The 111813-nt window shown below is 40.0% G+C and overlaps 3 protein-coding genes across 3 annotated transcripts; 1 reads left to right on the top strand and 2 right to left on the bottom strand.

Annotated features, from left to right (window-relative positions):
• Positions 1–8623: 8623 nt before the first annotated feature.
• PSMD1 (proteasome 26S subunit, non-ATPase 1) lies at positions 8624–94727 on the bottom strand. Its single transcript, XM_081096217.1, has 25 exons — positions 94557–94727; positions 88723–88766; positions 87867–87940; positions 87513–87682; positions 83150–83355; positions 81427–81570; positions 77115–77341; positions 74554–74614; positions 72692–72820; positions 70710–70798; positions 69953–70031; positions 69283–69456; positions 67670–67781; positions 66675–66871; positions 65420–65515; positions 64301–64365; positions 32300–32414; positions 27318–27434; positions 20144–20246; positions 19326–19495; positions 16362–16454; positions 13825–13911; positions 13168–13314; positions 10298–10453; positions 8624–8838 (listed from the first exon to the last, which is right to left on the bottom strand). Exons 1-24 carry the CDS (start codon positions 94570–94572, stop codon positions 10307–10309), a joined length of 2862 nt encoding a protein of 953 aa, XP_080952343.1. The 5' UTR covers positions 94573–94727; the 3' UTR covers positions 8624–8838; positions 10298–10306.
• On the top strand, positions 41498–58000 carry HTR2B (5-hydroxytryptamine receptor 2B). Its single transcript, XM_081096218.1, has 3 exons — positions 41498–41986; positions 51596–51796; positions 55736–58000. The coding sequence occupies exons 1-3, from the start codon at positions 41542–41544 to the stop codon at positions 56623–56625; spliced, it is 1536 nt and encodes a 511-aa protein (XP_080952344.1). The 5' UTR covers positions 41498–41541; the 3' UTR covers positions 56626–58000.
• A 3344-nt stretch (positions 94728–98071) lies between the features above and the next one.
• Positions 98072–109588, bottom strand: LOC308522686 (uncharacterized protein C2orf72; the record flags this gene model as incomplete). Its single annotated transcript, XM_081096216.1, has 3 exons — positions 98072–102600; positions 105698–105814; positions 108982–109588. The coding sequence occupies 3 exons, from the start codon at positions 109586–109588 to the stop codon at positions 102461–102463; spliced, it is 864 nt and encodes a 287-aa protein (XP_080952342.1). The 3' UTR covers positions 98072–102460.
• Positions 109589–111813: the final 2225 nt, after the last annotated feature.

The following is a 111813-nucleotide window of genomic DNA, read 5'->3' as shown; positions in this document are numbered from 1 at the left end:
CACCCACGTTCATGCCTGACTGCATGGCATCCACTCACAGGCATTGTGTGTTCGGGTAATGTGATGGTATCAATCACCCTGAGCCACTGCAAGCCACAGTCTCAGGTTGGGGGCCAGAGTGGGGTACTTCTCAGAGTAAGTGTTGCATCCTGGCTGCCCCTGCATGCTCTTCAGTAGGCCTACCCCAGGGTTCTGGAAAAGAGAGCAAGAAGCAGCTCATAAAATAGGCTGCTGCCAGAGTTAGACAGCCCCCAGGTCCTTTAAAAAAGATTATTGGATAGAGTGTCGGCCTGTGGACTGAAGGGTCCCAGGTTTGATTCTGGTCAAGGGCACATGCGTGGGTTGTGGGCTCAATCCTCAGTAGGGGATGTGCAGGAGGCAGCCGATCAATGATTCTCTCTCATCATTGATGTTTCTATCTTTCTCTCTCGTCTCCCTTCCTCTCTGAAATTAATAAAAATATATTTTAAAAAATTATTTTTAGAGAGAGAAGGGAGAGGGAGAGAGAAACATCGATCAACTGCTTCCTGCACCTACCCCCACTGGGAATCTTACCTCAGTATGTGCCCTGAGTGGGAATCAAACCAGCGACCTTTCAGTGCATGGGACAACACTCACCTAACTGAACCACACCAGCCAGGGCCCCGAGTCCTTTTTGATGGTGAATTGCAATTGCCATGGGGAGTGCAGAAAAGCCCGAAGGTAGGAAAGCCAGGAGGCCTAGTGCCACTTATCACATGTACTACAGAGACCTGTCGTAGGGGTCACAGGACAGCAGTTCCACTTTCTGACATCCTTTTCATTCCTGGTGACCTCTCCTTGGAAATACATTCTGTCTCCAGGTATATTCAAACTCTATTGGTAGTGAGACAGCCTTCCTCTAAGGAGGGCTTTGCTGATGGCTATGCTTTGAGGGTTCTGGGGGCCCCTCTATCTCTGTATCCACACCCCATCTAAACAGCCAGGGGACTCGTCTTCTAGAGGCAGCTTTGCATAGGACAGTGTTTCTCAGTGTGGTCTCTGGACCATCTGTATCAGCATCGTCTGAATGCTGGCGAAACTTAATGGATTTCTGAGTTGGTCTCCAGATCTGCTGAATCACTTCCATAGTAGCTAAAATATAAACATAAGAAAAACCAAAAAGAAACAGATTTTGTAGTCAGCATGACCTGGGTAACTATGTGCACTGATCCTTCCTAAGCCCTTTCTGTAAAATGAAGATAATATTTACCTCGCAATAGAATTGTGAGGATTTAGAATGGCAGTGTGAATAAAGCGGTGAACAGAGTGCCTAGCACACAGGAGCTAAATGATTGTTTGCCACTATCCTCTGTCCATCCACCCATCTGTCCATCCTTCCATCATTCATCTAACACTTACTGAATGCCTACAATGAGCCAGGAACTGCTGCTCTAGGCACTAGGAATACAGCGGTCATTAAAAATAAACCCCTTGGCCCCATGTAGTTCACATGCTAATAGGGGGCAACAGACAATAAACAAACATATAAGTGCCATGGAGAAGAGTAAGTCAGGATCAAGGGCATCACCAGATCCCCAAGCTAAAGCAATTATTTAATTTGAAACCAGCAGGCGTTATCAAACATTCTGGCAGGCTCTTTGGGAGATGCTTTGGGGCTTGCTGTTGAGCTTATATTTATAGACTGGCTGAAAAAGGAAAATCCTACACACATAGCAAACCATTAGAAAACAACAAATTGCTGTGCCAATCATGTGTCATACGTGCTTGAGAGCTGCTCGGAGGAGACTGGGTGCTGGCAGTGAGGTGTCAGTGAATACCCCCACCGGGCTTTTTTTTTTTTTTTTTAAATATATATTTTATTGATTTTTCACAGAGCGGAAGGGAGAGGGATAGAGAGTTAGAAACATCGATGAGAGAGAAGCATCGACCAGCTGCCTCCTGCACAGCCCCTACTGGGGATGTGCCCGCAACCAAGGTACATGCCCTTGACCGGAATCGAACCTGGGACCCCTCAGTCCCCAGGCCGACGCTCTATCCAGTGAGCCAAACTGGCTAGGGCCTATCTATATCTATCTATATCTATGTCTATGTCTATATCTATGTCTATATCTATATCTATATCTATATCTACATCTACATCTATATATATATTTGTTGTTGTTGTTGATTTTGCAGAGAGGAAGGGAAAGTAATAGAGAGAAATATTAATGAGAGAGAAACATGAATCTGCTGCCTCCTGCATGTCCCCTAGGTACATGCCCTTGACCAGAATAGAACCTGGAACCTTTCAATCCGAAGGCCGGCATTCTATCCCCTGAGCCAAACTGGTCAGGGCCCCACCTGGTTTCTTATCCAGGAACAAAGGAAGGCACTTGCTTAGGGGCCCGTTGCCCACCCTTATTTTGGAGAGACTAGTTCATACCCAGCATATGCAGAAAGCCTTGGATGCCTGTAAACCTCTTACATCTTTCAAACATGAATCAGGGCTTCTGAGAGATCCTGGCACAAGTCAGAGGCTGCTCGCTCCAGGTCCTGGGAATACTACTCAATGGGAAATTCTTTATCTCTGTCCCACTCTTTGCCAAATCCCGGCTCTGTGTAATGCCCAAGATCTTGAAGGCAATTACCTCCCGGATGCGCTTTCATTACACATAAATAACTTTGATTTGGAAAACAGTGCACGCACCAAAGGAACTGCACAGATCCCAGCAAACAGATGGCAGATGCCATTAACAGCGGCTATTGTAGAGGCTGTGGGTGTTTGGAAATACTGCGTCTGTTGACAATCCCTCTCTGATATGGTTTAGGAGTATGGAGGAAGACACTAACTTAGAGCAGAGTGTGGGTATAGGATAGGCAAAGAAATGGCTATTTGCCATTTGTTTGTTGCCAATTTGGATCCAACAAGGCCGGAAAAGAGGCCAGAGACCAGCGTAATGCAAAGATGAACTGTAAACACAAATGTAAAAAATGGCCTTCAGTATTGAAGAGGTCACTCTTGAGTGTCCCCATGTGTGGAATGAGGGGTTAGGGCATACCATTCTGATTCAAATAAAATTTAGTGAATGCCTACCAAGTGTTAGGTTCTGAAACATAGATTATTTCAAACAATAGCACTCTCCTCTTAGGGTAGTTGTGAGGAATGAGGGCATCAACATGTGTGATTCCTAGCAGTGTCCAGCACATAGTAGGCAGGTAATAATTAGCTATTATCATTCGATCTCCGCAACAACTTTGAGGTGGACATCATTTCCTCTGTACAAATGAGGAAACCACTAAGGAACAAGTGAACCAAAGTTCACTATCTTTCCATTATGCAGCTTGGCTTAGAAGGGCCCTTAAGCTTTTAACTGTAAAAAATGAGAGGGTATAAAGGAACTTGAGCTCTAGGAACAATCAAGCTAAGCACCCTCTAAGACAGTGGTTCTCAACCTTCTGGCCCTTTAAATACAGTTCCTCATCTTGTGACCCAACCATAAAATTATTTTCGTTGCTACTTCATCACTGTAATGTTGCTACTGTTATGAATCATAATGTAAATATCTGATATGCAGGATGGTCTTAGGCGACCCCTGTGAAAGGGTCATTCAACCGCCAGAGGGGTCGCAACCCACAGGTTGAGAACCGCTGCTCTAAGGGATTTCCTGTAGAAAGTGGAAGTGTTGTCTCATTTATGAAGAAGATAAGGGGTTTGGGAGGGGGGGTCTGGGACAAAGCCATAAAATCTTCTTTGCCCAAGCTCATTTCTTCTCATCTTATGTCAGTTAGGTTTCAGAGACACGATCTTGCCCACACACACAAAGAAAAGCCAGGGTTTCCAAAGAGTAAAACCAATTGAAAAACAGTCCTCAGGAGAAGTGTTAGTCACTGCGGGAGAGGAATAGGAAGAGAAGAGCCATTTAGACCCCTGGGGAAGAAGTTTGAAGACAGATGAATGAATCACCTCTTACGCACTCATGGGCTGTTCCAATTATTCCTAGTGCTCACTTGTGGCTTTCACTGTTCTGGACAATACAGGTAGTCAATGAATATGTGATCATACATTTTGTGCTAGGCTTATAACGGTGAGCAAGGCTAATGTGGAGGAAGTTAGGCAAGTAAACTAGGCAAGAGATGATAATATGGTGACGGGAACAATCGGGAGTAATACTGGGTGCTGGGAAGGCAGAAAAACCTAGTCCAGCTCTGGTGGGGGAGTCTGGGAAGGATTTCTTGGAGAAAGTCTCTAAGTCTCTATAAATGGAGACCTAAGACCTAGAGCAGCGGTTCTCAACCTGTGGGTCGTGACCCCTTTGGCGGTCAAACGACCCTTTCACAGGGGTCGCCTAAGACCATCCTGCATATCAGATATTTACATTACGGTTCATAACAGTAGCAACATTACAGTTATGAAGTAGCAATGAAAATAATTTTATGGTTGGGTCACAAGATGAGGAACTGTATTTAAAGGGCCAGAAGGTTGAGAACCACTGACCTAGAGGGAGAGGTGGGAGTGAAGAGAGGAGGGTAGTTCAGGCAGAGGGGATGATATGTGCAAAGGCTAGGAGATGACAATGAATTTTTGGAGGAAGTGGAAGTGGTTCTGAGCAGGAGGTGGGAGGAGAGTGAAGAAATGGGAGGCTGGAGAGGTGAGCAACAACTAAAGCCTTGAATAACTTTGCACACACAGCAACATATGTGGGCATTATTCAACAAAGAACCACTGGGAGAGTTTAGGCAGGAGACTCATATGATTTGCATTTTAAAAAGCTCAGTTTTGGAGAATGGATTAAAGTGGGTCAAGTTAAAGGGAGATAATTAAGTGCTTGAACTAGGGGCACAAACAGTGGAGGAGGGTGGATGAACTGGGGATATTTGAAAGGAGTCAAGGGTAAATCCTGTTTCTCATGTGGACTACCAGATGGAGGGGTTGTCATTAGCCCCAAGGGGGAGAAATAGGCTGGATGTGCTTTGGATACACTGTTATAACTGCCCTAGAGGCAGCCCAAATAGGAATGCCCAGTGGTTGGATGTGCAGCCAGCTCAGATGAAGATATGGGAGGGATGTAGATTGGGAGTCATGAACATAAAGACAGTGAATAAATAATAATAATTAAAAAGACAGTGAACGAAGGTGTGGGACGGACAAAATTGCTTGGAGATTGGGCAGAATGAGAAAACCCAAGACCAAATTCTGAGAAGGCTAGAGTTAAAAAGCAGTCATAGGGAGTGGGACCTGCCAAAGAGCCCAAGAACCCCTGCACAAAGAAATCCTATATAATAAAAGGCTAATATGTAAATCTACCGAACGCCGGAACGACTGGTTGTTATGACACACATTGACCATCAGGGCGCAGATGCTCAATGCAGGAGCTGCCCCCTGGTGGTCAGTGCGCACCCACAGGGGGAGTGCCGCTCAGCCAGAAGCCGGGCTCACAACTGGCAAGCGCAGCGGTGGTGGCAGGAGCCTCTCCCACCTCCGAGGAAGTGCTAAGGACCCCTCAGGGGATGTCCTAAGCCGACAGGTGGACATCTCCTGAGGGGTCCTGGACTTTAAGAGGGCACAGGCCTGGCTGAGGGACACCCCCCCTTTTTACCCCCAGTGCATGAGTATTATGCACCAGGCCTCTAGTGCTCAAATAAAGCTAAATATTTACTCAATCTGTTAAACAAAGGGGGTCAGGGACAGAAGGAAAAAAATTGTCATGAATGCCAAGAAAGAATATTTAAAAGGCAGAGCCAGCAGTCATTTATTTACAGACAGGTAGTAGAAAGACGATTCCAGGATTAAGTCCAATCCAAGAAAGCAAACCATTTCCTTCCATCTGTGCATCCCACAAGGCTTCAATTCTGACAGTGTGCCACAATGACATCATTGGGAGTAATTGCAGCCATTCTCCTTTCTTGTTCTTCCTAATGCCGCGACCCTTTAATACAGTTCCTCATGTTGTGGTGACCCCCAAACATAAAATTATTTTCGTTGCTACTTCATAACTGTAATGTTGCTACTGTTATGAATCGTAATGTAAATATCTGTTATGCTATATGTGTTTTCCGATGGTTGTGACCCACAGGTTGAGAACCGCTGTTCTATAGAATGTGTCAATTCTAGCTCCAATCCTGTCTTCTGACATGACTTATTTCACTTTGGACTTCTTTACTTCTTGGTTAGCTCTCATTCAGTGCTATGCACTCCTAGGAAATCTAGGGGGAAAAAATCCCATGAGTCTCATCATAATCTGATCCAAGTAGCCATTTTTCTTTTTAGCTTGTTTTTTTTTTAAAATATATTTTATTTTTTTTTTACAGAGAGGAAGGGAAATTAATAGAAACATCGATGAGAGAGAAACACCGATCAGCTGCCTCCTGCACACCTCCCACTGGGGATGCGCCTGCAACCAAGGCACATGCCCTTGACCAGAACCGAACCTGGGACCCCTCAGTCCGCAGGCTGACGCTCTATCCACTGAGCCAAACCAGTTACGGCTTTAGCTTGTTTTTTTAAAGCTAGAGCCTCATGATTTTAGACCAAAATATAAATTCTAAATTGCACTGCATACTAGGAACTAGTGTTGCCTGGTCCTGAAGTTCAGTCTATTATTTTGGACTGAATTTAATAACTTTGGCCCGAGGCCAGTGAATGTACCACCTCTTCCAGACTACTCAATTTTGGACAATAACATCATTGAGATTTCTGTTTTTTAAACATTTCATATATTAAGGGAAATGTCAGAGATCACTCTGTCTGAAATGCTAGAAGCTTGAACAGGAAGGTTGAACAGGAAGGACATAACTAATTAAGTGTCTAGGAAATGAGATAATCTCTTTTATAGAATCATCTGATACTGAGGAAACAAGGACTTTACAAAGAAGGGGACACAATGAAATTAACCAATGAGTGAGCCATCCTTTGGGATCAGTAACCTTTAGACCTGGACCTAACGCAGCTGTAGTAGACGAATGTATTAGGGCTGATCAACCTACCCAAGAGTTTGTTTCCTCTAAAAAGTGAAAGGATCAAGGTTGGAGCAAAGAATGATTCATGTATAAATGTTAGAAAAACCCCACAACCAACCCCTGCTCCTCAAATCTAGCTCTAATTGCCATATCCCAGTAAATCAGAGATCCATTTCATATGCCAAGAAAATGAGTTGTCAGAATAATGACCATGCTTGCTTATTTCAAAAGTTCAGCATCCAAGAAAGGTCTGGTAATATAAAAATCAAACATGTACTTGTCAAAACTCATCAAATTGTATACACTTCAAATGTGTCCATTTTAATTACATTTAAATTATATCTCAATTAATAAAAACAAGAAATGGAGAAAGAAAAAAGGTACATTATCAGATTCTGTGGCTAAATGAAACGGAATAATTTATATCTGTTGTTCTTAACAAGGTCAATAGCAGGAAACAATTAAGCAATGATTATTTTTTAAAAAATGCATCTGAATTGCATAAACAAGACTACATTTCTCTTGGATCATTAAAGGGACTTCAATAAATGATGGCATCCACACCTTCAATACTTTAAAAAAGAAAAAGAAAAAAAGAAATCCTAACTGATTTGGCTTAGTGGATAGAGCATGGGTCCTTAGACTGAAGGAACCTTGGTGGCAGGCTCAATTCCTGGCCCTGGTTGGGGCATGTGCAGGAGGCAACCAAGTGATGTATCTCTTCACATTGGTGTTTCTCTCTCTGCCTTGCCCCTTCCCTTCCACTCTCTCTGAACCAGGGTTGATTTCCCCCCCACCCCTCTTATTTTTCAAATAATCTATGAAATAGTTTAACTGTCATAAATTTGAAAATCATGTGCCCTGGCTGGTATAGCTCGGTTGGGCATTGTCCCATGCACCAAAAGATTGCCGATTTGATTCCTGGTCAGGGCACATGCCCCGGCTCAATCTCCGGTGTGCTATAGGAGGCAGCTGACCGATGTTGTACCCTCACATCAATGTTTCACTTTCTCTGAAAACCAATAAAGTATTCTTTAAAAAAAATGTATCTATCTATATATATAACCCTAATATGCAAATGGACCAAACAGCATTAACAACCGGTCACTATTACGTGCGCCGATCACCAGGGGTTGTGCGTGGAACATGGCGGGCGTCAGCCACAGTGGGATGGTGGAGCAGGTGAGTGGGGGTGCCAGACCAAGGCGGGGCACTGGTCACTGTCATTGGGTTGAGCCTTTGGTGGTTACTGAAAATTCTTTGCTGCCATGCAACTGTGGTCCTGCCTGGCGTCGCACCCGCTGCTGGCACTAGCCCCAATTGCTCTGCACAGTCAGTGGGTGTGAGCGGGGCTGGCGCTGTCAGCATGTGGGAGTGGCGGCGGTGGGAGCAGGGCTGCCAGCAGACATGGGACCAGGGCCCGTGTCGGGAGGGGCTGGGCAGGGGCACAGAGGGTGGACCAAGACCTGCCCCTGTGCCCACTGCTGCCCACAGTTCCTTTCAAGGTGCACAAATTCGTGCACTGGGCCCCTAGTGTATATATATATATATATATAAAAGTTATACATATTCATCCTAGCAATCAAGGTTTTAACTCTTTCGGTTTAGGCATTTCATGAAGGTGGTAGTGGTGGTGATGAAAGGCATTAAGCCCATTTATTTAAAACCCAGGCTGAAAATCAAACAAACAGTCCTTGTCCATCTGGAGATTTTAATATATTTATTTGAAAACCAAGTTCTGTGAAAGCACATACTAAATAGTCATATATCTTCTCTTCAACCCAAGACTTGGAAATAAGGTTCTTCAGGTCAGCGCAGAGGCAATGATACATGCAGTGAATAGCAGGACTCAACATGAATTTCCTCATAGACATTTCCAATATGAACCTGGACAACCTTCTTCAGGTGAGCAATGAGATCCTGGGGGAGGGAAGAAGGGAAGCAAAGCTAGGGTCATTCTTTATTTCAAAAACGGTTTTGTTTTCTTTTAAACGACTTGCTGTTGAAGTCTAAAACTAGCCCCTAACCATGCCTATACAGTCCTCATATGCCAGTTTGTGCTACAATAGACTCTATTTTCACATTTCTATTGGATTATTTTATCCTTTTGAAAACTAATAAGAATTTAACTTCCAACTAAAAAATTTCTAAGCCATCTTGTACTAACTGCCTTGAATGACCTAATCGGGGGGTCTTCAGTGAGGTGCTGTGAAAGGAAGGGGGCGAACGTGAGTGGTTATTCGGAGACAGAGTGCTCACGGTAGTAATACTGTCATGTGCTGGCTGGGAAAGCTGAGGAAACATCAAGATTTCCTGAAAAGAGAAATTCTCGGAAAGAAAATTTTCAAGAGCAAGTCTAGATAGAAAGGACGTTAGTATAAATCACCTTCTCTCTAAGGTCCAAACTGTCTCTCAGAGGCTTGAGTATATTTTCCTACTAATGACGTCAATGCTCAACCTCTGAGCCATACTGGCCGGGCAATGATACTGTTCTTATTTTATTTAAAGAGGTGAATAAATTAATATCTGTCTGACAATGTATTTGAACTAGGGTGAAATTAAGGAAGCTTGATCATATATCTTCAAATATGTGATGACCATTCAAAAAAAAAGGGGAAATATGAATGACAATTTTGTGAAATTAGATTATTCCAAACTTTTGCCTCTAAACCCTCCCGTCCCCCAACATTGTTAGAATGCTGGCATAATAATAATCTTTTTCAACCGGACAAAGCTTTGTGTTACAGTCTAAAGGACAACAAAGTACCTATATGCACTGTGTTTTATACATAATAGATGTTCAATAATTTCACTATATAAATAAATGTTAAGGCTTTTAGTGCTGAAAGTATTGCCAAAGGAAAGGGAGAGAAGAATCAGTGAGAAGTCCAGGCCTGTGCTACTCAAAGTGTAATCTATGAACCATGGCTGGTTCACAAACTGTAACTGATCTACAATAAGAAGCTTACATCACAATGTAAATCAACTCCATCATTTAACAAACTGTTTGTTTAGCTGACTTCTTTTGGGTTGAGGGGGAAGCAAGGCTGTTTTGATAAAAGAAGCACTGAGCAGATTAACATCCTAAAGCAAGCTCTCTACCTCCTCACAGACCTATAAAAAGTTTGCAGACCAGCTACTTTGAACAGCATTGGTAGTACACTATAGGGTAGATTCAAAGAAGAAAGAAAAAGGAATTGGTGGTTATGATTGTAAGCAGAGATAAAAAACGGGAGGGGGCAATTATTTAATACTGTTTAGGTAAATAGGGATTAAGCACAAAAGAAAGGGAAAAAGTGAGACAATGTCCCCACATAAAAAACTTTTCTGAAGAACTGATAAAGAGATTTCTCTTAATATACAATTTTGTTCCACACACCTCTGGTTCTTAATCATCAATATACTCAAATGGTTCTGGGGGTTCTGGCTCTTGTTCCTCCTCCTCGATTTTCGGGCCATGGGCTGCCACTGGTTCCACCAGCTCTTCAATGTCTTCACTGGTATCCTTCAGAATGATGACACCTCCAATGGAGAGCTGTCAACACAAAGCAGGGAATAAAGAGGCACAAGCTCTACTCATAGTCCAGGTTGTTCCAGAATCTAGAGTGCATATTTGTTAAATGGTATTTTAAGATTGCCTGAATAATTTGGAAACAAGAACTGGGCTAGAACTACACTTTACTAGGTGAGTCAGGAAACCGGGCATTTGTGCCTGTGTTATGCTAATCTTCCTGACCTATTCTTTTGGGTTAGTGAGGCCTAATGAAGAAAGCAATGTCACTGCCCATTATAACGGATAAGGAGTATTTGCAAACTTAACCCAGTGGCTCTGGAAGGCAGAACAAGTGGTACTACTCTGTGTGGATAATGCACACCAATTTAAGAATAGTATTTACCAGCCCTAGCTGATTTGGATATATCGTCAGCCAGAGGACTGAAGTGTCCCCGGTTTGATTCCGGTCAAGGGCACATACCTCGGCTGCAGGCTCAATCCCCAGCCCTGGTCAGGGCAAGTGTGGGAGGCAAACCGATCGATGTCTCTCTCTCACATTGATGTTTCTCTCTCTGTCTTTCCCCTCCCTTCCACTCTCTCTAAAAATCAATGGAAAAAATATCCTCAGGTGAGGATTAACAACAACAACAACAAAGAATAGTATCTCACAGTACTAGCTTTAGCCTGACTGCAAGGAGAATGTTTACTATCCATATATGGTATTCTAATTCTATATTCTAGTACCATGCCTTTCTACTCAAATTGTGGTCCAGGACCAGTAGCATCCTTATCACCTGGGAGTTTGCTAGCAATGCATAAAACTTGTTCCTACCCAAATCTACAGAATCTGCATTTTAACATTCTATTAAGGCCTCTCCCAAACTTATTAGCAGAAGGTAAATTCAAACACCAAACTCTGATGTGCTAATCTTATTCTATTTGCTTGCCTGTGTGAAAGGAAATGGAAAGCTGCTCTCTGTAATTAAATCAGCGCACAGTGGTAGGGCACATCTGGAAAAAACATATTTTCTACCAAAGCACATTAATGGGAAGGAAAAGAAGCACAAGAACATTAGCTAAATGATTCACAAATGTATAAGCATCTCTGCAGTTCAACCTAATCTGATTTTTTATTCATCAGAACTCTGCCTGCCATGCTAGAGAACTGATGTGTCTTCATAAATTTCTAAACCATTTTCCTTCTCTTAACAACACATATCCATACACTTTAATCTAGATTTTTTGCTCTTAAAAAGTTTGCTTTTCTTAAGAGGAGCCATTTTATGAATAGACCCTACTTTTACTACCAATATTCACCCAAGAACAATCAGAGTACACGGTTTATGGCCTAAAAGTTTACTCAAATCTTCTAAAGCAGCGGTCACCAACCGGTGGTCCACAGACCAAGGTCTGAAAGGTTGGAGACCGCTGTTCTAAACAACCAAATACTAGAAATACATGTTTTACTAAAAGGAAGAAAATACCCATGTTCACAAAAGGACTTCCTACAGTTTGGAAACATTTGGCTTCAGGTTACAACTACTTATTTCATGCTTAGTGAAATGAAATAATCCAACTCAAATCTTGCAATATAATCAACATATGGAAAGAACTTTTTATAGATACAGGGTTTAGGCTTACTAATGTGTTATATGTTGGTAAGAAAGTTCAAATTTTCTAAACAGAAAATTAGATACACGACATTCTGTATTCTGAGAAGACTAGTGACAAATGAAGATACACACAATGGAACAGGTCCTGTTGTCAAGAGCTCCACACTCTCTTTAAGACATCTTTTTTAAAAAAAATATTTAAAAAATATTATTGATTTTCAGAGAGGAAGGGAGAGGGAGAGAGAGATAGAAACATCAATGATGAGAGAATCATCGATTGGCTGCCTCCTGCATGTCCCTGACCTGGGGGGCATCAAGCCCACAACCTGGCCACGTGCCCTGATCGAGAATTGAACTGTGACTTCCTCCTGGTTCATAGGTCAACACTCAACTACTGAGCCAGCTCGCCAGCCAGGCCATATCACATAGTCTTTATTACAAGTCCAAATAGAACTCAGTCCTATAATACTATTTTGTTCTCTGGCAGTATCTTTGAAATTGAGAAGTATAATTCTTCCAACTTTGTTCTTCTTACATTGTTTGGACTATTCTGGGTCCCCTGAATTTCCATATGAATTTGAGGATCAGCCTGCTAAGTTTTACAGTCAGTAGGGATTTTGATAAAGACTGTGTTGAATCTGTTATCAAATTGGGGAGTACTGTCATCTTAATAATACTAAATCTTCCAATCCATGAACACTGATTATTTTTAAAAAATAGGTTCTTATTGATTTTAGAGAAGGGAGATTTTAGAGAGAAGGGGAGAGAAATAGAAACATCAATGTTGACAGAGAGTCATCGATTAGCTGCTTCTTCCATGTTTTCTACTAGGGATTGAGCCTGCAACTGGGGCTTGTGCCTTGACCAGGAATCAAACTGTGACCTCCTGGTTCATGGGTCAATGCTCAACCACTGAGCCACACGGCCAGGCATGAACATTGATTACTTATGTAGTTTTCTTTTCTTGTGAGGTCTTTGTCTGGTTTTACTATCAGGGTAATACTGTTCTTTCTTTTGCTAAGAGATTTATTAGGCTAAGAGCTTTCCCCAGTGCTTTGGAGATTTACCCTTTTCTATAAATATTATATTGTCCTATGAGTTAATATCCCTTGGGTATATAGCTAAGGGCCATAAGTAACTTACTGGTTTGAAAGGCTGGTATCTACAAGTCTCTGGCATCGTCAGAACCTTCAGCTGAGCAGGCATAACTCGGGCTGGGTTATCCAGTAACTGGAAGTTTGGCTCAGGTTCTTTTTTCTTCTCTTTTTCTTCCTTTTTCTCTGCCTCATCCTAGAAAATATTAAAAAATAGCCCAATAAAGATTCACTTCTGTTCCATATCACTAAATAACGTTGGATAAGTTTACTGAGCAACTATTAGGTACAAAAGGTATTTAGGATTAGATATAATAGAGGTACAATTAAAGTAATATCAAACTCAGAGGAGGGAGAGGGTAACTCTGCTTGGGGGTAAGAATGGTACTGAACTTGTTTTAAAAGGATGAGGTTTTTCTACCAGCAGAGATCAGGAAAAAAGCTCTATATTATAAGTGGACCATTTCAAATGTCATTTCATCCAAGAATTCATTCCTGATTTGTACCATGAAAGATTCTATTCTTCCCATGAATAAATATACGTTCTAAGTCTCTTCCAATTAAAATTATACCAGTGTCTATACTTGGAATAGTACAATTATTTAAAGGCAGCCAAGGGTACGGTATAATAATATTCAACTAAGGAACAATCTAGATCATACAGAGTTGGATAAATCAACTCATGTGACCACCAAATTATACCTACCACTTCCATTTTTTCCTCCTCCTTTTTTTCTTTTTCTTTTTCTTTCTTTTTAGCCTTGGCAGTAATAGATAAAACAGCTGTGGAAACCTAGAGGAAATAAATAGGATATACCATTGTGACTCCTTATCTACATACAAATGTACAAGTCCAAAGAGAACTCAGTTCTATAATACTATTTTGTTCCCTGGCAATAACATAAAGAACAAAATAACCGAAGAATAAATGGAAAAAGCAAGCAGGACATTTATTCACATAATTACTACTATGTTCATCAAGTAAAGCTTTAGTTCTTGGAGGTTTGTGTCCAATGTAACTTTTTTTTTTTTTTTTTTTAAATATCTGCCACTTACCTTGGATATGGATTTGTTGTTTTTATTTGTTTACTTTTTGTTAATCATCACCCGAGGATATTTTTACATTAATTTTTTTTTAGAGAGAGTCACATTGATTGGTTGCCTGCCACATGTGCCCAACTGGGGCTGGGGATCGAGCCTGCAACTGAGGTATGTGCCCTTGACCTGAATCGAATCTGGGACCCTTCAGTCCTCAGGCCGATGCTCTACCCACTGAGCCAAACCGGTTAGGGAGGCTATGGATTCATTATCATATGCTTCTGAGATAGAGATTTGAGTGATGTACCCTTTATTACTTCACAGGGAAAGCACTGGAAAACACAGATTTTCTCCAAACTTGGTTGTAAACATACTCTCATTGGACTAGATGCCCTACACTGGTAATATACAGTGGGTGAGTGATTAGCTTGGAATTATTCTCCTTGATAGATCTCACTGAAATCAAAGGTGAAACCAAGACTGTGAAAGGCTGGCAATACTGATTTAAACTGACTTCAAATAATCAACTGACTAATATGAAACATTCTCTTGAGATAAAGAACCATTATTCTAAATATAAGGCATCATTAAAAGGTAATTTTACTGAGAAAACTTCTGGAGCAATTGCAGCTAATTCACCATAGTCTGATTTAACATGTGTCAACACATGTCCTCAAACACTGTTGGTAGGAGTACAAATTGGTTATATGCATTTTGAAAGGAAATTTGGTTAATACCTATAAAAATAAATAATGTGCATTATTTCTGATCAAGTAATTCCACATCTAAGGGCTTAACCTATAGATATATACTGTACATGTGCGCAAATATCTATAATAATAAAAACTTAAGCAACTATTGCAACCGAACAGACGACCGAATAGGCTGTGTAGGGCGACCAGGCTGGCAGGGGTGTTAGTGAGGGGCGACCAAACAACCGAACAGCAGGCTGCATGGGGCAACCAGGCCTGCAGGGCAGTTAGGGGCAACCAGGCAGGCAGAAGGAGGCAGTGAGGGGCGACCATGCTGGCGGCAGGGGGAGGGGAGGTTAGGGGCAATCAGGCAGGCAGGCAGGTGAGCAGTTAGGAGCCAGTGGTCCCAGATTGTGAGAGGGATGTCCTGGGGATCAGGACTAAACCAGTAGTCGGACATCCCCTGAGGGGTCCCATATTGGAGAGGGTGCAGGCTGGGCTGAGGGGACCCCCCCCCACCTTGTGCACGAATTTCGTGCACTGGGTCTCTAGTATACGTATAAAGACTCTTATTATAGTTTCATTTGTAACAGTGATAAATTAGATATAACCTTAAATGTCTACCAGATAAGGAACTGGTAAGACAAATAATAATATACACATAAAGGGACAGCTTGAAGTTTGAAAAATATAAAATTCAGACAGATTAAAAGTTTTAAAGATAAACTGTTCAAGTGAAAACAAGAAGCAGAACAGTATGTACAGAATAATTCTATTTTGTGGTATGAAAAGTAATGATATATACAGAGAAAACATTGGAAAAAATTCATAAATTGTGATTCTTGCAATATGGGACTTGAATAATCAGGAGAGAAAAAGGGCTTTTACTTTATAGTCCTGTATATTAGATTTTACCATAAGAAGTATTACTTTGCCGAAACCGGTTTGGCTCAGTGGATAGAGCGTCGGCCTGCGGACTGAAAGGTCCCAGGTTCGATTCCGGTCAAGGGCATGTACCTGGGTTGCGGACATATCCCCGATAGGAGATGTGCAGGAGGCAGCTAATCGATGTTTCTCTCTCATCGATGTTTCTAACTCTCTATCTCTCTCTCTTCCTCTCTGTAAAAAATCAATAAAATATATTTAAAAAAAAAAAAAAAAAAAAAAAAAAAAAGAAGTATTACTTTAAAAATATCTAATTTAATTTAGCCACGGCTGGTGTGGCTCAGTTGGTTGAGCGACATTCCATGCACCAAGAGGTCGTCCATTCGATCCGCTCGATTCCTGGTCAGGGTACATGCCTGGGTTTTTGGCCTCAATCCCCAATAGGGGGTTGTGCACGAGGCAGCTGACCGATATTTCTTGCTCTCTCTCTCTCTTTTTCCCTCCCCTTCCTCTGTCTCTCTAAAATAAATAAAAACATTAAAAAAATATTTAAAACAAACACAAGTAAAACACTAAGTAGCTCCTATATATTGAGTACAAATGCTGTTTGAAGTAACAAAGTACCTACCTTTTCCTTTTCTTTTTCTTTTGGTACTTCCAGTGGGGCAGGATATGCAAATGTGGATGGTTTACAGTTTGATTTATACTGAACTTTCGGCATCTGAAGAAATAAAATAATTTCCCTCCTCCATTAAAATAATCAAAATAAAGATTTAAGTATTATATGCTCTTAACAAGTATACAAATGTAAAGGGATGCCAGAAGTTTCAATCGAGGCATCCCTTTATCTCATCTTTACTGACCATAAGCCTGGCTTAGTGGGTTAAATCCCACTTATGGTGTGAGCATCAGATTGTTACCTCTTTTGTAAAGTGTTATCTGATTATCCAGCCTGCATACCTAACTTCTATATCCCTTCTGGTACCACATTAAAAACCTATATCAGTTTGTATACAATTTCTACACCACATAATTATACCTTATAAGAATCTAACATGAGCCTCATGGAAAAATCAGCTTCACAGCACTTACTGACCAGGTTTAAAGTTCTCTGGTCTTAATTTTTCTGTTTACCCAGTTTGCATTGATAAAGAATGATCATAAGGATCATAAATACTGGGACAAGAAATCTTGTCTTTCCATCTCACTTTCATTGTAAAGAATGGAAATAGATGCTCCAGCTGGTTTGGCTGAGTGGATAGAGTGTTGGCCTGGAGACTGAGGGTCCCAGGTTCAATTCCAGTAAAGAGCATATGCCCAGGTTGCAGGTTTGGTCCCCAGTAGGGGACATGTAGGAGGCAGCTGATCAATGATTCTCTCTCATCATTGATATTTCTGTCTCTCTCCCTCTTTCTTCTCTAAAATCAATTAGAGAAAAAAAAATATATACCTCTATATATATATAAAAGCCTAAGCGACTGTCCAACTGTCCAGTAGCTATGACACACACTGACCACCAGGGGACAGACACTCAATGCAGGAGCAGAAACCACAGGCATGGAAACATGGAACAGGACTGATGAATCTCAGAAGGAAGGGGAGAGGGGGGAGGGTGGGAAGAGATTAACCAAAGATCTTTCATGCATACTCCAGGCCAGGTGCATGAATCCATGTACCTGGCCTCTAGTGTGTGTGGATGTGTATATATATACACACACAGACACACACACTGAATGGCCAGATTATTATGACCACCCCATCAGTACTTCGTTGGGCCACCTTTTGCCATCAATACTGTGGCGATTCTTCCTGGCATTGACTCCATGAGATGTTGAAAGGTGATGTGAGGAATCTGACACCATGCCTGATGAATAGCACTGTCCAGTTCTGTGAGATTTGATGGTTGTGGAACCAGCTGCCTGATGGCTCTTTTAACTTCGTCCCACAAATGCTCAATTGGATTGAGATCTGGCGATTGTGGGGGCCACCTGAGCAAGGTAAAGTCTCCCTCATGTTCTTGAAACCACTCCTGCACAATATGAGCACCGTGGCATGGCGCATTGTCTTGTTGGAAGAAGTCATCTCCATTGGGATACGCCATCAACATGATAGGATGAATCTGATCAGCAATGATACTTAGGTATGTTGTGCTATTCAGACATTTATAATGATTTGGTCCTCTAGCAACTTCAGCGTGAAATTATAGCTAATTTGCCTACAAACGTCAGGTGGTCATAATAATCTGGCCACTCAGTGTATATATAGAATAGAAATAGAGATCATAAAATTGTGGGTCAGAGGAAGAAGTCCTTAAAGATTCTACAGTATATTTAACCACATGTTAAAGGTTAGGGACTGGGAAACCAAGATTCTTGTTTTGAGAAATAAAACTGCCCAATATTTACACATATGAGTAATTTAATACTGAAACACTTAAAGGGTAATTTTCTGAACAGCTATATGGAAAAAAAAATCAATTCAATGAAATAATCTCTATCAGCCATTTTTTTTTTCTTTTTGCCTAAAATTTTTCCACTCTAAAAAACTAATACAACATTTTAACAGTAATGACCAGATATAAAATTATTTAAGGGTCAAACAGGTCTCTGAGAGGATGGAAGAGTAAAAAGTATCGAAGAGCCATAGAACTGAGAAGACCTAAGCACAAGCCCCATTTAAAAAAAAAAAACCAGATGAGCCCAGCTAGTGTGGTTCAGTGGTTGAGCATCAACCCATGAACCAGGAGATCACAGTTTAATTCCCAGTCAGGGCATGTGCCTGAGTTGTGGGCTCAATCCCCAGTGGGGGGGTAGCGGGGAGGGGGCATGCAGAAGGCATATCAATGATTCTCTCCCATCATTATGTTTCTATCCTTCGCTCCCTTTCCCTTCCTCTCTCTGAAATAAATAAAAACATATTAACCTTCATTTCTTATTAAGGTTTAGTTTAGGTCCTTTTCTTCCTTGCCCAGATTATTATAACAAATTTCCATTGATACCAGAATGATGTTTCTACAATGCAAACCTCATCATATTTATTTATCTGCATGAAATCATCCAATAGCTCCCAGATTTTTAATAAGGTTCATCAGAGTAATCTATAAAGCCTTTTCATGTTTTTATATTTTGCCCTCTCCCACCATTCCCTCTCAATTAATTTACCTAAGGTTACAAAGTTAGTAAGAAGAATTGATTTTTAAAATTTCCACCAACACATTCTACTCAACAGGTGATGATTCAATTTAAGGGGGAAATATCTTATTTTAAAAAAAGTATTTTATTGATTTTTTACAGAGAGGAAGGGAAAGGGATAGAGTTAGAAACATTGATGAGAGAGAAACATCAATCAGCTGCCTCCTGCACATCCCCTACTGGGGATATGCCCGCAACCAAGGTATAAGCCCTTGACCAGAATCGAACCTGGGACCCTTCAGTCTGCAGGCCAATGCTCTATCCACTGAGCCAAACCAGTTAGGGCGAAATATGTACTGATGGGATACTAACTCATCTTTAAAATTTCATGAAAATATTTGTGAGTAGATAGTGAACAGAATGCGAAAATACACTATAAAACTGAGGTCTCACAAACATACCTTTAAGTCCTTGTTAAGGCCAATGACACAGGTAGGGGTATAAGCCAATGACAGGAAGTGTGAAAGAGGAAACCAGAACCAGAACTGGGTAAAGACAAGGACGCCAACCACAGAAGGCATATGGGTATGTCCAGTCCTAGACTGTAAGGAGATTGTGACATTATGACCACCTGTAGAAAGAGAAACCATTAACATGAATTTAGGAGGGCAATAATAAATATTTTTAAGTACTGTAATAGGGAAGCATTTGGTGATTATTTTAAGAGTACAGTTTATAAAATCTAATATGGAGTTGCTGGAATTAGCCAGTGAGCTATCTAGGGTCTCTAAGACTGAAAGGGCTATATTTTAACTGAACTTAGGGTAAAACTAGACTTTCTTTCTATAGAGATAGGCATTTTTGGTTGCTAGAATTTGTCTAAAACATAATTTTTCCTCCAAATTTTTTCAATTTCAACTTGTTTAAAACTAATATATACTAAGACAACTGAAAAAACAACAACAACCAACACTAATTGAACACTTCAGTAAGTGACAGGCTCTGTTCTAATTGCTTTATATGTATTTTTAATTCTCACATACTATGAGGTAGACTTTACAAGACAAGAAAAACAGACATAGAGAAAGAGAAATACCTTCTCAAGGTCATATGGCTAGTACTGTAAAGGCAATGGGATTCAAATCTTCATAGTATGCACTCTGCTAAATTATTTCTATGAATAATTTACCCCAGACTCAATTTCTACCACATCATACAGTTACTTTGTTAGACTTAATGTAAACCGATAAATATATCTGGAAGACTTAAAAACATTTACCTGCATCCAATATTCCCTGGGCCAGAATAGCACCAAACTTGGCCATGACATCATCATGTTTATCATTGATGACTTTGGAATACAGTTGTCTAAACTGACTCACCTGAAGGAACAAGAGAAAGAATTATAGACTAATTCTATTCATTTGTTGTGTCATTTTAGAGCAGGAAAAAACAGGTTGCTCAATTGGTAATGAAATTTGAGTCCTGAATTTCACAACATTCAAAGAGAGGAATATGGACCATATTTGAAGGCAACATAGTTCTATGGTTGAAATTATGGTGTTATGACTTTTCTGGTGTGGGAGCACCAGTTCTGTTTTCAGTCCTCATTCCACAGTCAATGACTCAGGCTCAAAGGAATGTTGAATCCAACAGTAAGGCTTTCATTGCACTGTGAATTACAGCTATTCTGCTTACCATCAACCTTACAGATTTCTTAACAGGCATGATCCTTCCGGTCTACCCTAAAGTAAACTACCCTTCAGTGAAGTTGTGTGAGGTATATTTTGGATTAAGTATATTCACACATACAGCAAAGGTTTATTATGCATAAACACTAATTTTTTGAGGACATGTCACAATAATTACTCTTATAAAAAGGAACACACTAAAATCAAACATGTGCTGACTCATTTAGGATGGGATTACTGGTAATTTTGTTTGCTTCTTTATTCTTTTCTGCGTTTTCTGAACTTAATATATGACTTTTATAATTAGAAAATAATACTCATAAAATTATGTTCTTAATGTATTTGTGATTCCTTTAAAACATTTTGGATAACAATAAGTGAACTATTTTAGACCTCTTCCACATCTTACAGTTCTCTGTTTCCTCACCAGTGCTTTTCAAATGATAGGTGCCCAGGAAGAATTCTGCTTGTTCAAGAACATGATGATGGAGCTCCCCAAATTTGCCCAAAGCAGAATATATTGAATTTGAGCTTCCTAATGTGATGACTTTATATGCATTAAACAGTCTTTCAGAATCTCTTCCCTTCTTCATTCATCTTGGTCTGGGAGGCCACATTGTGATAGTGCAGAGTAATATAGAATCAGACAATGCTGGCTTATAAATACCTCTGCTCTAATAAGCTGTTTGGTTAAGTACTTAGCTTTTCCGAGTCTGTTTTTCCTCATCGCTACAGAAATCACAGCATCTACCTTACATGGCTGTTATAGGATTATATGGGGGAAAAAAATGATGTATAAAAGGCATTTTATAGTTCAATAAGCATGGCTCTTACCATACAGAGGCAGAATCCTACCAGTCCTTCTATTATCTCTGTAACCTAAATACAGCTAAAAAATTATATTCCTTAAACATGGTTCTCATTATTCATAGGCAGCAACAGAATGTGATGGAAAAACAATGAACTAACTGCCACTACCAAGCACATAAACATTAGTAAGCTACTCCTTTCTCTGGGTTTTACTTTTTCTAACTATAAAACCCAGCATGATTAGATCATCACAAAAGTCCCTTCTAGTTTTAAAAAGTCTAAGTTTTGATGCTTCTATTCTGGTTCAGCAGGTCAAATTCCTTTGATTCTGAACTTCTTTCATTTTTTTTTCTTTCTTTTTGTTTCCTTTTCTGTGAACTTCTTTTAGATGAACACTTATGTTACCTTATATAGGATGGAAATTTTATGTTGTAAAGAATGTTATAAAATATTTTAAGAACTTATAAAAAGGAATACTCGTCAAAGCACAGTATATACATTATAAGGAAGAATTTAAATATAAAATTACACCTAAAACAATAGGAAAACATCTGGTGAACTGAAAGACGGATTAAAAAAAAATCAATGCAAATACATAATGGGCTATCTAATTAATATTAAGTATACTACTTTAAAAAACTAATATTTAATCACTTAAAATTTTTTCTTCACATTTTACTACTTATGTAGCAGTAATTTAATCTCATTATTATGATTCCTCATAAATTATTATTATTTTTGTAGGTTAGGATAGTATCTTAAATTTGGAAGTCAACTTCAAGATCATCTGGTGTACTCCCTCTATTTTACAAATGTGAAAGCTGAAGTAAAATAGGTGACATTACTGGCTTACTTGTGATCACAAACAACTAACTGCAATTAGGGCTAGGATCAGGATTTTCCAACTCAATTTCATTATTATGAATAGTATGCCTCCCATATAAGAAAGAGTTTGTAGGAAAAGAATCACATTAATTTCCCATCTTATCTATAATAATAAAAGCGTAATATGCTAGTTAGACTGGACATCCTTCTTGACGACCTTCCGGATGAAGCTGTGGTGGTGGGGGCTGAGGCAGCGGCAGCCACCAAGGTGGTGGGGGCTGAGCCCCTTGCATGAATTTCGTGCATCGGCCTCTAGTATTATAATCTCACAGAAAAGAGACAGTTAAATCTACCTTATTCAAATTAATGAATTTTTAATATTCACCCTGTTTTAAACTCTAAACCTTATACTACTGGAGGGAAAACACTCTTAGATGTCAGAAAAAATAAAGAATGGGAAGAAGGGAATGAAGTTTCTTGGGAGTCATTTTTGCTGGTACTCATCACCTGGCTATATCTCGTCTTTTCTACTTTTTTTCTATTTTCCTGAATATAGAACTGTAGCTGCCCGTGAGGGATCAGTTTGGGAGTTTTTTCCTTTATTTTCTTTTCTCTTTCTATTACATCTGCTGTTATGACTTAAACTACAGGTCTCTAATTCCTTCCAAGAAGTACTAGAGGCCAGATGAATTTTGGAATTCAGAATTTAGAAAGCTAACATGGTGCATGCACTATATATTATGCAATACTCAGAGTATAGTGTGGAGGCAATGTCCCATAATAAAACAAACTAATGTTTCTGAAGCAGCAAAATGCTTGAATATGAACACTAAACAGAATAAAGGTTACAAAAGAGTTCATATTGATTGGGTCAGGTTTTACAGCCAAATGAATCCTTAAAAACTAAAAGACCTCTTAGTTTTTAGAGCTTTTTGAATTGTAGATAAAGACCTATGCACTTTTAAAATTTCTCTGTGGCTAGTTTCCAAATCTCTTTCTTTAGTTCTGACTCTTTTGCTATGCTCTCATCTTAAGTCCAGCAGACTTACTATCATCTCAAACTCAACACACCTAAAATAAAAATTCTTTATTCTTCTTTTAAGATATTTCTGTCAGTGCTTTCATGATTTCCCCATTATCAATATCCCAAATAATAATTTCAGCTCCTCAATTTTATTATTAATATTTTTCTCATGGTAGTTGATTGTAGCCCTTTCTTTATATCACTACCTACACTGTTAGAGTTCAAGTCCCTATCTTAAGGCAACAGTATAATATAGATTACTATTTACAAATGTGTTATGCTGTAAAATATTACCATATAATATTAAAATTTCAAGATTATAATTTCATCATATAAAAAAGTTCACACATTTCTCTACAGAAATACTTCTAGGTTACCATGATAGCTCACAAAAGCCTAATCTACCCAAACTGGGATTTATTTTAGAACCTTAAGAGCTTATCAAGCTTGACCAAATATAATCCTACTTCAAAAAAGGGTATCTTCTCAGTGGTGGGTGAAGTTTCCTTATAGCAGACCAGAGGACAGATGATATTAGGCGAGGAGGAGCACGAGATCCATTCTTATACATTAGTATTTTTATCTGATTCTATATACACATTCAAATAACTGCTAAAGATAGATTCCATGTCACAAGAAAAAACAAAAGTCAGATCTGTCATAAAAAGCGGAGTTGGGTTCCTGGGAGAAAACAGCTCCAAGGACCTATTCCTGTTTATGTCCAAAGGACATTAATCTAGTTAAATGGTTCTGAGCCTCTGGTCAAAGGGCTTCCTAAATGAGTTTGTAATCACCCAGGATGTATGCATGTTGCTGGGTATATGTTTGTGAGACTGAGCAAGCAAAAAACTGGCAGAGAAAAAGCAAAGATGTCCTGGAGTTACTTCAACTAGACCTACAATGTAGAGCTAAGTGTTAAGATGGCATTCTGTAAAAGAATGTGACCTGTATCCTGATTACATAAAAATATTTCCTTTGGAAATGTCAATTATAAATCTCACAAAATATCTGAAATATGTTCCTTCTGAATTCTTTTGAGGAGGGGCTATAGTTTTGATGAAATTAACATTTAATTTTATATTTCAAGGTGTTTCCACTTTATTGCATGTACTGGTTTACAACCTTGGAACTAGGACTTTGTAGCCTTTACAACTTCTCTTCAAGCTTGTTAACAGCTTTTTCTTTTCAGCAAAATGTTACATACCACTCCAAATGAACTGTCAATGTTGTCTGATTAGCAATTATCAGATAGAAATGATAGAAACTATAGTCCACAAAGCTTTTTATCACATGTTAATAGCAGAAAACTATGGGAGAGAATTTTAATCTCTCCACTCCCCAGGATATTTTTTCATTGCTTTTCAGAGTGGAAGGGAGGGAGGCAGGGGAAGAGAGACAGAGGAGAAACATTGATGTAAGAGAGATAGACAGATTGGTTGCCTTCCACATGCACCCCCATGGGGCTAGGGATCGATCCTGCAATCCAGGAATGTGCCCTTGGACGGGGAATCAAATCTTTCAGTGCAAGGGCTAATGCTCTAACCACTGAGTCCCATTGGCCAGAGCAAAGAACATTTGATTTTTATACTGCATACACAGTTTTGTTTTTGTAGTCTGTGGGGGTACAAACTTGACTTTCCCCACTGAGTTTATATTAATGGCAAGGACAATTAGCTGTTACTGTATTTCAACATTCTTCTTTTTTTAAAAAAATATATTTTATTGATTTTTTTACAGAGAGGAAGGGAGAGAGATAGAGAGTTAGAAACATCGATCAGCTGCCTCCTGCACACCCCCAACTGGGGATGTGCCCGCAACCCAGGTACATGCCCTTGACCGGAATCGAACCTGGGACCTTTCAGTCTGCAGGCCGACGCTCTATCCACTGAGCCAAACCGGTTTCGGCTGTATTTCAACATTCTTAATCAATACCCAAGATTCTGATACAACCTGAAGATGGAAGTGTACCCCATGTATTTACATGCGCTAATAAGACTTGGCTCAACAATATTTTATAGAATCTGCCATTATTGATACAGAGCTTATGATTATGAAATCCTACAGCCCTGGCTGGTTTGGCTCAGTGCAGAGAGCTTTAGCCCTTGGATTGAAGGGTCCAGGGTTCAATTCCGGTCAAGGGCATGTACCTCAGGTTGCAGGCTCAATCCCTGGCCCTGATCATGCCACATGCCATAGGCAACCAATCAATGTGTTTCTTTCACATTGATCTTTCTCTCTCTCCCCCATCCCTTCTACTTTCTCTAAAAAAATAAATAAATAAATGGAAAAATATCCTTGGGTAAGGATTAACCAAAACAAACAAATAAACAAAAAACATCCTACAGTAGAAATGGGAAGATGGTAAACATCTTGTTCACAATACAAATCATGTGCAACTGACATGTGAGGTCAAAGTGAATAAATATCTGTATATTACCATTAGGGGAATATCTATCATTTCTATCTGATAATTGCTAATCAGACAACATTCCATGGCCTAAGCTTTCTTCTTCTAGTGCTATATTACTCAATTGGATAACCTCCAACTGATAAAGATCAGCAGAAGGTCAAAAGCAAAAATAAAAAATGCAAAAGCTATTCATAACTGCTATATTTAAAACAAAAACCAGAAAGAAATGTGGCCTGTGTGAAAAAATGTTTATGCTCTAGAAGACAATGATTAAAACAGATGAGAAGACTGATTCTATCTGCAATAATGTAATTTTTGGATGTCTTAAAATTTTGACTAAGAGAGAAGCACTGAAAAGGAAACAAAAATGATAGTAACTGCTCAGAAAGTGAAACCTATTAAATAAAGTTCCATAAAATAAGAATGAATAATCAATGAGTTCTGAAAATTTTTCTCTTTTATCCCCATCCCTCATATTAACCTATTTTGCTGAAAAGAATGATGCTGGTTTAGCGCAGTGGATAGAGCATCGGCCTGCAGACTGAAGGGTCCTGGGTTTGATTCTGGTCAAGAGCACATGCTGGGATTGCGGGCTCGATCCCCGGTAGGGGGCGTGCAGGAGGCAGCCAATCAATGTTTCTCTTTCATCAATGATGTTTCTATTTCTCCCTCGCCCTTCCTCTCTGAAATCAATAAAAATATATTTAAAAAAAAAGAAAAAAAGAATGATGCTGAACATCTGCTTGATAAGGCAAAAGACAATATACCAATGTTTGTTTTCTCTGTTGTCAATTTTTTGACTGCTTCTCCCATGAGAGCAGAATTAATATGAGGCTGTTAACTGCCTTAATTTTAAGTTAAGAATGAAAAGATCTGAAATTATTGCACTAGCTATCACATCTATTTAATATATATCAAACATGGTAATTTTTAGCACATGTAAATAAGACCTATGCATTTTCTATTTCTCAACAAAATGGGCTTCAAAGGGACCTCATGGAGAGCTTAATATGAACAGTAGTCACTGTGCACTGACATCTGGCACATAAAGTGAGAGGCATTAGCTATTGACTGAGGGACTAGACGGGGATGGTAGGGAAGAAGGAAGGTGGGAGGGAAATAGAGAGGGAAAGAGGAAGAGAGAGACAAAGGGAAGAGCAGGCAAAGCTGCACTGAAAGGCTATCATTATACTTCCACCTACATAGAAGAGCAACATATGCAGGGGTGTTTCTTTGGACAGATGTGGGTCAAGAGGGAAAAGATATCTGTCCTGAAGTCATCTGAAATCCTGTCCAAGAGATTAGACAAGAGGGCAATGTCATTTCTAAACTGAAATCGTATGTACTGCCTGAGTTTACATCCTGTATCAGAGGAACAAGTTATCTCACTGAATAGATTTTAAAAGGACAGGAAAGGAGACAAAAATTAAAGTTGACTTTTATGATTTCGTGAACCCATGAGTTCTATTTTTCAAGTATGGTTATACAGTTGAATTAACAAAGTGACCATAAATCTGTAAGAAATGCATTTAAAGAGTATTATATATTTAAAGTTTTCCCATTCTCCTATCTCTTGGCTTTCTATGAGTTAAGTGTTCACCACATTTGAGGTAAAAATGTCCTCAAAAGGAGGTAAGTTCCTAAAGGAAAGCTTGAACCAGCTGTATTCTAGAGTCTCGTTTTGTTTGCTCACCTTTGGACAAGTGATTTCAGTCTGCTGGATCATGATGAGAGCCGAAGCTATGAGAGCTCCTTGCCTCACATAGTTCACAGGGTCATTTGTCATTGGTTCTAGCAAATTAATTGCTTCCTGAAAGCATTAAAAAACAACAACCCTTAAATAAAGTTCATATAGCTGGGTCTACAAATTAGTTACCACCATTCCAAGTTAACTATCTTCATCTGACATAATAACAAGTTAGTTTAAGACAAACTGGATGCACAGTTCAGAACAGAGTATGCTTTAAGTTTCAATATAACTGATGGTATGTGAAAAGGAAGCTTGTAGAACAGGACTGCTCCTGTTTTGAGGAAAAAGAGGTCAAAAAGAAAGAGAAAATGATTAATGTTTAATAAAGCACCCATTATTTCCTAGGCACAGTGGTAGGTATTTATGGATGTTATCCTAGATAATCCTCTTAAACCTAAAAATAAAACAAAAACAAAATAACAATAGCAACACCAAATAATCTTTATAAACAAAGAAACTGAGAGTTAGAAATGTTAAGTAATTTGCCCAAAGTCACATAAGTAGCAAACTGAGGTCAGTCTGACTCCAAAACCTGTATTAAGTATCCAACTTCCTTCAAATACCAGGGTATGGCAATGTCTTAGATAATTTTACAAGATGGGGTGGGAACAGGTGGAGAAGGTTAATGGGGGGACATCTGTAATACTTGCAACAATAAAGATAAAGTAAAATACAATCAACTAAAAAAAACCCCACTAAATCAAAACAAAAAACAAAGATAAACTTCTAAAACAAAAAAGAGTTTACTTGCTAGTAGCATGGTAAAAAATTTAAAAATAGGACTAGAATTGATTTCATGGTTACACTTCACAAGACCACATATACTGAATGGAACTTTCCAAACTGTTTACCAGGATTTACTCAATATCATATCCTTCGGAATGTGATCAATACTATGAAAAAAGGATTTCTTGATTAAATACGTCTGGGAGTTCCTGCATACTATATATTACCTCCTGTTATAGATTCAAATGTATATATCATATCAAAGGTTCTAGGAATGTAGAAAAGCTCCAGGCACACAGTGATGTGGGATGTTAAAGAAACCACTGGAACTTTTGTTTTCCCCAGTATTTGTCCACAGTAATGTTACCGAGAACGCTTTTCCTCATACGGTAACTTCTATTAATGCCCTGCAGAGCATTAACACCCTTTGTTAAGTGCCATTTTTTAACATCCCTTATAAGGTTCTTAGGTATAAACCTGGAGGAAAAGAGAAAAGGGATTTACAAGATTATCAAACTTATTTCTTAATACGTATGCAATTTCTCAAATATTATTTCTTCTAAGGTCAAGGAAAGAAAGAATAAATTAAATTCTTTTTTTGGGAAAATGACTTTAGATTTCTTTAGATGTGGATTTAAAATCATATGCCACTTAATGTTGGGGATACATTCTGAGTAATGCGCAGTTAGGTGATTTCGTCATTGTGTGAACATCATAAAGAGCACTTACATTAAAGAGCAGATGGTGTAGCCTGCTACTCTAATTGTATGTGCTGTACTTTTATATGACTGGCAGTGCAGTAGATTTGTTTATACCAGTGTCACCACGAACACAAGAGTAATGTGTGGCACACTTACTGATGGCAGTTATGACATCACTAGGTGATAGGAATTTTTAGCTCCATTTTAATGTTAAGGACCCAAATATCAGTATATGATGCACGACTGTATTGATTTGTTTTTAAAAATGAGAGTTAGTGTCAACCCATGAGCCAGGAGGTCACAGTTTGATTCCCAGTCAGGTCACATGCTCCAGTTGTGGGTTTGATCTCCAACAAGGGGCGTGAGGGAGGAAGACCATCAATTATTCTCTCTTATCATTGATGTTTCTATCTCCCTCTCACTTCCACTCTCTGAAATCAATTAAAAAATATATACATTAAAAAAGGAGAGCTATTAACAATATTACACATACCAGATGTTTTCTTTCTCCCACTTCATTAAAAACTGTAATGACAGTGTGCAGTTTTTTTCAAACTCATATATTGTCAATATAGTTTATGAAGTAGTCATGATAAAAATATAACCAAATTTCCAACTTACAAGTTAAAAGACACTAACTTGGCTTTTGAGGTCTCCTATATAATAAAAGGCTGATATGCAAATCAACCAAACGGCAGAATGACTGATCGCTATGACATGCACTGATCACCAGGGGGCAGATGCTCAATGCAGGAGCTGCCCCCTGGTGGTCAGTGTGCTCCCACAGAGTGAGCGCCACTCAGCCAGAAGCTGGGCTCATGGCTGGCGAGCACAAAGGCGGTGGTGGGAGCCTCTCCCACCTCTGTGTCTGTGGCACCACTAAGGATGTCTGACCAACAGCTCCAGGACTGTGAGAGGGTGCAGGCCGGGCTGAGGGGACCCCCCCACCCCATGCATGGTTTTCATGCACCAGGCCTCTAGTGTGATATAACATCAAAGATATATTTTAGCATAAACAGATGTTTCAGGTTTTTAAGAAACAAAAATAACCAAAGCACCAAATTTCAGACATGTATTGATATGAAGATCATACAAACTAGAAGTAAAGCAGACTTGTATAAAATTTTTTAATTGAATTAACATATCAGATGCTGTGTCTCAAAGATGATTTGCTCCAAGATATTAAGTTTAAAATAATCTGGAAAGAAAACAAAAGTAATTTACATTTAACTTATGAGGCTTGACATAAATGTCTATTAAAGACCTGAGGGGGGAAATACTTAGTAAGACATTCAACTTATATTAAGGCCAATTTCTATAAACTGCACTTTATATAAACAATGACATTTCTAATAAAAGTGAAGATTCATCTATATATATCTATATATATATATAAAAGCCAAGCAACTGGAATGACAGAACAACTGGTCGCTATGATGCACACTGCAGCCGACCAACCTCCCAGGGCCCCTCCCCACAACCGGCTTCACCCCACCCATGCACGAATTCATGCACCAGGCCTCTAGTTCTCATATAAAAATTCCTCACCCAAAAGAAATGAAAACATTTAAAAAAAATTAAACTCTGTGAGGGCAGAGACCATGTCCAACTTGTTCACCATCAAATCCTTAAATGATCTTCCCTCTATCATTCATGTGACAAATATTTACTGAAAGTCTACTATGTGCCAGGTCTGACTTTAGATTCTAGCAGTGAACACACTGTTCCCAGGGACTTGACATTTAGTGGAGAGGAGTCAGACAATCAATAAAATAGGTGTAAAAATATGTTAGGTGGTGATAAGTGCTATGAAGAAAAATAAAGCAGGGTAAGGAGAGAGAATTGAGAATACTGGAAGGGGATGTCGCCATAAATTTTTACACAATTCCTACTACATGTAGTAAAAATGCCTATTTTAATCCCTAGCTTCAATTATGCTTTATATCATTAGAAGAAGTTATTAGTATCTAAAAATAATACCCTTCTTAGAGAAAAAGTAAAGCAAATTAAAATTTAATTACTGAAGTCAATCAATAAGCGAATAGCTATACTTTGTTTTATTTTAGTTTGAACAATAGATGGTAAAAAAGTGACTTCTTCCCTCTGATGTAAAGACTCTGGTAGTATAATCTCTCTCTCTCTCTCTCTCTCTCTCTCTCTCTCTCTCTCCCTCTCTCTGTCTCTCTCTCTCTCTCTCTCTCTCACACGCCGGGGTCCAACCCCAGCGGGTCCAGGGGTTCCCAAAGGCGTAGACGGAGTCGGCGAAGAAGGAATGACACGGAGACAGCATTCAGTTGATCAGCAGCCTAGCCAGGATCTCCAGCCAAGTTCTGGTCTCGGTCTCCAGAGAGGTTCTGCTGTTTATTGTTTTGTTACATCCGTATTTATCCCAGTTGATTTTAATCCTGTCAATTTCTATTACAAAGGTTAGGGCGTTTCTTATCTCCATTCCAGGGAGTAAAGATTATGTAGCTTAAGCATGATTGTTTGTAGTGATTAACTACCCGCCTGGCACTTAGTTAAGGAGTTTCATCCCCTCCCTGACTTCAGGGAAAAATTCCTACCTGGGGAAACAACCTTTCTAGGAGAGGCATCCCCTCCCTGACTTCAGGGAAAAATTCCTACCTGGGGAAACAACCTTTCTCGGAGAGGTGACCTTGGTTAAAACACACAGCGCTAAGGGGAGCAAACATATTAAGAACAGTATGCTATATACGCCAGGTCCCTTGAAACATATGCTGTGCAGATGTTTCTTTCCTGCAGCGACTGTGTCAAGTAGCAAGGATGGACCAGCTTCCGGCACTCACACACACACACACACACACACACACACACACACACACACCTGCCAACCCTATTAAAAGAAAAGTTCACTAAGCTATGGGCATGTGTGTTATAAAAGATAAAATTTCATATGTTATTGCTGTGAAAAAAAGAACAAAACACAACACTTGTTATTTAAGCAATGACAATGCATTTCTTTACGAATCTCATGAATTGTGTTTTCAAATCATCAACTTGCCTAACCTAACTCTGTCACTTTGGAGGGCTTAACAAATATCAGGTTAAGTTCATGAGGAGAAAATAGGCAAATAGCAATAAAATAATTAGTTTAAAACCAAATCAACCCCAATAAATTTAATAAAAATTAAAACAACAAGAACAAGAAAAAATCAAACCAAAGGAATAAAACTGAATTGGTGGCCTCATACGAGAACCTTGATTTCCACAATACTAATTCTGCAAATTAGACACGTAAAATAACCAAAGTCAACAGCATTTTTTTCCATTACAGCCACGTGTATAATGTGGTAGTTTGTTCTTAAATGGCTTTGAGCCATCCAGAACAGTAAAGTAATGAAGTTCTGGGAAGCCTTGTGAGGCAAGTCTTACAGATCACACCACTCTCATATTTTTACAGCTGTTACATAAACCTTTCTGTGAAGGAAAACAGTCTGGCGCCAGGAAAGAACTGATCCCATTGCTGTTGGGCTTTACCTTGTTTCCTGTACCAGCACAGCAGATGCCCAGGGCCATGGCAGCTCCATAACGCACGTGAGGATTATAACTCTCTGACAACAATGAAACAACGCTGGGGCACTGTTCAGGGGTCCTGATAAGAAACAGAGGAAGTGAAGACAGTGTTATACATAACACATTTTAAATCAAGATGGGAGAATTTTAACCTTTTTTTTTTTTTAATTTTTTTTAAATATATATTTTATTGATTTTTTACAGAGAGGAAGGGAGAGGGATAGAGTTAGAAACATCGATGAGAGAGAAACATCGATCAGCTGCCTCCTGCACATCCCCCACTGGGGATGTGCCTGCAACCGAGGTACATGCCCTTGACCGGAATCGAACCTGGGGCCCTTGAGTCCGCAGGCTGACGCTCTATCCACTGAGCCAAACCAGTCAGGGCTTAACCGGTTTTTTAAAGTTATGAGAAACAATAGCTATATTTAACACAGAAATTAAAAAATTAAAAATCTAAAAATTAGTATTGATATTAGAAATCTATCTTCAATATTCAGAGAATATGTGCAAAGAAAGAGGAATGTATCAGTGATTCCTCAACCACAATTCCGCCTCACAGAATCAGTCATTCCTGGTGCCTCCTCCATAACTGGGACTAACCATGGGGACCTGAGGGGCGCACACTTCTTGCTCTACACCCATATTCTTATATTTCCTGCTTACTCTCTGTGTCTTGTTTCAGAAGACGTCATTTATAAGGATTCTAGGATGTTTCCAAAGTTGCATGAAAGATTTAAATCCCCCAGCATTATCCTGGTTGAATATTAAACTAATAAATAAGCTTTGATAATGAGGAAATTCTGATTTTTCTGTCTTTTATGTTGATAAGAAGTAGTAGAGAAATTGTTCTTTTGTCATCTTCGTATGTTTGCAAAGAAGAAACAGGACAACCTTGACTAATGAAGTATCTGACCTCTAAAAGACTATCTTGTTATAGTGGTACCCCTGAAGGGTAGCAGGACAGGGGTAGGAACTAGAAGAAGAGAGTGTAAGGAGAGTTTATGGCAGGCTGGTAATGATCTTGAATTATGTACTAGTTATAAAGGTATATTCAGCTGTGAAAATTCATCAAGTTGTAGGGCAATGATTATGAACACGTTTTCAGAAGTATATCACACTTCAATAAAGTTTGTTAAAAAATACTATCCATATTTACATTTTAATAACATTTATTAATTATCAGTTATCACCTATAGACCAATTCAAATCTATAATTCAATGCTGGAATTGTTCTCTAGCCTCAAACTCCAGCTATTAGTAAATTCAAATTTCAAATGGAGCAGAGCCAAGGTTATGAAAACTGTCAATAAAAGTGGAATTTTGCTATAAGGGAAGGTTGGATTATTTCCCCCTATAATTGAGTCCATTAACCTTTCTTAAAAATGTTCTCAGTTTGACAAAGTTTCCTAGTATGAATAACTTGGAAATAATAATAACGGCAACAATATGGAATATACTAACAAGATCTGGGTTCTAGTCCTAGCTTTGTTAATTTTTTATAACCTGACATTAGGCAAGTTAATTACATTTTCCTTTCTGTAATTAGAGATAATTTTTTTCTCCTATTCTGCAGAAATAATATAAAAAACAAATGGGCAAATAACTAAAAATATGGTAATAGCATATGAACATTGAGATAAATAGTAAGTTATATAAGAGGAAGCCATAGAGTAAAAAACCCATTATTTAAGTTCCTGTTTTGTCTACAAATAGTTGGGATAATTTAGATAAGGTTCAATTAACCAAATACTTTGGGGTCCCTTTCCCCTGCAAAAAGGAATGGGACTAGAAGTTCCATAACGTCTGCTCCACTTAACAAAAATTCTATGGCTTCAATGAGAAATGTTCCTATGAAATAAAAATGAAATTTAAAGTGATATTACACCAAAAAGACTGTTGGACAGTTATTCTGCAATTGTAGTTAACAGCACCAGCATTCAGCTTTTATTTAACTCCTATTAGGCTAGGAACTTAAAGCTTTGTCCATGGTTTGATACCCAAATTCTCGGACAAACAAGATTGCACACATCTCAAGGGCCAAGAGCTAAGAGTGTCTTCTATATTTCCATAAATTATTAGCACAGTGCTAGGCACTAAAAATAAAATAATTTTAATTTTATTACTTAGTAAAAGACAAAGGGAGCCAAATTAAATTTATATTTAGAGACTTAACCAACAAGTATTTTCTACTAGCTTCAAAGCTTAATGGTTAACCACTGGGAAAAATAATCAAGCCCTTCAGTGTTCCTCTTCTCCCTTAATTTTATAATTCAGCTAGATAATAAAAGAAGGTAAAGTTAACAAGTCCCTGTCAGTGTTACTTGATAAGGGCTGAGTGTCTCTGAATTTTATGTGCTTTGAAGTTCCCAGTAGGGAGAGCAAATATAGGTCTAGGGAAGGCTGCTTTTAAAAAGTACAATACACACTGGAACAGGTAACTAAGTTCTGATTTATAATTTCAATAAAATTTCTTGGCTTGTAGCTAACAGTCATCTTGCCAATGTTACTATTTGTACAAACCTTCCACAGAGTAGGAATTGTGCAAGGGCATATGCACAAGTCATTGCCACATCATCCGACCATAAACTGCAAATACGAATTCCATTCTTTCAATATACTGGCTATTAACTACCATTTTTTAAAAAATATATTTTATTGATTTTTTACAGAGAGGAAGGGAGAGAGATAGAGAGTTAGAAACATCGATGAGAGAGAAACATCGATCAGCCGCCTCCTGCACATCTCCTACTGGGGATGTGCCCGCAACCCAGGTACATGCCCTTGACCGGAATCGAACCTGGGACCTTTCAGTCCGCAGGCTGACGCTCTATCCACTGAGCCATACCGGTTTTGGCAACTACCATTTTTTAATTGAATATTTTCTGCAACCTCAATGTTAAATCATATTAATAAATCAAGATGCTATCAAGAATATGGTGTCTTTGCTCAGCTGGTGTGGCTCAACAGTTGAGCATTGACCCAGGAACCAAGAGGTCACCGGTTTCATTCCCAGTCAGGACACTTGCACAGGTTGCGGGCTCGAGCCCCAGTAGGGGCTATGCAGGAAGCAGCTGATCGATGATGTTTCTCTCTCATAGATGTTTCTATCTCTTTACCCCTCTCCCTTCCTAACTCTTAAAAAAAAAATATGGTGCCTTTTTCTAATTTATCATCTCCAGAGGAGCAAAAAGTACAGAATCTTTCTAAGCAATGATCAGAATGCAAACATTTACTTGCATGTACTAGTATATATGAAACTTTAAAAAAGTAGTGGTTAATAAATGAATAGAAGATGAAATCATCTCATCATCATTTTGCAACTTGGAATGAATTAATGGATCTCAATTATCAATGACTACAAACTTCATAAAACAAGAAACAATTAGACCTTATTGTACATTGTTAGCCCTACCCCTCCAAAGAGAGAGGAGAGAGAAATTGAACCAACTATCAATTTAAAGAAAATACAGAAACCAACATACACATATTATACATAAGGTTGCAATCAGCAAAATCCATACTGTGGGAAATGACAGTAATGATGATGTGGTTTCTTCAACAAACTGCAAGGAGTGGGGAAAGGGAGGGGCAAGGAAAGGCAAGAGAAGGAAAGATACCTATAAAATAAAATAAAAAAATACACCAAGTCTTTAATTTCATTAGACGCTCTTTCAGCAATCCTAATAAAAGGGTAATATGCAAATTAACCATCACTCCATCATATAGATGGCAGTGCCCAGTCCTCTCAGCCCCGCTGGAATCCCCCAGTCCCAGGACAGGAGGGGGTGCGGGGCCAGCTGCTGAGAGCGGGCAGTGTGAGTGGCCTGGTAGAATGCTTGCTTCGTCGCCGTGGTGACGAGGCAAGTGTTCCACCCTGGCTGCAGAGGACCTCTGGGCCGTGGAGAGCTTCTGGGCAGTGGGCGAGGAGCAGCCAGGCCCTGCAGAGAGCTACTGGCACACAGCTTTGTGCGCAGGGCTAGTAGTTTTAAATAATTCTGACACTCCTTAAATCTTAGCTTTTCTATATAAACAGTTATCTCTTAGATAATATTATTATCAGTGGGAAACCCTCTGTGTCTCCACAGATTTCTAGTGGAAGTGGTCTTGTGGTGTCATGAGAAAAGGAATTTGCTGAGACTGACACAGGAGAATGAGTGGCATTTATTTGAGTGGAATTTAACCCCTGAGTTTCCAAGGGCTCCTCTCCCTCTGTCCCGCCATGGATGAAGTGTAGCTGTGTCTTTAGCAGAGCTAGGATTAATGCCGTTTGCTCAGTTTCTGTTCCGTTTTTGCACAGTCCAATCAACCATCAGGCTAGCTTCACTTGTGTTCCCAGCTGCAGTTCATCAGTCCATTGCATGTGGGGTCTACATGGCCATAGGCCATGCGACTTCTAGGAACACAGATGAATGCAAGGAAGCAGGAGGCCTTGTTGAAGTGAGCTAATCTTAGCTCTACCATGTCTGTATTATAATTATCAATATACTAGAGGTCTGGTGCATGAAATTCGTGCACTGGTGTGTGTGTGTGTGTGTGTGTGTGTGTGTGTGTGTGTGGGTGTGTGGGTGTGTGTGTGTGTGTGTTTCCTCAGCCCGGCCTGCACCCTTTAGCACTCCAGGATCCCTTGCTCCTTACTGCCCACCTGCTTGCTATTCCTTAGTGCTGCCATGGAGATGGGAGAGGCTCCTGCCACCGCTGCTGCACTCACCAGCCATGAGCCCGGCTTCTGGCTGAGAGGCACTCCCCCATGGGAGCGCACTGAGCAGCAGGGGGAAGCTCCTGCATTGAGTGTCTGCCCCCTGGTGGTCAGTGCACATCATAGCGACCGGTCGTTCTGGTTGTTCTGCCGTAATGGTTGCTTAGGCTTTTATTATATAGACTAGAGGCCCAATGCATGAAATTCGTGCAAGAGTAGGCCTTCCTTCTCCTGGCTGCCGGCACTGGCTTCCCTTTGGCACCCGGGACCCAGGCTTTCCTCTGGCAGCCGGCAGGCACCTGGGACCAGGGCTTCCCTCCGGCCGCTGGCAGGCACTCACAATCCCGGCTTCCCTCGCAGCCTTGGCTTCATCCAGAAGGTTGTCTGGTCTAATTAGCATATTATGCTTTTATTATTATAGATTTGTTTGTATCACCATAAGCTTATAAATTACATAAGTGTAGAAAATGTTTACCTTGTTCATCTCCACAAGCAAATAGAACTAAACGAATACTTCACAAATGAATGAATATGTAAGGGATAAAATGTGCACATTGTTAAAAATTCCTTGATGGTTGGTGCTTGGGAGGTAAAAAAATATCCTTGGCTCAGATTTCAGTTGTCCTCCTAGGCCTATAAAAGATAGTAGACTAACTTTTAAAGTCAAAGATAGAATTTGTTCAATAAATTAAAAAGGCATCAGAAAATTCAGTATTTTAGAAAAAAATGCACCAATTAAATTTTTTAGTTATTGTTAAATTAGAGTCTGAATCTCACCTTTAAGCTACTTTAATTAAAATTTATCTGGAGTTCTAGGTAAATGAGAAATTCCACACAAATGAAGTTTTCACATATTTGAAATGTTATTCGACCTTTAAGAATGATACTTTATATCATTTTGAAAGGAAATATTTTTTAAAATGCATGTTACAGCCCAGACTGTGTGCTCAGTGGTTGAGCACTGACCCATAAATCAGGAGGAGATCAGTTTGATTCCTGGTCAGAGAACATGCCTGGGTTTTGGGCTTGATCCCCAGTAGGGGGCATGCATGAGGCAGCCAAATCAATAATTCGCTCTTATCATTGATGTTTCTCTCTCTCCCTCTTCCTTCCTCTCTCTGAAACAAATAAAAATATATTAAAAATAAATAAAATGCATGTCACATATTCCTGCCATACAAAAAAGCTGAAGATGATTTAACCTTTCAAGTGTGGGAATCACGACTATGACATCAATTATTATATCACATATCGTTGTGGAAGGCTGAGTAATATGAGAGCTATAAGTCTCTATTCTGAGTAGACCTACACACCTATACTTTTTAATTCCTGTTTTTTTCAGTTGACTCTGTTTGCCATTATTTAAGTGCTTGTCCAATTTTTAATTTGTTATTCTCCTCTGGACTTGGCAGGGAAACGTGTATTAAAACTGTCTCAAGAGTGAATTTATCACTGAACATTCTTTTGTATTATTTAGATTTACCACCACGTGCAAATGTTATTTTCATTAAGGAGAGGAAGAGATAGTTTTTGTGTGTGCATACAGCAAAAAAGATCTGGAGTAGGGACTTACAAACTGCCTTCTATCTAATACGAATGAGGTTTTAGAGCATGATTTAGTTATTTGCCAACTGAGATATTTGTCTACCCTTTTATTTATCTCTTTATTATTCTGCTTTCTCTGATTCTCAACTATGCTTCTAATAATTCGGGGTTGCCAAATAAGTGGTTGTAATAATTAGTTATGCTCCTTAGTCATTAAACTAAAAAAATTAAGAATAATCTAAGTACTGCCCTAGCTGGTTTGGCTCAGTGGATAAAGCGCCGGCCTGCGGACTGAGGGGTTCTGGGTTCGATTCCGGTCGGGGGCACATGCCTGGGTTATGGGCTTGGTCCCTGGTGGGGGGCATGCAGGAAGCAGCCAATCAGTGATTCTCTCTCATCATTGATGTTTCTCTCTCTCTCTCTGCCTTCCTCTTGGAAATCAATTAAAAAAAAAAAAAAATATATATATATATATATATAAATAATCTAAGTACCAATTTTAAGTACTTTCCGTTAAGATTCCTTTAAAAAAGTGAGTGAATGTGTGTGGGAGGGGTTAGTATTGACAAAGTATAATAATAATTATTACTATTATAATGGTTAGTATTTTATAATATACAGAATATTTATAAAAATTTGATCTATAAACACAAATTAATGAAGGTTTACTTCATACAAGTCTTTTCACTGAATACACTGGTGCTGCTATTTCAATATGATGCCATTTGTTTTGCAAACCTCTATCTACCTGTGTAAACACAGAGGCCAAAATGTAATTTCATAATAAAACAGTATTTAAAAAATATTTCCATATTCCTAAAGACAAATTCTGGCACACTAAATCCATTTGATTGTTCTTGAGTATTATTTTATTTGTTTTTACCTCAAATTCTTAGCAAATATTTTTTCTAAAATATTGAATTTTGAGTTTTAAAAAAGCAGCAAATATTTAATAAAATCTGAAGTGCTCAGGAGAACTGAAATGAACCAAGTATTTTCCAGTAACTACCACCCAAACTAAGAAATATAATTTGAAACAGTAAAAGGGTATAAGTACTACTAGTAATCAAAGTAATTAAATAATTTTAAAATACAAGTGACCTATGATGATCTTTTAAAAAAAGGAAACTGGAAATGCTGAAGTTCTAGTATGAGAAACTTAGATAACATAGCTGCTAAGATTTTTAATATCCATTTTCTGCAATAAAGCAGAAATATATTTCCATTACATATCACATACTTTCCCCAACATACCTGTGGAAAAACAAAAACTGTCAATGAACCAACTCTCAAATTCAGAGGCCATTTGTTTAAAAATAAGCAATGAAAAAGTTTCTGCTAAAACTTACGTATACATGTAGAATCCAGACCTTCCTGTGCTTTTCTATATAAGGCTGCAACCAGAGCAAATTATGTTCCACAGCAAAGGCATAAAAAGCTGGGTAAGAATCTTGTTTCACAGCTACAAGTTAGAATTCTAGAAATTGCTATAAGGCTCACAGGGCAGACTCTTCTCTTCAAAGCTCTACAATCTCTAGATTGTGTCTTACTTTTTCTCAAATGGGAAAAACAGCCCAGGGTTAATACACAACAAATCTATCTTAAGCTAAAACAACAGAGTTTATTATAATTCCCCAAATATTAAAGAGAGTTCTTAAGAATATAACTTGAATAAGGGTCATGAACTAGTTCAACATATTTCACTGATGATTTTATTAATTATAATGAATGCTGCTACTCTCTAAAAACGAATATATCAAAGAGGAAATAACCTCCTTGGCATGCTTACAGCTATACAACACATTAGTTTCATTATTTTCAAGTGCTAGTGCTGGAGGCTCAGAATAAGTCAACGGGAGGAGGACTTCAGTCACAGCAGCAAGCAGGTCTACTGAGCAGATAACGGAAACAAGCAAATAAGAGGTAAGTGTTTAATAAATAATAAGAGTTAATATATTTTTTCTTCAAAAATTGTGCTTCTATAATCTTTCATTTCTATTTAGTTTAAAAACCAAAATGAAAAATTTACCAATGTTAAATGGAAAATTTTTAATATGGGATTTGTAGATTTTATGAATAAATGGTTTAATCTTCCTCTTAGCTTCCCCTCCTTTGCAAGGAAACTGAGAAAGTTAAGAAAAAAAAAATACTATTTAAAACAAACAAAAAACTGGTTCAAATCTGGCAAAAAGTGATACACTTGGAAAAAAATATCTGTTGCAGAAACATGCTTTCTTTACAAGATGAAATTACTAAAACAATTATTTGGAGCCTAGTAATACCTGTATTTTTTTTCCCTTCTCTCAAACTAAGAAGTCCTAAAAGGCTTTATGAAAACAGCATTTATATCAGTATTAAGATAAGCCTTGTCCGAAAAATAAAAATTTCTAGCTGGTAAAAAATTTACACTTTAGGTGGGCTGAGAGTGTTTCTAGGTGTGTGGCTGGCTAGTGTGTACCAAAAAGTTCCATTCAGAACTATTTAGTGCTTTGATGTTTATATTCTTCTGTACATATTCTAAGGTAAAGTTAACAACTCGCATTTTATTATAAATCACTAAATCACTGAAATATCAGGAACATGTTTATGGAAACTGGCTGCACTGTCACAAATGCACAAGAGACCTACTGTGAAGGGAAAGGCTACTAAGTTTAAGTGTTTGTCCTGTTTTTATAAAGTAAATAAAATAACACAATCCACATATTTTATACCTAGGGAAAACTCTCAGACATTCCAATTCTAACACAACTCTACCACTACAGAAGAAAAATAAAGAGAAACTAATAAAGTCTTTTTTTTTACAGCTATCGTTTTCTTTCACTAAGCCTTCTGAAATCGGAGCCTCAGAATACTAAACTTGGGCTTTACCTACAGACATGGACAGATGCACGTGCGCTCTCATTGTAGAGAACTTGAAATTATTCTGAAAGGAAGGAATCAACTTTGGCTTCAAGTATTTGGCATGGGTAAGAATGCCTTAAAAAAGCAGATGACCAGTTTATTTACTGACCATGCTGACCACTGTCTGAAATCGCATCAAATCACAGAAAAACAGCGAATGGCTTTCTCTTACAGGACATCTGAACAAAGCACAATTACTGAGCTCATTTTGCAGAGCTCATTTGATCACTTAATCTCTTCTAACTGGTCTGGATTACAGACAGAATCGATACCAGAGGAAATGAAACAGATTGGTGAGGAACAGGGAAACAAGCCACGCTGGGCAGCTCTTCTGATAATCATGTTGATCATACCTACAATTGGTGGAAACATCCTTGTTATTCTGGCTGTTTCACTGGAGAAAAAGCTGCAGTATGCTACCAATTATTTTCTAATGTCCCTGGCAGTGGCTGATTTGCTGGTTGGATTATTTGTGATGCCAATAGCCCTCTTGACAATAATGTTTGGTAAGTATTTTACTTTGTTCCTGCCATCAAATCAAAGAACTATGATATACTATACTACTAGAATGAATACTTATTTAATCTTTAAAGGTGGACCTTGACTATTAAAACACATAGTGAGTAAACAGTTTGCTTTTTAATAATTTTCTATGGTAGTTTTATTTATTCATTAAACCATTTTTTATTTTTCAATTATAGTTAACATATTATATTAGTTTCAGGTTTTCTACGGTAGTTTTAAAAAGCAAAAATAATTTCTTAGAAATAATTCTACTCCCTCCTTAGCCTAATAAAATAATTTGAAGTCATCTAGCAATATTCATTGATTCTGCATACATTACCAAAAAATTATAGTGAAGAACAGACATATACTTCAACTTTCCCATTATTAATGCTTTTTTACTTGACAAAGCCATAGCTAGGACACTTCTGTAACATTTATGTGCTGGGTTAATTATTAATGATAAGATCTTTGAACCACTAAATTTTAATTTAAATCACCATTTAAAATTAGAATTATTCTAAAATTTCTTGTTGTATCCTTTTATAGTTTGTGTAATTTAGACTCAAACACAATTCTTACAAATGTGTCATGTTTAAGAAAAAATTATGTTTAGATGCTGAAGGAAATGGTCCGGTTCAGAGTATCCCAATAGAGACCCATGTGTTTAATTTTTATGATTTCTGACCATTTATGTCCTTGATACATATGTAAGAGAAATCAGATCTCTAGGTTATTAAAGTGACCAGCACCTGAGTTCTTACAAAAGAACTTCAGTGTAGTCTGACACTGAAGTCTTAGTTTGTTATTATAAAAAGATAATATTAAAATGATATAAGTAGTTTCTGATTCAGGTATATCATCTTTAGCTATAGAATTTGAGTAAACACATCGCTTCTCGGCCTTTTGGCTAAGATCAAGTGTATAGAATTTGAGTAAACACAAATAATTCTGCTGATGAATTATGAGGACTCCTAAGAATCTATATTAAGAGTATATTTAAGTTATTCAATGTTTGGTGTAAACTGGTATTCCCTTCATTAAGTGCTTAAGAAAAATAATTATTTGTAAGGGAATAGGGCTTCCTGAAATTATGCTTATATGACAAAGAAAAAAATATTTCAGGTTATAGAAGTAAAATTTATTTAACTTCAATGCATATTAGGAGATGAAGAAAAACTGCCATTCAAAAATATTATATTCAGGTTGAAACATTACATTTTTATACTTATAGAAAAGATATCTAAAATTAAGCATTTGATCCCCCAAATATAACCAAATGGTGATGGGCTGAAACTTCCCATTTTAAGCCAATATTTACGCAGGCTTTAATTTCTGTGGCAGAGCAATCAGTGAATAAGTTCTGCTGCTTTAATAGGTTCTCTAATCATTCATACTGTCTACCTAGTTATCTTCCTCCCTTTTATAAATTCATAATCTTTTGAATAATCTAGTGCTACACATAACCGTGAAAAATAATTAAGAAATCTTATTCTAAAAGAGAACCTAAACAACTTTGATTCTCAATAAAATTTAAAGGAAATACAGTAAATTAGGATTATGTAGGAACATTTATGCATATTTAGTAAAGACTGTACAGGTACTGGATTCCAGTTCTTATCTCCATATACATAATAGTAGCCTAATATGTAAAATCATACTCCTTAAAGCTGTACTTTGCTAGGCATACAGAAAATGTCAAAATGTTCACCTCCTACTATCATAAAATTTAATTGATAAGTTAAATAAATGAGACCGAACAAGTTATGTAGAAGTAAATTTTAACTTTAATATCCCGAGTCCATAAATATAAAACATCTACTATATATAAAATACTGTGGTAGATATTTATAAATTATCAGCTAAATAGTTAAGGAATTTGAAAAGGCAAAACTCCATAGTATTAAAGTGAGGTGACAAACGAAACACAAAAATAGATGAGAGGTAATTCCATGTATTCCATGGGAAAAGAATAGGTATCCAGCAGCTGAAAACTAAGGTTATATTATTTAAAGTTTTGGGGCCCAAGATATTCTTAGCAAAAAAAAAGTTATCAGGAAATCCAACATATTTTAACATACGTAGAACATCTTTCTATTTATGTCCTAAATAATATATGTATTTTTAACTACATTACATTCTTTCAAGTATAGGGTATCCCCAAAAATGTATACACACATTTTGAATAATTATAAAGGCAGTGTTTATTAAAATACATTTCATTTTCAAAACTGAGTTATTAGCTGTTAAAGTGTATATACATTTTTGGGAGGACAACCTATATTAGTTAATTTTAAATTACAAAATAAAATCTTTCATAGCCCCAAACACTTTTACTATCAGTAATCAAGCTGTAGAGTAGGGCTAGATTTTTTTTTAATGAATTAACCCGAGCACTTAACCACTATTTAAAACATTGCATTAATTCATTACTGAAAACATTGCATTTCTATGTGAAAGTATATGAAGAAAATGCATGCTGTCCTCTTTAAAGCTTCAAAACAATGCATTCAAAAATTGGGAATTGCACATATTATAAGACTTCAAATATTAAGAAATTTTGACGGCCCTTTATATGCTAATAATTAGTAAGACTTCCTAAATTAATTAGTAAGAATTTCTAACTTTAAATGGAACAGATTTTGCATATTTTCTTTCATTACAGAGAGAATCCTCAGAACTTCCGCAAGTCTGTACAAACAAAAGTATCTCTAGTTCTATACACATAAAAAGTTAACTACCACTATGATGATGAGTGATTTTAGTTATTTCAGGAAAATTCAATTAAAGTAACAAAGAAACTTTATATTAGCTAATATATTAGCGGAAAATTTAAAAACCAAGGAAAATTTTTCGTAAGTATTAAATCACTTGAAACATTTTAAGCACTATTATATCAGACATCTAACCCCAGAATATTTCATATGCTCAAATGTAGTGGAAAACAACAAATACAAAAAACAGAAGCTTCATAATAAAAATTAAAGCACTTATCTATGTCTCCCTTTTCTGGAAAGTAAAGATGAAAACAAAAATTTCTGAGATTAAAAAAAATGTATACTTGAAAACTATGTCTTTTTTGGATTTGTCCTGCTCTAATCTGTTCATGAACTGTTTACCTTTGTGAACTCCACAGCACAGCCCTCTAGGGGAAAGGCTTTAAAAATAAATACATATGTGGTCTTTTAAATCCTCCAAAGGGAACTATCTTATGGTACAGACTTATAGATTACTGTGAATTATTTCCTAAACTGATGACATAACTCAGTTTTCCAAACTAAAAACTTACCCAAAGGGCAAGCAGGTTTCAGAAAAATGTGCGGACTGAAGGGTCCCAGGTTCCTTGGTTGTGGGCTCGATCGCCGGCCCTGGTCAGGGTGTGTGCAGGAAGCAACCAATTGATTTGTTTCTCTCACATCGATGTTTTTCTCTGTTTCTCTCCCCATCCTTTCCACTCTCTAAAAATCAATGAAAAAATATCCTCAGGTGAGGATTAACAAAAAAAAAGAAACACACACAAAAAACTATTGTTTTTTGCAAAAACAAACAAAAAAACAGGCATGGCAATGAATATAGGTTATTTGTGTGTCTTTGCCATTTATATATAAAATAAATTCAACTTTAATAAAAGGCACATTTTCATTACAAATGAAAAGTTAAACCGGTAAACATGTTCTCATATCCTTTTTTTGAAGTACAGTTTTAAGTTCAATTGGATGGAGGCAGGAGATAAACATACTGATTTTATACTGATGATAGATATGGGTTATTGTTTCTAAGTAGGAGTATTTTAATGTCTGGGCTAGTTGGCTAGTTTCTGTCAAACAATAGTAGTACATTTATTGAGTGTTTTCTCTATGCCAGACATTGTTTTAAACACTTTACATTTATTATTGCATTTAATCCTCAAAACAACCCTATACATATTATCATCATCATCCCTGCTTTATGAGAGGACATAAAAATAAATAAATAACAAAGACATGATTTGAACCCAGGAGAACTGACTAGAATTCACACTCTTAATATGCATTAAACTATTTCCTCAAATGAAATGAGAAATTATTTCAACCAAAAATGTCACATCCAACATATAGCCAACATTTATATTTTAAATCACTCTAACAAGAGGACTATAGAATTTTCTCTAGGGACAAAGGCAGGGCACACCCAGTGTTTTTTAAAAGTTATATTTCATATTAAATGATACAGAATAACTGGGTCTTAACCAACACGTGTATAAATTCTTAAATATTAGACCTATGCATATGATGTTGTTGAATCTTCTCTGGGAGACAAATAGAAATGTATGTAACTGAATGGCAATTCTATCACCCCTTTGGCATGGTTGTATCTAAAGCATACAAGTCCTCATTTTAGACAACAAAACACTTGTGCTACTAATATTTTTTGAATGTTTATGAACATTTATTTGAGCCAAAGAGAGGATACATCTGGAAGCAAGATCTCAAAAGACGGAGATAAATACTTCCTATGCTACGAATATTTTAAGGTAAATAATGAGCTGTCTATAACCTAAGACTCATCTAAGACTTGTTTTGCTTCTATAATTATCAATTTGTGATTATTTCAGGTACTCATAGAAATGCAATTATTCAAACCTTATGGAAATTAAATTCTCTTTGAGTTTAATTTGGAAATGGGTGGGGGAAAGAGGTACACAATGAGATATTTTTGAGAGAAAAGTTGTGTGCTTTCTTTTTGCAGGACAACAAATGCTATTAATTTAAATGTTTTCCACCTTCTGTTGTTTTTATGAAGTCAAATTTAGAGTCCCAGAGTAGCAGTAATTTTTTTATAATATGTTTTCATTGATTTTTAGAGGGGAAGGAAGGGAGAGAGAGAGAAACATCGATAAGATGAGAAACATCATCAATCAGCTACCCTCCACTTGCCTTCCTACTGGGGATCGAGCCTGCAACTCAGGCATGTGCCTGGACTGGCAAATACTTCCTGGCCCGACACTCAACCTCTGAGCCACACAGGCCAGGCAGGATAGCAGTAATTTAACTAAACTGTCTGATAATTTATTTCCCATAGATTGACTCTTAGATACACCTTTCTTTTTATGTTAATCTGTAACTGTTCCATTTTAAATAAGTTCTTATGGACATAAGCTGGACATATTACATTACAACAAATAAATGAAACTACAAATCGTTAAAACAAATTAAAACTCCTAATAAAAACAACATAAAGTTTTGGAATAGTTAACCTATCTTACCATACCAACTGAATATTTTATAGTTATTCTGAATAGTAAGAAACCTTTCTTACTTTGAGCCTATGAAATTAATACTAACTGAAAAGATAATTTTAGAATGAAAGCATATGGACTAGAAAAAAGTCCCTTTATAAACTGAGAATGTCTAGAATTGTTCTTAATTTGTATAAATTCTTAGATTACCTGAATCTATTTAGGCAATTAAATAAACCTTTTTTTCTTTTTGCTTTGTATGAAAGATTTCTATTAATATAGTCATCTATTTATTTTATGTTAGATTCATAAAATGTCTATTCACTAGTATTTCATAAAACTTGGAATCATAAAGCTTAATCCAAACGATCCATCTCTCTTAATCCTAAACCTCATAGCCTCTTTCTTTCTTTTCTTGTTTTGTTAATCCTCACTCGAGGATATTTTTTCCATTGATTTTTAGAGAGAGTAGAAGGGATGGGGAGAGACAGAGAGAGAAACATCAATGTAGAGATACAGCACGCATCCAGGACTGAAATCAAGCCTGCAACCAAGGTACGGCGCCCTTGACTGGAACTGAATTAGAACCCTTCAGTCCGCTGGCCAACGCTCTAACCAAAAAGCCAAACCGGCTAGGGCAGTCTCTTTTCTTTTCAGAGAAAATTGTCTTCCATGCCTCCATATTTCTACTATTTTCAATAAGAAAGCATTGAATCAACAAAATTATAGCGATCTGAACTGACTTTAATACCTATTTCCTGTTCCAAAACTGGAGTTATAAAATAAATTCATTGGAAAATGAGGCTAACGAGACTTCATAGGTTTAATTAAATTAGCACTAAAGAACTTTCCCTCTTAGCCCACAATTAGGAATATGTGGATCAGATAATATAATTCCAAAGACATGTTCTTTTTATATGAGAGTTCTTTGTGGCTTCCCATTCATGGCTACTAGATTTATGATTAAAATGTTCCAGATCTTTTTTTTAATACTTTTTTTTATTGATTTCAGAGAGGAAGGAAGGAGAGGGAGAGATAGAAACATCAATGATGAGAGAATCATTGATTGGCTGCCTCCTGCACACCCCACACTGGGGATCAAGCCTGCAACCCAGGCATGTGCCCTGACCAGGAATCGAACCGTGACCTCCTGGTTCATAGGTCGATGGTCAACCACCGAGCCATGCCGGCAGGGCTCCAGATCTTAATTTTAAAAAATATAACCCATAGTTAGAATAGCTAAATAGGCAAGTTTAAAAATTATTTGCAACCCATTAACAAGAACTTATATGCATATATGCATAACCCATGGATAGGCAATAGTGCAGGGAAGGTCTGGGAAGGGGGTGGGAGTGAGGTGGAGGAGGGTCAATGGGGAAAAAAAGAGCAAGCATATGTAGTACTTTCAACAACAAAGATAAAATTTAAAATAATAATAAATAAAAATAAAGCCTAAGATACGACATTAATTATCTGGCTTTTATAATCCTTAACTATGATCAGTATCTGTGGATGCAGCCCCAGAATTGAGCATTTTTCTATTTCCTATTCATCCTCAATCTAGAACTTCAGGACAGTTCAGAACACAGCTCACTGTAAGCAGTTTACACTGCAAAGCTCTTAATCACACGCAACTCTGTTCCCTCTACTAAGACCGCTGGTTTGCTTAAGCTCAGGGCAAACATTGCTACCTTGGACTGCATTGGTCTTTTCCCACTAATTAACAGAAATCTGAATAAGACAGCTAAAAGGGATAAAATTTAATTGATTCTTTCTACACACAAATTTTTCTGCCACTCTTTATTTTGAGGTTTCCCATAAGTTCCTTTCTGAAGCATTCTGAGTGCCCAGCCTACATTAGCTAATATCAAGCCAGACACAACCTTTCCCAGGAAGTCTTCGAACGGTGTTTCTTAAACATTAATTCATACATATCACCCTGGTATCTTGTTCAACTGCAGAGTCTGATTCAAGTGTCTGGGATGAGGCCTAAGAACTTGCAGTTCTAACAAGTTCCCAGGTTATGCTGATCCTTGCTGATCTGAAGAGCACACTTTGAGCAGCAAGGCTTGAAAGAATACTTTCAAATTTTGATAATTAAATGATCCCTCTCATATTCAGAGGCTTAACTGTACCTGAATTCACTCATCTGCAAAATCAGTGATATAATCTCTAAGGTCCCTTCCAGCTCAGTGACTCTATAATTTATTATCTTCATCCCTTATCCCCACCCCCAATTTAGTGAAGTAGGAATATAATAGTAATTTACTTAAGAATATGAATTACTCCTTCCACCTGATACTTTAATCCTTTTTCTAAAGAAGCTGCTGAACATGGAATCAAATACCACGCAATAATTTACCCTTTCTGAACAAAAATTCATACTGATTTTGTTATTACGTTCCTAAGAAGAAACATTTTATTTTATTTTATATTTTATTAAATATATATTTTGTTGATTTTTTACAGAGAGGAAGGGAGAGGGATAGCGAGTTAGAAACATCGATGAGAGAGAAACATCGATCAGCTATCGATCAGCTGCCTCCTGCACACCCCCTACTGGGCATTTTGGGCTCACTTCTAGCAATAACTAGCAACATGAACCTTGTATAGCAAACTCATTCGGTGAAATAATTAAGTGAAATTATTTGAGTTTTCTTTTTTACAGAAATAGCTCTTGTGCCTGCAACCAAGGTACATGCCCTTGACTGGAATTGAACCTGGGACCCTTCAGTCCGCAGGCTGACGCTGTATCTATCCACTGAGCCAAACCGGTTAGGACAGAAGAAACATTTTAATATGTTGACCTGGCTACCTTTCTGTGAAGTATCCAAATATTTTTTCACTGAAATCCTACTTGATTCTTGAAAAAAAAAAAAAAAGTAACTAAATTCAAGTCTATAAAACTTCTTTCTCTAAATTATGGTCCTTTTTTTTTTTTTTGGCCTAGGACGCTAATCTCTCTCTACCCCTAGGCTTCTTGAGTTTAAACAGTTTACAATAAAAGGGCCCATTGGTACTCTGAAATCCTGAGAAGTTATCTTTGTCCTCCTTCAATTATTTCAATCATCTTATGCCTGTCAAAGTTAGATACACTTGCAAAAACCAGGAAAAGTAGTTTATATTATGTCAGCGAACATAGGACAAGCTGTAAAAAGGATTTATTTAATCCTCACCTGAAGATATGTTTATTATTGATTTTAGAAAGAGAGGAAAGGGGCGGGAGGGAGAGAAGGGGAGATGCAGAGAGAGAGACAGCAATGTGAGAGCAGATCTGAGAGCAGAACATAGATGGGCTCCCTCATGCATGTCCCCTATCAGGGATTGAGTCCACAACCTGGGCATTTGCCCAGTCTAGGAATCGAACTGACAACCTTTTGGTGCACAGGATGACACCCAACCAACTGAGCCACACAGGCCAGCGTGGCTCATGAATACATTTTAGTTTGAAACTACAAATCTGTATGTGGTGGGTATATGCATAATACGTAATATAGCAAATCTCTTATGTATGGATACTTGTCTAAGTGAATTTATTGGAAAGCTATGTAGAATATTCAATACCATATCCAAAACCTTACATTTTAAAAAAATTTATATTTCTTAAATGCTTAAGACTGTATGAAGTATATGGGGTTTTTTAAAAATAAGAGTCTGTTAAATAAATTAAGTACTATGTCTAATCCTGAGATTTTCTGTTTAAACCAAAAGTTTGTATCACTTATTTCATCTCTGTAACTTGAAGTGAATGATGGGACTTGAAAGGATAATAATCCACTTTTCCTCAGTATAACCTGAAGCCATTTCTTTTACAAACTTTATTTAAGAGCTATTTCTGTCAAAAAGAAAACTCAAATAATTTCACTTAATTATTTCACCAAATGAGTTTGCTATACAAGGTTCATGTTGCTAGTTATTGCTAGAAGTGAGCCCAAATCCCAGGCATCACTGATAATTTCATTCTAATACTCTTTTTTTTTTTTTGGCCACATCACATTGGTAAAAGATTTTCTTCTTACATAACAGCAGCTTAAAAATAAAATTTTATTTGAATAGCAAAGTCAAGTTCCAGGTGCAACATCCTGTAAATTTTTTAAAATCACAAAAGGAATAGACAAAACAGCAAAGGTCACAATAATGCTACAAACTGATTTAGAAAAGGGTTTTAATTATAAGAACAAAAATATATTTAGAAGGTACCATCTGCAGAAATATATTTTTAATATTATTGATTCCATTATCTGAAGTTAAACATTATCTTGCAGTTTGTCATTAAATTTCAAAAAACAAAAAAAAAGGTTAAAAAATATGTAGCACTTTGAAGAAAAACTGCAGATTGAAGATTTGTCATTTTGCTGAAGAAATGTTTTTGTTTTGTTTTTCTTTCTTTCAGAGGCTATGTGGCCCCTCCCACTTGTTCTATGCCCTGCCTGGTTATTTCTTGATGTTCTTTTTTCTACTGCATCCATTATGCATCTCTGTGCCATTTCAGTGGATCGTTATATAGCCATCAAAAAGCCAATCCAGGCTAATCAATATAACTCACGAGCTACAGCATTCATCAAGATTACAGCGGTGTGGTTAATTTCAATAGGTATGTTGGAAATGGCAGGGTGTAGGGTGGTGTATATAGCCTTTGGTTCCATTTAGCTAGAATTCTAGGCCTGGTGGGTTATGAAACTCAGCACAAAAGTCAAGGCAGCTTACTGACACATCTACACAAGCTCCTATGCCATTACATTAATCATACAGCTTCTAAACTATACTACCAGCAAAAAGTATAAAAAAGCAGAAAAGTTCATGTCCTCAGAAAGATCCACTTTCATGTTTACTGATCTATCTTCCAGTTTTGATTTTGATATGCAGGAAGAGGAAGTCTAAAGAAACAGTTTTCATATTTATTAACAGATACAGAATCCCATAATATTAAAATAACAAGAACAACAAAAAAGCATCTTAAATCACATCTAAGAAGACACATAGAATAAAAAACACAACAGTCCAAGTATTTTGTATGCAGGTATCAAAGATCATAAATTCATCTTGGAAGCAAATATGTGTACATAGTAAAGGCAGTAAACTTCTAAGTGTTTTGAATATGTTTAATTAGAAGTTTTAAGAGAGATACAAATGATGTTCAGAAATGATTTATAGAAAGTAATCATATTTCTTCTGAACAGTTTTATGACTCTATGCCCATCTGCAATAGCTGCTATAATATAGTATCTTAGCATAAAGTACAGCATAAATAACTCAAACCTCTTATAAGTTAATATTAGAAAAACAAACAAATTCACAATTACTATGATCATTCAAGTCTTCATGGTATAAAATATTCAAAGAGGAAAGAAAAAAATCAAGAGATCTAACATGCTAAAAGGAAAGCAAGAAAAGATGTGACTTCTCTCTAATCAGAAAAGAACACTGGGGCAAAAAAGCAAGACACTGAAGTTAAACCTTTATATTCCTGAAATAATGACATCAGGGCCAAACCTCTTAAAAAGCCTGGAGGTAAAAGAAAGGAGTGGTACTCCTCTGGCTTAGGAAGAAAGTAGGGTCAAAGAAAAGTCTATTCAGAATGGAGAGATTTGCAAACAGTTTGGAGGGCAGAGCCTGATTGACAGCAGAAGAGGCTCCCCTAAAGGAAACTAGGGAAAAGGCATGGAAGATAATAGATGACAATTACCAATATTTAAAGTGGAGAGGAGGAAACCTAAAATAGTTCACTTCAAAAGACCAACATCTTTTGGGGTAGGGTGGGAAGAATAGGCAAAGGAAGGAAGAAAATAGGAAAAATGAATTCTTAAGAATTAAAACATTTGAAACTGTGAAATATGATCAAGCCAATATATAAACAGCTTGTTGGTAGATGTGGTGCCTCAATTAAGGCTGGATAACATGAATTTATAAATTGATCAAAATTGTATTGAGCATCTATGATGTGCTAGGTACTAAGACTACAAAGATGAATAAGAAAAAGAATCTTTGCCCGGCTGGTGTGACTCAGTGGTTTAGCGTTGACCCATGAACCAAGAGGTTACTGGTTTAGTTCCGGGTCAGGGCACATGCCCAGGTTTTGGGCTCAATTCCCAGTAGGGGCATGCAATGTTTCTCTCTCATTGATGTTTCTATCTCTCTATCCCTCTGCTTTCCTCTCTCTCTCAAATCAATTTTTTAAAAAAAGATTTTAAAAAAAGAAAAAGAATCTTTACACTCAAGGAAGGAGATACAGAAATAAATTAGGCTAATACAAAGATATAAGTATGCAGGAAAAAAAAAGAATAAAAAGACCCCAGATTTATGGTGTTGGAAGGAATCTTACAAATCTACTCTTTCCTTTTATATATGAGAAAAAATCTAGAGGTTTAAATGGTTGGCTTAAGGATTCTTACAGCTTTTCAGCACCAAGGCCAAGATCAATGCTCTTTTCATTTCATCACACTTTGTCTTGTAGAACCAATGACAATTTAGTAACTTTGTAAAAGAAAAGCTGATGATGGGGTTAGTTTGGTTTTTAAATTCTTCAAAGTACTAAAAAAGCTCACTTTCTTCTTCTGGATTTATGATTATCCAAGGTAACACTTGGCAATAGTAAGATATTAAAGGAGAATAAGAAGGGAAGGGTTTAAAAAGTACCAGTGGAAACGTTTGTATTGGCCAACAATCTGGCTGAGAATGTAATGTGAGCCTTGATAAGGTTAATGGAATGTGAAAATAGAGAAGGATGGATGGACTAGAGGTCAAGGTAACAGTAAACAGAAGTTCTACGGTAATGAAGATTAGAAGGGCAAGAAAGGGAAATATAAGAGTTCATAATTTTAGATAAGGGATAATTTGAAGTGGATTTTAAAAAGGCTTCAGGAGTGCAAACAATAATAATTGCAGTTGAGAAGTTCAAGAACATAAAATTAAGGTGTAAGGGTCATCAATGGGATAAGGTCATAGGAGATGTTAGCAATGGAACAGTGGAGAGGAAGACTGTAACAAGGAGCTATCAAGCTAGATAACAAATGTCCAGGAGGTTGGTAGATAAATGGAGAATAGAGTGGTAAAAGTCAATTAAATAGACTTTAAAAGGGAAATGTTTTTTTGGAAAGAAGAGTGTAATGATTACCTGGAAGTAAGACAGTAGAGCAGGGTTCAGCCAACTTTTTCTGTAAAGGGCAAAATAGTTGCCACAACTATTCAACTCTGCAGCAGAACAAAAGCAGCCATAGAAATACGTTAACCATGAGTATGGCCATATTCCAATAAAATTTTATTTACAAAAAGAGAAGGCAGGCTGGATTTAGCCTTCAAGTTGTAGTTTGCTGACCCCTAGTGTAGAATAGTTAAGTATACGGAATCCTCTTTCTGGTGGTAGTCCTGCAGAAAAGTAGAAAAAGCAGTGGCCTCCACTGGAAAGGGTTTGAAGAAAATTTTCTTGTCAAGGGCTCTTTAGCTACCATAAAAAAGGTTGTGCAGATAAAGGAGTACTTTTAGATTCATAAAAAAACACAAGGACTCTAGAGGTTCCTAAATATTAATTCAGTCTTATTTTAAAATATCTGCTCTTTCAAAGGGAAAAGATTCAGGCTAACCCTTGTGTTACTTGTCTTCCTAATAAACTACTCCACCAAGCAAAATAATATTTAACTACTTATAGTATTTAAAGTATTAGAAAATTAGCATGAGGTACATTTCTTTCATATCTATTAGAGGAATTCAATCCTAGAATAAATTTCATGATTCACATAGTCTCAGAATTTTAAGTAGCATTTTTTAAAAACAATGAACCCCTTAGTTTTCCCTAAGGAGGAGGAAAAGGTTAAAAGACATTCACAAACATCAAAAGGTAAAACTATCTGTTAAAAGAAACCATATAATGTCAAGATGATACTGATTCAGAATTAATATGTTGTATGAACATACTGACATCTCTTAGAACAGTGGTTCTCAACCTTCTGGCCCTTTAAATACAGTTCCTCATGTTGTGACCCAACCATAAAATTATTTTCGTTGCTAACTTCATAACTGTAATGTTGCTACTGTTATGAATCGTCATGGAAATATCTGATATGCAGGATGGTCTTAGGTGACCCCTGTGAAAGGGTCGTTTGACCGCCAAAGGGGTCGCGACCCACAGATTGAGAACCGCTGTCTTAGAACAACTAACTACATCGAATAAGATAAAAGCGGAGTCTCTTGAATACCTTTTCCTTAAGCTGAGATAGATCAACAAACAAAAAAAGATGATGAGAAGTAGAGAGTAAATGAAGACATTCTCTACTATTCTATGAACATATATTTTTAGGAAAGCTTTAATATAAACCTGAAATCACTAGCCAATGTCTGTTTAAAAAATAGCAGATTTGCTTACTTAGGCTCTATTTTTCAAATCTTCCCTTGATTAAGTGCTTTGACAGATTCTGTATTGTGGGTACCAGGAATTACAATATACTAACCACATAAAGTCACTAAAATAAACTTTAAGAGGACCTAATCTAAGAATCAAAAGTCATAAAATTAATTTATCTTATTTCCTCTTTCTTAGGCATTGCTGTTCCAGTCCCTATTAAAGGGATAGAAACTGATGTGGGTAATCCAAATAACATCACTTGTGAACTGACAAAAGATCGTTTTGGCAATTTCATGCTCTTCGGCTCACTGGCTTCCTTTTTTATGCCTCTGGCGATCATGATTGCCACCTACTTTCTCACTATACATGCTTTACGAAAGAAAGCTTACTTGGTCAGAAACAAGCCATCCCAACGCCTAACGTGGCTGGCTGTGTCCACCGTTTTCCAAAGGGAGGAAACACCTTGTTCCTCACCTGAAAAAGTGGCAATGCTGGATGGTCCTCACAAGGACAAAACTCTGCCCAACTCAAGCCATGATATACTTATGCGAAGAATGTCCACAGTTGGAAAAAAGTCACTGCAGACCATTTCCAATGAACAGAGAGCCTCAAAGGTTCTAGGGATTGTATTTTTCCTCTTTTTGCTTATGTGGTGCCCCTTTTTTATTACAAACATAACTTTAGTTTTATGTGATTCCTGCAACCAGACTACTCTCAAAATGCTCCTGGAGATATTTGTGTGGATAGGCTATGTTTCCTCAGGCGTGAATCCTTTAGTCTATACCCTCTTCAACAAGACATTTCGGGATGCATTTGGCCGATACATCATCTGCAATTACCGGGACACAAAATCAGTAAAAACTCTTAGAAAGTGCTCCAGTAATATCTTCCGGAATACAATGGCAGAGAACTCTAAGTTTTTCATAAAACATGGGATACGAAATGGGATTAATTCTGCTATGTACCAAAGCCCAAGAAGGCTCCGAAGTTCAACCATTCAGTCTTCTTCAATCATTCTACTAGATACACTTCTTCTCACCGAAAATGAAGGTGACAAAACTGAAGAGCAAGTCAGTTATGTATAGAAGAAATGACAGTTTTCATTTAGTATAATGACGAGTAGGATGATGAAGCAGATATGAATGAACCAAGAATTATGTAAAGAACTTAACTCATGTATCATATCATCTCTTTAAACTAAGAGTTATGTATTAAGAGTATCCAATTTTCTTTATTTGAACACAATTACTCCATGAAAAAAAATCATTTTGTACAGCTGCAAATTAAAATAATCCAGCACCCTGGTTAAATGTTGAGGTATTCAAATGAAATAAAATTAAATAAATCAATACATCTCAGGCTTACAAATGTCTTCATAAGAATTTATTTAGTTCCTACTTGTATGCAAAGCTGTGCTACAAGTGAAATAAAACAAAGCATTATCCTTGTCTTCAATGCCTTAAAAGCATAAGGTATAACAACAGTGATAGGAACAGAGGACTAGGAATAAGTGTATAAAATAATGATCACTTCTGTAGATAAGAAGTTAAGATTGTCATTTATAGTGTGGGTTAGTTAGTAGTCATAATTTTGCTTTCATCAGGAAATTGCCTTGATGGAAGGGGTAGGGAGGACAGCAGTTGGATATCACACAAAATAATAGGATCTTAGAACTGTAGCCATTTATTAAATAGCTGATACCAGGGATCTATTCAGCAGAGGTGGGTCTACTAGAGGAGGAGAAAACAAATGAAATCACTTTTGGGTACCTAAACCTTCTTAAATAACATGTGCAAGCTGGAGGCATGAGACCTCAATCCAGGAACCTAAACTTGAACGGTCTCGTAAGTTGAGATCATGGCTGCCAAAGCTTACCCAAAGACATGGTTGAACTTCGGGCACAAACATTTTTTATTTACCCTCTCATTTTTCCATTTTGTACCACTAGATCTGGGAATTAATTCAATCTGTCATTTACTAGCTAACTGATTGGATTTAAAGATACTAAATTTCTCTGAGTTGCAGTTTCTTCATTTACATTTCATAGGGTTCTTATGGGGGTGAATATAGTAAATGGTAGACAATTCTTTTTACTTTTAAAAATTTTATTTTTATGCTACTTTCATATATTTAGGCTGAGGGGGTGTGCAGTGAAGACAGCACATATCTTAGCTTTTTCTTTTCATGTTGATCCATTCTTATGCTTCAACCTATTATTCTATTGCTCTCCTTCTCAACACAACTCAGTTTTAAAAAAGAAAATCCTCACTCAGGACATGCTTTTTATTTATTTTAGAGATAGAGGAAGGGAGAGGGAGGGAGGGGGAGAGAATGGGGGAAGGAGAGAGAGAAAGAGAGAGAGAGAGAGAGAGAGAGAGAGAGAGAGAGAGAGAGAGAGAGAAAGCGCGCGCAATCGGCTGCCTTGTGTATGTGCCCCGACTGGGTATTGAACCCACAACCTGGGTATGTGCCCTGATCAGGAATCAAACCCACAGCCCCTTGGTGCATGGGACAACGCTCCAACCCACTGAGCACACTGGCCAGGGCACAACTCAGTTTTAAAAAATTACTTCAAGAAACATGTTGGCTATTACTCAGCCCAAGTAAACCAGGTATATATTCTCCAAATGAAATGGCAGAATCCTTTCCTATAATCTGGGTCATATATATATATATATATATATATATATATATATATATATATATATCTTACAAGCTCTATGTCATCTGCCAAAAAGAGTATATCTTACAAATATAATTCCTAAATTATCAAAGCTTTAGGCACTTATCCTCACCAGTCTAAGATTTTTCAGCAACATTAAGGATAGGCTATCTCAAATAATTTATGTTCCTAAAACAACAACAACAAAAAACATTCTTTTCAGTTTTGGTTCCAGTCTCTAATATGATGGAATTGGCATATGTTAATATTTATATTCATGTAAAGTCTTGTGAGATTTAGTTTTCAGACATCACTGTCTTTCAAATGGTATCTTATGTATCTGACGGTATCTATAATTGTTTCAGGAAATCTAAATACTAGAGATAGCAATCACACTGCCAAGCTCTACTTCTAGACAATCCAGAGTAGAAGAACTATCTTCCAACATGCTCTACATTGCCTCCAAATATGTGTATGTGCTTAAACATACGCTCACCTATAAAATTAACTATTAGACCTTTAAACTATTTAGCTTCAATTTCTGAAAGAATAAAAAACTCTCTGCTTGCAGTTAGCTGAGAGATCTTTCTAGTTAATGAATGAGGGAATTCTACTATTTCCAGAAAACTCTAGAAAATGAAATACAGACCCAATATAAACTATTTCTGAAAAAAGTACAATATAGCACAATATTTTTACCATTTTGATACATAATTGCCATTTATATTTCAGAATACTTTAATTTTTAAGCAAATCTCAAAAGTTAACTAATCCTATGGCAACACAGAAACTCTATTTACTAATCTTACCTTCGAAGAAAAGGACTACGTTGTACCTCTCTAGAATAATTTTGAAAAAAGAAAAACTTTCATTCTATTCCATATTTATTAATTAATGGAGAAGAAAAACAAAGGTGTAGAAAAAAGAAAGAAGAAAAAAGAAAGAAAGTTATAGCACCCAGAACATAAACACAAAGATACTGAGGCAGAAAAAGAGAACAGCATACCAAAAATATGTATCAAGTTGATACACAATTGTAAATAGGGATATTGTAAAGGTAATTCATGCATTTGGTGCTAACTAGTTGATTGCTAGGGTTCCCTAAAATTCTAAGGATCTATAATGATGCAACATTTTTACATTCAAGGAACCTATTTTTGTGGCCTAAAAGATACCTGCACAAAGAATCTCCCTCACACCTAACAAGATCCATCCATATCTGAAAACATTTTAATGTATACACTAAGAATTATTTAGTTGCAAACTGTAACAGCGGAAGTAGTAGCAAAGATGACCAAGGACCTCCAAGATCGTTTCATTTTAAGGTCTATGTCAGATCAATTAACTTATTCACCATCATAGCAAATTTTTTTCAATTTGCTATAATAATAAAATCTTGCTATAATAATAAAGACTTGCTATAATAATAAAATCGTGCTGCTAGACTAGTAACAATGGGACCAACAATTACCTAATTATTAGACAAAAAATGTATTAGGCTCATTTCAATCTGACAAGAATGCCTTTCAATTTAGTTGTCTATTTTTATCATATACATTATGAACAAATAACCCACAAACTCAGGAGAAATAAAGAGTGAAAATACTACAATTCTTTGGAATATCCTGAGAATAAAGGAGATAATATACATGAGAATTTTTTGTTCCCACAGAGACAATTTTATACTAGTTGCTGAAATACAAATACATTATTTACTGATATGTTTGAAATGGTCTGTTCAATAAGTACACTCTAAAAACAAAGTTAAAAAAATTAGAAGAAATCCTCAAAACATGGTTCATGAAGGCCAAATGTCTGCAGTTATTTAAAAAATGACATCTACCAGGGAAGAAATGATAAAATGGAACACACTAAGAGAGTAAATGATGACAAATCAGGAAACATTTACTATTCTTAAATGACAGGACAGAAACTTTCTAAATATTAATGAGGAAATTTGAGGATAAACATGCTCTATCAGAGCCATTTAGGAAGATAGTGTTGTAACAAAAAGGCATAGTAGAGAAAGCATTGGTTTATCATGAAACCTGTTTTGAATTTCAGTTCTATCATTTAGCTCTATAACAATGGGAAATTTTAACTATTTTGGAATTCAATTTCTTTCTCTTTTAAAAAATGAGAATATTGGTTAACTTCTAAGTTTCCACTGGAAAAATTAAAAATTCTCATTCTTAGGAAATGGTACTAATCTTAAATTTAGAAAAAATTGTTTTAACTGTAGCTCCTAAGATAAATTGATTACATTTAATTACCTTCATTTATGAAGTTTTAGACAAAACCATCTCTAAAGTCTTTTTTCAGTTTCTACTTCTTCTTTTTTTTTTTTTTTAATATATTTTATTGATTTTTTTACAGAGAGGAAGGGAGAGGGATAGAGAGTTAGAAACATCGATGAGAGAGAAACATCGATCAGCTGCCTCCTGCACACTCCCTACTGAGTATGTGCCCGCAACCAAGGTACATGCCCTTGACCAGAATCGAACCTGGGACTCTTGAGTCCGCAGGCCGACGCTCTATCCACTGAGCCAAACCGGTTAGGGCAGTTTCTACTTCTTATAAGAATCATATTATGAAAAGAAAACTCAAAATGGTCCCTTTGAAATAAACAGCACATAAACAACTCCTTAGCTGGATCTGACTATCCTTGAGTGTGGCTCTTCCACAAAATACCACATGCGGTCATGCACTTACAGTGCGATTGAAACTTCGTGGCCCATGCCACAGGGCCAAAGAGCCACATGTGGCTCGCGAGCCGCAGTTTGCCGACCACTGTCCTAGGTAGATCTTAGCAAAGCCTAACAGCAGCTTGTGGGAGACATCTGTTGCTGAAACTGCGAATTTAGCACATACGTGAGTTACAGGAATACAAGGGCAAAGTGAATTGTTAATTTGAGAGCAAACAAAAAACTTTTCAATTAGTTCATCAACTTCCTATGTGGCAGAATATACACACTAGGCCACTGATTTATATAACTTGAAATATAGTCACTCATAGGGAGAATGAACAGCTGACAAGAAGCAAAACAAAGAAAGAGACTATCATGAGTAGGATTTTTTACACAAGCCAACAGTTACTAAGATATACTTTCCATATTAAAATTATCTAGTTTGAAAATCTTTAAAATACCCAAACCTTTCTGGATAGCAATAATAAAATCATTAGTTTTTGTTTTTGAATTGTGTCTAAACCAGGGGTGGGCAAACTTTTTGACTCGAGGGCCACAATGGGTTCTTAAACTGGACCGGAGGGCTGGAACAAAAGCATGGGTGGAGTGTTTGTGTGAACTAATATAAATTCAAAGTAAACATCATTACATAAAAGGGTACGGTCTTTTTTTTTTTTTTTAGTTTTATTCATTTCAAACGGGCCGGATCCGGGCCGTAGTTTGCCCGTAGTTTGCCCACGGCTGGTCTAAACTCTAGAGCAAAGATTTTAGAAGATGAGGATCACAGCTCAGTTAAAACGATATATCAAAGATGACAGGAAAGAAACAGAACTATTCAACTTCTATTTTGCTTCTTCCATCTTTTCTCTCAGGAGAATGATTTTTAGACCAGAAAGATAAAAAGCAATGTGAAGACGGATCAAAATGCAAAACAGGTAAAGAGAATGACTGCCTTAAATGAGTTCAGGTCTCTAAAATAAATGAACCACCTCCCTGAAATAGAACTTGCCATTGTAATCATAGAACTACTGCTGACAAATCTGAGGAAAAACAGAAAATCGCAAAGGTACAACAGTGGCTAAATAAAATATTCCAATGTTCAGAACGAATCTTTTCAAGAAAGAGGATTTGAGAAATTAAAAGTAAAGTTGGGTGCAGATCTTTTTAAAAAAAATGTAGAATAGCTTAATATACATAGGTTTTGTTAGATCTTAGAAAAGGAACGAACACTTGATGCATCTATAGATTTACTAAATTAAGAAACAATAAGCAACTAATCACATACCTTGTTTTGGAGGTATCAGACTAGCAGATCTGTGTAATACTTTTAGAATTTAGTGAAAGCTCTCTAGTTTCTTTATAACCAAGTTGGACAAATGAGGGTTAGAGGATAATACAGTGAACATTAGTATTTGGTTGAACAACCTCATTCAATAAAACTCACTGGTATAAGGAGAAATCAATGAGCATGCCACATGGGTCTGTGCTTTGCAATTTTACTCAACATTTTTATCTACAACTAGAAGCCCGATGCATGAAGATTTGTGCAAGAATAGGCCTTCCTTCCCCTGGAGGCCGGCATGCGGCGGGCTCGCTCTGGCAGTCTGTGCAGCAGTGGCACAGGCGGCAAGGACTGGAGAGGTTGGGTGCGCTAGTGCGTTTCACTTTCCCATTGTGAAAGTGGGATGCAACTGGCCCCCTTCCTCATCCTCTTCCTCCTCCACCCTCCGCCTCCTGCCCGCCCTCCCTCCCTTCTTCCCTCCACGCCCATCACCCCTCCCCTCTTGATTTGGCAAGATAAGGAGGAGGGAGATCTGATAATTTGAGTTACTGTGTAGGTGGCTTCTTTCATCTATTCAAAACAAAGCTGAGCCACCTGCCGCTGCCACCACCACCCCTTGGCTGGCCTGGGTCTCCCAGGGCACACTAACTGTGCACCAAGTGAGCTCCAGTGCCCGTCCACACCCGCGGGGCTGCTCCAACGCTAGGGTTTTGTTTACCAGAGCGGCAGGGGTGGGGTAGAGGGAGATGCCAGACACCGGGAGCTACAACCTCAGGCACCAGAGGGTTGCCTCTGAGGCCAGGGGCTGGGTCACAGGGAGGCTGCAAGGATGGTTGACAGGTGTGGAGCACAGCAGGGAGGCCCTGAGGAGGTGTGCTGCCCAGAGGCCCAGAGCGGCGGGGGGCGGGGCTTCTGACACCTTTGTTGGGTTAATTTGCATACTAGCTCCTGATTGGCTGTGGGGGCATCATGAAGTGATGCTCAATTCACATATTTCTCTTTTATTAGATAAGATAGGAAGAAAATATTTTCTAGCCTGCAGTAATTGGATAGCTTCCTATCTGGGAGATAATGGAGAAGATCCTGTAATCAGTTCATAGTAGATGGTCAATACATATTTATCAAGTTATATCACAACTCTCTATAACAAAGGTTCACTCCCAGGAACTCGGGGTAGAAAATCTACACCAGAGATTAAAAGGATACGAGACACTTGACTCATCTAACATGTACCCTGGGAACTTATTTTGTATAATTTCATCACAAATAAGCTGTAACAAGCAGTGTCCAAATAGAGCTTAAAAGAAGTACTTTCAATTTCCTTTGTTAGATTTTAAGATAAAAACAAAACAGTGATATTTTAAATCAGAGCTAAGCAGACAGTGAGAACTAATGGAAGAAGCACTACTCCATCTACCACCACTATTATAATTACCACTAATGCACACTTAAACAGCATTTACTATTGCCAGAGCCTTTCCTAAAGGCTTAGATAATCATAAAAAACACACACAAATATTATACCCATTTCACAGACAAGTAATCTGAGGCTTAAGGAAGATAAGCAGCAAGCCCAAAGTTACTCAGCTAATAAGTAGCAGAACCAGGATTCAATACAGGCAGATTGGTTTCAGAATGTGTCCTCTTAATCACAACTATATTATAATACCAAAGGCATCTCCAAATCTTCAAGTCCAAAAACAGTATTTTTAAGTCTGCAAGGTTGTTTTTTTTTACCATTTTGCATTTAAACAAAGCCTATTACCTTTTACTTTCATGAAAGAGCTTCAAGAACTCTATAAACCTGTGTAAGAAGTGTCATCCCATTTGAATTACCAATATACATGGGAAGAGGAATACTGAAGGTGTTACTCAGATTTTAAAAAGCGAATAAGCAGAAACGTAACAAAAAATAAAGAGAAATAATAAGTGATTTTACTCTTTCTCAAATAGGTTCTCAGAATCCCAAGACAAACTTGCTTATTAGTCAGGTGACCAGTACTAATCTTATTGTTAAATGGTCCTTATTCTAAACCTAAATATATTCCTCAGGTATTTGAATTTCTGTTTAGTTACTGACTATAAAAAGAAATGGAATATAAATAGAACTGGAAGTTAGAAATTATTACCTGAATAGAATGAACCCAAGTGATTCTACTGCTGCCCTTCTGACATCGTCATTAACATCGCTCACCTGGGAAAAAATTTAAGAATGATTACATTTTACCATGCATTTTATTACCAGATCAAACCTATAGGAGCCAACATCATTCAAATATACATCAGACCTCATTAATATGTTATTCTTTTATTAGAATGTCTTTCCCCAATTTAGAAAAACTTGTCTGAGAATGTCTTTATTTCAGGGCTTACAAGTTTTAAAACTTGGTGGTATTTAAGGTTCAGAACTACTTCTAAAGACTATTTCAGCTGCATTATGGCTTTTGTGGGCTACTATGAAATCCTAACCATTCCTTCAATGTTATTTTCAAAAACTTATGTCCTAAGGTTCAAGCAAAATGCAAACATTTAGAACATACCACATTCTACACTGACAAAGGATAAACTACTAGTAAGTACTGTGGGATGTGGATATCTCTGGGAAGGAGTTATGGATAGTTTTTAGCCCATTCTGCATGGGAAGTATTGACCTTGGGTTTATCTTCTCCCAGCATCATGAGAGCAGAAACCTACTGAGTTAAGACATATGTGGGGTGCTTGCTGTGTTACCAGGCAACAGTATTTATTGTTGAGAAGCTATATTTGGATTAGGAAGACTGAGTGGAAAAGCCTCTTGGAAAACATGGGTATTGGCTTTCCTGTGTAATGTTTTTCTTGAAATAGAGCATGTTCCTTAGGGGAGCCTGAAAGCTAGCTTCCCAGGCTGTGAAAAGAAATGGTTCCTATTGTTCATTAGGTTTCCTGGTCCCAGGGCTGCTGCACAGACTCACATAATAGTCTTGTCTCTTCAATGAGGGTGCCCCTTGGAGATTCAGAAGACATTGCACCTGAATGACTTTACGGATTTTCATTCAAACTGACAGACTGTTATCCTGTCCTTCATCCTTCTGAAAAACTTTGTGAGCCTGATGCTTGGATACAGCTGATCATGTCCTGTGAATGAGAATCTGAACCTGAGACCACTGATAGTGGTCATGTGATGTGGGTGCTGCACTCACCTAGACATGTAGGGTCCCTTTGCAAACTTTCCCTTCCATCTGATCCCCAAGAAGGATCCCAGTACTTACAGCAACATGTAGCAGGCGTCGTATAGCTTTGTTGTTACCCGAGCCACAGTAAGCCATGGCTACGGTATACATTCCAGACCGTCGAAGAATTGGGTCCTAAGAAAACAATTCAATATCAATCACCAACTTATTTCAAACAATAACTTCTATAGACTAATGGGCATAGTTGTATGCACTGGGGGAGTTTGTTTTAGGTAGGAAAAGATGAATTCAAGAACTATTTTGTGGTTGGTATTTTCTAAATGAATGGGGAAATAAGACTAACATGAGAGGAATTAACTGCTTGAAATTCCCAACATTCTGTGAAACATAACATGCCTGTTCTGCCTCATACATTCTAGAAAGTATAAACTCAGTATCAACACCTACTACCCTGTGACACTCACCTTCCATTTATCAAAGGGACACAAAGAAGCCAGTTTCTATTCCACATTCTAACCTGCTTTTACTTTATTATTTAATTTGTTGGCACTGAACACTGAGTAAGAAATATGGAGGTCTGATAGTTGAGCAAAATAATGAGTCATTTTATCAGTAAATTACAGCAGTGGTTCTTTTTTTTTAATGTTTTTATTGATTTTTAGAGAGAGAGGAAGGGAAAATGAGAGAGAGATAGAAACACTGATGAAAGACAGACATCAGTCGGCTGTCTCCTGCACGCCACGCACTGGAGATGGAGCTCACAACCTGGGCATGTGTGACCTCTTGGTTCATGGGTTGATGCTCAACCACTGAGTCACACTGACCGGGCTAGAAATAGTTCTTTTAATCAGGTTATGAGGACAGTATACTGCTGACTACTTATAATACCACCAATGTGAAAAGCAAGCAAAAGACAATGGAAAAAACCTCATTCAATTAAGTAAGTAGAGATTGGCACTATTTTTTTTTTAATGAAAAACAAAGAAGTAAATTTTATCTTATTAAATGATTATGAAATCATTCCAAAAACACTATTTCTAAAAGGAATTAACTTGTAAATTACTAAACATTTTTTGATTTTTCTGAAAATCACTGATCTGAAATCTTCATTAAATTTAAATCATCAACTCCTGTTCACATCTCCTAATCAGTATTTTTGTTTTCTAAATCCTATTAGATTTTATATATCTTATGAAAAGTTGTATTAACAAATGTAGCTAGGTGTTCTGAGGGGAACAGAGAGAATTTCTAGTGAAGCTAAGTGTTTTATAAATGGTGGAAATAACTGGAAGGTGAGGGAGTGCAAAGAGAAGAGGATGGATGTGTGATTCACCTTATCACGGCAGAGAGATTCAATGAGAGCATCGGCCTCTTCCATCCTCCCATACATTACTAGTGCAATGCCAACGGCAAGACCACGCAGAATCTTCTCATGTTGAGTTTCTTGTGCATAGCCGACCATGTCCTCAATAGCTTGGGCATTTTTAGAGCCCAACATAACCAAACCTAGGGCCAGGCCAGCTGCTTCCCCTAGTGAGTAAAAAATTGAAGAACAAGAGCTATGTATATATATGCAATACAATATACCCTATTGGGAGCGGCATATTAGCACCAACTATCAAAACAACCATTAGCCCTGCCTGAGTGGGTCAGTGGTTAGACTGTCAACCCGCTAACTGAAAGGATGTGGGTTCAATTCCGGTCAAGGGCAATTACCTGGGTTGCAGGGTCCCTGCCTTGGTTGGGGCACACTGAGGAGGCAACCAATTGATGTGGCTTTCTCACATCAATGTTTCTCTCCTCTCTCCTCATCCCTTCCAGTCTTTCTAAAAATTAATGGAAAAAATTTCCTCCAGTGAGGATTAATAAAAAACAAAACAACCCAATCATTACCTTCTGACTGCATTTTTTCAAACCATCTGATAAAAAGGAGGGTATTTTATATAGTAGTATATTTATAGCTTTTTTCTTTTTAAATCTTAACTGAGGGTACCATAGTAACCTACAGTGATTTCAATGGAGACATTATAACATTTTTTCTACATTATCAGCAGAAAGTCCTATGACATAAGTAGGTCACTCTAATAAATTTGTGTTTGTATTTACAAAAGTCAGTTATATAGAGATACACACAGGCTATGCCATTTTTAAAAGCCTTTATATCACAAACATTTTTTTGAGTTTGAGAAATGGGGAAAAAATCCACTCCCTCTTCAAGTAGAGAATAGTTAGATTTTTAAGAGGCTATACAAATTATAGGTAGAAAGTAAATATTACAGTTAAATTAAATAAACCTAAAATTTGTTATCTTTAGAAAGAATCACTTACCTGTCACAGCATCATCCTGATAAAGGTTTGTTTTTAGCAAATCATACACATCCTGGCGTGCAGTCCCCATGGCAGCCAAACCAAGGCCCAGACTGCCACCATGTCGAACAATCTAGGAGAAAAAGCATGGGCTCCATTGATGCAGTACATTGTACTTAAAATCCAAGCTTTAATTCTAATTTCAAAATCTATTTTGATATAAATATGTAGAGCAGTTGGCTTAGTTAGAATGATCAAAGGATTTGAAAATCAAAAGGCAAATGGTAACCTCAGAAATTTCAATTTCAAAAGAATGGTGCTTGCTGATACAAAATAATAGTGAATTTAGAAGCGAATAAAAGAAGAAAATGTGGAGTGAGACTATAACTCTCAATACATTTATGTAAGAGGAAGAGAAAGATGACAACAACTAAGAGGAAGTAGCAAGTAACAAGGAAAATTGTTGTTAGGATAGGTGAGACATGAATATGCTTATGGGCTGAGGGGGGAAAGACGGCATAGAGGGAGGCTGAAAAGGAGAAAAAGGTAGATCTTTTAATGGAATAATGAATAAAGTGGGAGAATATGGAGTCAAGAGCAAAAGTTGGTCTTTACTTGAAGAAGGATACCTGGTCACCTGTCATTTTTTGAATGCACCGTATCTTTTTATTGGTGATAGCACCCCAATCTTGCTTGAAGAATACTCCTCCCCCATTGATTAATCTTGGTGGGACTGTCATTTAAGAAGCTTCTACCTCCCTCTAACCAATGTATTGGCCTATGACCCAAAGATAGATCAACTGGATGCTTCTCTAGAATTGTAATCGTTTTTAAGTGGAATGACCCAAGGACCAAAAACATTTAAGCTCACTCAACCCGAGAGTAGGGCCCTGAAGAGACAATTCCATTATTCCTATTATCTATTTCCCTATAGCTACCCTGGCTCTTAACCGTTGTGAGAACGGGTTCATCAGCTTGTCCTTTAATTACATAAGCTACTTCCAATAAATTACTTGTTTAAGTTAGTCAGAGGTGGTTTCTGTTGCTGGCAACCAAAAAGCTTTGTCTGATAAGTAAGTTTTTACCTGAGACCCGAGGAAGTAAGGTAATGGTATGTGTAAATGTAGAGAAGATCTTGGATAGGGGGCTTACAAACTGGGACAGTTGTTTCTATTGGCCTCAACCTTTTCACTAAAACAGGAGGACAAAGTTTTTTAGCTGACGCAGCTACTCTCCTAAAAGGTTTCTAAAAGAGTCTAACATAAACATTAAAGTCTAAAATCCTATTTCAAGGTACCTTAAAATAAGATAGAGCTAACTAAGTTTTTTCAAAAATTTACATTTAATACTTATCAAAGATCAAAAAAAGCAAGAATTCTGATTCCAAAGAGAGGATATGCAATTTTTTGGGGACTAGTTTCCTGCAAAATGATAGGATTAGATTAAATGTTCACTAAGGTCATCTATATAACATTACAAAACTCTAAAGTGTGGGAATAAAACGTGTGTTTTGAAAACAATACTGTTTGGGGACCTCCCAAATATAACAAAATTTCTATTCACTAAAATAATTTGGCAAATGTTTTCCTGGACCCTTAACTAATGAAAATGTAGTTTTCCATTCTAACACTTACATCATTGCTGGCATTCTTAAGCTGGTTAAGCAGATAGTCAATTATATCACCACCATGATTGGCATGGATTAGACCTAATGCATAGAGACCTCCACCTTCCTGATAGGCTGATCCTGGAGAGGTGTCCTTGGGAAGATATGTTGCCATTAACTGTAATGCTTCCTTCTCATGACCCTGTAAATTGGAGCCACAACAAAGGTGTCAGTAAGAGAAAGTAAGAAAAAGAGCTAACATTTTCTATGATTATTGCTTTTCTCCAGCATGTTCACTTGCTAAAAGAGGAGGAGGAAATGGGGCTCTTATACAACTTTATCACTTGAACGAGAGAAGAGCCTTTCAGAGACCCAGTCACATCCTACTTAGAAACAAATGCTTCAATTTTTCCCCTTGTTTTATAACATTTCTCCAAATTTGTCTTATATTATACAAACAACTTATTTCAATTCATCCTTTGAGAAATGGCTTAATCTTCATAGGAAAAGGATTTCCACCTTTTATTAAAAACCAACACATTTATATGTAATTTAACATCTTACTTTATCCTTCCCTATAAGAGGACTGATTTAACAAAATGTACATGTCAATGAATTATAGTAAACTTCTCCATTTTATTAATTCCAGAAAGACTTCTCTGTTCTAATGCCTATTCCCACTGATCAGTGTGTATTACCTTGTGAATTACACCCAAACTGGCTGTAGCTGTAAATTTTGCCCAGTTAGTGGCCCTGGCCAACCATTCCAAGTTATCTCTGTAAGAAAAGAAAATTAAGTAATTCTACTGAAACCAATTCCCCAAGGCATTTTATAATTCTAAAGTCAAAGCATTAAAAATTTACCTTGAACTATTACAAATCTTTCACTGTATGGATCACAAATTACTGCTGATTCTATTTTACCTAAGTTGTTCTTAATATTTTGAGGACTTTTAAAAAATGCATAATATGTAATTCCACTACGAACAAAAGCAAAACTATACTAAATTTCTGAGCTTAATATATTTCATTCAAAAGCTGATACTCAAGCCAATTAATGAAGAGAATTAATTTTGCCTTAAAACAAGTAGGGCCCTGGCTGGGGTAGCTTAGTTGGTTAGAGGGTTGTCCTGATACGTCAAGGTTGCGGGTTTGATCCCCAGTCAGGGCACTTACAAGAAACAACCAATGAATGCACAAATAAGTTGAACAACAAATCTATCTCGTTCTCTCTCTCTAAAATCAATACATAAAAAAACTTAAAAAAAGAGAAAGAACCAGCCTCAATTAAAAAACAAACAAGTAGGCATATGCAATAAGTAAATATGTAAAATAGCATAAATAAAATTTAAAATCCAGGACTGGCAGCAGGGGAAGTCTCCAATCCATGTAACAATGTCAACAGAGTTTATGTTAAAGATGACTGTACAAAGCAGAATCGTCCAGTATATTTACCTAAGAAACTGGTCACTGGTAGTCCCACAATGCATAAAAGAGTTTGCTATAACAGTTGCCGTATGACATACAGAATTCCGTACTGCATCCTTACAAAAACAAACAGATTTTTATCATTGGCAGAGTATTCATACATATTGCAAACTTACCCATGAACACACAACCAGAGTCCCTGTTTTATGGTGAAACATGAATGAACTGAACTAATATATTTAAAATAATGGATCTTGGCTATTTCTTTATAATGATTAAAAACAAACCAGTCAAATAGAGCTTTATTTGTGGTTTTAACTTGAGGTCAACAGATTTTAGGTAGGTTAACTTAGGTAGTAAATTTTCTAGTTTTGGGGTTCTGAATAGTTTAACTTACCATTTCTCTAAACTCAAGGTCTCCAAGGTGCTGGAGTAGCTTGAGGAGCAATGCTGCACCTCTTTTGGCACTGCACCTCTGGCAGTCATCAAGTAATCGTGTGTATTTTTAGTAAGACTATATTATAAAGATTAGCTTCAAATAATTGTCATAAGTGCAAATTATGTAATTCTGTCTCCTTTCGCCATTTGTAAAAATTGTATTAAAAGTTTGGAGAAGCATATTACATATGCTTTAATCAACTATTTAGTAATGGAATAGTACATGAATTTATTTAAAACCGGGTAAGTTAAGAACCACTGCTCTTAAGTTTGCAATTTAGTGGAAAAACAGACACATAAGCTATATCAATGTGCTGACAGTGCTTTTGTCCAAGTGTTACGTGTATACATTAAAATAACAAGTGAGCTAAAAAAAATGGGGGGAAAAATCCACTGAACTTCCCAGTGAGAGATTAGCACAAGAACAGAGGCTCAATCAATATTAAGTTTCTTTTTCAACAAGTTTCAGAGTTTCTCCCATTGTTATCCTATACTAATAAAAGAGAAAAATGGTAATTGGCGTATGAACGATACCTTTTTCATTGGCTAATCAGTGAGATATGCAAATTAACTGCCAACTAAGATTGGCAGTTAACTGCCAAAAAAGATGGCGGCTAATTTGCATATTGCAGGCAGGATGGTACAGCACCATCAGAGAGCGGGTAGGGGGCGTGAGTGCCAGCGGTTGCCCGGACCCTATCCGGCCGGCAGATCCGGATGCGGGCCGGCGGGGCGGCTGTGGCATCCACCCCCACTCACGCCGCCAACCCGCGTTTGGGGTGTGAATGCTGGCGGTCCCCGGGGACCAGATCCCGCTGGCTGACCAGGACACAGGCCGGCGGGGCGGCTGCGGTGTCCGCCCTACTCACGCCCCCAACCAGAGCGGGTTGGGGGCGTGAGTGCCAGCGGTTGCCCAGACCCGATCCGGCCGGCAGACCTGGACGCAAGCCGGCGGGGCGGCTGCGGTGTCCGCCCGCATTCACACCCGGAACCTGATCCGGCCGGCAGACCCGGACGCGAGCCGGCGGGGCGGCTGCGGTGTCCGCCCCACTCATGCCGCCAACCCTGGGCAAGGGACTGATCAGGCGATCGGAGGGTGATGGGGGTCTACGCCTCTGGCCAAGGCATCAGGCCTGGGAAAGGGGCAGAGCCAGCAATCGGAGGGGTTTGGGGGTCCCCTGCCCAGGCCTGACGCCTGGGCCAGAGGCATCAGGCCTGGGCTGGGGGCAGAACCAGTGATGGGGGGAAATGAGGGTCCCCTGCCCAGGCCTGACACCTCTGTCAGAGGCGTCAGGCCTGGGCAAGGGGCCGATCCTGCGATTGGAGGGTGATGGGGGTCAACGCCTGAGGGCTCCCAGTATGTGAGAGGGGGCAGGCTGGGCTGAGTGACACTCCCCTCCACACACACACCCAGTGCGCGAATTTCGTGCACCGGGCCCCTAGTTTTTATATAAAAACGTATTTCCATAATCAGGAATAAAATGCAACGAAGTATTCAGTAAGAAATAAATATAATTACTTATATTCAACAAATATTTTTTAAAAGGCTCCATTACAGTTGCATTTCCTACCTTTGTGCTTTTTAGGATCATGAGATCTGTGTTATTATTTCGTATTAAAAATTGCAGATGTAACTCAATAGCCATTTCACCACTTAAAATTTTAATCATTTTCAAAGTCTGATCCTTGGGTTCTGGACTCTGCCAAAACAACAAACAAAGAATAAAAATTCATATATTACTGAAATCCACTAAGGCAACTTTAACAGCCCAAAACCAGTAAAATTCAAATATTTCATACATACAACAGTACTCATTTTAACAGTAGGATCTGGAAAACTCATGTATAATTTATTTATTAGATACCAAGACACCAGCTTGATGGAAGAATGTAACTCGTTCTGAACTAGCTTCCAATGTAAAATATTTTTTAATATAAAAATATAAGGTGTAGCCAAACAGGTTTGGCTCAGTGGATAGAGCGTTGGCCTGCGGACTGAAGGGTCCCAGGTTCGATTCTGGTCAAGGGCATGTACCTTGGTTGCGGGCACATCCCCACTGGGGGGCGTTCAGGAGGCAGCTGATCAATCTCTCTCATCGATACTTCTAACTATCTCTCTCCCTTATTCTCTGTGAAAAATCAATATATTAAAAAAAAAATTTTAAAAAAAGGTGTAAAAGAATAACCAATTACTGATGATATATAAGGAAAACTTTTATACAGAGCCAGCCTATACTTTATGTGAGGAACTGCCTAATCCAAACTGACAAAATCGAAAGCATCTTTAATCATCACATCTATATGATCTCATGAAATACCAATCTATCAATCAACAAAACTATCCATCCAGTTAAAGAACAGCTGAAGTTCATATACCTGAGCATCAGAAACCAAAAGTCCTGATGAAGGAAAAATTTATATCCATTAATATTGCTGCTCTAATACTTAGCTAAGTCTTCTAAACACCATGAATACTAAGAAAAACAAAGACAACCAAATTGCCCCCTCTATGATAAGTTGCCATTTATATAGAGGCTATACTTTTTTTCTCCCCCTATGACAGGTAAGTCAGAGTTATTCTGAATAAAGTTCAGTCTTTGGTTAGAATCTAGAGCAAGCATGTCAAACTCGCGGTCCACAACGAATATTATTGCGGCTCAGCCAATATAATGGTATGTAAGAAATGTTTAAATAAAAATTTCATAACTTAATTTTTACAATATCCTGTTATAAATAATTACTAATAACGAACTACAACGTTCACTAATGACTGATTACTATAATCGTGTTGCATTCATTTCCCTTACGCGCCTTATGCGCAGGCACACCGTTTCTCTCCACTAATACTAGCAGCAAATATTTTAGCAGTGATTGCCACGTCATTAGTCTTGGACTGACTTGTTTGGTGTGCGTAACAGGAAATATTTCACTTTCGGAAAACAAGAAAAATAGTTTTATTTGCATTACGCTTATTAATTTGTGCAGTTATTCAGTGTCTGGTAAATTAATGTTCAAGAAAAAAATATTAATTTTTATTAAAATGTTCTATTACTTTATATTAATAATTACTAATTTATTTCAGCCCTTTGTATTCAGCATGTCTCTACTGAAATAAGCCTAAGTTTCTATGGAAATTGAAGCTTTTGTTTTTTTTGTGGGCCACAGAAACTTAAACCTTGTTTATTTGGCCCGTGCTAGCCTTTGAGTTTGACATGCTTGATCTAGAGATTTGATTTCATCTAAGTTAGGTACTTACTGGGATCAGTCTTTAAAATTTTACTTTTCACAGAGAATACATTTTTATAAAATGACTTTGGTGTCAAACCTAGTAATAAACCTCCATAAAAACAGGTGTGTAACACTTTAAAATAATTTACAATATACTGAGGGAATATATGTTAAACAGCATCCATGACTTCAAAAGCACACTTACCGCTTCTGGTGTCTTTCCTACAAGTACACTACCTGTCTTTTCTTCTGTTTCCATTGACTCACTAAAATGAAAAGAACCAACAGTTACTAATCTGATAAATCTCTTCCGAATAGCATATCTGGGTGATATGTTACCAAATTTAAGATCTGAACTATGTCCAAATTAAATATTTTACAAGGAAAAACGTTTAATCACTTCATAAATATTGCTGTTAAAAAACAGAACAGGTCATAGCCGGTTTGGCTCAGTGGATAGAGCGTTGGCCTGTGGACTGAAGGGTCCTGGGTTTGATTCTGATCAAGTTCACATGCCCAGGTTGTGGGCTCAATCCCCAGTGGGGGGTTGGGGGGGCATGCAGGAGGCAGCTGATCAGTGATTCTCTCTCATCATTGATGTTTCTATATCTCACTTCCTCTTCCTTCCTTTAGGAAATCAATAAAAATATATTTTAAAAAAACAGAAAAGAAAAGGACACATATGTAATACTCTTTGTAATACTTTAAGCAATAAAAAACAAAACAAACAAAAAACAACCAGAAAAGGTTCTAATAAGACAGACATGGCTCAGTTATTGAATTTCCTCCGAATATATTCATAAAAATATACAAAGCAATTAACTAGGTTAGAAAAATGTATGAGCAACAAAACCAGGTGACAAAGTATCCCCCAAGTTCCCCAAACAAAGGTGGAGATACACCATCAATAGCTTACAAAACCAGTTTGATGTGAAGCAGTTGGGCTGCAATAACTCTTTTTTTAAAATATCTTTATCGATTTCAGAGAAATAGGGAGAGGGAAAGATAGAAACATCAATGATGAGAGAGAATCACTGATTGGCTGCCTCCTGCACGCCCCTTACAGGGGATCGAGCCCACAACTTGGGCATGTGCCCTGACCAGAACTGAACCATGACCTGGTTTATAGGTTGATGCTCAACCACTGAACCACACCAGCCCGGCTGCAACAACTCTTAAAACTAACCAGCCAACACTCCCTTCTAAGTTGAAGCACTATACTTTGAGGAGGAAATGCTGAGTATACAATCCAAATTAAAAAGAAAAAAGGTCAAATAAAAGTGAGAAAGAAAACAGAGCCAAGAGATCTCAGAACATAAAACACCATTTGTTTAATACTTCACAACACAACAGAAGAGGAAATTCTAGAGGGACATGAAATTACAAAAAGCATCTTAAATGAGACTCTTTTGTGAAAGTTTAGGAAAATCTAATTTCAGGGAAGATAAGTCACAGAAAAGGTCAAAGTAAAATCCCATAAAATACTGTAACAAAAAAATTTTCAGAGGAGGTAAAAGACATTTTAAAAATTATACAAAGTATAAAAGAATATTACATATCAGAATCAGAAAAACTCAGAAATGAAATAGAACTAGGGGAAAATTAGAAATGAAAGAGGAAAAATATAATTTCAGAAATGAAGATTAATTCAGAAGGAACATGTGAGCAAATAACTATGACACAAGAAAAAGAGACAGCAAGGAAAAATATTTTTAAATAAAGCCGAAACCGGTTTGGCTCAGTGGATAGAGCGTCGGCCTGCGGACTGAAGGGTCCCAGGTTCGATTCCGGTCAAGGGCATGTACCTGGGTTGCGGGCATATCCCCAGTGGGAGATGTGCAGGAGGCAGCTGATCGATGTTTCTCTCTCGTCAATGTTTCTGACTCTCTATCTCTCTCCCTTCCTCTCTGTAAAAAATCGATAAAATACATTTAAAAAAAAATTTTTTTTAAATAAAAAAGAAACAAACTAAATGTTATTCTACTAAGATCTGGAACAAATTAAAGATGTTCATTTTCATCACTTCTATCTAATAATGTATTGGAAATGCTAGCCAACGCAGAACAAAGGAGAAAAGGTATAAAAGTTATAAAGGAAGAATTAAAATTTCTAGTCACAGATGACATGATTCCTATGTAGAAAATTCTATGACAGGATCTATAAAAAAATTTACTAGACCTACTAAGTGATTTAAGCAAGGTTAGTATACAAAAATCAATTGTATTTTTATATATTAATAATACTTGGAAATTGAACTTTAAAACATAGCACTTGTAACAACTCCAAAAACCATAATATACTTAGTAATAAATTTAAGGAGATATGTGCAAACTTTCTGCACTATAATCTACAAAACACTGCTGAGAAAAACTAAATTAAAGACATATGTATATTTAGGTCTAATAAAAGCACAAAAAGCTGAGAATGTTTCATATTTCTAAATACCTAACTCAAATCTCTGAAATCTAGCCCACCTGCCCCTCCTGAGGTTTATAATTTATTGGATTAGATGGCAAACATACTGCCCTACAGGCCCTCCCTGTCAGAAAATCACTTTCACTTCTTTCCAGAAGGGTCCATTTCTCTGCTTTTCCTTAATGTGCCAAGCACAGTGCAAAACAAAAGAGCTTTAATAAAACTTTACAATCTATGAAAGCTAATGGTAAAATTTATTCTTAACATATGCAGACTATGAACATTCCACCTATTCCCAAAATAAAATAAAGATTGTTCAATTAGTTCTGATGCAGAAAAAGATACTTATACCTGTCTTTCTCTGATCCCGGAACAGTACCCGTATTGGTGGATCCAGGCACAGAAGGGATAGGGCTGCCAACAGTTCGAAGATTCTGGATTACAGATGACAAAAACTGCTGGCTAGCACTTTCATACAAATCAAAACAAATCTGATAAGCCATCAGGAGGTTGTCTTCCTTCACCAGTTTTTCTAAGATATCACTCACAGCTTGGGGATCATCTAAGAAAATTAAGCACTGAAATGCAGATAAAGAACAATTACACAGTAATTGGAAACTGTCTATAAGATACTACTTTAGAGTGACAGTCAACATATAAGAAACTTTAAAATATAAGCATAAGCAAGTTGGGGCAGACTAACCAGCTATTCTAGCACTCTACTTCTAATCCTGGCATAAAGTTTTCCTTAAAATGGAATCGGCCTTCCAAGAAAAATCCATACAAATTATATTCACAACTCCTAATATTGTGCCTGGCAATTAGCAGTATTCAATAAGTGGTTAATGAATGAATCTTGGCTTCTTTAAATCTTACTCATAATTTATATTTATGTGATCCTTAACTTGTAATTTCTGTTTTACCATAAATTGTAGTAGTCATTCACTCATTTAAAACACAGTGTATTGTGGTTGGCCAGGACAAGATGCACTAAAATGACCATTTTGAAGCATTTCTCTAACTACTCTTATGATCTGCCATGTTTTAACAAAATAATCGGAATAATGTTAGAATTTTTCTTTTAAGAATTAATTTAAAATTTCTCGTTCCTTTTAGTAGCAACTAACTCAATTTTAGAATGAACACATAATCAAAGTTGTTACAAATTAACAATAGGAAAGAATGGAAAAATAAAAAATAAATGGCAAGTAACGGGACTGACTGGCTTAGTGAGGCAAATACATCCACTAAGTGACTACTACACAATCAAGAAAGAGTTAGAACAAGAGTTTCTGAAGAGTTAGAACAAAAGATGTTAAATTGAAGGACATATCTAATTGGTACTGTTTCCCTCCAGCAAAGGGAACTTGGGAGCTAGAAGAAAGGGGTAAGAAGAATTTTCACTGCACACTCTGATTCTTTTTGAATCATGTGAATGTATTATTATTTGTTCAAAGTATATCTTAAAAATGTAAATTTAAAAAGTTTTAAAGGTACAAGAAATAAGAGCTAAGGAGAAACCAAGATGGCGGCATAGATAAACACCAGAGATTGCTGCCTCGCACAATCACTTCAAAAATACAACTAAAAGACGGAACGGACATTACCCAGAACCACAGGAAGGCTGGCTGAGGGGAAATTCTACAACGAGAAGGAAAGAGAAAAGGATACCGAGACTCAGAGGAGGTGTGGTGCGGAAGTAAACTACAAAGGTGGGGAGGTGTGTGCGGAGCAGGCTGGCGGCTGAGGGTGCGATTGTCTGTTTCAATCGGGAGGGAGTCTCAGGCTCTGGGCTCCAGTTCCGCGTGAGTCTCTGGGGACCCAGACTCAAACGGGAGAAGCGGGACTGTCTGGCATCGGTCAGAACTCGAGGGCAGCTTTCTCTCTGAGGTACTTGCAGCTTGCTGGAACACTGTGAGGCAGAGCCTCTGGGGACGGGATTGAGAGCAGCCATAACTGTTGATCCCCTGGGACCTGCCCTGCCCAAGCCGTGTACAGAGGCATTTGCTGGAGAGCCTCAGGCAAAGGCTAGATTACCACCTCCCTAGAGGACAGAAGTTCTCCCACTGCAGACACAGCTGATTCTCACAGCCAGTTGGCCTGGGGGTCGAATCCCCCCCAGTGTTACCTACAACAATCAAGGCTTACCTACAACAAGACTGTGCACAAAGACCACTAGGGGGTGCACCGAGAAAGCATAAAAAATGCGGATACAAAGAAACAAGACACAAATAACAGAAAGGGAGGAAAGCAAAATGCTGGATATAGAGTTCAAAACCACACTTTTAAGGTCTCTCAAGAACTGTCTAGAAGCCGCCGATAAATTTAGTAAGGCCCTCGAAAAGACTGGTGAGACCGCTGATAAATATAGTGAGATCCTCAAGAAATCTAATGAGACCCTCGATGTTGTGATAAAGGACCAACTAGAAATTAAGCACACACTGACTGAAATAAAGAATATTATACAGACTCCCAACAGCAGACCAGAGGAGCGCAAGAATCAAGTCAAAGATTTGAAATGCGAAGAAGCAAAAAACACTCAACCAGAAAAGCAAAATGAAAAAAGAATCCGAAAATACGAAGATAGTGTAAGGAGCCTCTGGGACAGCTTCAAGCGCACCAACATCCGAATTATAGGGGTGCCAGAAGAAGAGAGAGAGCAAGATACTGAAAACCTATTTGAAGAAATAATGACAGAAAACTTCCCCTACCTGGTGAAAGAAATAGACTTCCAAGTCCAGGAAGCGCAGAGAACCCCAAACAAAAGGAATCCAAAGAGGACCACACCAAGACACATCATAATTAAAATGCCAAGACCAAAAGACAAAGAGAGAATCTTAAAAGCAGCAAGAGAAAGAAAGTCAGTTTCCTACAAGGGAATACCCATACGACTGTCAGTTGATTTCTCAACAGAAACTTTGCAGGCCAGAAGGGAGTGGCAAGAAATATTCAAAGTGATGAATACCAAGAACCTACAACCAAGATTACTTTATCCAGCAAAGCTATCATTCAGAATTGAAGGTCAGATAAAGAGCTTCACAGATAAGGAAAAGCTAAAGGAGTTCATCACCACCAAACCAGTATTATATGAAATGCTGAAAGGTATCCTTTAAGAAGAGGAAGAAGAAGAAAAAGGTATAGATACAAATTATGAACAACAAATACGCATCTATCAACAAGTGAATCTAAGAATCAAGTGAATAAATAATCTGATGAACAGAATGAACTGGTGATTATAATAGAATCAGGGATATGGAAAGGGAATGGACTGACTATTCTTGGGGGGGGGGGAGGAGTGTGGGGGATGCGGGAAGAGACTGGACAAAAATTGTGCACCTGTGGGTGGGGAGTGAGAGCGGAGGGTGGGGTGGGAACTGGGAGGAGGGGAGTTATGGGGGGAAAAAAGAGGAACAAAGGTAATAATCTGAACAATAAAGATTCAATTTTTAAAAAATGAAAAGAAATAAGAGCTAAAAAAAAAAAATCCTTCTGAGGAATAAAACTGAAGTACACAGAGGAAGAAGGCCGAGGACAACTACTGTTTCATATAAATTTTTGAAAACTACTTAAAATGCAGTATTAAAAACTACTTAGAAGCAAACAAAACTCCAAAAATCTACATAGAGAAAACTGAAAGGAAATACACTAAAATGTTAAGTTGACTTTGGGTGATACAAATGTGGGTATTTTTCTTCCAGCTGTCTGTTTCAAACTTACTTTAAAAAGCATTTTTTAAAAAGCATTAAAAAAAGATGTATTAATCTAAGTTTAAAAAATGTATACAGGATGTAAACACATAATGAGAACACATTTAACAAACACAATGTATGATAAAATGTTATGCTCTAAGCAGACTACAAAGATTTACACAGTATGACAATTGTTAAAAAGTAAACCCATGTGCACTTCCAGCCAATAAAATATAATGTAGCCACTGAAAAGAATGAGGTAGTGCCACTGTGCTAATAAGTGGGGGACAAACTAATCTATGCATTACCTTTGAGAAAAGACCTAAGAAAGGAAAAGATATATTTTTTGTTTTAGAATATTTTATGTAACGTCTGAATTTTTTTAAAAAAACGTGTAAGCAAATTCATACATGAAAAGAGGTAAGTATACACATATGTGTTTGGGTAATGAAACCAAAGATAATTTTACTTGAAATTCTTTCTAGAATGATATAACATAGATATACTATTTTTATGTTTTTATCTACCTTTTTTTTTTAACCTTCATTTCCAAAATTTCCTTAAATGCTTGAATTATTTAAAAAATATAAAAAGAATACAGGCAGGATATAAAAGATGATGGACGAAGACTTGACTTGAGGTGGTGAACACATGATAGTGTACAGATGATGTGCTGTAGAAGCATGCTCCTGAAACTTATAATTATGTTAACCACCAGCGTGACTCCAATAAATTCAATAAAAGGGGGGGGTGGGGGGGGGAAGAATACATAGAAAGAATAGATTATAACAAAATAAGCTTTTAGTTTTGTGAGATTCAGTTCTTATAGGTAAAAAGGAATGTAAACTATATACCATATCTTCATAGGGCTGTGGTGAAGATCAATTGAGATAGTAATGCAATCAAATGTAATATTATGTATTATAGTGAGGCACAGCCTAACAGTACAATGTAAAGTAATATAATGTAATTACCTGACAAACATTGATAAAATCGGGTTTCTCCAAGTTCATGTAGATTTTAACTAGAACTCTTAGTACTTTATTCCGAAACTGTTTATTCTGCATTAAAGACATGCAGAGCTTGAGGCTATAAGCTAGCATTCCTGAGACATCATTCTGAAAGAAATAAAAGATATATTATAATCTGATTACATTACAAGCAGGCAAAGTAGGTACTGTTTCATAAAACAAGTTTTATCTATATAAAGACGTACACTGGGATGTCAAAGTAAGATGCATTTCTTACTCTGCTTTATTCTTTTTAAAAACATTTATCACCCCCTTTACGTTATATGCAGAGGGTAGGCAAAAGTAGGTTTACAGTTCCTCTGTAATTATTTGCCTCGCTGCCTATTCCTCCAATGTTCCATTTGGGCAGGAACGTCGTTGTTATCTCCAATGACTAAAATAGTCTGGCACATAGTAGGCCAGTGATGGCGAACCTATGACACGTGTGTCAGAGGTGATTTTTTTGGTTGATTTTTCTTTGTTAAATGGAATTTAAATATATAAAATAAATATAAAAAATATAAATCTTTGTTTTACTATGGTTGCAAATATCAAAAAATTTCTATATGTGACACAGCACCAGAGTTAAGTTAGGGTTTTTCAAAATGCTGACACGCTGAGCTGAAAAGGTTCGCCATCACTGTAGTAGGCACTCAAAAGAAAAAATCTTTGTTGAACAAATGAAAACAAGTATTTTCATTCTATTCACATGAAGACAAGGAGAGGGTATAACTACACAAAAATGAAACAGTAAAACAAGGGCCATTCTATCACATTGGGTGGTTCATTCATTTACTCATTTAAACAAATCTTACCACTGCTACTCAACATTGCCTTGGGCTTTGGGGATACAGTAGTGAACAAGGCACAAAATACCTGTCCTTATGGAGGTTATAATCTGGTAAAATAAAGATAGACATTAACTGCCTAATAATACAATCAATTAATTACTATAGTGGTGAACACTATGAAAAAAAATATAGGTCTCCAAGAGATTAACAAAAGAATTGGATCTAGTCTTTGCAGTAGGGATTGAGGAGAGTATGGGTGGCAGGAATTGATGGAAAGCTCTGTAAACAAGTGACAGTTGAGTTGAACTCTGGACCTTGAACAGAAATAAAGCAGGTAAAGAAAAGAGGAAAATAATTTTGGCAGAGGCATTATTTTTTGCAAGGGGAACAAGGCAGGGTACATTTAGGAGCTGAGAGGAGGTCAAAATGGCTGGAGTGCAGAGAGCTCGCAAATGGAGAATAGCAAGTGGACATGTAGATCAATGTCCACTCAACTCAGTCTTGCATCTTTCTGACCATTTGGGTTGATGATTTACAATTGTCGTAATTATTGCAAAATATTCCCAACTAGAAATCCAGTTTGTAATTTTAGTCATAAGTCTAAGAATATAGCAGTGCATCGATACAGTCTTCTTAGAAAGGGCAGGATAATTAATTCAACCTCCTCATGCAAGACTTTAAGGAATAAAAACAGTAAGATAAAAGTAGATATTTGGTGAACACAAAACACAATCAAGGTTCTTATATAAATTATAAAAATAAAGCATTAGGGCAGAAGAGCACCTTATTATTTCTAAACCAGATTTTCTCTTTACTACCTATGAGATTCTATTTTAATAATTTCCTTTGCTGATTCCCCACCAAAAACAATCTCTAAAATCACATCATCTACCCACCGACTCCAATATAGTCTTTTCAAAGATATCCAGTCTTCGTGTCTCCAGAGCAATGCCGATAGCTTGCTTATATTTGTGATCATCCAGACATCGCTGGAACATTTTATTCACAATGCCTTCCAATCTCTGATCAATTGGTTTTCTTTCTCCTTCAGGCAAATCTGCATTTTCCACGCACTGTTTGGTATAGTGATCAATGCATTTTGCTATGAAGAAAATAAAATAACTCTGATCACCTTGTAAATTGGGCCAAACTACTAGAAAGGACAATGTCAACATTTATAATCATAAAAACGTATGGGATGACCGTAGAGTAATAAGCTCATTTCAATATTTTTAAATGCTAGAAGTTATACATTCAAATTAATATTCTTCCCTTCATAACAGTTATATTAGAGGGCTACACATTAATTTAATAAGGCTGATATTGAAAACATTTCTATCTTGTTACTTTATTTTGACCAAAATTATATTAAACAATTTGACTAAACTACTTACTCAAAAGAACTGGCTACAAATAGCTTTTACTTTCAAAAAAACAAACACTTGCTATTATTGATGATATTAAAAAAGACCTATTGTAGCAATTATCACATGGCAATAAATTATTAGACTTCTTTACAATAATGAAACTATTAGCTCCTTGAGAAAAGTGACTGTGTCTAAATCATCTTTGTAGAATAGTGGTGAAATGACCTGAATTGTGCCGCAGGTTCTAGAGACAATTCTAAAGATTTCCAAAATTGTAGCACACTAACTGAAACAGTCATTGTCTCAATGTGAGGTGGGTAGAAGCTACTCACACTCCCTCACCCCGGGAGTCTAAAAATTCATGTAATGGTGTATGTGCACAAGTTGGCTTTCACATTCACAATAATTTGGGTGGAAGGGGAGGATGGAGCCACACACTGAAGGGTGCCAATGTTATTGATAAAAAGCACTTAAGACCTAGCCAGTTTTTCTCAGTGGGTAGAGCCCAAGGTCATGGGTTCAATTCCAGTCAAGGGCATGTACGTTGGTTGTAGACTCGATTTCTGGTCATGGTCTGGACGGGTGTAGGAGGCAACCAACTGATGTGTCTCTCTCACATCAATGTTTCTCTCTCTCTGTCTCTCCCCGTCCCTTCCACTCTCTCTAAAAATCAATGGAAAAAATATCCTCAACTGAGGATTAACAAAAAAAACCCACACACACAAAATAAAAAAAACACAAATAAATAAAAAACCCACTTAAATTTGTTTACAATTTATACCACTTTGCAATCACATCATGAACTTTTTAGGAAAAAACAAAAACAAGAATTTCCCTAAGCCTTCTTCTACCTTCATATTGGAAGATAGCCACCCATTTTGACTGACATATGCAATAGTACCCTCTCTACATTGCCTTGTCGCTATCTCCTTTAAAGAGAAGAAAAGCTACAAGGACAGTTGCAAACTATAGCCCCAGGAAACAGAAATGATTTGAACTACCATAAAGAACTGCTATTGAGCCTGGCTGGTGTGGGTCTGTGGTTGAGTGCTGACTATGAACCAGGAGGTCATGGTTTGATTCCCAGTTGGGGCACATGCCAAGGTTGCAGGTTCGGTCCCTGGTAGGGGGCAGGAGGCAGCCAATCAAAGATTCTCTCACATCATTGATGTTTCTCTCTCTCCCCCTTCCTCTCTGAAATCAATAAAAAAATATTTTAAAAAAGAGGAATTGCTGTCCACTAGATGACCCATGTTAATGGATCTATACTTCAGGGGAAGCAAAGAACTTTTATAAACTAGAATATACCATATTAAGGATCCATTCAGGTAGAACTATACAGGTTCAGATACAGTTAAGAAGAACAAAGTGGCAGTCACAAAACAGACCTTAAACAATTCTGGCTGCAGAAACTCTTCCCCAGGCCCTAATATAAGCTTTTTGAACCAAATGTAGTTAAGTGAGAAAACATTATCCCTACCTATTAAAGAGGAACCTGAGAATTACAGAATTTAGGGAATTTTCCTTAGATTATAACTGAGGGAAAAAAAGGTACATACCAGTTTTAAATCTGTGCTCTCACTTAGCAGGTTTATGTCATATCTATATCCCAGAATCATTCCCAGCAGGTCTTATCATAACTGGGAGAAGATTTACTAGTGTTGAACTTTCTGGATGAACTGTTTATGGTATTAAGACAATAGAAAGCCTTTCCCAATTTTTATTTTGTATATCCTCTCATAAATTCCTCAGTTTAAAAAATATTTGTTCTAACAATTCCTATAAAACTAGAAGTGTGAGCCCCATGTCCACATAAAGAAAAGCAAACAGAACTCGCCTGTTGACCAACAACCACTTTCTATAAGGAAAGATAAATAATGTTTAGAGACAGGGAAGGCATCTACCACCTCACAGCCTTATTCAGACCAAAAGTCCTGTTTAAAGCATAATTCACAAAATAAGAGCTTTGCAAGCACTTGCAGATCAATACTGTAAAAAAATTATCAACATTCTTCAAATAAGAGAAAAAAGATAAGGAGATAAGTGTAACTCCTCACATTTAACTTAATGTAGGGAAATGCTCTAGTTTCAAGTAATATGTATGGTCTATTCTTTTTTTTTTTTTTAATGTATTTTATTGATTTTTTACAGAGAGGAAGGGTGAGGGATAGAGAGTCAGAAACATCGATGAGAGAGAATCATCAATCAGCTGCCTCCTACACACCCCCTACTGGGGATGTGCCCGCAACCAAGGTACATGCCCTTGACCAGAATCGAACCTGGGACGCTTCAGTCCGCAGGCCGACGCTCTATCCACTGAGCCAAACCAGTTAGGGCTGGTCTATTCTTTTTAAAATATATTTTTATTGATTTCAGAGAGGAAGGGAAAGGGAGAGATAGAAACATCAATGATGAGAGAGAATCATTGATCAGTTGCCTCCTGCATGCCCCCAACTGGGGATTGAGGCTGCAACCTGGGCATGTGCCCTAACCAGGAATTGAACTGTAACCTCCTGGTTTATAGGTCGAGGCTCAACCACTGAGCCATGCTGGCCGGAATGTACGGTCTATTCTTTTCTTTTTGGTATGGTCTATTCTTTAAAAGGGGGCTGGGGAACGTCTGGCCAGGCCATGTAAGGCCCTTGAAATCATTTGTTCTGGTCCTGCCACTGAATTAGGGGTGAGTTAATTAAATGTTTGATCAAATAAAGCAGGCTAATTTAATTTGTAAGTTGATAATTTTGTGTGGCCCTCAATCTATATATAAAAGCCTAAGCAACCGGCCAACCGCCTGGTAGCAAAGACATGCACTGACCACCAGGAGGCAGACGCTCAACACAGGAGTGGAAACCACAGGCATGGAAACATGGAACAGACTGATGAATCTCAGAGGGAAAGGAGAAGGGCGGGAAGAGATTAACCAAAGATCTTATATGCATACTAGAGGCCCGGTGCACGAATCCCTTGGCCTGGCCTGTGCCCTCTCCCAATCCGGGACCCCTTGGGATGTCAGAGAGCCGGTATCAGTCTGATCCCCACAGGCCAGGCTGAGGGCCTCTAGTGATGTCATGAATATCATTTAATTTGTTATCTATACTAATAAAAGGGTAATATGCTAATTAGGGCGGACATCTTCCAGATGACCTTCCAGATGTCCTTCTGGACAAAGCCGCGCAGCTGCGAGGGCCGAGGCACAGCTGCGAAGGGCCTAGGCTCAGGCCGGCAGTGGCAGCAGCCTCAGGGTAATGGGGGCAGTGCCTTCCCCTGATCCGCCAGGTCACCTCCCGCAGAGGGAGGCCAGACTGCAGCTTAGGCCAGGGGCCGAGGCAGAGGTGGTTAGGGGCAATCAGGCCGGCAGGGAAGCAAGTTAGGGTTGATCAGGCCATCAGGGGGCCAAGGAAGGGGTGATCAGGCAGGCAGGCAGAGGGGTTAGGGACAATCAGGCAAGCAGGCAGGCGAGCAGTTAGGAGCCAGCGGTCCCAGATTAGAGAGGGTGCAGGCCAGGCTGAGGGAGCCTCTAGTTGATAATAATCTGATTTAAGTTTCTCATGTAACAGTATGCTCATTGGGCTAGAGATAACCATATCACTGAGATAATTAACTTTTTTAAGTTAGCTGTTTCAGAATCATTTTTTAGATTCATTCTTAAAATGTTTTGTGAGATGTCCTCATCATCGCTGTTATTATCACTGTTCATTATGATAAAAAATAAAGCACAGAATTGGAAAGTAGATCTAAAAAAGCCTGCATAAAATTACTGGAGAAAGATTATGAACTTTCAATTAAAATAAAATTTGGCAACAACAAAAATAACTCAGAAAAAAGATGCTATATACACTAGAGCAAGAAAGAAGCTGACAAGATAAAGCATTAGTACATGGAAGATAATTACCTATAATAGTCTCCACATATTCAGAGTTATCATTGACATTGAAGAGGTCACCTGCTCCAAGTGCATAATTCAGAGACTCCTCAAAAGCCCCCAGGTGATAAAATACTTTAGATGCCACTAAGGCTGCAAACTGCCGACTCCGGAAACCTTCATCTTCATACAAAACTTCTCTGAAAGAACAGGAAGTATAGGTTTAGTTCAAACTCTGGTTTTCCTTAAAAATCCCAAATCTAAATATTCAAGCCACAATTTAGTAGCAGCAAATTTCTAAATGAATATAAACCACAAGATCCACATCTATAGATACGTTAAGTTGTTCTACTTTATTTCAATTTATAGAAATAAACTTCTTACATTTTGTCTACAGACTCAGAAATTTCTGCCCAGAAGTCATTGACAACTGCATTCAATTTGTGTAGTGCAAATTCCTGTAGAAGATAAAACCAAAATTCAATCTTGAGACAGACTCAACATTACACTTCCTTAAAAACGTTTCCAACAAATCGATGGCCAAATTGTCATATTTACTAAAACTTTTATTAATCTATGACAAATATAAAAACTTACCAACATATTTTCTCTTCAGTTTATACATTTCCTTTGTCTTCAATCATCAAACATCAGACTACCATATAATGTCATTCCTTAACATAATGAATATTTCTTCTTCTTTGAATATACAAGGTTGATGTGAGTTGCTAGTTTGAATATATGTAAATGAATTCAGGTGTCTAGAGCCACTTGAATTATATTCCAAATTTTTGTCAAATGAAAATTTAAAATATGGGACACAGAAGAAACAAATTTTTATGTGTTGTTGATAAACTGAGGAGTGTGGATTTATGGTGTGGGGGGTGCTCAGGTGCCATACTGAGGTTTATTTGCCTTAGTTTTGTTAAACTCTAGGGAAAACCAACTGCTGTTCTCAAAGCACTGTCCTCTAGGGCTAGGTTTCAAATGACTGGGTATAGGCTGGGCAGAATGGCTATTTTATTTTATTTTTTTAATTTAATATATATTTTCTAAATTTAATATTTTACTGTTGAAAGTATTACATATGTCTCCTTTCCCCCCCCATTGACCTCTCCCAGGCTGCTCCCGCCCCTCAAGAATGTCTATTTTAAATGATGGAAGATGTACAGACACCACTAAATTTAGAGAGCTTCACCATATTTTTACTAAGCCAAATAAATTTTCCTTCAACTCATACCTTAAGCTGCGGTTCTTCTTCATCCAGAAGAGAAATAATTCCAGCTATAAGACAAAAGATATATCCTGATTATGAAATATATGATAAGAGAGAAACTAACTTAGTAAAAAATATGATCGTTAGAAAAAAAGTATTTTTTGAAGGGTGACTTCAATAGAGGAATTATTTTTTTTCTTTAAAACTATAAAGGTTTATATTTCAAAGTTTAAGAATTAACTGTTATCAAACTCTCATAACATGATATATATCATATTGTTTGCCTAATAAAGTGGTTTTCAAAGTATGATCCCTGGACCAATACCATTAGCATTACTTGGGAATTGGTTAAAAATGCAAATTTTTGGCCCTATCCCACATCTACTGAATCAGAAATTGTGGGGATGGGGTCCAACAATGGGGCCACAAGCCCTCCTAGTGATACTGATGCTTGCTATAGTTTGAAAATCAATGACCTAATTTACTGAGCAAAAAGGGAAACTTTCCCATATTCTATCCTGTATAATAAAACCCTAATATGCAAGCAAATCGGCCAAAGAGTGGACAGACCATTCACTGATGCACACTGACCACCAGGGGGAGCACCGCTCAGACAGAAGCCGGGCTCATGGCTGGCGAGTGCAGCGGAGGTGGTGGGAGCCTCTCCCGCCTCTGCAGCAGCGCTAATGACCCCTCCGAGGGTCCTGGACTATGAGAGAGTGCAGGCCAGGCTGAGGGCCCCCCTCAAGTGCACGAATGCCGTGCACTGGGCCTCTAGTAATATTAGAATAATATTAGTCACAAAATACACCAACAGTTAGTTATATAGTTATATATAAAAGAAGGGACTATATAGTCATCAACTCACCAGTGTAGAATACTTTTTTAAGTATGAGATTTTTTATTTTAATTATTTCAAGATGCCTATATAAAGGCTTCACCTTTGTATCACAAGTAACCTAGATTTTGCTAAATGATGCGCAATCTTACTTATTCTGACTTTACCCAAGCACAGTGTTCCCCATATGACCTTGAGGTGCTAGCACTAACACTGGAGAGTAAAGAAAGCAACTGCCCTCTCCAAAAACAAATGCGCCTTCAAATAGTCATATGTGAAAGGGAATATTAGAATAAAGTAAAAGGAAACCAAACTGTCTCTCAGATACCATGTAGGTCTAAAAATCATTCTGGAATGCTGAGTTGAAATTGTGATTTGATTAAAAACCATCAAGGCAACATTACTTGGGAACTATAACCATTTCTAACTGATAAGCGTAGGTTTGCTAAATAGCTTCAGCAGTCTTTAGAGAGCCATACAGAAAAGGATACAAAATTTAGCAAACAAAACTATGCCATGGTGCCAGCTAGGGCATACTATTACATATTCTAAAAGTATGAAAGCAGATAAAAAGAACTTCTAGGTTGGTATGACAAGGCCAGAACAGAAACTGATCTGACGGCATTGAAAGAAGACAGGTCAAAGAATGAAATCAGTGTGTCAGTGTCTGTGTGTGTGTGTGTGTGGGGGGGGGGGGGGGTGTTCCAAATCCATGATATGGAATAGCTGATAAACAAGAATTCTTTAAATGTAGAGCGGATCATCAAAATACTAAAAAGGCTACCCCATTCCTATCATCAATCAAGAGTGTGTTTGAATTGCTTTTACCAAAAGAGGAGACAGATTTTCCTATACTCTGCTGATTGATTTCACTTCTGATTAAGTTGTTACACAGTTGTCCTGGCTTAGAAATAAAACCATTGTCTGCAGAACACACCTAAATCAAATACTCTACACTCCACACATGAATATTTTCCATCTTAAAAACAAAACAGCACTCTCCTCTAGAGGGGGAGAGGAAGCAGGGGATGGGAAAGATTAAGGATGCTAAAAATCTCGTAACAGGAAATAGCTTAAAAGTTGAAAATCATTGCCTCTAGGGATGAGAAAGGGGGAAGAGGAGTGGGAGACTCGTTTTAAAACATTTTAGCAAAGTTTTCTTTTATGTGCCTATGTTGTTAAAAATCATAACCCCAAACCCCACTCAATCTCACATCTCCCTCCAGCAAACACCTATCTCTACCTCTCCACTCCCTTTCTTTGTCAAGTCTCCTGAAAAACTTAGCATATATGTTGACCTCTTATTCACTACTGTGTTCTCAGTGCCTAGTGGATAAATGAATGAACGAAGTGACTAATCCACACCAGAGCTGGTATGGTACCTGGGACAGGTCCTAAGCCAATGTGAGCCAACCGATGGGAAACAGGGTGACAAAAGGTTTGGAGCAGAAGCTGATATGTAACCCAGTATACGTAACAAGTGATAGTAACAAATAAACCCTATAGCATGGTCAGTCTCAGGGTAGAACCTAAAAATCATTACTCCTGCCACACCTGATAGGTTTAAATTATCTTTAGTATATTCCCACCAATGCTCTCTGTCTCTACTTCAAACACTCTAGGGCAGGGGTGGGCAACCCCTGGCACATGTGCCAAACATGGCATGCCAGTAACTTTTGTTGGCACGCGAAACCCTCTCTTAAAATCTTCCATTTACAATTTTTTCTTAATATCGACTTATTTCTCAGATAAATTCAGTGTAGGTGCATCTTAGATCAATAAATAATTTTACATAACAAGTTATCTTAAAGACCACAGACATGGATTGACGAGAGAGGGGAAGAGCAATTTCTTTTCTTTTTTTTTAAAATATATTTTATTGATTTTTTACAGAGAGGAAGGGAGATAGAGAGTTAGAAACATCGATGAGAGAGAAACATCAATCAGCTGCCTCCTGCACACTCCCTACTGGGTATGTGCCCGCAACCAAGGTACATGCCCTTGACCAGAATCGAACCTGGGACGCTTCAGTCCGCAGGCCGACGCTCTACCCACTGAGCCAAACAGGTTAGGGCGGAAGAGCAATTTCTATGCCTCTGCCTTAACTCTCCCTGCCTTCCTAGATCCAACCAGTGTTTTGGTTTCATCCACATACGCTTGTGAATCTTTGTTCTCAGTGATAAATTTTGTTAAGTCTCGTAATAGAAGTAGCCTGACGGATCAAAGTAGTAGCTCGTTCATATCTCTGAAGGTCACGATATATAAACCTGATGTAAAATCTCTGTCATCAGTGATGCAGCAGCAAAAGTCTCACTGATAATATCAAACGGAGTCATAAAGTTTTCTGTCGGACTATCAGTGTACATGTATACATTAAAAAATAAATGTATTTTTCATCATCATATACTGTGTTTTTGTCGCTTGAATGAATTTTATTATTTCTTCAAGGTTCTTCACATACGTACACCTTAAGAGATATCAAGTAGGCGTAACATGTTCTCAAAAAATTAGGGTTGGCACGCAGAAGAATTTTGAGTCAGAGATTTTGCTGGCTTTGGCACGCACTCACAAAAAGGTTGCCCACCCCTGCTCTAGGGGTTGATTTATTCATTTTGGGCATACTTTTGAACTTCAGCCAACTGCTAGGCAACGTTAGTTTCCTGCCCAAAATCCTACCAGAAAGAAAGACAGTAATCAGACAAGTAAACAAAGTAATTACAGGACTGTGATGAAGGGAGGGGACAGCAAGGGGGAGAAAGGCAGCATGTTTTAATAAAATGAGCAGGAAAGCCCTAACCTGTTTGGCTCAGTGGACCGAGCGTCAGCCTGCGGACTCAAGGGTCCCAGGTTCAATTCCGGTCAAGGGCATGTACCTTGGTTGTGGGCACATCCCCAGTGGGAGGTGTGCAGGAGGCAGCTGATCGATGTTTCTCTCTCACTGATGTTTCTAACTCTCTATCCCTCTCCCTTCCTCTCTGTAAAAAAATCAATAAAATATATATAAAAAAAGCTTATTGATCTGACTTACCTTTAAAAATAAAATAAAATGAGCAGGAAAGACTAACATTTGAGCTGAGACTAAAGACTGAGAAGCTAAGGAGAAGTTGAGGAACAGGAGTGTAGAAAGAAGGAAGAGAATGTGCAGGGGCCCTGCAGTAGGAGAGAAACTGACATATTCCAGGCCCAGAGGGAATGCCTGTATGATTAAGGTGTAGGGAGTGAGGAAGAGAGCAGGACAAAACAAGGCAGAAGCTCTGGCCGGTTGGGCTCAGGGGATAGAGCGTCAGCCTGCAGACGGAAGGGTCCCGGGACATGTATCTTGGTTTCAGGATCCTCCCTGGCCCGGACCCTGCCTCCCTGTGCAGGAGGCGACCAATCCATGTGTCTCTCTTGCATCGATGTTTCTGTCTTTCCCTCTCTCTTCCACTCTCTAACAATCAATGGAAAAATATCCGCGGGTGAGGATTAAAAAAATAATTTTTTAAAAAAATAAATAAGTAATACAATATATTTTAAAAACCAAGGCAGAAATCGTCATGAGGTCTTTGGTTAAGAGCCCGGACTTTAAACACAATGGAAAGCACTGGAGGATTTAAAGCAAAGTAATGACATTATGTGATGAAAGTTTTAAAAAGAAGACTCTGACCACTACAAGAATGGACTGTACGGAAGTAATGGTGGGAAAACAAGAGGCTTCAGGCTGCTGCGGGAACCCAGGCCAGGGGTGAGCCAAGGCCTGGGCTAGGAGGTGGCAACGGGTGGGTCTGAGATAGAACGAGGCCTTCATTTGCAGGGGGGAAGATACCCGGTGCTTATTTTACCCGTAGATAGCTCTGACTGGTAGAGCTCTCCCTTTTATTGAGCAAAATTCACCTCCCAGGCACCTGTATCTTTGGAGACGAATGTTTCACTCCCAGTGCAGGTGACAGCTCTTCCAAGCTTTGAAAATGACCTAGATCGCCCAGCATCTCCGCCAATTTCTTAAGCAATGCTCATAAGAAGATGGTTTGGAGCGTCATCCAAGTACAAGTTACTGTCTTCTGGCCACCAGTTGTTTACAACGAAATATTTTGTGGGACAAGCGTGGAGGAAAACAGGATGAGAAAAGGGTAGGCAGGCCAAAAAAAGAAAGAAAGAAAGAAAAGCACCAAGGCTGTGGAGAGAGAGAGAGAGAGAGAGAGAGAGAGAGAGAGAGAGAGACACGAAAGAAAGAAAGAAAGAAAGAAAGAAAGAAAGAAAGAAAGAAAGAAAGAAAAGCACCAAGGCTGTGGACAGCGCTGAAACAATCCGCCGAGAGGGCGTTGAAGGCGCCCTAGATCGTGACTGCCACAGCGTATCCCGTCTCTAGCGTCATTACAAGGACCTACGGGTCCGATGGTCAGGTGAGCGGACGACACCTGCTCTGCACGCCCAGTTCCTTCTGCAATGCAGAGTACTTACTGGGCATTTAGCCTCAAAAACCCACAGCTTGCTTCTCAGCATAACGCTGCTCCCCCCAGCACAGGAGTTCTCTGGGTGCTTTCGCCGAACACCTCGCGGTAGGCCCAGACCGACCCGCCTCGAGTCCAGCTCCAGGTTCCACTCTAAGGAGCACCGGGCTGAGCCAGGGCCAGGGGGGACTGCTTCGCCGTCCGGGCGCACCGGGGGTCGTCCCTCCCAACCACCTGCGAGTAAGGACTAGGATCGACGGCCCCACGTGGTCCATTTCGGGAGGATTCGACCTAAGGAAAACTCCTCGGGACCCGAGAAGGACCCAGGGAGCACCTCGGGTCCGGGCACGGGGGTGTGGCGGGAGGGATGCCGAGGCGGGCGACCTGGTGCGATTCCCCCGAGCCCGGCGGGGTCCCAGGGCAGAGAGGCCCGGACGGACTGCCAGTCCCCGGCCCGGGACTGGGCCTTGAGCAGCGAGCGGCCGCACAGGCCGGCGCTCCGCCGGGAGGTGCCCAGTCACCGGCCCTGACTCAGCTAAAAGCCGGCATGGCGGCTCCTCCCTTTCGGCGCCCGCTGCGGTCGCACTCACCGGCTGAGGTGATCATGGCTGCGCCCTGCACTCGCCCGTCCGTTCACTCGCAGTCCGGGCTCCGCAGTGTATCTGTCAACTCAGGACCCGCAGGCTCCGCGGCGCCTCCTCACTGCCCGGGTGCGCTGCTCAGTCAGTCGCCAGCACGGGCCGCCGGCTCACTTCTCGCTCAGGACCCCGACCGCCCATGGACTGTCCACCGTCCCGCCTGCCGCCCCGGCACAAGTCCTCCCCCGGCCTACGCCTTCCGCGCCACTATCGCCGCTCCGACCTGCCCGAAAGGATGCACAGAGAGCTCCATTGTTTTCTCTAACCCTTTTCGAGGTCAGAGCTCTCACAGGGTGGGGACACTTGTCGGCACCTGGGATCAGGCTTCACAATGGCCACACCTAGAAAGAGGCCCCTCTACCGTCACCCGCCATTGCTGAGAAAGGGCTTTGAGGGGAAGTGCCAGCGGTGCGTGCTGCAGCGCCACCTGCTGCGTGGGGGGCCTCACTGCAGCGCCCACCCTGCCAAGCCTTTGGAGGCTAAGGATGTGGCAAAGACCGTTTTCCTTAAAAAGTGATAATCAAAAAAAGTTTAAAAAGCAGAACCCGTCTTCAAAAGGAATCCTCACAGAAATACTTCATTATAAAGAATCCATTACTTTATTAAAACGTTGAACAATGGACCTTTTTATTTACGTTTGAAATAGTTAATACTGTACATTTACATGTTTGAAAAATCGTAAGTATAAAAAAATATACTGTGAAAAGTGTTCCAAAAGCAAGGGGTGGGGGAGAGTCTTCCATTTTTGTTTTCCATCTGCCTGGTTCCTCTTCCCCCCCCCTCCCCCATAGCAATGGGTTCTTGATTTTTAATATATCTTTAGAAGTTGGAAATGGCAGTTGTGATTGCCACTGTGCAGTCTTATATCAGCTTCAATAGCCATCTTACCTCTATAGCACTAAAGAAAGCATTGACAGGTACTAGTGGCAGGTGATGGCGTTTTAAAGTCACTAGCCTTGCATTTAATTGGACAATAATCACTAACGCTTAGTTCGCAAAACACCGTGACCTAGTGGCACAAGTCAATGTTTTGTGGTTGATAACACATTTGAGTGTATGTGTGGATTTTTTAAAAATGAGTATTCTTAAGCTATGGTTGCTAAAGTGTATCAAATGTAATTATTGAACACTTTTGAAGAGCTCCCTTTAAACAGATTGAATGTTCGGGGGTATCATTTTATGGAGGTACTTTGGACAGTCCCTCCCATAGACACTCATGTTCCCCAAACTCCTAGAGAAATCGCAAACAAAAGGTAACAGGTAATGGAAATGAAAGAAGCGGGAGCAGAGCAAGAAAATGCTAGCTCAGCAGGATGGTGGAGTGCCACGACAGTAGGGAGGCAGTAGGGGGCGTGGTGACGGCGAGTGCGCGCCCACGTGGGGAGCAGTGACTGCTCAGCTCCTGCAGCGCTGCTGTGCAAAAACGCAGGGCTGTTGCTGGAACAGCTTATGAATGACTCTTCCAAGAAAAGCCAAAAATCGGAATTTCATGTGAAATCTTCTGAATTTGCAATGTTGGCAACTTGGACAAAATGGCTGAAGGTGACCAAAAGGTACAAACTTCCAGTGACAAGTCCTGGAGATGTACAGCCTGGTGACTACAGTCAACAACACTGTATTGTATATTTGAAAATTGCTACGAGAGTAAAGCTTAAAAGTTCTGATCACAATAAAAAAAAATTGTAACTCTATGCAGTGATGGATGTCAACTAAACTTATTGTAGTAACCATTTTTCAAAATATACAAATACCAGATCATTGTATGGTATGCCAAAAACTAACACAATGTTTTCCTAGCTGGCGCGGCTCAGTGGTTGAGCGTCGTCAACCTATGAACCAGGAGGTCACGGTTCAATTCCCAGTTGCACATGCGGGGGTTGAGGGCTCGATCCCCAGCAGGGGGCATGAGGGAGGCAGCAGACCAGTGATTCGCTCTCATTGATGTTTCTATCTCTCTCTTCCTCTCTGAAATCAATAAAAAAATATTTTTAAAATCATAGCACAATGTTTTATGCCAATTAGACTCAATTAAAAGAAATGTTGGCACCCTGACTGGTTTGGCTCAGTGGATGGAGTGTCAGCCTGCGGACTGAAGGGTCCCGGGTTCGATTCCAGTCAAGGGCATGTACCTTGGTTGCAGGCACATCCCTGGTGGGGGGTGTGCAGGAGGCAGCTGATTAATGTTTCTCTCTCATCGAAGTTTCTGGCTCTCTATCCCTCTCCCTTCCTCTCTGTAAAAAATCAATAAAATATATTAATGATAAAAAACAATGTTGGCAACTAATTCAAAATGTTTTAAAGTGGAGAGGTGGCCACTTTGCCACCCTTGCTCTTCAAAGAGAAGACATTTTCTATGGGAAGACAATCATGTCTCTGGTGTGGATGCTGTGCTTGTCATCACCGCAACCTCACTTGAGCCCCATGAGGCCCCTCTCTTCTTGGGGATGCTGCTCTCCACCTAGATGACGGCCCCATTTCTGTGCCTTCTCCCATTCTGCACTATTTAATCAGAGCCATCTTCCCCAAACTCAACTCTAACCACTGCCGCTGCTACTTGCAACCCTCAGCTCCATCTTGGGCTCTCGTCTTAATGCTTCATTCTTCTGTGTTTTTGTCCACAGCCGTCTTCTCACTGCCGGTTCTCCCTGTGGGAGATCGATGTTTTTATTGCTAAGGACCAGACAGTGACTCCTAAAATGTACTCCTGCAGCCTTGCCCTCTCTCCAGAGCACTAGACTCACACCCCTACCAGACATCTCTGCTTGATGCTCCTTAACCTCAGAGCTGCACACACTTGTCCATGCCTCCTGCCTGGATCTCAGTGTGGGGAAGGGTATCCCTCAGCTACGGAAGCAGGACCCTGAGGGGCACCTTCATCTGGTCTGCACCAGACCTGGTCTCCTCAATCTCTCAGACCAGCTCCGTTCCCATGTCGCTCCATTACTCACTGGTGGCCTCCCCTCTTCTTTCCCAGCTGCGACAGCTTCCAGCAGCCTTGACTTCCGGCCTCCTGTCTCACAATTCTCCAGCCCGCCCTCACAGCCAGCCGAAAGCACTGCCCGAAACCAGGAAGGCGAGGAGTCTCCCCTCCGAGCTCCTCCGGGGCTTTCACCCAACCCTGCTTACCTTCCACCTTCATGGCCCAGCTGTCTGCCCTGGCTGCCATGCTGCACCCACCAGAACTATTGTGACTCCCAGAGGGGCCATGAGGCTATGTATCTTGTCTCTGACCTTGGTACCTGGTCTTCCTTCTGTCTTCAAGGCTCCCCCCGCCCCACCTCTGTCTAATATGATTTGTCTTGGGTCTCAAACAGCACCTCCTCCGGGAAGCCTTCCTTGCCTACTCCACTACGGGTCCCCTTACAGCAGCGGTTCTCAACCTGTGGGTCGCGACCCTTTGGGGGCCGAACGACCCTTTCACAGGGGTCGCCTAAGACCATCGGAAAACATACAATTACATATTGTCTTTGTGATTAATCACTATGCTTTATGTTCAGTTTGTAACAATGAAAATACATCCTGCATATCAGATATTTACATGACGATTCATAACAGCAGCAAAATTACAGTGATGAAGTAGCAACGAAAATAATTTTATGGATGGGGGTCACCACAACATGAGGAACTGCATTGAAGGGTCGCGGCCTTAGGAAGGTTGAGAACCACAGCTTTTACCCACGACAGCTGTAGTCATGTCTCTTGGTCTATGTTCCAACTGAACAAGGAAGTACTCAAGGGCTCAGCGTCAGTCAGTCATTGACACAAGGCTAGAATTCAGACCTAGGTCTTGGGAACCCCTGCCCTCTCCCAGACAAGCTCTATCTATTTTCAGCGAAGACTTGGGACTTAAAACCACAGCGAGAGTTCTTACCAGGGGCTCTGTGTGTAAACAACTCCTCCCTCAGTGTCAGGAGCGCCACACAACGTCTCAGGGCCCCGACGAGGACAGCCGCGGGCTCACACAGGCAGGGCTGGGCCGGGCGCTGCAAGGGCGAAGGGAGGGAACCGCGTTCTTTGCCCTGGGCCCGCCTCCACCAGGATTTCAGTTCCGAGCTTCGCCAGAGCACCTCCGGGACCCCGCTGCGGCGCCCTCTCGTGCCACAGTGCTCCGCAGAAGGCGAGGAATTCGGGCAGGGGCGTGCGCCTTGTGAGCACCAACCCCTTCCCCCAAACCCCTAGCCTCCTGGCACTTAAATCCTGGGTCATCGGAGGCCTCGGCCCAACTGTCAAGATCAGGCTTGATTGCTTTCTGAGCTACAGTGCGACGAGGTGGAAAGAGCCGGCGTGGGAGCCAGGAGACCCTGCTCCGCCACGTAGCGCTGGTGGCGGCCCTGTGGTCACCCGAGCCTTGCGATGGGTGGGGGGTGGGGGGTGGGGCAGGTCCGCCTTCCTGGCAAGGCTGCTCTGAGGGGAAGGGCTCCCTTCAGGGTCTGGCATAGAACAGCGCAGATCTTATGTCACCGGGACGGGCCAGGCTGGTGCTTGAAGCTTTTATTCATATGGACATCTGGGGCTAAATAAAATATATTATTAAAATTAATTTCACCTGTTTAACTTCGTTTTTCCAATGTGGCTACTAGAAAATGGAAAGCTACATGTGTGCCTGGCGTTAGATTCCTCTTGGGCAGGGCCGGTCTAGCTCCGCCCGAGGTCTTGTTCCTTCCGACCGCCCACTCAGGCCCAGGCCTTTGGCCGGCTCCGCCGTCTCGCCTGCTTTGGTTCTGGCACATGTTCAGACCAGACCAGGTGTGGAGGCTGAAAGTGAAACCCACTCCTGTCGGGGAGCAAGGGGCTGGGAGTGGCTGTCCCGGCAGCCAGGACTTCCAGAGCCGGCAATACACCTGGGGTGTAGGTGGTCAGGGTAAGAACGCTAGTAGTTTGGGGTTGGGGCAATGATCCGAGGCAACACCCCACTCTGAGAAGACCCTGGTCATCAGGGAGGGAGAGAAGAAAGTCAGGGTGACAAGAAAGGGACCGAACTTCTACAACCAGGACTCACAATGAGGGTCCTGGTTCTGTCTGGGGTACGAGGGGTTTGTTTAGACCACCGGTTGGGGGGCGCAGCCCTTGGACCCTTGGCAGGTTTGCCTTGGTTTTGGCTGGGCAACCTAGGAACTCCTCTTGTGTGGTTAATCTTGGGGACAAATACTTTGAGAAGAGAGAAACTGACACAAATGTTATAAGGGGCTCTCTGAGACTCAGTTAAGGCCATTTTATCGCGTGAAACATGTGCGTGTGCACACGCAAACATATACTCCCTGTTAACTACCAAGCTAAATATTATCTTTTTAACAAATCTCTTTTTAAGTACTTTCCAACCCCAGCCAGAAAAGTTGCAGAGATGTCCCTCGGGGCAGGACTGGCGGACTTTCAGGCTAAACTATTTCAGAGCTTCCCACCATTTGCCCAAGGGCTCCTGGAAGGAGCACCTCAAGACAGAAAGGGGAGGACCCACCGTGTTTTATTAGACAGCAGTGAGGCGCTGTTTGGCTTTATTAGGTCTAAGGAATCGATTCAAGTCAGAAGCAGTACAGCTGCCATGTTAGAAAGATTAGTACCAAGAGCCCAGACGGAGGCCCCTCGTCAACGGCTCCCGGCACCACTAACCTAATCCGGGGCCTCCACTCTCAGACAGGCCCACCCCAGCTTTCAGGCCTCGGAATAGTCGCCAGGGAGGAGGCCCAACACCAAGGTCCCTCCCAGCACCGAACTCTCCTGTCTGCTGGAAAAGAGCAAAGGACGGTGCTTCTCTGAGCCGCTGCCACGGAGCCAGGAGGGGCCTGGGAGGATGTCAGTCCGGTCTTTATCAGCCGGGAGGCAGAACACAACCTCAGTCAAGAAAGACCCTCTCTCTTCACATATTCACAGGAAATACTGAAAGTGATGAAAAAATGTGCACATCACCCTTTATAGCAGAGGCTGGCAAACTCAAATGCCCACCAGGACCAGCCCCAGGCGGGGGCCTATATCAGGGAAGTGCAGCAGAGGGGAGAGTGGGAGGGTGAGAAAGGGCTCAAGTGTGTGTGTGTGTGGAATCACAGCAAAATGAAGACGACGATGGCACACCCCTCCCCGCTCCCCGAAAACAAGCTTTTTATGTGCAATCTCCCGTTTCAAATATTGGCAACAAACTCCTGAGTTTTGAAGTACAGCAGAGGCTTCTGCCTTTCGACTTCTGCCTTAGACCATTTTCTACCTTAAGAGAAGCTCCCTCCCCCCACCAAATAATAAAATTCTAACCAAATCATTACAAAGAAATTAATGGATAAATAGAAAAATGGAGCAGCTTCAACAATACCAGTCCCCATATTTTCAAACATCAACAGCAATTCATTGAGTTCACTCTTGGGCAGAAGGCAGTCAATTGGGTCCTTCTATTGGAGATACTTTTGCATTATTAAAGTGACACATGCTGCCAAACCGCCCCAAATAAGCTGTCATCCTACCTGCCCTCACACCCATAGGCTCCCTGTTGTAGAAAAGAAACGGAGATGCAGAGCAGTGAGGGTCCTCTTTAACATCACAGAGCCCCCCAGCCACAGGTTTGCCACTCCACATTTTGGCACTTTCACAGTTATTTTGGCAGAAATAACTCAAGGAAGTTATGCAGCACCTGCCAGAACGCTGGGCAAATAGTAGGCACAATTGCATGTGTGCTGAGTGAGTCACACATGAATGAATGAATTTAACTACTTTCCTTAGATAGTACTTCCTACCAGGGAAAAGCAGGAGCTGTCCTTGCCATTCCAAAGACTGGATTTCTCCTGGCGGGCAAGGAAGACAAGGGAGGTAATGCAGAGTTCCTTCTCTGAGTGAACAGATGGTCTTCCTGGCTTTTAAGGGAACATCATTGGCCCTGTCTGACTCATAACCAGAGAAAAAAGGATTCCAGCACTCGGCACCTCTGGGCTGGGTCGGCTTTGACCTTGGGTTAGGACCCGAGATTGAGAGCAAGTCCTATGCCCTTGCATTAATCCATAACCCAACTTTCCTTTTGTTTGGTGCCCTATTCTCAAAAGAACTTGGCACAGAAAGTCAATGGCAACATGAGGAAGAGAGAGGGCTCTTTCTTCGCATGGCTGTGCAAGGCTATTTCTGTCCTGGGCCAGCAACACACTGAGCATCTTGCTCTGGCCCCCAGGCCCGCAGGGGGCAGTGCAGTCTTTATTCTGGCTTGTTCAGGAGCTGAGGTCCCAGGAACCCCAACCCTCTCTGCTCTGGGGGACTCTTCCTAGAATTTGACAAGGGGAAGAGATTGGCTCATCCAATTTCTCAAAGGTGCCACGATTGGCATTTTGAGCGGAACAATTCTGTTTTTGGAGCTTGCCCTACACAATGCGAGATGCCCACTAAATGCCAGGGGCGCCCCACCGTCACAGTGAAGCCTCGCAACACACACACACACACACACACACACACACACTTTCAGTGCTGCTTGCAGGTGGGTAGCCTGGCCCCTGGTTGAGTGACAGGTCTAAGATCTCCCCTCTCCCTGTTTGATAACTCCTGGTCCAGAGTTCTTTCCAGCTGCATGTGAACTGATGGATGCTCATGCACACGACCGCGGGAGGCCACAGCACCACAGAGCCACAAAGCAGGCCGCCTTCTGTCTCAATGGCACAGAGAAACCAAGGCGAGGGAGAAAAAACCACCTCACGGTGACCAGAGAGACCAAATGGAGGCCGGGGAGGGACCAAGTTCCCAGAGGACACATTTTCCTAGGTCGGGCTTAGCTGAGGAAGTCCCGCTGCCTGGCTGGTATCTGTCAGTGGCAGTCCCCTGGAAGGTGGGGCTTCATAGAGACTGCACTCCCAAGGTCATCAGTGAGGAGCTGCAGCAGCCCAGGGGTCCAGACTTCATCTGGAGTCTCCAGCGGGCTCCGCGGGAGTGTGGGCAGCTCCATCACAGGCTCCCGACCCCTTTCCAGGATCCTCACAGTCTCCGTTGGGAAGTATGACTGTCAGCGCCAGCTCCTCCTCAGGTTCCCGGAAGTTACCTGAAACACAAGAGAGGGAATCACCCAGTCAGAAGGTAGAGTCTATGAGCGAGTAAGCTAGGAACCAAAGGAAGGAAATTGGCCCCAGTGACTATCTACTCAAAAAAACACAACAGAATACATATCAAAAACCTTAAAAATGTACATACCCTTTGACCCAGCAATTCCACTTCTAGGATTTTATCCTAAGGAGATAATTAGGAATAATTAGTGGAAATGCTGCAGTGATCTTGCTACCAGACTAGGGATGAAACAACAGGAGGATGGCCCCTCAGAGAGAAGGAAAGAACCTTGATGGCGTCAGTGGGCCCCTGAACCAACCGGCCCTGAGGCTGAATCTACCCAGACATTCTTTGGGTGAGCTCATGAATGCCCTTGCTGCTTGTGCTAGTTTGAGTCAGTTTCTTTATCTGTAACTGAAATCAGTTACATCCTAACTGATTTGAAGTCCAACAAAGGGATTGAATGAATTAACTGGCTCACCCATATAATGGGAAATCTGAATATCAAGATCTGTGGATTGTTTCAGTGTCAATATCCCAAAATGATGATGGAGAGGTTGAAGTTACCATTTTTTGCAATTAGATTTTTAAAATACCTGATGCAGATTTTGTATATGATATAGAAGCAAATTTCTTAACATTTAAATAGTACAGGGAGATATAGACAGATGGATGGACAGAACGGGCCTACTCCAAATAGGAACTTGTATTTACCTTTGAGTGATGGGATTAAGTGGATGATTTATAAATATTTGTGTTCCTTCTTTTGTACCTGTTGAGCTTTCAGTTAGGCAGAATTCTCAGGTGGCCTCCAAGATTCCCGCCCTTTGGTGAACTCATCCTGCATAATCCCCTCCCTTGAGTGTGGGGGTGACCTGTGACTATGGCTGGATGGTTACTCCCTTGTTTGGGCACCTTATATGACAAAGGTGATGGAGAGTCACTCCTGTGATTATGTTACATTGTAGGAGCCTGAGGAGTCCCCGCCAACTGAAGGAGCACCTGCCTGTGAGAGGAGGGAACTCTCAGAGCTGACAGTCAGCAAGAAGGCGGGGCCCTCAGTCCTACGGAGGCAAACAAATGAATTCTGCCAACAATCAGATGAACTTGAAGGAGGACCCGGGCCCCTTCAAGGAATGAGCTGGCCCACGTTGAGGCAGCTGTGGGAGCCCCTGAACGGAGGCCCCACGAAGCTGAGCCCTGACTCCTGACCCTCAGAAAGTGTAAGGGGATAAATGGGTGTTGTTTTAAGCAGCTAAATCTGTGGTAATTTGTTACTAGGCAATAGAAGACTGATAATGATGTGTTTTTTTTTTAAAGAGACACAATAGAAGTTCATTTTAAAGCACTACTCACTTTTTCTATAACAAAGCTATACGATTCAGTACACTCTGGAGTTGGGATCATGTACATTCAGCTGGTTACAACCTGCTTCCCTGAGCACAGTCAGGCGCCCCACAACGACGTTTTGGTCAATGAGGTTATAATGGAGCCGAAAAACTCCGATTGGTCCAAAGCACAGGAGCAACAGGCTATCCCTAGCACGTAGCGGGATATACCCTCCAGGTTTGTAAGTGGACTCTATGATGTCTGCACAGCGACAAACTCGCCTAGGATGCGTTTCTCCGATCTCGTATCCTCGTAGTTAAGCAGTAGACAACTTGTCAGTCCTCTCTGGGTCACAGCAAACTCAGCCTACGGAGTACCTCTGTGGATCTCACTATCTTTCCCTTTCCCTTCTTCCCTCGCCTCCCCTTCGCAGCCTGATGATTCTACCCCAGAAATGGCTCTGGGCTGGTGAGCTCCTTCCTCTCCAATCCAACACTGCCCCCCTTGGGCCAGGCCCCTCATTGCCCCTCCTGGGACTATGCAGTCCCCTCCTAGCTGGGTCTGCCTCTGGTGGCTCCCTGGCCCCCCAGTCCAGTCACCTCTCTAAACACAGCCCTAGTCTCCACGTCCTTGCTCAGAAATCGCTATGTCTCAACTCTCTGCTTCAGCCTCGCTCTCAGCAGTCTCCTGCACCGCACCCCTGGCACTCTGAACAGGGGTCCCTTTTCTGAGCATGACATTATGCTGTGAAGCCTTTGTTCACGATGCTCCCTCTTCAAGTCTTCCCATTTCTGACTAAGACAATCCCCTGACCTCCCTCACTTGCTCTGTGAGGCCATGGGTCTGACTCCATGTGCCTTGCCATGTCAACGGCCTATCCCAGTGGTCGGCAAACCGTGGCTCCCGAGCCACATACGGCTCTTTGGCCCCTTGAGTGTGGCTCTTCCACAAAATACCACGTGCGGGCGTGCACGTACAGTGCTATTGAAACCGTGGCCCATGCGCAGAAGTCGGTTTTTGGCCTGGGCGAGTCTATTTTGAAGAAGTGGCTAGAAGAAGTGGGGGGAGGGGGGACAACGGGAGAGGCAGCGCGGGGGCGGGCACGCGATTAATGCACGGGTTGAGTGAGCCAGTCAGTCAGCAGCCTCATTGTGCTGTGGTTAGTGCTAGTTGCGTCCGCAAATCGTGCGCGGGTGACAAAAGTACCTACTCGAAGCATAAAGTTACCTGTATTTTCCAACCAGCTGCAAATCCTACAGGTATTTTTGTCATCAATTTAAGAATTGTAATTATTTTGTGTTGGTGGCTTTATTATTATAAAATGAAACATTTTTTTAGGTGCCTGTTTGAGATGGCTACAAAGAAGAAGCAAAGAAATCAGAAGACGAAAACCGTGAATTTAAAGTTGAATTTAAAGTTGAATGTACCTACCTATATAGTTTAAGTTTAAAAAATATGGCTCTCAAAAGAAATTTCAATCGTTGTATGTTGATATTTGGCTCTGTTGACTAATGCGCTTGCCGACCACTGGCCTAGACCGCCTTCAGTAGGCAGAGACTCCTGGGGCTTGACCCCTGTTGACCAAGCCCGTGTGCTGGCTCCTGGGGGCCGGGGCACCTCACTCTGCTCACTCCCACCCTGAACACACGGCCTGTGCTCCATGGATGTCAGTCCTCTCTCTCCCTAAGGTCCCTGTGCACGTGACCACTCTCTTAACCCCAAGCACCTGGCCCTCAGAGTCCAGGAGCAGGAAGCGACTCACTCACCCTGAGCCGGACCACTGGGGGAGGTGGTGGCAAACGGGTTCTTCCCCCGGCTCCAGGGACCCCAGGAGAAGCAGGCCAACAGCGCCGGGAGGCCGGGTCTCTCCCAGGCTCCTTCTGCTAAAAGGAACACAAAGTCCCAAAGGCAGCAGGTCACATGGTGCTTGACACAACTGAGAGGTTTTCAGTGAAGCCAACCAAGAGCTTCAACTATTAACTGCCCTCCTTTCAACTGTCTGATTAAAAACAAAGATTCTGATTTGCAAAAGGGGGTGGAGTTTTTATACTTAAAACAAACAAACAAAAACACAAACAGCCCTGGCCATACGGCTCCGTTGGCTGGAGCGTCGTCCTGTACACCAACAAGTTGTGGGTTCGATTCCAGTCAGGGCACAAACCTAGGTTTCAGATTTAATCTCCGGTGAGGGGGCTTTATATAAGGATTGCTTTATACATATTATATCATTTCTTCCTCACAAAGACTCTATGACGTAGGTACCATGTTGGGGAAACTACCTTGATAAGAATGACATGATATGAATTTCAATTATATAGCACCAAATAAAATACTCAAGGAGCAGTAATTTCCCCACTTTTTAGTTCAAACTATTTCTTAATATGAAAAGGCTTGCTGAAACCGGTTTGGCTCAGTGGATAGAGCGTCGGCCTGCGGACTGAAAGGTCCCAGGTTCGATTCCGGTCAAGGGCATGTACGTGGGTTGCGGGCATATCCCCAGTAGGAGATGTGCAGGAGGCAGCTGATCAATGTTTCTCTCTCATCGATGTTTCTAACTCTCTATCTCTCTCCCTTTCTCTCTGTAAAAAATCAATAAAATATATTTTAAAAAAAGAAAAAGAAAAGGCTTAATCTTTTTAAATAATCACATACAGAACACTTACATGCTGATTCTAGTTTCCGTATTATAGCCTCACCTAAGTGATGTAGGGATCACTTAAGGGCCTCAACCATGTGGAATAAGGTAACTGCAATGGAGTCACACACACACACACACACACACACACACTCCAGGAAGCCAAAACAAAATCGGTGTTCGTTCTCCTTTACATGGGGCTTATTTACTCTTAATTTGCACCCAGTTCTAAAAAGACTGGATTCCTAGTTTTTCAACCCATTGGCAGCTGCGTTAGGCATAAGCTGGGTAAGAGGGCATGTCAAGAGGCAGGCAATCAAAAGTATAAGAATAACCAGGAGGTAGTGAGGAAGGGGATTGGGAGACTTTAAAAAGCCACACACAATTGCTAGGTAACCCTTAGCATCATGAATGTGTGAGCGATGCTGCCCACTGCAAAAGCCCAGACAAAATCAGTGGACAAATAAATTAGTGGGCAATAATCACGCTCATGACCTGTAGTCATTAGTAAAAGGTTTCATATTGTTTAGTGTGTTTTTATAAAAGTAGAAATGAGTTTAATGCAGTAGAGATCAATTCAGTGTTTAAGAAGAGGTAAGGATTCTGCATGCCAGGCAGGTCATGGGAAATGGGAATATAGTGGTGATTAAACTCATAAGGAAAAGTGACAAAACCATTGGTAAGAAACTAGAGAGTGGAGGTAGGTTTGAGGATTTCATTTTTGAACCTGTAAAGGAGTAAGGGAGGTCAGGGAAGACTTCTTGGAGGAGGAAGTCCAGTTCTGAAGGATGAAATGGGGTTGGTCAGCTGAGGAGGTGAAATGAAAGAAAAGGCCTTGAAAGAGAGAGAGGGGGAGAGAGAGAGAGAGAGAGAGAGAGAGAGAGAGAGAGAGAGAGATGGAGGGAGGGAGGAAGGAAGGAAGGAAGGAAGGAAGGAAGGAAGGAAGGAAGGAAGGGAGGAAGAAAGAAAGAAAGAAAGAAAGAAAGAAAGAAAGAAAGGCCTTTAAGGCTTTCATTCCAGGCAACTGCAATGTGTATACAAAAGCTTAGCAGGCCAGAGCAAGCTTGGCTTTGGGGGATTAAAAGCTATTTCCTGGGGAATGGGAGAAACTAAGGGCTCAGAATTTTCCAGGCACCAGCTCATTGGGGGTGGGGGAAGGTAGAAAATGTCCTCCCATGGGGCCAGGCCAACCATCAGAATGACAGTCCACCTCAGGACATTCCCTGTCTTTCTGGATGCAGGTTGTGGAGTTTAGAATTTAGCCAGCTTCCTCACAGTTGCAGCAGAAAGGGCTGTGGGCATGGGGGGTGGGGAGGGGGGAGATGGTTAGGGCAGGTTCTACAGGTGAGACGGATGGCCTCCACCTAGGCCGGCCAGGCTGGCAGGTAGGTCTGTGACATTTGTGACTTCAGAGGTACAGTTCTCCTTGCCGGAACCGCACCCCCCCCCCCAAGTCTGGCACCTCCGGGTTGCTGATTAACACAGCAGTGTCCAGGGAGGCAGAGCACAGCAGCCTCTGTCTTCACAAGAAAGTTTGGCAGATAATGGAGGGAAGGCCAGAGCGCTTGGAGAGGAGCAGCTGCTGGGGGTGGGGGAAGCAGGGAGGGCAAAGAATGCTCCGGTATCTCCCAGCTGTGCCAGAGCCAGCTATACTTAATGTCTGTATTTTAATTCGAGGACGCTGGAAACTCCTGGAAAACCCTGTGTACCAGGAGGGAGGAGATTCTGACTCTTCTGTGGATGGCAGCAGAAGAAGACCCTCACTCTGCTCCCCAAACTTCAGGAGAGCGTGAAGGGAAGGGAGGTGGCACTGCAGTGGCTGCACAACCAGGGCGGGTAGCCAAGAGGGACTCAAAAATTCTGTGTCCTCAGTCAGTCCCTCACAGCCTTTCCCCACACCTCCAAGTCCCAGCACCTATTCCTTGCCTTCCTCCTATGACCCGGGCGCTTACGCACTGAGCCTCCTCCACCTTCGCATCCGTAGCTGCGCAGCGTCCTAGGAGCTCCGGGCACCACCAATCCCCTCCCTCCAGTCCCAATTCGGTCCTAATTCCCCCTTGAAATGTGTGCACCCCAAGGCTTTCCCATCTCCTCCCACTCCTCTCTCCCGCAGCTCCCAGATCTTTGACCAGCTCAGAACAATCCTCTTGCTCCATCAACTTCCCCCGCCTTCTGTTCGTTCCCGCGGCTTTCCCAAGCCACTGTCCCCCATGCTTTCAGGATCCTCCCGGGACAAACTCGACCCGTGGCCCAGGGCCTGCTCCGCGCTGGCTGGGAGGACCAATGCTAGGCACCTCCCCGCTCGGGGCCTCAGTTTACCTCGGTGCACCAGGGGGCTGGCCTAAAGAGTTCCAACTTCGGGGCCTTCCCCCAGCCACCGCCCGCCTGCGCCCACGGGGCCTTGCGCCCCCTCACCTGGTCGCGCGGGCGCGGCTGCTTGCAGGGCCCGGCTAGCGGCGGTCTGGACGGCCAGGCTGGAGGCGGGGTGGCCGGGGCAGTAGGCGGCCGCCTGCACCGGGCCTCCCGCCTGGCGGCCGAACACGGTGCGCAGCAGCGCCTCCAGGAGCCGCAACATCGGCGCCACCGCGTCCTCGGGGCCCGCCTCGGCCACCAGCACCCCGACCAGCGCCGCGCCCGCCACCCGCCGGTCGCGCACATCGCGCAGCATCTCCCGCAGGCGGCGCCGCGGCTCCCGGGCGGCCAGCGACGACGCGCGGCACAGCACGAAGACGAGCGGCGAGTGGATGGCGCGCGCCCTGGCGGTCCCGGGCACCCACCGCGCCCCCGGCGTCCCGGGCGCGGCGCCCTCGGCCACCGCTTCGCCCGGCTTGCGAGCGCCCGGCTCCGGCGGGAACACCGCGCGGGCGAAGTCCCGCAGCAGCGCGCGGCTCTGCTCGCGCTCCCACAGCTCGCCCACCAGCAGCACCTGCCCGCGCCCGCCCGCCGCCTCCACCAGCGCTTGGAAGGGAGGCTCCGCCGGGAGCGCGGGCCGGGCTGCGAGCGCCTCCAGCTCGCGCTCCATGCTCGCCGCCGCTAGCCCTCTGCGACCGCCGCAGCTCTGCCGCCGCTGCCGGCCTCTCCGGGCGGTGGCGCCCGACCCCGGGAGGACACGCCCCCGAGGGCTGCCCGGCCCGACCCCCCAGCCCGCGGGCCGGGCTCTGAGCGCTCCAGCCCGCAGCTGGGCGGGCGGCAGGAGCTTTGTCCCCCAGCCGCTAAGGATGGCGCCTCCCCGGGGCTGTTGGGGAAGGGGGCACTCTGAGCCGTGCGTTCGCTCATCCAGCCACCCAACACATGCTTACTAAGAACTACTAGGTTCAGGATAGCAAAAGGGGGGGATGATCGTGTGAACAAATATACCCTCCCATGTTAGAGACCTGGAGCAGACGCGTCTGAGGAATCTGTGTGGTGCTGGGATGGGACTTTTAGTCAGGGCCTGCCCCTGACAGTGCTGCTTTGGAGTGTGGGTGGTGGTGGTGGGCACCAGAGAAGGGGGCAAGGAAGTGAGAAGAGCGAGGAAGCAGGGGTTTCTTCTATTACCTCTGTCATTTAACACCCCCCCCCCCCTTTGGGCCTTCAGCATGTACCAAAAAATGAATTGAGGGCTCATTATTTCAACATTACTTATTACTGGCAGGAATACATTTCCTTTAAGGGTCTAGGTCAGCTTTGTGCAACAGAACATTCTGTGATGTGCTTCATACTATCTGTACTGTCCAATGCAGTGGCCACTGGCCACACGTGGCTGTTACTGAGCGCTTGAAATCTGGCCAGTGAATCTGAGGAACTGAGCTTTACATGTTATTTCATTTAAATTAAATAGCTGCATGTGGTTAGTGGCTGTGTTATTGCAGTGATGGTCAAGGCTCTTTACTTCCCATCTATTACACCAAAGGCCCTTTAGGTCAAGAACCTATTAATACTCAGCTCTCACCTTTACCATAAAACCCTCAATCTGCTGGTCTAGTTACCCTCTGTCCTGCCTCCTATAGTTATGCTGAATCATCTCTTGGAGAATTTGTATGTCCATTCAATAAAACAAACCTTTGTTGAGCACCTTTTAAAAAATATATAGTTTTATTGATTTCAGAGAGGAAGGGAGATAGAAACATCATTGATGAGAATCACTGATCAGCTGCCTCCTGCACGCCCCTTACCTGGGAACCCGGACATGTGCCCTTGACCTGAATCGAACCTGGGACCTTCAGTCTGCAGGCCGATGCTCTATCCACTGAGCCAAACCGGCTAGGGCAGGCACCTTTTGTGTGTAAGCAGTGGGGATTCAAAGATACCCAAGTAGTCTTGCCCTAAGTCTAATCATCCAGGAGTCGTTTTAGCCAATGTGTGGGGGAAGGGCCCTATATTTTTGTTAACATGACCTCATGCCTCTGTGTACCGACTTTGCCCAGGGTGGAGATCCAGAAGCTTGGGTGGGAAAAGCCCAAGAGTTGAAGCAAGAAGCCCTGGACTGGACTCAGGGATGGCTTCCAGCACCTGCTTGGTGATTCAGTCGCTCAACTTATATTTACTGAGGATCACATCTGTATTCTAGGCAGCTGGATGGCAGAGGGCCAAGGAAGGAACAAAAATCAGATTGAATTGAGATTTCTTTTTTTAAAAAAATATATTTTATTGGTTTTTTTACAGAGGAAGGGAGAGGGATAGAGAGTTAGAAACATCAATGAGAGAGACACATCGATCAGCTGCCTCCTGCACACCTCCTACTGGGGATATGCCCGCAGCCAAGGTACATGCCCTTGACCGGAGTCGAACCTGGGACCCTTCAGTCCACAGGCCGACGCTCTATCCACTGAGCCAAACCGGTTAGGGCTGACTTGAGATTTCTTAACAGCAACACTGGACTTAAGATCGTTGAATAGTATTTAAAACTGAGTTTTGATTTCTAGTTACATTGTCAGGTATTCAAAGGATGAGAAGGTTTATCACATAGAGTCCCTCTTTGAAAACACTGTTAGAGAAAGCACTCCGACATAGAGAAATCAGTACTATACCAGCAGGTGTGCTCAACAATAGTGAGTAGAAGCATTAAGTCACTTTTTGTTTTTGTTTTTTTAAATATACTTTTATTGATTTCAGAGAGTAAGGGAGAGTAAGAGAAAGGCATATCAATGGTGAGAGAGAATCATTGATCGGCTGCTTCCTGCTCGCCCCCTACTGGGGATTGAGCCCACAACCCGTGCATGTGCCCTGGGGGGAGTCAAATCATGTTTCGTACGCCCACGCTAAACC

Source organism: Myotis nattereri, assembly GCF_964212035.1.
Source record: "Myotis nattereri genome assembly, chromosome: 7".
Classification (NCBI taxonomy): Eukaryota; Metazoa; Chordata; class Mammalia; order Chiroptera; family Vespertilionidae; genus Myotis; species Myotis nattereri.
The sequence above is the reverse complement of the archived record's forward strand: the minus strand, read 5'-3'. Positions and strand labels throughout refer to the sequence as shown.

Bases quoted from the DNA above. Each gene is read 5' to 3' on its own strand.
- HTR2B (XM_081096218.1), top strand. From the start codon at position 41,542: ATGGGTAAGAATGCCTTAAAAAAGCAGATGACCAGTTTATTTACTGAC. The intron at 41,987-51,595 runs GTAAGTATTTTA...TCTTTCTTTCAG, and splicing joins CCTCTTGACAATAATGTTTG to AGGCTATGTGGCCCCTCCCA. The intron at 51,797-55,735 runs GTATGTTGGAAA...CCTCTTTCTTAG, and splicing joins GGTGTGGTTAATTTCAATAG to GCATTGCTGTTCCAGTCCCT.
- PSMD1 (XM_081096217.1), bottom strand. The intron at 66,872-67,669 runs GTAAGTGATTCT...TTTACTCACTAG, and splicing joins TCAGGATGATGCTGTGACAG to GGGAAGCAGCTGGCCTGGCC. The intron at 19,496-20,143 runs GTAAATGTTTTT...CTCTTTCTACAG, and splicing joins CCAGGGAATATTGGATGCAG to GTGGTCATAATGTCACAATC.